The 117,385-nt window shown below is 42.8% G+C and overlaps 5 protein-coding genes across 11 annotated transcripts in view; 4 read left to right on the top strand and 1 right to left on the bottom strand.

The window, feature by feature from the left end:
• The window catches only part of IMPA2 (inositol monophosphatase 2), a 20,637-nt gene extending 8,972 nt beyond the window's left edge, over positions 1–11,665 (top strand). The window contains exons 3-8 of the mRNA XM_054381761.1: positions 1,953–2,057; positions 3,616–3,661; positions 5,941–6,049; positions 9,608–9,716; positions 9,857–10,008; positions 11,550–11,665. Of these exons, the coding sequence (XP_054237736.1) occupies positions 1,953–2,057; positions 3,616–3,661; positions 5,941–6,049; positions 9,608–9,716; positions 9,857–10,008; positions 11,550–11,665 (637 nt within the window). The remainder of the gene's footprint in view (positions 1–1,952; positions 2,058–3,615; positions 3,662–5,940; positions 6,050–9,607; positions 9,717–9,856; positions 10,009–11,549) is intronic.
• Positions 11,666–29,146: 17,481 nt separating this feature from the next.
• On the top strand, positions 29,147–41,627 carry CIDEA (cell death inducing DFFA like effector a). The gene is made up of 5 exons (XM_054381812.1): positions 29,147–29,184; positions 34,354–34,510; positions 34,698–34,844; positions 36,844–37,025; positions 41,495–41,627. Exons 1-5 carry the CDS (start codon positions 29,147–29,149, stop codon positions 41,625–41,627), a joined length of 657 nt encoding a protein of 218 aa, XP_054237787.1.
• An 18,519-nt stretch (positions 41,628–60,146) lies between these two features.
• On the top strand, positions 60,147–73,183 carry TUBB6 (tubulin beta 6 class V). Of its 6 annotated transcripts, XM_054382006.1 has the most exons (6): positions 60,147–60,226; positions 60,935–61,043; positions 62,055–62,165; positions 67,187–67,277; position 67,340; positions 67,885–68,773. In XM_054382006.1, the coding sequence occupies exons 1-6, from the start codon at positions 60,170–60,172 to the stop codon at positions 68,248–68,250; spliced, it is 735 nt and encodes a 244-aa protein (XP_054237981.1). In that variant the 5' UTR covers positions 60,147–60,169; the 3' UTR covers positions 68,251–68,773. The 6 variants fall into 6 exon arrangements, with proteins under 6 accessions (XP_054237981.1, XP_054237979.1, XP_054237982.1 ...); XM_054382004.1 differs by adding an exon at positions 73,178–73,183 and having other exon boundaries at positions 67,187–68,196; XM_054382007.1 differs by lacking the exon at position 67,340 and having other exon boundaries at positions 67,187–67,279; positions 68,114–68,773.
• A 666-nt stretch (positions 73,184–73,849) lies between these two features.
• On the bottom strand, positions 73,850–103,809 carry AFG3L2 (AFG3 like matrix AAA peptidase subunit 2). The gene is made up of 17 exons (XM_054381522.1): positions 103,687–103,809; positions 97,136–97,235; positions 95,799–95,867; positions 94,355–94,470; positions 93,338–93,490; positions 90,796–90,870; positions 89,057–89,181; positions 86,798–87,071; positions 86,114–86,251; positions 83,076–83,229; positions 82,449–82,556; positions 82,175–82,300; positions 80,977–81,087; positions 79,724–79,839; positions 78,615–78,815; positions 76,005–76,199; positions 73,850–74,818 (listed from the first exon to the last, which is right to left on the bottom strand). Exons 1-17 carry the CDS (start codon positions 103,807–103,809, stop codon positions 74,576–74,578), a joined length of 2,427 nt encoding a protein of 808 aa, XP_054237497.1. The 3' UTR covers positions 73,850–74,575.
• A 1,046-nt stretch (positions 103,810–104,855) lies between these two features.
• PRELID3A (PRELI domain containing 3A) lies at positions 104,856–116,740 on the top strand. 2 transcript variants are annotated; one of them, XM_054381572.1, is made up of 6 exons: positions 104,856–104,887; positions 107,632–107,800; positions 108,741–108,830; positions 110,110–110,180; positions 110,272–110,374; positions 116,022–116,740. In XM_054381572.1, exons 1-6 carry the CDS (start codon positions 104,856–104,858, stop codon positions 116,133–116,135), a joined length of 579 nt encoding a protein of 192 aa, XP_054237547.1. In that variant the 3' UTR covers positions 116,136–116,740. The 2 variants fall into 2 exon arrangements, with proteins under 2 accessions (XP_054237547.1, XP_054237548.1); XM_054381573.1 differs by lacking the exon at positions 116,022–116,740 and adding an exon at positions 112,162–112,215.
• The last annotated feature ends 645 nt before the right edge of the window (positions 116,741–117,385 follow it).

Below are 117,385 nucleotides of genomic sequence, written 5' to 3'. Positions count from 1 at the left end.
AATTCCAAACACTTGTTGAAGTCTTTCTTGTTTCTCAGTTGCACACTAACACTTTAGCTGCTATCTTCAATGGAGATGAAAAGAGTAACACATGCTTCCGGCTTTCCTCTTCCTGGTGACTGCAAGGGTCCACACCATCAAAATAGCCCCATTCTGTGAGGGAAAGACAGAGCAGCATTTGGAAAATTCAAGAAGTCTCCTTCTGTGCTGTCTGCAGAACATTTAAGATCCTGGTTGCAAGTGTTATATGGCATCATGCAGCATATGTTGAGGGCACAAAAGAAAATAGCTGCTACTCTGCTCCCAGTGAAGCAACTATTTCTGCCAAAGACATTTTCTCCTTATTTATCCAATGTTTCTTCTCTTTGTGCCTCCAAGAGGAGCTTTTTCAGCTTCAAGCATTTGCAGGAGCTCTGAATACCTCTACCAGTTGTTTGAATGTGAAACCAAAAGCAAGATTCAGTACTAGCAGGCTGATTCTACACTTTCTGTACATAGAGGACTTTATTCAAGTCTGTGAGAGTAGCACCTGCACAACACTTACAGAAACAGGCCCTGAGCAGTTTGTGGGAGAGCAGGGATAATTAAGGTCAGCAGGAAATGTGCCAGAACTTGATGTTCATTTCCCAGGGAAAAAGAAGGGCTGGGGGGGGGAAGGTGAAAAAAAGCATAACTGCTAAAGAAATTGGGGCAGAAGATGAGCTCAGATTTCAATGTGTGCCTTGTGCATCCAAACAACAAACATACACATTAATTTGTTGATTTTCTCTGGGTCATGGGAAAAAGAAAAGTTCAGCTTGTAAACCTTTTAATTTCCCAAGTCAGACTACTGTGAAAAATGCAAGTAGGAGTGAGCCTGTGGATTTTCTAAGAGTGCACTATTTCCTGCTGACTGAATTTGCTTGCAAAAGAGAAGCAGCTACAGTTTGCAGTTTAAATTACTTACTGCAAGAGACAGGCCTAACCCATAAAATCACATTCTGCATAAAAAACCCCCTTTCTTCTAGAGTTCTAGGGATGCCAGTTCAGATCCATTTCTACCTTCATTTTCATTACTTTCTTAATGGTATACTGAGAAAGTGAACACAAATGGAGTTTTTTTTTACCACGTAAAATAGTAAGCTGTAAATTTGGGAACTTTCTTCAAAATTTATATGAAAGTTGCCCATTCCCAAAAGAAAAAGGCACTATGTGTGTTTATACATACAAAAACTACGCATGTGTGTATATATGTGTGTGTATATATATATATATATATATATATATATATATATATATATGTCTGTATCTCGTAGAATCACAGCCTGGCTCAGGTTGGAAGTGACCTTAGAGATCATCTACTCCAACCTCCTTGTCATGGGCAGGGATGCCTCTCAACTGGACTTGGTTGCTTAACCTGGCCTCAAACATCGGCAGGGAGGGGACATCCACAACCTCCCTGGGCAGCCTATTTCAGTGTCTCATCACCCTCATACTGAAGAACTTCCTCCTAAGATCTGCTCTAAACCCACTCTCCCTCAACTGCAAACCATTCCCCCTTCTCTTATTGCTAGACACCCTTATGAAAAGTCCCTCTCCAGCTTTCCTGTAGGTTCCCTTCAGGTACTGGAAGGCAGGTATAAGGTGCCCCCAGAGTCTTCTCCAGGCTGAACAACCCCAGCTCCCTCAGCCTGTCCTCACAGCAGAGGTGCTCCAGCCCTTGCATCATCTTTGTGGCCCTCCTCTGGACTCATTTCAGCAGTTATGTGTCCTTACTATGATAGGGACACCAGAACTGGACACGATAATTGAGGTAGGGTCTCACAAGAGCAGAGTAAAGGGGGAAGAACCACTTCTCTTGAAATTAAGTCTCTCTTCAACAACTGAGCACTGGAGTTTGACTTTGAAGACATATACCTAAGCAAATTTTCTGGGATACCAATTTTCTCTGTTTTACTCTACACCCAATGCAGGTTTATTGCAGAAGAATCCACTGCTGCTGGTTCAAAATGCGTCCTCACCGACAGTCCGACCTGGATTATTGACCCTGTTGATGGAACGTGCAACTTTGTGCACAGGTAAGTGGACAGTAAGCTGGGGGAAATGCATAAAATGCAGCTTCTCACAAATCCTCCCTTGTCCTTATTTTACTGTGGTAGCTTTGTTGCTTTGACTCATCAGCAGGAGTCATCCCTTTATCTTTCTGTACCTCGCGTAGTGCATATGAGGGAGTGTGTGTTTGTGCTGGAGAGAGCTCCATCCTGTTATCTAAAGGGAAGCTGAAGTTTCTGCTGATTGCTTAATGACCCAGAGCTTTTGACTCACAGCTCGTTTATATATAATCACTCACGAGCATGCAGAGGCTTGAGCTGAAGCATAGGAATAGGGCTGTGCTTTGATGACACGTGGCCTCACAACTTATGTGATTGTTACACATTCGTGGTGTTTTCTGCCCTTCCAATGCACATGCTTCATTTTCTCTAGGAAATGCAACCATTGTACATAGGTACAGCAGAACTGAAAACTAAATTGTACATAGAGAGAGTTTTTCAATTTCTGTAGCACCACTACAACAAGAAATCTGGAGGTTACTAAGTTTAATTCACCATTTGAGTGCAGGGAGTTGTAAATTAATGCCTGTTCATAGTACTTGTACTTAAAATACTAAAAATATGTTCTGCCCTACGATTTAATATAGCCACAGTTAGGGGCAATGGTTTCAAACTAGAGAAGAGCAGATTTAGGTTGGATGTTAGGAACAAGTTCTGCACCATGAGGGTGGTGGAACACTGGAACAGGTTGCTTGGGGAGGTGGTTGGGGCTCCATCCCTGGAGATATTCAAGGTCAGGCTTGACAAGGCTCTGTGCAGCCTGATTTAGTTGAGGATGCCCCTGCTGACTGCAGAAGGGGGGGGGGTGTCTTTGGAGGTCTCTCCCACCCAAAACCATTCTATGATTCTATGATTTTATGATTAAAAAGCCACAACTTTTTGGTGCAGTTACATAGAATTCAAGGGTCATGTGCTAGTGTTTCATGCAGTTAAGTGGTATTTTCTCCTAGCAATATTTTCTGGACCTTTACAGCCCTTTTTAAAACATGTTTTTAAGAAATGAATTTATTTTGTTGTTTAAAATGCAGTAATCATACTTTAGTCAAAAGGATCAAATTAAATACAAGATCATCACTTTGATAAAAGAGAGGGTAGAGGAACAGGTTTCTCTTTCTGCTGATGTCAGCATCAAGGTATCTCTGTACAACTTAATTGCTATCTCAGATGCTTGAACAAAATGTGCTCTTAAAAGTGATGCCTTCTTATAGCCACATTAATGATTTTATATGGGATAATTCAATTAAATTAAAACAAAAAAGATCACTAAAATACACAACACATTTATATAAAGGACTTGGTATCTTCATGTGTTTATATCTTGCCCTCTCCAATATTAAATTACATTTTTAAGGAACTGACAAAGTTAAAGAGGTTGGCAAAGAAGAAAGTACAATGTCAAGAGCATTTTGACATAAGTGAAATTACAGAACTTCATGTAGGGTTTTGTTGCCTGAGGGAGCTGCATAAGGAGTAAGTTGGGAGATTATCTTAATCGATAATAATTAGTTTCTTTTCTTTTGCACAGGTTTCCAACAGTGGCAGTGAGCATTGGGTTTGCTGTTAACAAAGAGGTATGAAGCATGTTCTTTAAGATGGGTACCTGAGATCTGGTTAGAAGCCTCAAAACCATGTGGGAACTTTAAATAAAATTTAAATAAATAAATAATAAAAATAATATAAATCAGCCACTACTCAAGTTTTTCCACACTTTTAAAATGCATTTGATTATAGTCTACTATTCTGCAATTGTGCAAACTGGCAATTACAAGATCACTCTTGCAAATTATTAAAAATATTACAGAATTTTTGTGGGGAAAAAAGGGAGTACTGGTGTGAGCAAGGTTTTGTAAGGCAAAACCAGAATGATTTAAACATAATGCTGCCTGTTCAGATTTTAAACACATCTCCCAGTGTCCTTATGTTATTATTATTGCTTCTTTCCTGCTAGCAGTATCTGTGAAAGGTAACTGCTGCTATGAGGCAATTCAGAACCAATTTTCATAAGAAGTCCAATATTATGGCCCTAGTTTGTTTAATATGCCTTTGTGGTGTACAATAACTGTATTTTCCACACAAGAGCTTGATTACAGGGAGGGTGGAGGCTGATGGAGGGAAATACCCAGCCTGCATATGTGCCATTTTGAGTTTCCTAGCTGTACTTCATTCATGCTACTGCCTTTTCTCCATATGTTGCCAGTTTTCTGTTTGATATACACAGAAGAAACAGCTAGTCAAATTGCCAAGGAATACGTCTCTTTCAGCCTAATTCCATGATCTTAAATATATACATATAGCTTTAAGTAAAGCCAGCAAGAATTCTGTGCAGTCACAACATAGTTTTCAGATGTGCTAGTGGCTCTTGCTGATTTAAACAGAATAATGTTGTGTGCTCCTCTAGTCAGGCTTTTCAAACATGGAAAACTGTAGACAAACACTTCCATGCTTTTCTGAAGTTCATTCATTCCCAAAGATCCTTTTGAATACTCCATATTATTACCAGACAGCTTTCTGTAATATTTATGTTTTCTAGAACACCATTGTGATTTTGATGCCGCATATTTTGGGTTATGTAAACTAAACAAAGCTGAAACAAAAATAAAGAATTATGTTCAATCTCCCTCAGTAAACAAATGGGAAAGAAAGCAGTAAGCTGAAAAGGAGCCAAAGTACACACAGAGGAACTGGCCTGAATGTAAACCTTGAACAGTACTGAAGAAATTCTTGCAGATGTCTTCAGGGAAAGGGTCTATTAATAGTGTGTCCCTTGGTTTAGACAAGACCCCAGGGTAAGGGGCGAGGACAGCCTACTCCCTTTGAATTGTCTCTGATGGATGTAATCATCACGTTGAATGGAGGAGGGCAGCAGGAAAAGATGTGGAGTCTAGAACATCTGAGATGTTTTCTTGACCTTGTTACCAACTTCGTCCATGACCTTGGGCAAGTCACTTAATTATTGTCTATCTGTCCACCCCTAAATACAATCTTGCTAGCAGCACTTAATAGGGGTGGTTTTAGGAACTGAATGAAGTTTGCAAAGTGCTTTTAAATATTTTGGTGACCCCTGTTAAAGTAGCAGAAATGGGTTTAAATCAAATGTCAAATTCTGGCCCTCTTCTCATCAGTAAACAGATACTCCCACAAAAATTCCAGTGTTGCTTATTCTCAAGCTTTCACTGAGGGTGACAATATTTGGTACTTCTCCTCAAACTCCTTCTCTTGGAGTTGGCTGACTTCATGAAATTCTCACTTTTGTATATAAACAAAAGGATTTTGCAGAAAAATATTTGAACAAGGAGTACTTGGAGTGTACTTCTTGGGTTGAAAAGTCAGGTAAATGAAATACATCATGAAAAGTAAAGTGCATATTAACAGTGCACCATGACTTCTCTGTCTGGATGTCTGACTGATGATATCCATATATTTGGGGCTGCAAAGCCTCAGGATCCAGCCCAAGTCAGTGGGATTACTTCTAGGTGTAGCTGTCACCAGTGGAAGTAAAGCATTCAGAACTTGCCTTAGAGGACTTACATACTTTCAGTAAAAGCATCTAACTGCATTTGAAATCAGCACAGCATAAAAGTTAATTAATCCTTTCTAATGTGAACAGGCTATGAGTACGAGTTTAGAAGATCACATATTGCATTAACTTCTCTTGATAAACTGAATTTTATATGACCTATATATCAGTGTCACAGTAACAGTAAAATTATTCCCGTTTATTAGCATCAATATAATCTTTGATTACTGTACCAATTAAAATATTGATGATCTTTCTGCCATTAGTAGTTGTTTATATTTATGATGAGTAATTTGAGTTGCATTCATTTCTTTCCTTTTCAAAATCTTAAAGCTTGAATTTGGTGTAATTTACCACTGCACTGAAGAACGGTTATACACTGGTAGAAGAGGTCAAGGGGCATTTTGTAATGACAAAAGGCTTCAGGTATCAAAAGAGACAGGTTGGTCTAGATTTTGTTAGAACTCTAAAAGGAATATGTTAATTTTGTTTCAGAGTTGTTGCAAATCATCATTAGGATAATGAACATCATTATCCTGATGGCAAGTATTTCACCTGCATGATAATTTTGTTGTTATATGTTTGTTTTCTTCTGAGAAGTCACAACTTTCCTCACTTTCTTTTTTTTTTTTAACTTATATCTGAATATGAACTCTTTAAAGAATCCTAAGTTATTTTGCTTTATAACCATTGTTTAAAATACGGAAGAGTGAGTAGATTCACCATTTTCATTCCAGCTGTACACTGGCATCACTTTTCTTTTATGAGCAAGAGGCAATGGGAGTGGTGAATCAAATTCGGAGTACTGTGGTGGCTGTTATTCACTTATTTTACAATAAATTGTACATCATAAAGTGTATTGTGTCTGTAGGCATACATGTTAACAGTAATCTAAAGGATGCATGCTTCCTTAGGGGTTCTTTAACAGCTTGCTTTTGTCTGTGAGGTATGTTTCAACATACAAATAGCTGCTAGCACCACTTAGTCGACCCTTTAATGGAATTCTTTTATTGGTAAACCAATCTTTGCCTAATGGTAACAGAGAGCAGCAATCAGATCTGTGCAGAGAAGTTTTCTTTTAATCAATCAAAATGCAGAGGAGAACATAACAGTTGTAGACAGAAGCAGACATGTGCCAAAAATGTACATCACTGTATGCAGGAGATAGTAAAATTTTCACTCCTAAAAGAGATGTAATGAGCTTGAAACACACTAAATTCAAGCAAGTTAACATAAAGAATTTCTTGTAGTTCCTCAAGCAAATCCTGCATCAAAAATTCCCTAATATTTGGGAAGTTTGGCTGTTCACCTAAATTAATAGTGAGCTGATGTCTCTCTGTTTGGAGAGAGGGAGCAAATTGCAAAGTCAGTGACCCCTCAAATTTAAATCTTCAGTTATATATTACATTTTTGTCAGTGCTTGAATATCTCCTATTCCACAAAAGTCTAGAGAAAAACCTGTTAGGGTGCTCCCAGCTGGGCTGGCTGAGCCACCCTTGAAATGGCCTCATTCACTTTTCTCCTAAAGAATTCTGGTTTCCAGCTGAGCAAGGCACAGTTTTGGCACATGCCACTTTTGTCCTCCTTTCTCTGGACACCGAGTCTACATGGATGTCTAGAACATCACAAGGAAAGTGGGCCTTCTGCCTTCTTCCAAATGCTTGGAAATTTTCCCTTGTTTTGAGACATGTCATTTGGTGGTGGCCATCTTCACCAGTGAAGATGGATCTTCTTTAGTCTCCCTTTTTTTAATGTTTTAAGCGTATAAAATCACAGTTGCTCATTTCCCAGAAGGACTGTGGCTTCAGTGAACTAATCCAGCCCTGGAACAGAGAGTGTCTTATCCTGTACCTAGCACTGGAACTTCAGTAGTCTTCACTAGTGCATGATGTGTCGGGGATCTAGGTGTCATGGTACTTCCTGCCTTTTGTTTTCAAGAATTGTGATTGTTGTATAACATTGATCTGTGCTACATATTCATTGTTCAGATTTAGTAATTTGAAACCACAGCCCAGGCAGACTCTGTTCTGTCAATACCAAATTTTGTAGCGGTCTGGTATGGGAGTCCAAGCAGTCAGGTTATACATAAATAAAAGATCCATCTTCCCTTTGATCTTGAATGATGCTTTCTTCTCATGCTTAGATTCAGGTCAGACCTTACATGTGCTAGTACTGTAAGTATATTTTGGTTTTTTTAATCTTTTGTGGTCAACAGAATTGGTCTTTGACTCACATCTGTCCAGATCATTGTTAAGTCTCTTCTACCAAGCCTCTTTATTTTTCTGGCCTCTATAAGAGTGAGAAGCAGACAGTAAATTTCCTCCTGTACCTTGAATTCCTGAAACTCCATCAAGTCTTGTGATCAGCCAGCTCCTTTTCCTAAGCAGAGACCTCCCTCTCCCTTGCCTTAGTTTCTTTAGTGTCCAGTTTCCACCTGCAGCCACGGCAAAACCTGAAGATACTGATTTATGCACTAGACACATATTTGATCACTCAAAAGAATGACTGTCTTAGTCATGACCTAGTTGTGACTGCTGTGGTATGACTGCTTGGTGCATCTCAGCAATGAGGCGTGCATTAAATGCTCTGTAATTACAAATTTAGTGTGTTATGCAAAAAGACCTAAGGCAGATTGCTTTCACCATCCAGAGTTTTCAGTGGTGAATAAACAACGAGTACCCTGCAGCATACCTTGATTGGTGTTCTGATATTTTAATGCTGTAATTCAAAAAGCAGTTGTTAAATCCAGTGTTCCTACAATTGAGCTTTGTGATACTCTGTAACTTTTTATGTAATTTCATACCTGTTACTCACCAACCATTTACTGCATGGCTTAAATCCATAGTGTTCCTCTGCATTGTTAAATTCACTGGTAGCCTGTTTAATTCAGTGATGTCTCATGCCAGCCTAATTTGCTTTTGAACATCTCCTTGCTTCTTCTGCTAAGAAATTACAACTCATGCAATTAGCTGTAATAACCAGGTAGACATTCCCTATCTGAATGAGTGCTGAGCTTCCAACTGAGGGTAGAAGGTGACACCTGACACTTGGGCACAGCCTAGCTAGTAAGTGATCAATCACTAAACCTTTGAGTTTTGTCATATCTCTAACACCTCTGAGTTCAGCTGGCACAGCAGGAGCAGGGACTCTTGGCATTTGATCAAGCACCTCCACCTACATTGGCATACACTTGTTATGCACTAGAAGTATTCTGATCTCGCATGAGGACTGCTGCAACACCCTGCAAGGCACTGTGAGTCCCTCCTTTGACTCTACACAAGGCTGGCAGCCTCACCTGCTGTAGGTCAGAACTGCCCTCGCTGAGCACAATACAAATGTAACATTTGTATGTTGATACTCATTAAGATACTGCTTTAGTTTGTGTTAAGAAAGGGTTTTTTCATTCATGTGCTGTCTTCAGGCTCTGAGATGTCAGAGGGGAAGGGAGCTGTTACTGGGTGACTGGTGATGCCAGTAGAAACTTTTCTTCCCTTTTACCGTATTCCTGAATGTTTATCACTTGTTAACTAATTCCATTAAAGTTCCCTGTTGAAGAACCATCAAGTTTTCAGATATGACTAGATTAGCATCATTGTTAATTAATAGGTCACTGGATTATTTTTTACTTGACTGCTGATGTTAGTGAATTTGACAAAAGCTGACAGGTCAGTGAAACAAAGCAGTGTATGGAAAGAGAAGGAATGTAAGAACGCATTCTTGATTTTAATCTTCCTGTTCTGATTTATTAAAAGTATGTTTAGCTCATCCTTCCAATCTAAGACATTCTATGATCAGATTATAAGAAATCTAGTCTTGCTTGAATTTTTATGCAGAGTTTTCACATTTATCCTATGAAAGAGTTTGGACTTTAAGAAAAGAAAAAGGGGGGGACCTGAAAATTGTGGTTTTCTGTGAAAAGTCCATTAGTGTTTAATTTAAAAACAAATTACCAACAGATTAATTAATGCTGAATTAATAAAAACAACTCCCTACATTGCAGATATCTCGAAGGCCTTAATTTTAACAGAAATTGGTCCAAAACGTGACCCTGCAACTTTGAAACTGTTCCTTGGTAACATTGAGAGATTGCTGAAGGCCCAAGCACATGGGTAAGATATTTTACAATAAATCATTCAAAATCCCCCCCAAAAAAAAATCCAACAACAAGCACACTGCACATTTTGCAATAGGTTGGAATCAAAAGCTTCTGCTTTATGTAGCCTTTATGTCTCCTTCTCGTGGGGTTTAGGGTCCGTGTCATTGGGAGCTCAACCCTGGCTCTGTGCCATCTGGCGTCAGGCGCTGCAGATGCCTATTACCAGTTTGGGTTGCACTGCTGGGACATGGCAGCTGCAACTGTCATTATCAGAGAGGCAGGAGGCACTGTGATAGACACTTCAGGTGAGTGAAATAGCCTTCTTTTCATTGACTTTTGGGGGGGACCAAGCAGCTATTTTGGGGCAACTTGTGTTACCTCAGTATGTCCTTTCTCCTGTGGCTCTAGCCCATTTCCAACAATCATCTGTAGAAACATCAGTACTCTCCACCAGTCTCTGGCTGATTATTCATAGCACACTGATGCAATTCCAGTCTGGGGTTTCATCACATCAAAGGTCTTCTGAGTCAAACTGTGTTTCCATGACTTTGAGTAATACCTTTAAAGCATCAGCTTTACAGTAAAGGGCTAGCCCAGGAGATTGGTAGATATGCTTAGGCTCCAAACAGATTTTGGCAGAGATAGCCTCCTGAGAGAGGAGGACTCTCAGGTACGTGTCTGAACAGAGATGACTCAGAAGGGAGTAGAGCACAGCACAGTCTCTGGATTACTGTTTTACTCATTTAGATAGTACACATCTCAGAGTAATGCTTTACTGGTGACCAGTATGTATTGTGGAAAGATATGGTGCATTAAGAAAGATACGCTGACTGAAATGTCTGTCCTATCCCTTCCTGTTGCTAAAAGAGGGGAATATTGCATTTACTGTTTCATACTGAACAAATCTAGATGTTCACTGCCTCTGTTGCAGTGCTCCTCCCCATGTATTCAGCACTGCTGAGGCTGCATTTCAAATACTGGGTTCAGTTTTGGGCCCCTCACTACAAGAAGGACATTGAGGTGTCCAGAGAAGGGCAATGAAGCTGGTGAAGGGTCTGAAGAACAAGACCTATGGGGAGAAGCTGAGGGAACAGGGTTTGTTTAGTCTGAAGAAAAGGAGGCTCAGAGAAGACCTTCATACTCTCTACAGCTGCCTGAAAGGAGGTTGAAGCAAGGTGGGGGTCAGTCTCTTCTCCCAAGTAACAAACAATACGACAAGAGGAAACAGTCTCATATTGTGCCAGGGAAGGATGGAAATTAGGAACAATTTGTTTATCACAAAGGACTGTAGGAAAAATTTCTTCACTGAAAGGGTTGTCAAGGCCTGGAACAGGCTGCCCAGGAAAGTGGTGGAATCACCATCCCTGGAGGCATTTAAAAGATGTGTAGAGGTGATGCTGAGTGACGTAGTTTAGTGGTGACTTTGCAGTGCTGGGTTAGCAGTTGTACTTGATGATCTTAAAGGTCTTTCCCAACAGAAATGATTCTATGATTCTATCATTTTATATCTAGAATTTTCTAAGATAATATTTCTAAGATAATATTTTGCCAGAGATTTCCAGATATTAGTTGTCAATTAGGTTGTCCTTCTCACCCCAAGAGGAGCTATGTATGAAGTTGTTGCAGTGTTTCTGAACCTAATTACGCAGGGTCACACCAGATCACAGGATGTTAGGGGTTGGAAGGGCTTTCCAGAGATCATTGAGTCCAACCCTGCTGCCAGAGCAAGACCACATAAACATGTAATCTAGTGCAGCATGGTTTATATTTGAGAAAATAATAGGCAGTTCGAATATTGCCTTTTTACATCAGTTAAGCCAGTTCTCATTAATCCTTTTGTCCTCAGGGGGACCTTTGGATCTTATGTCCTGCCGAGTGGTCGCTGCAGGCACCAGAGAGATGGCTATGTTCATAGCTCAGGAATTACAAACTATTCACTACAGACGGGATGATGAGAATTAAAATCCTCAGACAGGATGGAGTCTGCCCTCCTGAACTACAGCAAGATGGGTGGCTTGAAGGGTACGTGATATCAGCAGGATGCTTTCCATGGAGACTTTTCTGTGTCAAATATTTTATATAAATTTGTTACAAGGTGGGAAGAGTCATAGGGAGATTTTTAAACCTCTAAAAGCTGTGTTCCCTTTTTACTATGTATCTCTTTCAACAGTATCTTTTTTATAAGATAGCATATTTTACTAGTAGTAAATTAGTCTGGAGATCAAGTGGTAATTTCATATCCGTGAGGCTGATATTTAGTCTTGTTTTTGTAACATGCAGCTAAAAAAATAGAACTTTATTTTTACAGATGCAGATCTCAGGTAAATGAGCTTTAGGACTGTAGCAAGGATGAGTAGTTAAGACGTGTGCCTATAATACCCTTGTTCTATGATACTTCAGAATGCAATAAACATGACTTTGTTGATTCCTAACCATGTCATAGCTATACATCCCTGTATATGTCCAGATACATAGATGTATGTCTATGTGTATTACACCTGTACATCTCTATGCATGTATACACACAAAGACCCATGTGTGTCTCTTCTATATATGGCTATCCTGGATGTTTACAGCAATTTAGAAGGAAAAGCTGATATTGGAAGTTATTTTCAGGTAAAGAGTATAGGTATGCCAATGGCAAATAACAGAGCCCATGGTGGAAAATGGTTAATGATTTCACATACAGCCCGGCTAGTTCTTGTCTCCCTTTATCCCTCTGCCTGGGGACAAACTGTACAGTCCTCCAGGTTTCTGTAAGATACTCAAACCTGCAAACACTTACTACCATAGAGTAATTATAGTTAAAAAATAGGACTATTGAACTTCACTGAGCTGTTCACAGTATTAACTAAGACACGTGGCAGGAGGCCAGAGGAACATAGCACAGTGTCAAGGAGCTGTGGATTTTTGATCAGAGCAGCAGGATTTGTACCCTTACAGGCAAGGTACTAAAAATGTGCATGTAAGATACGACTGCAAAAGCTGTAAATCACATCCCTTTCTCACACAAAGTTGTAATCACACTTTCTGGTCAGAAAAACGTGTAAACTCAGTTACATACATTTCCACAACACACAGTTGTTCTCTCTCTTTGTGTCTAGCACTGGGTTTAATTCCACCAAGGCAATCATTGCCATTTAGATTATTTTTTTAAATCATAAGCACAGGGAAAATACAAGCGTGACCAGAAAAGTAATCGAGATTAAATCACTTATATTTTTTTCCATTAAAAAAATGAATTAAAAAGTATCTTCTTCTTTTATTTTCTTTTTTTTTTTTCTTCAAGGGTGCAAATTAAAATAAAAGTGAGCCAAAAAAATAAGTTGGGTAAAAATGTTTAACTTTCTTTAAACACTGCATATGTAGACTTTGTAAACTTGTTCAGATATCTGCTTAGAAAAAACAAACTACATACTTTTTAAAAAATAACCTTACATGTGTTTCTTGCAATGAAAAATGTTTTTCACTGAATACAACATAAACTTCTGTGTGATTTCTTGATGCTTTTTTTTCCATGAAAAATATAAAGTATTGACTGTGTGAAGAATGTCTACATCCAACCAAGTATTTAAGAACTGATGGTTCTCACCAGAAAACCAGTGCTGTCCATCACAGTGATCAATGTTTTGTCACTGCTCCCTTTAACCCCACCCCCCATCTCTTTGTACCCCCATTTGGAAGCTGAGATTGTGAGCCCTCTGGGGCAAGGACTAAAGTAATTTGGCTCTGGGTTTGCACAGTGCTAATTCTGGTCCACCATTAGGCACTGAGGTGCTATAACAATACAAATAATAAATACTAATAGGCTCACTTGTCTCTTGTTCACCCTCCCCCTGTTCTGAGCACAGCAGAGATCTGTGACAGATACAGAGCTTGGTGGCACCACTCTGATCCCAGGGTTCTTAGCCTTGACAGCCGTGGGAGCAGCCAGGGCATCACTCAGAGTTCTGCTATGGGCCTAAGCCCTTAGGCTGGCAGGGTGGTAGCTCAGCCCCACTTCATCTGCTCCCCCTCCTCACCCCGTCTCCACATCACTCTGGGAGAGAAGTTTGTGTGAGGAGCTGCTGCACAGCTCTTAACAGGGGTTTCCCAGCAGCTCTGCCTACTCGTACAAAGAAAGTCTGACCCAGTTAGGACTGGTGTGTGCTGGTGTCCCAGAGCTCAGCAAAGCAGGGAAATCTATGCATCAGCTTCAATGGCACACCAGCAACTTGGGAAGTTTGCCAAGCATGGTGGGAAAGGAGAGGTGCAGAAATCCATTCACAAGTTCTTGTTTGTGCCCAGGGTGCAGTGCGGGGTTTTATTCGGGCCATAGTTCAAGCGTGTTAAACTGGCAGGGTGTGTGTGGAGCAGCAATCCCAGCTCCCCCTCCTCTGCCGCCTCTGTGCCAGTACAAACATTTCTGAGCCCTTCCAGTGGACCCAATGAGTGAAGTGATCTGCCTGCAAAGTACCCCAGTAAACAAAAAAGGGATTATTTTACAGACAGATTGTTTCCCCAAGCCAATTCAGCCCCTTGCCACCACCAGCAGCTGACTTCAGGCATAGAAGGGGGGTAGCAAGGGGCTTTCTGGACTGCTCTCAAATGGTGCTTTCTGGTAGAATAAAGAATGGAAATAGGTGTAGGCTCCAGGAAAATGGTCCTTTCCCGTGTGTCTTGTTGGGCTTGTCAGATTTTACAGAACAAGTATCGACGTGTTTCAGATGTGTCAAAGGACTGATCTCTTCCCTTTGATGACACCAGCATTAACGAAATCTGCAGGTACTGGAGAAATTACCTAGAAGCAGCATTCTCCATATTTCATCTAGAATTTGTTTCCTGTTGGCAATGGCTTCAATGAAAGCAATAAAATATCACACCACACCAGTCATTCTGCTGTCAGCATGACAGTTAGTTACACTGTTCCCTCAGCAAGGCTAGATCTGGTCAGTATATGCATAAGAGATGTGTAAAGGGATCTTTGAATAATTAAATAAGACTTAAGCCACTATAGCAAATTAACACTTTTTCCTGATAACTTCCTAGAGCTACTAAGACTTTTTAAATTACTTCCCTTCATGCCAGTAGGGAAGCTATATACAAAAATATTCCTCCTCCTAGACCTCTATCAACTTGAAATGTAGTCAGGATTGCAGTTCCTACAGCAGTTTCCATCTTACAGTGAAGCTTTTCATAAACCATCTCCCCAGCACTAAGGAATGTGGCAAATCATTCAGGAGCAGCAGGAAGGAGAATTTCCATTTCTTTTAATCCATGCACCAGACATGACACTATAGGACACTGCATTTTATATGCATGCTATGTTCCTCTAGCAGAAGAATGACTTTGATTCCAGAAGAGTAACTGTTGAAAACAACACTGCATTTCTTTCCATGGGGTTTGCTCCTGAAGTTGTAATTTTAAAATGCATTGCAACAGTGGGTTTGTACTTCTGGACTTTACAACCCACTACATTTGGACAGTGAATTTTAGGGTGAAATGGATTGGAGTCGAAGCATGCCCTTTCTCACCACAGAATGGGAAGAGATATACTGCACAACCCAGGAGAAGCAGAATCTTCTATTTCAGTGTACTAAATGTTATTCTTTTAGTTACAAAAAATCATGTTGGAACCAGATAATCTTCAAGGTCCCTTCCAGCCCCAAACAATTTTATGAATCTATGTGCTGTTTCCTTTGCATTCTGCTATGAAATCCACGCATACACACAGTGTATTGCAGTGCAGCCTGACAGCAAGACAGACAGACCCACCTCATATGGATCATATAAGAATTAATTAATGGTAAGAAGGCTCTTTAATTGCAATGGCTTTTATATAACTACTGAAATCTGTGCAGTCACACTGAGTATTTCAGTGCACACCCTAACTTTCTGTCCAACCACCCTGCAGTGAGCAGGGCTATCTTCAACTAGATCAGGTTGCTCACAGCCACATCCAACATGACCTGGAATTTATCCAGGGATGGGGCTGTTACCATGTGTGCTAAACCACACCCCTTTTCACCACATCTGTGCGTCTTTTAAACACTTCCAGGGATGCAGATTCAGCCACTTCCTGGTGGAGCCTGTTCCAGTGTTTTGAGGACCCTTTCAGTGAAGAATTTTTTTTTTTAATATCCAACCTAAATCTCCCCTGGTGCAACTTGAGGCTATACGTGCCAATACTGTTTGAAAAATCTATTCTTTATATACTTTCATGCAGTCTTATTTTTTAGTGTCAGTTAAATGGTGGAACAACAACATTCTATTTCTATGTACATATATGGAATAGGTGAAAATGGAGACCAGATTAGGTCTTTTTATTTACAAATCACTCATGCAAAAGCTCTGAAAATGTCTGAGTGTCTTTATCTCCAACCATCAATCACAACCAAATTCAAAATGTTAATCACTGGAAAGAAAAAAATTTATTCAGAGAAGTTTGTTAAGGTAAAAAGGCTCACAGCCAGATTCTTGGCCCAGAAATGTTACATTAGGTATCAAAGAGGTCAGTAGGGAAGGGAAAAACTTTATCACATTAAGCTCTTTAAGTGTGGAAGGTCTGTCTTTTAACAGGACTTTACTTTTCAGCCATAAATATTCAATGGTGGTATTTGAATCGAAGGCTATGTGAGCAAGCAAGGGATATGGTTTAGCACAAAACTTGACAGAGTTACACAGAATTACAGAATGTTAGGGGTTGGAAGGGACCTGAAAGATCATCCAGTCCAACCCCCCTGCCAGGGCAGGATCACCTAGGGTAGGTCACACAGGAACACATTCAATGTGTTTTGAATGTCTCCAGAGAAGGAGACTCCACAAACTCTCTGGGCAGCTTGTTCAGTGCTCTGTCACCCTCACAGTGAAAAAGTTTTTCCTCATGTTCCCATGGAACCTTCTGTGCTCCCGTTGGCCTTTGTCCTATCATTGGGAAGAGTGTAGCTCTGTCCTCCTGAAACTCGCCCTTCACATATTTGGAAATTTGAATGGGGTCACCTCTCAGTCTCCTCTTCTGCAAGCTAACGAGACCCATCTCTTTCAGCCTTTCTTCTTAAAGGAGATGTTCCATCATCTTTGTCGCTCTGCACTGCACTCTCTCAAGCAGTTCTCTGAGGTCCTTCTTGAACTGAGGGGCCCAGAAATGTGGCCTCACCAGGGCAGACTAGACGAGGGGGGAGAACCTCTCTCTACCTACTAACCACACCCCTTCTAATACACCCCAGAATGCCATTGCTGGCTCATAGTCATCCTGTTGTCCACCAAGACTCCCAGGTCCTCTTCCCCAGAGCTTCTCTCCAACAGATCAGTCCCCAGCCTATACAAGGGTTGGATTCTATGATCTTAAAGGTCTTTTCAAGCAAGAGTATTCTGTGATTCTAAGCAGAACTGTGTATGAAGGTGCACTATTGTTGTGTCAGTGACACAGCAGTCCTCCTTCAAAGTACAATGACATCAACAGTCACTTAAGAGACCATGAATTGGATATATTCATGGTGGAAATACTGGTTTATTCTATTTCAAAATGAATTCAGGCATTATTAGCCAAGCTGTCAGACAACATGGAACTAAAACTGGAATTCAATCACTTTTGTTTGTTCATTGCATAACTAATTGCTCTTCTGAGAAAGACAGATACTGTCTTTTGCCAAGCATTGGTCTTATTCTGCAATACCACCAGATGATGCCAGTGAGCCTGCCTTAAGAAAAACGGGGGCCAAAGCCTCTACTGACAACAGGTGACAGAACTTTGGTGATGCTGTGAAGCTCAGGGCATAGTGTGACTATCACTGTAACTCAGCTAAAATACTAATTGTTTTGTACTGAAATCACAGCCAAGTCTTCTGCAACACAAATACAGCCACCTGGCAGTCAGGATTTCTGGAGACATCAGGTGATTCTAAAGTGTTATTTCAGGTGCTCAGCATGCCTCATGGTCACACTTAACATTTCAGACAACAAATATTTTAATGAATCTTTTACTGTAAAATATAACCATTGTTATACACATGTGTGGAACGGTAGAAATTTAATGCTGGTTCTCTTCTGCTTTGCACCTGGTGTAATCATTTACTGTTTGTAAAAGGGATGGGATATGCTGCATTAATAAAATATTAGCACTCACTTTTCAAATGTAGAGATAAATATACAACATACAAGGGCTCACCAGTTTTTAACACTGTGTTTCCAAAGTTTAGCAGAAAATCACTTACATTTTACAGGAGATTTTTCTTGATGCACTGTGTGCCTGCACTACTTCATCTAGACAAAAAAAAGAAAGAAGAAAGAATTAGTCTTACAGATGTAACTTGACTTCCAAAGAGATTAAGGCCAGTTATTTAGACCAGCATATCCCTCATTGGCTTGATAGCCTGTAGTAAATCTGAACTGGAAACAAACAAGACATGAAAGTCATAACTCACATAGACCTTCTAATAATTCATGTCGACTTTTCTTATCCATAGTTTTGCCTAAGACATCCTTTTTCTGTAATTATTATATTGGAAGCTAACAATAATTGCCTTTAGATGCCTTATAAAGTCAAGGCAGAGATGGATTATATATCTCATAACCTACTTTGGATCAAAAAACAAAGACCGAGAAGGAGTAAATCCACTCCAGAGGCAATATAATCAAACTTCAAATGCAGAAGTGATGCTCAGATGGAATAAACTCCACATCCGGAGTGCAGGGTCCAGCTCTGGGCTCTGCAGTACAAGAGAGATGGACAGACTGGAGCAAATCCAGCAACAGGACACTAAGATGATTAAAGGCTTGGAGCATCTGACATGGCAGGAAAGGCTAGGAGAGCTAGGATTGCTTAGCCTTGACCAGAGAAGGTTCAGAAAGATCTTATCACAGTACGTAAATAACTGGAAGAAGAGAGTAAAGAGGGAACCAGACTCTTCTCAGTGGTGTCCAGTGACAGAACAAGAGGCAATGCACATGAACTACAGTAATTTTGTTTAAACATAAGAAAAACTTTGGGATTTATTTGAAGGGTGACTGAGCACTGGCAGAGGTTGCCCTGAGAGGCTATGGAGTCTTCATCCTTGAAGATATTCAAAACCTTTCTGGACAGGGCCCTGAGCAACCTGTTCTATTCAATTCTTCTTTAAGCTGCCTTCTGATCTCAGCAGTTCTGTGATACTGCAATCCGTCCTCAGGACTCTTTGACAGCATCTTTTCCAAGACACAAAGGAAAAAGGAAATAAGCACCATCAGCATACAGATGTTAGCAGTAAATAACCACCCTCTGTGACACCTGGAGACCTAAACTGATCTTCATTGTTTTAAAGCTTAAAAAGAGCAAATTGATCAAGTTGTGCTACATAGTACCAATCTGTAACCAAAAGACTGGAAAAGTCCTCTTCACAATTCAGTGTGGAAGTAAGGTGCTGAGCAGTAGCTTGCTGCCATTGCAAGGCTGTATTGAAAAGCAAGGTGCACAGGAAACTCAGGAGTCTGATTTACTTATTTCATAGAATCACAGAATGATTTGGGTTGGAATGAACCTTTAAAGATCATCCAGTCCAACCCACCTGCAGTGAAGTCCCTTAAAGTCTCACTTTAGGTTTATCATAGCTAAACCAATACCTTGATTGAAGTAAAATTACAAAACCAAAGTCCCCTCCTCCCAATTAAGCTGAAAATAAAGCTCTCATTACAGAGAAATAATTCACTGTCAAGCAGCAGAACAGGACTGGTGTGACTGGAAGATGTGTCAGAACCGAATTTCAGAAAAGGAGGTAATTTCTTTCTGAATCTCATGAAAAAGGTCAAAGCACCTTCAGCATAGGCTCTGTTAAGTACATTTAATTCCCCTTACATGCTGAACTATGGAAACAGCCAACAATATTTAGCTGTGGGTAATACATTGGTCCTTTTTTGCCCCTTTGCTACACACTGTACTCTCTCCCCATCCCAGTCATCCATTTTTTTCCCTTCGAAACCTAACTCATATTCATTACTCTCTCATGTTCATAAAGGCTGTTAAATATACTTTTGCATAGGATCCTCTCACCTGCTTATGACAGAAAACTGCTGCCCACCATTAAAATAAGAAAAATCATCATTGGATTACTGGGAAAGCACATTCCTCTTGTTTATCCAGTACATGTTACATTGTTCATCTAATCAAACTCCGATTTCCTCTGGACAAGACACACGTGCAGAGCAGCACACAAATTCAGTTTCCTAAGAAAGACTGAAAAATGCCAAACTGGGAAATAACAGCCACATGCACAGCTCAGGGTGCAGGAGATTGCTGAGCTGGCTTTAACCTTCGGTAGCTGCAGAGTTCCCTGTGCTGGTTCACAGAATCACAGAGTAGTGGGGGTTGGAAGGGACTTCTGAAGATCATCTAGTCAAACTCCCGTGTTACAGCAGGTTCACACAGAGCACACTGCCCCGGATAGGTTTGGAATCACCTCAGAGAAGGAGACTCCACAATCTCTCTGGGCAGCTGTTCCAGTGCTCTGGCACCCTCAAAGGAAACTTTTTTTCTCATGAACATCTCTTTGATAGCTACACAAACAGCTTCAAACAAGGATATATTGTTGCACGTTCATGAAGCCGTTGCTGCAGCTGGACTCATTTCAGACACCATCTGATGTGCAGCCCTGCCTTGGAGCTACTGCAGCAGCCCTGAGCCTGACACTATGAGGTACTGAGGAGCCCTATTGAAAGAAATGGAAAAAATCCCATTTCCTGCAGTACAATAGATAAGATCCTAAGTTTCAATGCTTCCACTTACACTATTGTCACTCATACCTCGCCATATGTCTTTATATAAGCAGTAGGGGGGTTAAAAAGAAAACAAACATGCAGAAATAAAATGCTTGATGCTATACCTGCAAACCTGGTAGCACATCTAGCCAAGCTGGCATGGTCACTCTCAAAACCATAGAATGGTTTGGTTTGGAAGGGACCCTCACAGGTCATCCTGTCCAATCCCCCTGCAGTGCGCAGGGCCATCTTTATCTAGATCAGATTGCTCAGAGCCCCATCAAGCTTGACCATGAATGTCTCCAGACAGTCTATTTAACAGCATAGTATCAGCATTGCCACAGTTTTCTCCAAGCAAAAGAGTTTCGCTACCTTTCCTCCAACAAATACCTTTCCTCAAATCACAGGCATTGATGATGTTCCTGTTGGCTTAATAAAATAGATTGTTTGAAAAAATTCCAGCTCTGTGTGTACATCATGAGCAGAGCCACCTGCTGACAGCCAAGTGTATTCACTTTAAATCCTTAAAATCAGAGCTGGCTGTTGTTTGCACCACATGTTGATAGTGACAAAATAATGGATAAAAAAATGCACACATCAATTTTAATCAACAGAAACCTTTTATTCCTATCCACATTGAATGTGGACTGTTGTCTCTCTGCCCTACAACACCACAGTTCTTGGCAATTTTTTTCTACCTCTTTATATCGAAAGGCTTTGAGGGAGAGAAGCTAAAAAGCAGGTCATTAAAAACAAATGCAAGTCTGCACCAACCCTGCTGAATCTTTAAGTGTTCATAAACCCACACAGATACCACAAGTGATATTTGAGAGAGGTGCCTGCCTTTTGGCAGTTACTAACACTTCCGGATTTTAATTACGGAGGTGGGCAAATGACTTTTCACCCTAGCTCTGTTCAAGTAGTGAAGTGAGCTGCCAAAGCCAGAGGGCAAACAGCACAATGTGACACAGCAGATCTCTGACCAGTGTCCAGATCAGGAATGCCTGATGGAGCAGCTGGCTCTGAAGGACATGTTCAGTCTGGAAGTTCAGAACTGTTTTTCAGACTGCTCTGCCTCATGGACCTGAGGATGTTTCAGATGATATCACTTGTGCACATCTGAGAGGCTATGACAAAACACCCTCATTCAGTCCCTTTATAAAGCAAACAGCCAGTGCACGTCCTGGTGTATTGGGTGGCAAGTACATATGGAGACTTGAGACCATGCAAAAGCAGAGCATTTTCTGCAGATCCTGATGACTGCATTTATTTCTGCTTAAAGTTAGAAACATAGAATCATAGAATGGTTTGGGTTGGAATGGACCTCTGATGGACATCTACTCCAACCACCATGCATTGAGCAGAGACGTCTTTGACCAGATCAGGTTGTTCAGAGTCCCATCCAACCTGACCTGGAATGTTTCCAGGAACGGGGCATCTACTACCTCTCTGGGCAACCTGTTCAGCATTTCAGTTGTATGAAGAAATGAGGGGGGTGCACACACAAGACCCTTAGGTATCTGTTTATTTCTTTCTCAGAGTTCTACAAAAGCAGTCTAACAAAATCTGATAAGAGTTCTTGATCTAGCAACAGTTGATCCTTTTCTGCTCTTGTCCTTGTCTCTAGTGTGACTAGTAAATAGCTGCTGCCTGGGGCTGCCCTTGGTTCTTTCGCCATCTTGCAGCACTTTGCCTCTCAAGGCTCATGGAGCTGTAACTTGTCCTACCTCGAGTGCTGCTCATACAGAAATAACTCCTTTCCTAAAGACTATCTCAGCTGGACTGGCTTGCCAATAGAGGGCAGACATAGAATCATAGAAACACAGAACCACGGAACAGTTTGAGTTGCAAGTGAGCTTTAAAGGTCCAAACCCGCTGCAGACAGCAGGACATCTTCAACTAGATCGAGTTGCTCAGAGCTTGTTGTTCAACCTGATGTGGTATGCTTCTAAGGATGGAAGATCTACTGCCTCTCTGGGCAACCTGGGCCAGGGTTTCACCACTTTCATTGGAAGCAGTTTCTTCCTTCTGTTTGGTTTAAATCTCTCCTCTTGTAGTTTAAAACCATCACGCTTTGTCTTACCACTATACTCTCTTATAAAGAGTACCTTCCCATCTTTCTTATAGGTCTCTAAGTACTGAAAGGCTGCAACAAGGTCTTCCTGAAGCCTTCTCTTCTCCACACTGAACAACCCCAGCTCTCTCAGCCTGTCCTCACAGCAGAGGGGTTCTAGCCCTCACACTTTTTTTTGTGGCTTCCTCTGGACCCCACTCCAACAGGTCCATGGTTTTCTGTTCTGAGGACTTTAGAGCTGGACCCAGTACTGCAGGTAGGATCTCAGCATAGTGGAGCTTCAACCTGCTGCCCATACTGCTTTGGATGCAGTCCAGGATATGGTTAGCTTCTGGGCTCCGAGCAGACATCACCAGCTTAATTGTCCCACATTAGGATGGGTTTCTGTTCCCATGCACTCAGGCACACAGGCACTCATGGCAGTGCTGCCTGCTGGACGCACACTGGCCATACTGGAGTTTCCCCATCTGACCCAGTCAGCTGGCCAGGGCAAGTGACACACTTGACCTGCACCTCTGGCATTGCAGATGGGCTGCAATACAGGAACACAGAGCAGTGTTTTCAGATCTTGACCTCTGTCTCTCCTTGAGCTCCATGAGTGGAAATTATTTCTGTGCATGCATCTCTTTTGTAGTGCTTGCATAGCTTCTGTCAAATGACACAATGGCACTGCATACTTAATATTTCTGTGTTAGGAGGGACTAAACATCTAACCTGAGACAGAAAGGATTCGTTTATTCTAAGGGATCATAGGTCTACATGAGGACAAGAAGAAATGGCCTCAAATTGCACCAGGGGAGGTTTAGATTGGACATTAGGAAAAATTTCTTCACCAAAAGGTTGTCAAGCCCTGGAACAGGCTGCCTGTGGAAGTGGTGGAGTCACCATCCCTGGAGGGATTTAAAAGATGTGTAGATGAGGGACATGGTTTAGTGGTAGCTTGGCAGTGTTGGCTTAACAGCTGGCCTTGGATGACTTTAAGGCTCTTTTCCAACCTAAACAATTCTATGATTCTACATATACCTTTTGTAAGACATAAAATGGACAGTTGACACCAATAGGGAGGAGGGTATATGCTGTGATGAAAAGCCAATTAGACAGGAAGTAGGCAGCAGCAGGCAGATCTCCGCAGCGGTGGCCAAAGTCTTTGGAAGACACTTGCAGCTAAGAGCCTTTGAGAACCCACTCTGAGCAGATCCAAGCTCCTAGGGTTATCAAACACTGGAAAAGGCCCCTCAGGGAGGTGGTTGAATCCCCATCCCTGGAGGTGTTTAGAAGATGCATAAATGTGGCACTGAAGGACATGGTTTAGCACCAGACTTGGCAGAGTTAGATAATGGCTGGACTCAATGATCTTAAAGGTCTTTTCTAACCAAAACAATTCTATGATTCCTAGGTCTGCACTCAGCTCAAACACAGGTTGCTGCTCATCAACCTCTTCAGGGATGCAGCTGAGAATTCAGCCAGAGCACATGTCTCAGCTGGATCACTCAACCCTACACTTTCCCTAAAGATTGAAGCTAATTGGCATAAAGTTCACAGAGTGAAAGCAGGATGACCTTTTACCTTGGCTATGCTCATGGCAGTTTATTGTGTATATGAAAGCACAGCTTACTCTCTCCCCCAGTAGTCCCCAAGAGTTACTACATCAACATTGCTTTCTTCTTTCTTTAAAAACAAACAAAAAAACCTCCAAACCCAAAACATTCAAAAATTATGAGTAGGCCAAAGCTTAGCCAAGAAAGCTGTTGAGACACAGGCCTTGGCTGAATGCCCATCAAAATCAACAGGAGTCTTTCCTTTTACTTAATGGGCTTTGTGTGAGCCCTAGGTGAAGGGGGCAGGAGTGGGGAAATCTGTGCCGACTACCCACTAAGAAAGAAGTGTTTGAAATAATCTGCTCCATCTGTCTTTGTTTTGCTAACCCACTCATCTGGGCCTGAAAGGAAAACTCATCAGATGAATAGAGAATTAATTACCCCAAGAATGATCTGTTTGCATTTCTCACCTTCTGCCAAGAACTATACCCACGGACTCACGTGGAAGATTTCCCTGCAGAACTGCAACCAACCACATTGACATTAAGAGGCTACAACTGTTACATACAGGTGTATATATGCCATGCAATTTATAAAAGAGGATTTCTTCAGCCTCAAAGAGCTGCTGTAAGATTTGCTAAACAACCCCAGCTCCCTCAGCCTCTCCTCATCAGACTTTCCCTCCAGTCCCTTCACCAGTCTCATTGCTCTCCTCTGGACCCTCTCCAGCACCTCAATATCCTTTTTGAAGTGAGGGGCCCAGAACTGCACAACAGTACTCGAGGTGAGGCCTCACCAGTGCCGAGTGCAGGGACAGAATTACATCCCTGCTCCTGCTGGCCACACTATTCCTGATACAGGCCAAGATACCATTGGCCTTCCATGCTGCCTGGGCACACTGCTGGCTCATGTTCAGCCTACTGTCAACCAGCACTCTCAGGTCCCTCTCTGCCAGGCCACTCTCCAGGCTCTCATCCCCCAGTTTGTAGTGCCACATGGAGTTATTGTGGCCAAAGTGTAGGACCCTGCACCGGGCCTTGTTAAACCTCATACCATTGGCCTCAGCCCATTGACCCAACCTGTTCAGGTCTCTCTAAAATGTCTTCCAATCTTCCAGCAGATCGACACTCCCGCCCCAACTTGGTGTCATCCACAAATTTACTAAGGGTAGACTTGATCCACTCATCCAAGTCATCAATAAAGATGTTGAATAGAACTGGACCCAGAACTGATCCCTGCAGGACGCCACTGGTCACTGGACACCAACTGTATGCTGCACCATTCACAATCACTCTCTGCAAACTCTGTTCAACCATGACCACAAAACCATTTCCAGCCAGTTGCAGAGGATTTTAATTAGCACCAACAAATGTTCCCAGCTTCTTCTGGGAGAGCAACCTTCTTCTTGTCCTTGCAGAGCAACCAGATCACCTTTAGGAGGAACCCCATCCCCTCCTGTACAATAAAAAGATTCGGTGGCTCCTGCAAATCCCTTGGGCATCACAAAATATGGTTTCATTAACAAAGATTCTGAAAAACATGGAAAACAGTAAAAAGCAGCCTCATAAGATCTTTTACTCCACAGTCATATCTCAAAATAATCAGCTGTATCTAAGCCTTCTATGATGGATGTTTGTCTAATTTGCTTTTAAAATCTTTCAGTGCTGGTGCAGTAGTGGCTAGCAAAAATATTAAGAATGATCAAATCTTTAAGATTAATAGCCTGACAGAAATAAAGCAGAACCAGAGGCAGCCAAGATAGAAATCTGCTGAATAGTAAAAGCAGTTTATAAAGAAATACTGTTATTTGGAGGACAGAGTGAAGAACGGGAAGTTGGATCTCTATCGAAAGGGTAAGAAATAACCAAATTTACTTATAGGTGGTCATAAGAGTGGTTCTAACAGAAATAAGGATCAGACTTAGCCAAAACAAATAAAAGGGAGAAAGACTGAATAGAAGCTTAGCTTTGCAAATCTAAGCCTACCCTTGTAATCTGTTACCTTCACTGATAATGCTGCTGCAAGTACATCTGTTCACTTCTTGCACTCTCCTCTTAGGTCAAGGGAGGCAAGGTGCAGAAACACTTGATTCTGCTTTAATCTCACTCATGTAATTTGTTGGAGCTTTGAGAAACAGAAGGAATGTCCAGATTGATCCTTGGTGTCCTGATTTGTCCTTTGTGTCATTTGAACACTGGCCAAAACAATGTCTTTGCCTAAATGAGTTCACATCTTCATCAGGCAACTGATCCCAGCAGCTACCAGTCACCTTTGAGCTGAAATGGTTCCTAATGGACTAATTCTCCTTTCCTACAGGTCAAACCCCTAAAGGATAAAGAAAATTTTATTCCATTCCTCTTTAAGGAGTTCCCTAAAATCATGGAAGCCTGTGACTCACATCTAAACCAAATCTTCTGATTTAGAATTATAGAATTGTTCCTGATAGTGCATGCTCACCAGTGTGAGGTTGCACACAAAACTACTTCAGATGCTTTCTCCTCCCTTTTAAACACGCCATGTGCAGACTTCTTTTCATAGCAATATGACCCCTGTGAGAAGTGACTTGAGCAAACCTGTTTAACTTGAACTGCAGAGGACAAGTAACATGTCTGATGGAGTCAGTCACTGCACCTCAGCAGTTTTAACTGACAGTTAAAACCGTAATTTAGTAAGAGGGATTAACACAGTTGCTCATTTAACTCCACCTCCACTGTTCACTCCCTTCAACATTAGCCATGTACTTTGTCCCCTGCATGATTAATGTTTTCAGTGATGACTGAAGCAAAATGTTGCTAAGTATTCTGACATCCTCATCTCAGCCTATGGTTCTTTTTCACTCCCTGTAAAACGGGGTGGGGGGTGATTCTGTTTCTTACAACTACTGTCCTTATACTGAATGTTATATTGAGATACTGTGATCTTATTTTTTGCCTTGTCCTGACAAATTTGGCTCATACTACTGGTCTATACTCTTCCTTACTAGGTTCTGCACACATCTCATCTGTACATTATCTTGCTGGTGTGCAAAGATGCTTCGTTGCAAAGGTGCTCAACTTCTGGATCAGTGATTTTACACATCTGATGGCTTTACTGCTGCTTGCTCATAAATAAAGGACTAGCTTGTGAAACTACAGGTAATACCTTCCTCTACTTGGAGATCAGGACAGACTTCAGATGGACACGTTTTTCCTGTTACTCTTAAGTCAACAGCTGCATTTGTATTAGTTATGACAACTGCCATGCAAGTTGAAGCACTAATGACACTGGAGGAGCCATGTCCTTGCAAAACACAGTCCCTGTCTTAGAGCTCTGGCAGGCCTTGCACCAGGTATGCCACCTTGGAGGGGTTGCTTGGCATTGGCTACACTTGTTGGATGTCTCTGCAGAGACCTCTGGTAAGAGGCACATGACTGGAGGAAAGCTACTTCTGCAAGACCAAAATTTCCACCTCCTCCATATATTTGTGCCCCAGCCTGATCAGAAAAATCTTTAAAGTTATTTTTGATATGGTTTCTAAGGGGAACTCTCCCTTCTCTTCCACATGCAGACAGGAAGAGCCACACCACCTGACAAAACATTTTCTCCTTCTTCCCTTTTTTCTCCCTCCAGAGCATGAAAAGCTGCAGTATATACGTAAGTTTGACCATAGAGAAACACTTGGTAACAATTCCTTTACAAATATTTCACTTTGCAGTGGAGCTCTGGCCCACAGCTGCCACAAATCCAGGGAAAACAAACTATTTGGAATCCAGTGCTCAGAGAACTAGTTACTTTTCCTAATTTCCCACTCTCCACAACATATTGTCAGGGACAAATCCCGGAACTGTAACAAAACTAAGTGTTGCAGAAAGGGTCAACGTAGGAGACTGACCCCCACACACACACATGCAAGCCCGAAGTAGCATGAGGAGAAAGAGATAAATTCAGGGCTCGTTTCCCAGTGGGAAGTGTGTTTGTCTAAGCCTTGCTCTGAGGAGAGGTGTTTGTTCCACCAGGCTGGAAAGAGGTGCCATCCAAGAAAACCATTTGCCCTTAAACAAAAGGTTGGTTGTTTGCCTTTTAATAGCCGATAAGGGCTGAAGACACCTAGCAGCCGGCCTGCTAAAGAATCCTGGAAAGTAAAGAAACAGAGAATCTTTAAGGCTGGAAAAGCCTTTTAAGATCAGTTGAGTCCCACTGTTAACCCAGCACTGCCAGGTCACCACTAAAGCATAGAAATCCCACAAAGAAATACGGTGAGCAGCTCTTCCTGGCCTAAGCAGGCTGGTTCAGGAAAAGAAAAAAAAAATCCAGGCAAACAATTCCTGACCCCGGGAGTAACCTAGAGTGCTGGTGGGAAGAGCCTCTGGAGTCTTTCTCTGATGAGCAGTGACAGGGTTTCCTGCTGCAGGCACTGGTCCTAGGTCAGGATGCTGTTTGAGGGCCAGGTCCTGAGGCTCCTGCCTCTCTTCCCTGCTTATCAGCGATAAGAAAGAGAATCTGCTTTCAGAACCAACGAATACTGCATTTATGTACATAAAAAGGAAAAGCTGCCTTGTACCTGTAACCAGAAGTCGCTACTCCCCTTGCCCGTGGGGATGCCAGCAAACCCCCCCACTGAAGCTCCTGTACACATTAATCTGCGCTGTAAGCTTATTCACAGGCTCTAAAAGCAGAAGCTGAGACACTTAATCTGTTAATTTGCCCTAATGCTGAGATTGGCTTCTACTGTTGCTATACTAGCTATAACCAGTTCATACGTGGTCTACATGTCGGATACACGCTAAACGAGGTCCCTCTTGCTCCTCTTCCCAGGTAAATCATCAGGCAAAAGGCACCTGCAGAAATATTCCTCCATCCGTGCACTGTTAGACACCCGGTACCACATTCCCGCCGGACAAGCTTTACCCCTGGCTGAGGTTTAACGCTGCTCGCAGCCGGCTATATACCAGCACCTCGCTCGCCTCTTCTCCAGCTCGGATTCCGAGGCCAGCGCGGGGGAAGGGGAAGGGGCAGGGGCAGGGGCAGGGCCAGGGCTGTGCGCGGAGGGGCCGCCCCGCCGCGGGGAGGGGCCCCACCACCGCCGCTTAAACGTCGCGATCGGCAGTGTCCCCGTCGGCGCTGTCCCGGTGGCTGGCTTCGACCATGGAGGTGGCGAGGGACTACGTGGGCTCGCTGGTGCGGTGAGTGCAGGGAAACCCCCTCCTTCATCCCTCCCAGGGCAGCCGCCAGCTTACCCCACTCAGCACGGGAGAGACCTGTTGGAGCGGGTCTACAGGAGGTCACAGAAATGACTCGAGGGCTGGAACCCCGCCGCTGTCAGGACAAGCTGAGAAAGTTGGGGTTGTTCAGCCTGGAGATGAGGCGGCCACGGAGAGACCTTACAGCAGCCTTTCAGTACTTAATGGGGCCAATAAGAAGGATGGGGAGGGCCTTAATCTGGAAGTGTAGTGGCAGGACAAGGGGTGATGGTTTAAAGTTAAAAGAGGAGAGATCCAAACTAGAAATTGTTTCCCTTGAAGGTTGTGAAACCCTGGTCCAGGTTGCCCAGACAGGTGGTAGAAGCCCCATACCTGGAAACATTCCAGGTCAGGGTGGAGTGGGCTTTGAGCAACTGGCTTTATTTGAAGATGCCCTTGCTTGGTGCAGGGGTGTTGGACAAGATGACTTTTAAAGGTTCCTTCAAACCCAAACCATTTTGTGATCTTGGCAGGCTAGCTCCTGGAGGATGCTCGAGAGGAGCCAAGTCTGAATAACTCCATTTGTCAGCTCTGGGTCTTCAGGAGCAAAGGGCACTCTCTAGGCATTGTGTGGGGGCTAGTCACAGCGGGTGCAGGGAGAAGGAGCTTAAATCTGATGGCTGTGAGGTGGGAGAATGAAGCAGGCCTGCTGTCATGGCCTTTTGAGCCTCATATTAAGTGCTTCTGAGGGAAGTGTTAGCAGGAGCTTTGCAGTTATAACTCCTCCTTGAGGAGTAATGGCTGGGATGTTGTTTGCCACTCGGCATTAGCAAGGCCGCTGTCATGCATGCAAAGAGCTTATGTGTGTGGTGTGGAGCCTTGATGTAAGGAGCTGCTGTACTCCTTGACAACACAACCATGATTCTTGGCCTCTGTTCACATTTCAGGTGTGCTAACCACATCTGTAAAGGTGCTCCACTCAGAAAGGCATCTACTTCTAGATGTTGTTCTGATACCTCTGCAGTTCATGTTTTATCAGGGAAACCAGATCTCTAATCTGACTGATCTCAGTCTCCTGACTAATTGCTGACTTGTTTTTTTTATTTTATTGCTATTGCTGTTACTGTCATTGTCATTTGTCTGTGAACTCTGACTTAAAAAAACAAACCATGCCATGTTCTGAAGCCACTTGTGTTGTGCAATGTTGATTTTTCTGAGTGAGACTGAAGACTGTTGCACCACGTTCTTAGACAAACATTTGAGGCATATTGCAAACAAAGATAGAATGAAATATGTGTCCAGGGCTCAAGGCAGGCTTTTAAATCCCATATTTTCCTAAAAAAAAATAAATTCATCTATCCCACCAGCCTTGACACTATAGTGAATGCCTGGAGCAGTATCCATAGGTCCCTCTCTAGCAGGTTTTAGTTATACAAAACAAGCTGGCCAAGATGCTAGAGTTTGAAGATCATTCATTTATATTTTTATATTTCCTGATACAAGATCACCGTCGCCTTTAGGGAAGAGCTAGGACTTGATCTTTTCAACTTTAATGAAACAGTAGTGGAGCTATCTATAACTAATATGTCACTCAACTTTCTAATAAAGATAACCGTGCCTTAGTATGTTCCTTTCCCCTCCACTGTTTGCTTCCTGACTTAGTCTGAACAGCTTTTAGTAGGAAATTATTTTTGGTAACTCAAATCTAGTAGGGGAATTCCCTGCATCAGGTTTGTCTGGTTTTTGAGGACAGTTGCAGCAAAAAAGAAATCCTTCTAGGAGCCCTGTATATAGGCTGGCCTATTTGAGTCTGTGGCCTTTGTTTCAGGGGAAACAAAGAAAATCCAAGTTTTCAGCAAGTACAACCAGAAATGGGAAAATCCACACTCTTGTCTGGCCTTTTTTTAAATCATACTGGTTTTTGTTTCCTAGTACTTCTTAATAACTGGAGCCCAGACTCACTGCTTCTAAGCAGATATAGTTCAAACGTGATACTGACTGCTTTTACTGAAATGTGGGTGTAATGGCATCAGTGTTGTTTAACTCTCTGGATTCCTGCTAAGTGACTGTCTGGTGGACCTAATGAAAGTCATGGTTTATTAATCTTTTGGTTTTTTTTTTTCCTCTAACTTTTTGCATCTGCTAGAACTAGGCAGCAGTATGAGGTGATTGATCTCAAATCCAGAAGAAACTTCTGCTCAGAGCTGCAAAATACAGCTTGTATAGCTGTCTGTGCTAATTAATGCTTGAGGTGAACTCCTGTAGCTCATGTCCTGCCCATGAGCTATGTCCCCAGCAGTCTTCCTTCTGTATCATGATGTATGTTTTGGCTTTTTTCCTGATGCTTTGTCTTTTATGAGTGACAGCCTGGCTTAAGTAGCGGGAAAGAAAACTCTTCAACAGGACTGGTATTTTCAGTCCTTGCAAAAGGAAGATCTTGGCAGTACATACCGCTGGTACATACCATTCAAGTAACTATTCTACATGTTGGTGTTCACATGCATGAGAGGGAATGGGATGTAACTACCTCTGAAAGTGTCTCTTGAACCCTGAGTGTTGCACTTCCTTTTGTTAGGGTGCCCTAAGGGTGCCTGCCCAGAGGCAGAGAAGCAAGCTTCATATCTCAGGAAAAGACTTAAGTGATTCAGAATGGGAAATGCCCACAGCCCAGTGGGGTGATTAATTTAGTGAAGAGATTAACAAACACCCTATCCTGGCATGCTTCCCTTCTGTGGAGCTTCAATGCCTGTGTCAGTGCTACTGTCACCTTGTTCTCCCTGGTCTCAACACTTCTCCAGAAGGAAAGTGCATACTAGTTCTCTAATTTGAAACAGTGCCTGTCTCCTGAAAAACATGCTGACTGCTCATTCTCACCAGCTTTGTTTCAGGAAGAATGAGATTTCTTACAGCCTTGTGCATATATACAAACTGCTGAAAGCCAGGGACATAGAGTTTGAACAGCACTACCAAGAAGGTATTAGCTTGAGATAGAATACAGGTGCTGAACATCTTCTGCCCTTTAAAAAAGAAATAAAAGCTCCAACAGTGCTGAGGAGCATTTGAGGAAGGTAAAATGTGGTGTACAGAGGAAAGGCCCTAGCCCAAAGCCTTGTAGATGAGCAATTCAGAGTGAGAACAGAAAATACATTAATTGATGAAACTGACCAGTCACAAAAATGACTTCATGTGCATCCAAAAAAAAAAAAAAGGCTTAAAGAACAGGTAAGAGGTTTGGAAAAGATATTCTCCTTGGTCAGTGTGGGCTTGTACAGAAGGCATGACTGTGACATTAGTTGAGTAACATTATACCATTGTTTTAGGAATTCCTGTATTCACTCTGGCTGCAGAAAGAGGCTGCCAGTTCACTCCTTCTCTTGCTGTGGAAGTGTTTGAGAACAGGTTTTCCTATGCAAAACTGACCTTTGACATCTATATAGGAGAACAAAACAGGGATGCATCCTTTTCCAACTCCCGTGCAACTCAGTCTTAAGGAGCAAAGGCTATATAGAGGGTTAAGTCCAGGAATGTAAGAGACAAAGTATTGTCTCCCCTTAAAAGACTTGTTAGAGAGCAGTCCTTTTCAGGTGTCATGCAGAGGGTGATGTTTGGCAAGCTGACTATTGAATTAATCAATGTAACTTGGCAGCAAAAAGCTGTCACTGGGTGTAGGTAGGAGCAGGGCTGTGGGAGTTGCCAGTTAGCAGTGTTATGCACTCAGTTTACCTAACACAACCTCAGCAGTCACTATTAAAACATGTGATTGCCCAGAAAAATTTAAAACCTCTTTCTAAAAGTGTTTGAATTCTTCCAACCTCTCTGGCAGCCTGCTCCACCACTGTGCATTAATGTAGTTTTTGATTTAATTTGGCTTCTTTTGGTACACTGGGGCACAAACAAGTCTTACTCTGTTATTTTTGAAAAATAGACGAAGTTTTGTAGACTGCAGGTACTGTTTACAAGGTTCCTTGGCTGTTTGGAAGTCAAGCATAACTAGATGCTTCAGCTGGACAGGGTTCTGGGGCATCTTGTCCAGACTGTGCTTTTGTCAAGAAAGGTTGGACCAGATGATCCTTGAGGTCCTTTCCAACCTGGTATTCTATGATTCTATATCAAAAAGCTCCTCCTTGCATTCTGATGCTACATCTCTTGAATATGGATATGTTCAGTCTACTAAAGCAAGATCATATCTAACTAGTTGAAAGGAGCTTTGTGTGTTATCTCATTGGCTGTTTATCTTGCAGTTAAAGAGAATCATCCAAGTGGCCAAGTGCAGTAGGAGCTGCTGCCTTTCCAATTCAGTGTTAAAACCTGTCACCCTCACAGTAATAGTGACCTTGACATCAGCTGAGCTAGAAGTGGCCCATGTCTTCTTGAAATGTTTTTTTCCTTTTGGAAGTGTTTTCAGATGTCACTGGTAAGACAAAGTTCAGAGACATATATTTAGGGCTTTGTAGTATTTAGTTTTGAAAGCAAGCTCCAGAAGTCTAGTATGACCTGTGGTTAGTAGGTCAAGAGGGGCTCTCCTCCCCCTCTATTCTGTTCTGGTGAGGCTGCATCTGGAATATTGTGTCCAGTTCTGGGCCACTCGGTTCACGAAGGACCTCAGGGAACTACTTGCAAAAGTCAAACACAGAGCCACAAAGATGGTAAAGGGAATGGAACATCTCCCTTATGAGGAAAGGCTGAGGGAGCTGCAGCTCCTCAGCTTGGAGAGGAGGACTGAGAGGTGACTTCGTTCATGTTTATAAGTATGTGAAGGGCGAGAGTCAGGAGGACCAAGTCAGGCTATTCTCAGAGATGTCCAATGATAGGACAAGGGGCAGTGGGTGCAAGCTGGAGTATAGGAGGCTCTACATGAACATAAGGAAAAACTTTTTCATTGTGAAGGTGACAGAGCACTGGAACTACCCAGAGAGGTTGTGGCATCTCCTTCTCTGGAGACATTCAAAACCCACCTGGACATGTTCCTGTGTGACCTACTCTAGGTGATCCTGCCATGGCAGTGGGGTTGGACTGGATAATCATGTGAGGTCCCTTCCAACCCTTAATGTTCTGTGATTCTGTAACAACCTGCATAATGTACCTATGTCACTGAACTCCACAATCCTTCTCCTTCTCACAGTACTTGGTGTAACTATTTTTATAACTGTGCTGAATTTTTATTTGTCTTAGATCTTTGGTGTCCATGGGAGCATCTGTGGGAGCAGTAACAAAACAGACCCTGTTCCCTCCTCTCATGCCTGCAGGGCGACCTTTCCGTGTGTCCAATGCCTCCCGAAGCAGCCGGAAAGGAATTGTTGCAAGCAGTCTGCAAGAGCTCATCAGCAAGGTACAGCAAACATTCCCACTCTGGATAAAACTTAGTGAAGTATAGTATCCCAGAAGGGCGATCCACAGACTCTTGTTCTTCTAAAAATAATTTTTAGTGAAGTTTGGGAGCATGTCAGATAAACAAGTCTTGATGTGAAACGATGGGCCCTCTTCTGAATGCTAACATCTACTGGTTTATTTTTCAGACTTTAGATGCCTTCCTTATATCTGCTGGAATAATTACTTTGGTTTTGGAGGAAGATGGCACAGTTGTGGACACAGAAGAGTTCTTCAAGTCCTTGGATGATAATACACACTTCATGGTTCTAGAAAAAGGAGAGAAATGGACCCAAGTAAGTTCTGGCTACATCTCATTTAAATAGAATTGGATGGAAGAAAGTCTATGACTGCTAGAATTGTTAGAAGGAGAGGAGAAAAGGAAGAAAACTTCTGTAAAGAAGGCAAGGTATCAGCTCCTTGATGTTGAGCCTTCCTGGATGGCAAATTAATTTAATTTGGATTTTGTCCCTTACTTGGCCATAGATCTGCCAAGAATTGAAATGAAACACAACAACTGAAAAGAATTACAGGGCAAGTCCTCTGCTTCTAGAAAGCCTCAGAAACAACTTTGTCTTCAGGCTTTTTGTGACAAAGAAAGTTAGGACTTCAACTGCATGAAGTTAAAAATACGTCTTTAAACGTTAGCTTTGAGAGGGGAAAAATGCCCAAATTTAGCAATGTAAAATAAGTTTTGCCTTGTGAATGCAGTACTAGTTTAGTGAAGGTTAGAAAAATGCCCATGTTTAATCTTCCAAACATCAAAATCTAATCTTAGTCTACATGCAATCATATCAATTCAGTATCCAGCTCCTTTCCCCACTACCATATGTCCTGTTTGGCACTGCAGCAGAAAGAGTTTGGATGCTGCCCTTTTTCAGGATGACAACAGAAGGACTGCCACAGCTTCATAGATCATCATGGCACAAGCTCTGTCATGCTTCATCCAAATATTCTGGGTGCTAATGTGGCAGGGAGGAGATCTGCTACCAAGCATACCAACTACTTGTACATGTCCAGACCATTGTTGGCAGGGACCCTGGTTGCTCCAGCTCAGAGGCTACCGAAGTAAAATAGGCATAAAATTGCTGGCTAATGATATCCCATGTTTGACTTGGGCAGACTTATGGCACTGAGTGCAGAAAGGCCCAGTCTTGCACAACTTCATTGCTTCATTTCGCATGCATAAAGCAGCTTGGCAGCTGTGATCAGCCTTGAGCGGGATGTGTTGAGCTGGGTGTCCCCTAGATGGCTCTGTAAATCTGGGTCTTCTGTGCTGTTCTCTGCTTGTTTCTTGGGAGGTTTTGTTTTGTTTCATTTTCTTGAAGCTAGCGATCCTGCAAGCATCACTATCAGCCCTGAAGAGGGCTGCTTTCCATAAAGGAGGCTGTATCTAAGGTGAAAGATGACTTTCCATGTTGTTCCTCCTTAGCTTTTTGTCTTAAACTCAATATTGACCTCATCCTGGGCTACATCCAAAGCAGCATGGGTGGCAGGTCAAGGGAAGGGGTTCTGCCCCTCTGCTCCACTGTGGTGAGACTGTGCCTGCAGTGCTGGGTCCAGATCTGGTGTCGTCAGAACAGGAAGGACATACACCTATTGGAGCAGGTTTAGAGGAGACCACAAAAATGATGAGGGCTGAGACACTTCTGCTGTGAGGACAGGCTTAGAGCGTTGTTCAGCTTGGAGAGGAGAAGGCTTTGGGGAGACCTCCTTGTGGCCTTTCAATACTTAAAGGGGCCGTAAAGAAAGATGGAGACAGACCTTTTTAGCAGGGCCTGTTGTGACAGGACAAGGGGTGATAGATTTAAACTAAAAGAAGGAAGATTTAGACTAGATACAAGAAAGACCTTTTTTTCATGCTGAGGGTGGTGAAAGACTGGCCCAGGTTACCCTGAGAGGTGGTTGATGTCCTATCCCTGAAAATATTCCAGATAGGGTTGGACAGGGTTCTGAGCAACCTGGTCTAGTTGATGATCTTGTCAGACTGCAGGGCAGTTGGACTAGGGGACCTTTAAAGGTCCCTTCCAACAAAAAAAAATTATATGATTAAACCCTAGGCCTAACCAGTAGTGGTTCTCTCCCCTGTGGCTTCTGTATACTCTGAAGAAGAAGCTGTATTACAGGCAAGAAATATTCAGGAGGTTCTGTGTCACAGTAGAACTTCTGTGTCTGTCTGGAACAGCTTCAGAAACTGGCTCAGGACTTGAACAATGTTCCATAAACTACAGACTGGGTTTTTTCTGTGCTAATGCCTCATGGCCCAAACTGTCTCCCTCCCTCTTTTCAAATTAGACAAGAAATGGAGTTGCCACTGTGAAACGCAAGAAGAAAATGGGAGTAGCTAACATCACATTTGATCTGTACAAGCTGAACCCAAAGGATTTTATTGGCTGCTTAAACATCAAGGCGACCTTCTATGAGATCTACTCTGTCTCATATGACATCAAATGTATGGGAGCAAAAAGTGTACTGCGGTAAGTCTGTTTCTGTTACGGATCAGGTCTTTGTGTTGAGGTGAAATTGCTTGCTCATTGGTTCTGTGAAGCAAGTCTGCTTGTAAACTTAGTGTTTGTATTAATTCTTACATAGTGGCCAATGTGATGAATCTTCCTTTGCAAGGTGGACAGCTGACTTGTAGAAATCTGACTTAATGGAATCTTAAGTTCTTGCCCAAGGCAAAAATCTTGCCAGCAAGGGTGTAGTTAAAGTCTCTTTGTTCTTCATGAGAGAATTTTCCCAGAGTTCTTCGATTTGCTTGAAGAATGCAAGCTGAGGAAGATGCATCAGGCTCTTCGAAGGGGGACTTCAAATGAGATCTAATGGCAGAGGTCTTAGTGGTCAGTCAAGGGAGGGCCCCTCTGCTCAGCTCTGCTGAGAAGCCACCTGCAGTGCTGGGTCCAGCTCTGGAGTCCTCAGTACAAGGACATGAATTTGTTGAAGTGGCTTCAGAGGAGGCCACAAAAGATTATCAGAGGTCTGAAACCTGCTGTGATGGCAGGCTGAGAGAGTTGGAGTTGTTCAGCCTGGAGAAGAGAAGACTTTGGGGAGACAATGTTGTGGCTTTTTACTACTTAAAGGGGGCCTATAAGAAAGATGGGAACAGTCTTTTTAGCAGGGCCCGTTGTGACAGAACAAGGGGTGCTGGGTTTAAACCATAAGAGAGAGATTTAGACTACATAGAAGGAAGACATTTTTAACATTGAGGGTGATGAAACACTGGCCCAGGTTTCCCAGAGAGGTGGTAGATGCCCCATGCCTGGAAACATTCCAGGTTGGGTTGGATGGGGCTCTGAGCAACCTGATCTAGTTGAAGATGTCCCTGCTCACTGCAAGGGGGTTGGACTGGGTGACCTTTAAAGGTCCCTTCCTACCCAAAGCATTCTATGGTAAAGCTTCCTCAGATTTTGCAATGCTCATCTGCCAAATACAGCACCTGAGCGACACAGGCAGAGTAAAATGGAAGAAATATGACACTGTTGTCTTAATGTGAACTTGCCATCTGTGTAATGCTCTGATGTCACTATTTTTAAGCCAGTTGGTGTCTAAGCAAACTAAAGGAGCATTAAAAGGACCACTGTCTCCTGCAGGACTAAGCTGTGGTGGGTTGTGAGTTTAGGAGATCTGGTGGTTAGGAAATGATGCCTTACAGGGTGCAAAATAATACCCGTTTCAACCACTGCTTTCAATAGTGCGGTGAAGGTCTGTGCCTTGTCAAAACCAGCTGTGTGAAGGAAACTTCTAGTTCAGATGCCTTCACAGGGGTGCCATACTTTGACAGCTGTTGAAGCTGCAGCCCTGAATTTCTCAACCTGACCTTTCAAAATGTGGTTGAAACACAGTATGTTGCTGCATTTTATGACTTGAGGATCAGAGCTGCTCTGTGCAGGACAGGGGTGTATATATCCTAAGAGATGTTTTCATTTCCCCTGAGCAAAATGTAGTCTTTAGTTTGAAATCTTCAAACAGTCCCTCATCCCATAATGCAGATACTATGCATTGTAATGCTAATCTTGTTCCCTGTCTTCCAGTCTAACTGACCTCTCCCACTCTACTTAGGTGGTCCTTTGCTTAATCCTTCAGGCCACAGTTGCTGTAGCTGCAGATAAGACCCTTCTCTGGTCATTCTGCAGTAATTATCCAGCTCTGTGCTACACCCACCTGTAGAACTGGCTTTGTTAGGAGTTCTTCAAAGCAAAAAATTTACCCTTGAACAGCTGCACTCCTCCAGTTCCTGTGTTTGTCAAGTCTCTTGAGCCAGAACAAAGTCTGAGTTCTGGCTATCTGCTGTGGAGATGAGGATTAGCACTGGAAATTGCACTGCTAAGGAGAGTTTGAAGTGACAGTTGTGCCTCCCTGCCAACGCAAGGCAGCTGGTGGGGAAAAAAATGATGCTAGCAAACAGCTGAAGTAGCTGTGGAGTTCTTCTAGAAGCACTGTTATGTTACAAAGTTGAGCTGTAAGGGAAGTGCCAGTATCAGGGCAGTGAAAAAGTGCTAGCAAAGAAAGGGGTGACAGAAGAGTTAACCTTTGGTGCTCCTGAACACAACAATGAGATGGTCTCTCTTAACTTGCTATTGAAATTGGAGACAGAAGATATTTGGTTCTTGGTGTAGTCCCTCTGCTAATGAATTCCCAAATGCTAACTCTGATGCCCTCTCCCTGTGCCCACCTGCAGAGTGTGAAGGGAGAGGACTTCAAAATGCAGCAGTTGTTCATCCATGGGAGGGGCTCGAAGCCTGCCAGGTCTGATTAGTGCATTTCCCCTGCAGTGTCCAACTGAGGGATCAAATGTCTGGTTCAACAAATACCTTGCTCCATGGCTTAAACGACAACTGCTCTTGTGTGCAAGTGACACAGTGCAGCTGCTCACAAGCTTGGTACCAGCTGCAGCTTTCTTTACAACTGTAAAGCTCCTTGGCCCATGCCATCCGGTGGAGGGAAGGACATGCTGAAAAGGCATATTTGTGGGAAGCATGAATAAAGGGACAGTGTTTTTGAAAGGCTTCCCAGGCTCAAAGCACAGGGGTTTCTACTCTTTAAATGCATTGGATTTTGACTGCAAGCCTTCTTCTATCACAGTGAAGAAAAAGGAAAAAATAAAAATTTGGAGGAAGACTTTGCCTTTTCTGCTAGAGCTCAAAGGAGAAGTGGATAGCAGCAGAGTGTTCACAACTGCATGTTTTCTCAGATAGCGATTCAGAAAACTTTCATCCTTTTTTGTGCGGAAGAGGAAGGCTGGTCTGGTTTCTGCATCTTCATAAACTGATCCCTTCCCAGTTTTGGAATAGCTCCAGTTCTTATATACCACTTCCCCAGTGCCTCAGCTTCACTCTTGTGAAGGCCCACTTGACTTGTGTGGGATAAACCTTGAATATACCTCTTAGTACTGATGTCCTTGCTGTTTCTTGGAGAATGGAAGTAAGACACAGCTATAACTAGGTTGCATAAAGGACCATTCAGATATGATGATCTCTATTCCCCTGTGAGCCTGTGGTGATCCACAGTTTATATTTTAAACCTCTAATTCTCACCTGATCTTAGTTTATGGATTTTTTTTTGTTTGTTTGTTTTTTACCTGGACAGGTTGGAGAGTTAGGCAGAGAGGAACCTAATGAAGTTCAGTGAAAGCAAATGTAGAATCCTGCAGGTGGGGAGGAATAACCCCACACACCAGTACAGGTTAGGGGTGGACATACAGGGAGGCAGCTCTGCTAGGAAGGACCTGGTGAACAACAAGTTCACTATGAGCCAACAATGTGCTCTTGAGGCCAAGAACACCAATGGTCTCCTGGAGTGCAGTCTCCTGACCAGAAAGGTGAAGCAGGTTCTTCTCCTATACTCTGCCGTAGTGAGGCTACATCTGGAGTACTGTGTCCAGTTCTTGGCTCCCCAGTTCAAGAGAGGGAACTACTGGAGAGAGTTCAGCAGAGGCTACAAAGATGCTGAGGGGACTGGAGCATCTCTCTGATGAGGAAAGGCTGAGAGACCTGGGGCTGTTTAGCCTGGAGAAGACTGATAGGGCATTTTCTCAGTGCTGATCAATATCTGAAGGGTGGATATCAAGAGGATGGGGCCATACTGTTTTCAGTGGTGCCTGGCAACAGGCACAAACTGGAACACAGGAGGTTCTATCTGAACATGAGGGAAAACCTCTTTTCTGTGAGGGTGCTAGAGCTCTGGGGCAGGCTGCCCAAAGAGGTTGTAGATTCTCCTTCTCTGGAGGGATTCCAAACACACCTGGACATTGAGATCCTGGGCAACCTGCTGTGGGTTACCCTGCTTTAGCAGGAGGCTTGGACTGGATGATCTCCATCTGGTCCATTCCAGCTGCTGCCACTCTGATTCTGTGACCTGTACTGATTCTCACATATTTTATAAATATCAGCATTCAAATATATAATATCTTTAAAAAACAGAACAGCTGTGAACTGAGAATTCTGAAGGCTGCAGCTTGGACAGCATTAACTTGCTTTGCTTCACTTGTTTTGCTCTTGGGCATCCACTGTAATGTGATTGCTCAGCTTCAGATCTAATCAGGTTTGACCTGTAGCTTGGAGACACCCATAGTGTTGTGTTGGTAGATGGCCTAAAGGTGAAATGCAAAGTGGATCCATGCTGCAGGAATGCTGCTGGGCTCCCAGGTAAAGTTATCTCCAGTGGTGCTCTGGAGTGATGGCTTTGCAGGAGGCCTGTAAATGTCTAACAGGGTGGCAGCCTGCTTTGTTAAATGTGTTTTCTGGTTCTGCCATCATGTCCATAGTTTTCTGTTCATGGCCACAGAGCTATTTCTTTTCCTAAAGAAGGTACAAAACTGGCCAGCTTTTAAGAAGTGAGAAGGAATGACAGAGTTCTTAGATCTGCCTCATCCTAAGGGTGGTGTGGGTGGGGAGAAAGAAGTGATGTAATCTTTTTAATTTTAAAGAAATGGCTTTTCTTTTTCTAGGAAGGTGCTTCAGCTGATGTCCCATGCAGCACAAATAACTGGACAGTTTCTTCTCTACACTGGGACCTATATGTTGCAGTTGATGGGTGAATATGATGAAGATGACACGTGTGCAAGATCAAGGCGGGAGTAGTGAGCACAGCTGCACTTCTGATCTCGGATCCTTTTACTTAAAGACAGTCTCTTACCCAGTTTTGATTGTATTGATGTTATAGGAAGGAGATGCTGTCTGACTGACATAAGCTAACATTTTTTCCCATGTGGGGATGTTTTGTAGGCCTTAGTCATAAAACAAGGGTTTGGTGTTCACAGGCCCATAACACAGCAAAAAGATGGGTGCCTAATAGCTGAGATTTAGTAAAAAGAGAGAGGGCAGGGTTTAGCCCAAATAACTCCAAATGGAGAATAAATATACTTGGAAACCTACATACTGCATACTTTGTAACCAGTGGAGTATTTCTTGCACAGATTAAAACATAAGCGTTTTTTTTGTTTGGTTGGTTGTTTTTTCCTTGGCTGTCTACTTGCCCTCTGAACAGATTGGGTTGCAAGGTGGGGGTAGGGAGGGCTGTCTTTTTTTTTTTTTTTTTTAATCCTTAACAGTGCTGGTATTAGTGCCCAACTGGCATTGAGATACAAAAGGGTGAAGTGTACTTATTTACTCCAGCTAGCAATGGAACTATGCATTACAACTGAATACTGGACCAGTGACTGTCTACTCTGGTGAAGACTAATTGAAGAAAGTATAGCTGCTAAGCAAAAGCTTAAAATTTAGCCTTATTTCCCTTAAAACAAGTTAAAACATTTTGTTGTATCTCTTTATATTTTCCTTCAAACCTACAGAGAGCTCAGGTTAGTAGGGCTCATACCAGTTGAAGAACTTGATGTAGTTAGATCTGGTGTTCAGTTCTGCCTAAGTGTTGGATAATTTGCCATAGCTTCATGAATATGGTTTACAACCAAGCTGCTGAAACTTCCTTCAGGGGTAAAACCATCACTACTGTAATTTTTACTGTTCAGTTACAAGATCACACTACATCCCAAAATGTACTTGAGGTACACATAAGAGATGCTGCATTTTGATGCCCGTGTGTTTGGGGGAGCACAGCAGGACACTAGTCTTGTGTAACAGCCGTGTGCTCTAAACTGGGGATTTGCAGTTTTATAGTCTCCCAAAACAAGTTGTAATAAAGGACAAAGTTTGTATTCATTAGATGGAGTTGTCTGTAATGTTTTCCAAAGTTTAGTGATCTGCTAGCATGACCAGCTTCCAGCAAGCTTGCCCTCAGCAGTGTAGAAAACTGGAAAATGAGCAGTGTTGGGTATCTTGTGTCAAAATACAAACTCCTGTTTCTGAAGTAAAAGAGCCCAACTTTGGTTGCTCATAGGTGTGGCTTTTAAGGTTTTCATTTGCTTGCTCACGTTACATTTTTGCATTAAGACTGAAAGCTGTTAAGGAGATAGCAGATGCAGGTAATTGTGTCTTATCTGACAGTGAGTGGAACCTAGGAAGAGAAGCTCTAGTGACAGAGTTCACAAGCGTGGCAGGGGAAGAAAGCAGTGGGAGTGAGAGGGAAAAGACTGTTGTGGAGCTCAGTGCTTGCCATGCCTCTGCTGATGGATCCATTAACTATGTGCATCAGTGGCACTGATCAGATGGAACAAATCCTAATCTGCTAAAAGAGGAGCAGGCAGGCTGACAAGACCAAGCATCATGGTTGGTGGCATCTATTCTGACCTATCAGCTTGGTCTGTTCACTTCGAATGTCACTTCTTATGTTGGGAATATTGCTCTTACCTTTATCCAGAAATTTCACCTCCATATGCTTGATTTTGCCCTCCCTTTATGGGTGTGACTTAGCCACCTGGAGCTGCACCTTTCTAATCACAGTTGTGATGAAAAGCAGCCTAAATCCAAGTGTTAAAACGACTGATGGACACAAGCTCACTTGGTCTCTGCCTGTCTCTTCAGTGGTGATACTACAAATAAGTAGATGGTGAAGAAAAACTTGGTTTTTTCCCCTGATTTCTGGTGTTTCCCATCTACTACTGAGTGTTTGCTGGAGGAGTGGGAAGGGTATACTGTTCCAGACAAGGGGAGGACTGCTTCTTTCCTCACAGAGAAGAATGTCTGTAACTTGCAGCACTGTCAGATTTCTTTAGACTATTTTGTGAGTAATGAGAAAGGAGTTATGTCAAAATGGAAGTTTTATACTTCCTCTGTATTGTTCTTGACATGCACCACCCCCCCAAATGATTGTGGCTGTGATAACTGTTGGCCAAAGTCTTTCTACCCCTATCAGGGAATTGTGTTAACTGGGACTTTATCATTAATTCTCTCAGCTTTTAAGGACAGCAAGCTGTATTTAATGTTCCTAATAATATTTATGTTGCTGATGGCGTAAACATCGGCATTAAAAAACCCAAAACAAAGCAACTTGCATAATTCAGTAGTGTTTTTGTGAACATCTCTAATGCAAAAGCAAGTCTGAACTGTGCAGATCTCAAAGTCCAGCTTTTTATAGCCAGAAACAATTAGTACAGAACTAACACTCCATAGTTTCCAGTGGCACTATCTGAGAACCTAATATGATCCAAACCACTAACTCAGTATGAATTTGCAGTATTTTTAAGCAGCTGCTTTTCTGACAGCTTAGCACTTAAAAGTTGAGCTGCTGAAGGTCATGTGAGCTGTCTCCATCTCGGAGCATCTCCCTCTGCAAAATGCAAACAGCTGAACAAGGTAACTCAGCTTTGACGCTTTCTCAAAAGACGGGAAGTGTCTTGGAATTTTTAAGTATCCAAAAATTGTTTAATCACTTCTGAATCTGGGGTTTGCCACAGGGTTATTATTTGAGTAGTGATATTTGCTACTGTACCAGCTTCTATCCAGAGATTAAGTTTTTGGCATTGGGTCAAACTGGAGGAGTTTGTCATTCTCTGAGTTGGAACCAGTTTGCTATAGTGTTTGGGTTTTTACAGACTGCTTAGGAGGCATAGCTTTGACTTCAGCTGCATGTGCTGTGAAGCAAAGAACAGCTTCAGCAGTATCTACCTTCCAGAAAATTATATGCAAGTGGTGTACAATACCTAACAAGAGACAAACTAAAGCACAGGCTCTTTACTGTGGGTATCTAGAGAAGAAGTCAGGTCTCTACTTGATATTTTTAGCTTTAATTTTCCTTTCCATAAACTCAGTTAATCTGCAGTTGTTACTGTAGCAGTGAAGGCTTGGTATCAGTGACATGGAAGGTGTGACATGTTTACTGCCTCCTTCCTTGCACTGGCCCTTTTTGCCTGTTGCTTTGCATCACTTACTAACAACGCTGCACCAAGTCATATTCTCGAGTGACCAAAAAAGGAATTTTTCACTGAAGTACTTGATCTGGCTGACTCAGGCACTGTTCACGTTCTGCAGGCAAAACAAAGCTGCTCTCTTCATGACTAGAATGAAGAATTCAGTAGCTTGTGTGTGTAATTTATAATTTATCATTACTTCATTTCCTTCCTTTCATAAATCCGTGAAGTTTTTGCTTTCTTGCACTTGCCTATTCTTTCAGGAGAAACAGGATTACAACCTCTTCTGTCCAGGAGGAGAGGAAAAGGCATGGTCTATATTCCTTGGACCATTTGGAATATACTCTAGGAAATATCCTGAATCTCATCTCTATAGAAAAGGGAAGGGTAAAGAGAAGAAAATAGGACTTTGAGATGGAACTTTATTCAGTACAGTGAGTAGAGAGGTAGGTGTTCACAGTTTAGGAGATGTTGGTAATTCTGAATATTAACTGTGAAGATAACTATATGTGATCACTTGTAACTGACTAGAATTATAGCTCTAAACCATTTCAGCATGCTTCCTCCTGAGATAGCACTGGAACCAAAGGCACAGGCTTCCTTAGTTAAAACCAGAAAAGCTGAAAACCAAAGTACAAGGTATGTTTTTGACCTGATGCCTCAAGTTTTAGTGGAAGTATTAATGTGATTAACACACCACAGCAGTTATGTATTAGCAAGTATCCTTGTTGGGTCTAGAGTTTATCACTGCTTTCTCTAACTTATCTTGTGGCATATGCAGTTAAGATATTTAGAACCATGAGGACTCCTGTTTTGCTAAGGGAAAAGGTAATTTTTTGTCACTTCAGTTTTCAATCTCAATAGTTTAACTTGCTATGAAAATTGAATAGGTGAGAATTAGGTGTCAGTGATGGTGATACTGTCTGATGTGTGGTGCCAATTTTAAGGAACACTGTCCTTGAATAAATAAAATTAAATGCTGGCTTTGGATGTTGTCTCTATTAATTTCCAGAATAACCTATTCCTGAAATCATCATGAATATAAATGGATCTATGGTCTGGCACAGACTGTTTCCAAATGCTAAACTGTGTCAGTGAAGTAACTGGATATGATTGTGTGGCTCTTAACTCTTTACTGCTGACTCACTTTCTGGCCTCAGAAAAACCATGCAAACTGTGTTTGCTGTTATACAAAAGGAATTTCTTCCTCTCCCTTTTACCAAAACTGCAAGAGACTACTGAGTACAGGAGACAGAAGGCCTTGGCAAGCTCTGCTTTCCACTAAATACTGTAAGGATCAAGGACCTCTTTCTATAAGGTGTCATGAAAACTCCCTGCAATCATTTACCTACAGATGCAATCATACATGTTTGATTGCAGGGAAATATGAATTTAGTTTGGTGAAACATTGCATTTGTCTAGTTCAGGACTAACTTAGTCTTCAGGAGAACTGGCAAGCATGATCAATCTAGTGCACTTTTATTTCATAACTACATTCTGTACTTAGCTTAAGGGACAGTTTTGCAGAGCTTGACTATGGAGCTGTTCCCCTCTTGTGGGGGAAGCAAGGTCTGAGTTCTTGCTGTGGAAAAGCACAACACTGCACTATATTTGGTTTAGTGGCAAGGTGTTGGCAGTGAGGAGTGGAGGGGTGCTGGGGGGATGGCCTCTGTGAGCAAAGACCAGGGCTGCTTCTGGCTTGTACAGAGCTGCTTGCTGCTGGCTCCAAAATGAACTCACTGTTGCCCAAGGCTGAGCCCCTTCAGCGAAGGTGTAGTGGTCTCTGTGGCAACATGCAAGGGTAAAAAACATGTTGTATAGCAGCTGGGAAAGAGGACTGAGAAAAATGTGGAAGAAACAGCCCTGGAGACATCAAGGTCAGAAAAAGGAAGAGGTGCTACAGGTGCTGGAGTAGAGCTTCCCCTGCAGCCTCTAGACAAGACCACAATGAAGCAAGTTGTCCCCCTGCAGCCTGTGGACGACCACAGGAGAGAAGATATGCACACTGCAGCCCCTGGAGACCTCACCCAGGAACAGGTTTTCTGGCAGGACCTATGGCCAGTGGGAGACCCACACTGAGCAGTCTGTTCCTCAAGGACTGTACCCCATGGAGAAGACCCACAGTGGGGAGGGCCCATGATGGAGAAGAGAAAAAGGAAGGAGTGTCAGAACTGTTGTGGACTGACCATAACCCTCATTCTCCTGTACTGTTTGGTGCCAGGGAGACAGAGTAGAAAAGCTGGAAATGAAGGAGTGAAGCTGAGCTTGGGAAGGAGTGGGGTGGTGGGGAAGTATTTTTAGTTTGTCTTTCACCATCCTACTCTATTTTTAATTCATAATAAATTAAATTAATCTTTGCTGAGTAGAGTCTGTTTTGCTCTTGGTAAATGGTGAGTGATCTCCCCATCTTTATCTTGACCCACAATCTTTTTCTTCTTATTTTCTTCTTGTGTCTTCTAGAGGAGATAAAGTGAGAGACTGGCTTAATGGGCACTGTGGCAACCAGCCAAGGTTAACCCAGCACAAGCACAAAACACTACAAGAAAAATAAGCAAACTCCAAGTTGTCCGTGCTATAAGTGACCAGAAACATTTGAAATAAATATTTTGCAGTGGTTTGGGGGAGGCTTTTCACAGCTGTGTTTGGAGAGACAAAATCCAGTCACAGGGTTAATATTTTCAGTTGTTGTGATACAAAGTATGTACTGGAGATGAGCCAACAACGTGCACTTGCAGCCCAGCAGGCCAGTCGCATCCTAGGCTGCATTAAAAGAAGCGTGGCCAGCAGGTCTGCCACTCCACTCTGCTCTGGTGAGACTTCACCTGGAGTACTGTGTTCACCTCTGGAGCTCTCAGGACGGGAAGGACGTGGACCTGATGGAGAGGGTCAAGAGCACAGCCATGAAAAGGATCAGGGGGTCGAGAACCTCTGCTACATAGACAGGCTGAGGGAGCTGGGATTGTTCAGCCTGGACAAGAGAAAGCTTTGGGGAGACCTAATAGTGGCCTTCCAGTACCTGAAAGGGGCCTATGAGAAGGATGAAGAGGGACTGTTTACAAAGGCCTGTAGTGATGGGTCAAGGGCCAATGGTTTGAAATTGGAGAAGAGTAGATTTAGAGTGGATGTTAGAAAGAAGTTCTTTACATGAGGGGGGTGGAACCCTGGACAAGTTGCCCAGGGAGGTAGTTGCGGGCCCATCCCTAGAGATACTCAACAGCTCAAAAGGCTCTGAGCGATGTGATCTGGTGGAGGATGTCCCTGCTCACTGCAGGGGGGTTGGACTATACAACCTTTGGAGATCCCTTTCAACCCAGACCAATCTATGATTCTGTAATACTAACCTGTCATGGTTTTACTAAAGTCACACATCAGTCTGAACCACTCTTAGTAGGCCTGGCTCTTAATGGATTCATGGTTAGGAATATTTATTAATAAGTATTAATTATCACTTGAAAGAAAACATTGAAATGGTCCTGTTAGTTGGTTTATAAAGCAGCTAATGAACTAGAAATACAGGGTGTCCTAGCAGACTCCAGAATAAGGATAATACATTTCCAATGTAAAAAACTGATTGATGATGAGCTTTCTAAAAAGTATGCTTTAATAATTAGCATCCATTAGGGATAGGTTGGGTTTGGGGTGGTTTTAAGTAATATAACTATTGTCACAGCTTGGCTGTGATCCTCTTGTGTGTTAAAACCCCAAAGCTTCAATCTGCAGGCAGCAACTGTATTTGAGAAAACAGTAGCTTAATGATGTGGGTAGTCAGTCTGTTATAGACCCAGGAAAATCTCAGACATCTAAGAACTCCTTTAAATTTTTAAAGTTAGGTATAAATAATCCTGACACATTTTGTAATTAGGTCATGAAGTCAAGAATCTTTTATGTTAAAAGCACTTTTAATTACAAAGTGTCTTCCCTTGTGTAGGTGTGTGACTTGTTTGCTGCTGCTTTTAAGGAGTGTTTTCAAATGTTCTTCCCCCTTCTCAAAAATCAGGAAAGAATAAGCAAGAAAATAATCTTAATTAAATATAAGAACTACTAATTTGTCATTGAGCTGGGCAAACAAAGGCCTGCAGTACTTTCTCACAGAGTCACAGAATCACAGAATGTTAGAGGTTGGAAGGGACCTCAAATGATGATCCAGTCCAACCCTGCTGCCAGAGCAGGATCACCTATACCAGATCACACTGGAATGCATCCAGGCAGGTTTTGAGTAACTCCAGAGAAGGAGACTCTACAACCCCCCTAGGCAGCCTGTTCCAGTGTTCCATCACCCTCACAGTGAAAAAATTTTCCTCATATTTACATGGAACTTCTTATGCCTCAAATTCCACCCATTGCACCTTTTTTCTATTTTGTTCCTGAAAAGCTGAAGTGCAAAAGGCATCGTTTCAGTGCCTCCTGTACCAAATGTGCTTAGTTTAGGTGCTCTCCTGCTTTCTCACCTACTCAGGGAGGTCACCGAGAAAAGCTGCCTCAGCAGTTGCAGAATATTGTTCTGACCTGCATTCAACTCCCTGAGTGGTCACGCCCTCCAAATAAAAGTCACTATCTGTCAGAATAACTGATGTCTTTTGAGTGATTATTTAACAATACACTCATTTAATCAGAAATTACAGTATAGTCACTGCAAACAGCTATTCCAGTCTCCCAGAAAAGCCATTTCATCTTTGATCAAGCTGGGTTTCCTCATCATTATAAACACTTTCTGCAAACTATGTTAGGATCAGAATTTCATCTGGGTAAGAAATGTACAGTCTCTACTAGTTTCACCTCTGCGACCACTGAATTCAGTAAACAATTCTCTCAGTTCCTCCCAGGCTTATCTGGCCCTGACACAGTACCGTGTTTAGTTTTCACAAGAGCTGTGGTCAGTGAAAACAAAGCAGTTTTTGTCACTAGCACCAACAGCAATCATAGAATCATAGAATGGTTTGGGTTGGAAGGGACCTTAAAGATCATCTATTTCAAACCCCCATGCTATGGGCAGGGACACCTCCTGCTAGAGCAGGTTGCTCAAGCCTGCATCCAACCTGTCTTTGAACACTTTCAGGCTTGGAGCATCCTGGGCAACCTGTGCCAGTGCTTCATCACCTTCATGGTGAAGAATTTCTTCCTAATGTCTAATCTCAATCTATTTTTTCTCCAGTTTGAAGCTGTTACCCTTCACCCTGTCTCTACATGCCTTTGTAAAAAGTCCCTCTAAAGGATTGTTACAATCTAATGGAGAGTGTTACTAGTAGTAATGACTAAAGGCAGTGGAGATCTAATGGGTAAGCCAGTTTTATTTCCATGACTTACACCTCTCCAAAGGGTTGGATTTGGATGGTTGGGGGTTTTGTTTGTTTTTGTTTTGGGGTGAATTTTTTTGTTTGTTTGGGGTTTTTTTTTGGTTGGTTCTGGCATTTGTTTGTGTTTTTAGTTCTCTTTCCCTAGAAAATTCCAACTTCTACATTTGGTTTTCACCTGGAAGCTCCCAGCTCTTGTTACACTGCTCCCATTTCCTTTCATCTAAACCTTTCTCTATGTCTGATGCCATTACCTAGACATCACCAGCGTGAAGCACTCAATTTCTTCTGCTATTTTTCTATATTATGCTCTGGTGACCCCTTTAAACATGCCACCTGTTAATGTTGTTCCTCTTGTGGCCTTCCATCACCTTTTCCAGATTCCCTTTGGTCACATTCAAACTAAAAATACTTCATGGCTGGGGAGGGGGGCAGGTGTTTGAGCAAATGTAACTTGTAAAAAAGACATTGATATCTCTCTTGCTTTATCTGTAGGTCACATTAAGTCTTTTTATATAGAACTGCTCAGCCTCCTTGTTTACGTAGCATTTTTAGCATAACTATCTTCCACATTAACCAAGGTGCTGCCCTAAGATAAAAACCTTTTCTGACTACTCAGAGCTGCGCCCTACTCCTGCCAGATCAAACAGGCCACACGTACTATAAAGTCCCTATTCAGTACAGAGAGGGAACACCACGGCCAAAATGTTTCATACAACAGAGATGTCTCCCTCTGCAAATCTTCTGGGCACAGGCAACAACTGTGCCTCCACACCCTTCCTGCAAAGCAATGGCATTCGATTGTGCAGTCCACATACATTGTAACCCCATCTCATTCTGCGTCCTGGGACACTGTTTAACAACCCGACCGTGAAAGGGATTATTCACCCTGGGCGGGCAGTGGGTTGAGTCCTGGCCGTGGGCCAGACTGACCTCTTACATTCTTAGCATTCATAAGCCTTTAAATCATTAATATGGTAATGCTGCTAACAGGCTGCAGGCCAAGGAAACTGCACATACACCCTTGAGCTTGCTGCTGCGGAGTGGTTTTCTAAGAGGAAAACACTGTGTTCTCTGCGTGTAAATGTTGTCTTCCCCTCCTAACTCCCAACCGGGAGCACCCTGCTCAGATGGGGATGCTTCAGCTGCTTTTGCACATTCAGGCTCAGACCGCGTTCCTTCAGCGGCTGTACCCACCCACCCCCGACAATGCTGCAGACCCTGCTGTTAAAAATAAGCCAGGCTTTGTCCAGTCTTAGCTTCTGATGCACTCTTGGTGCTGCGGAGGAATCATGCTCTTCTCCTTACAAATGTAATCTGAGGCAGTCACTTGTGAAGCAGGCTGGAGGCGGTACGCTGATTTGGTTTGGACATTTGGGACAGATGAGTAGGATCTGTGCTGATGAGGGAAGGGTGGCAGCCAGGAGCCACTCACCACCCAAGAAAAAGGGTAAGGAAGAAAGTTGTGACTCACCTGTGAAACCCAAGTCTTCACCAGGGCAATTTATAATTTATTTCAGCTAAAACCCTCCTCTTGTAAATTGTTCTCTCAGCAAGATGAAGTTCTTGTACTTGGAAAGCCACACATTTCATCTCAAATAGATGCTTGGCTTACTAAGTGTTAAATAACTGACACCCTACATGAGACTCCAACCCTTTCTCTTAGAGGCTTTTTCTTTTTTCCTCATGGAATAAAACCATGAAAAGCTAGTTTGTTCAATAGAACCTACACCTATCCTTTCCCCCTTTCCCCTCCTACATGCTACACTACATATCCCTGTTGTAAGACATTTTAGTCAAGACTCTTAGGCAGGCTAAGCTGGATGGGATAAGATGGAGGTGGTCTTCTGCTTTAGCAACAAGAGTCAAGATCAGGTCCATTGGCTGTGTTTCGACCCGATCATCTTAATTGTAAATGATCCAGGGAAAATAAATAATCATGGAATCATTTAGGTTGGAAATAATCTTAAAGATCGTGGAGTCCAAACATTAACCTGGCACTACCAAGTCCACTCATTCGATCGTTTAACAGTCTTCAGCGTAGTTAAAACTGCCATCAGTTGGACTGAGTTTCAGAAGTATTTTGTGATACTGATCTGAACAAAACAATACCTGATGAAATGTAACATTCAGAACTGCATAACACAAGGGAAAACAACCCTGTGTCCAGTGAATGGATCTAGAAGACATTTTGGAGGCAGTGTGGATAGTTCCATGAAAAAAAGAAAAAAACAAACTCAGCAGCAATCCAGAGGGGAAACAATGTTATTAGAAAATAAAGATTAGAGCAGGAAGCATCCTATACCACTGCCTAAATTGATGGCTATGACTTGTATACTCTCACTCCTGTTGCACAGAGGCTGCAGTAGCACTAGTACACACTGATAAGGGTGATCAGCAAGGACTATCTCAGGAGTGCAATGTTCCCCTCAAAGATTAATTATGCTAATACTTTCATCTCAGAAAATGTTGGACAGTTAGGGAAAGAAAGAAGAAAACAAATACTAATACCATCACCTTACACACAGCTACAAAGGTCACAAGGAAATGTTAGTTCTTGTTTCTTGGAATAGAACCATAGGGGACCAAACTAAGGCACCAGCTTTACAACAGAAAGAAGTGCTTCACAGAATGGAACTGAGTTGTGTGTGGCAGGCAATGTCATAGGGGACTCTGGAGGCTGAAACTGTAACGCAGTTTAAAATGCAATTACATAACTTAATGGATGCTTCCAAAGGACTGCTAAATATCATGGTCCAGGTCTATTCTTTGTTCAACAAAGCCTTAATTACTGATCATTAGGATGTAGAAAGGCATTTTGGAGGGAGCAGTAACATACTCTTTGCCTAGCATCTGGTAGTGACTAATATCAGGGATGTAATTCTAGATTAGAATAATAGAATCATAAAATCACAAAATTGTTTTAGTTGATAAAACCTTTAAGATCATCAAGTCCAACCATTATCTAACTTTACCAGGTTAGATGTCAGTGCACTCACCTGGTCAGAACATACTCTTACCATCACTTCTGGTTAAGAGACCATTTTGTCCTCAGTCTGGTATTTACCATACTCAAAACACCAGGAATGTACTAATAAGCTCTGCATTGTGTTGGCATCTATTCAGAGCTGACAAACTCCAACAGCCAGTCAGCAATATCTCAGATTTGTTCTCTTACAACTGGACCTCTCACTGTGCGATTCAGATAATGCAGAGTACACATTCTGGCTAAAACTTGGTTTCACTCTGCCCTTCAAAAGCTCAATCCCCCAAAATCTCCAGTGTGTGGAGAGGCTGGAGAGCTGAGATGGATAAATCCCTGCCTTAACTCATACTCTTGGCTGTAGCTATAAGAAACCACTAACTGAGATGTTTTACTGGCTGTTGAACACAGAATGCAGCCCATCCTTTGGCTCTGTTTGTTTATGTAGCTAAGTGACCTGTTAGAATGGAAGTTAAAAACACATCCACACCAAACACACACTCTGCCTGACAAAACAGGCAGGTACATGCGTCCCTCCTCTCCAGCTGCTGCAGTTGTTGCATAAAAGTCACTATGACCAACTTTGCAAGAAGTCCTGCATGAGTTACTGTTAGCATTGGATCTAATTACAGGGAGAAATGAAGGGCTAAAGGAAAATACTCCTTTCTTAAGGACAGAAAGTGTATTACAAAGGGAAAAACAGCAAGTGCTGGAAAGTGCCCAGGCAACTGGACTCAAATATGTTAATATTCAGAGTTGGAGTTATAGTGGGTTTCCATTCATCTTGGCAAACAGTGAGAAAAAGAAAACTGTGTGAAAATGCAGCTAGAACCTCGTTTTGACAAGATGGTGGGAGCCCACCAGTGTTGCTTCACTGTCTTTCTCAGATATTTCACCCATAAACATATTTACCCCTGAGCTAGTGTAGTGGACTCTGCTTTACCATCACAAAGTTCAGCCCACATCTCAGGGGCTAAACCACAAACACGAGCATCACCTCCACTGACAGCTACAGTTATAAAGCAGACAGGTGAGCAGCATTAAAGCAAACCCCTGAGTATTATCTTTGAGCATAGGTGACAATTAGCGACACCACAGCTTTCACAGCAACAAGTTTAACGTGAGGAAACAAAGCAAGAAACTCTTTGAGGATCATATAAACTGCAGTGGCTTCTCTAGGCAAAACGTAAGCTGCAGAACACCAGTGATAAATGTGTCTACTGGTGTTAGCCTTATTGTCATAGAGTCATAGAATGGTTTGGGTTGGAAAGGACCATAGGCAGGGACACCTCCTACTAGAACAGGTTGCTCAAGGCCACATCCAGCCTGGCTTTGCACAGTTCCAGGCTTGGAGCTTCCACAACTTCTCTGGGCAATCTGTTCAGGTGCATTGGCACCCTCATGGTGAAGAATTTATTCCTAATGTTTAATCTAAATCCATCTTCTTCCAGTTTGAAGCCATTACCCCTCATTCTGTCACTCCATGCCTTTGTAAAAAATCCCTTTCCAGCTATCCTTTAGGCAACTTTCAAATACTGGAAGGCTGCTCTAAATTCTCTCCAGAGCCTTCTCTTGTCCAGGCTGAACAACCCCAGCTCTCTCAATGCATGAAGATATTGTTCACTCCTCTGTGTGTGTGTTTTGCTGTCTCACTTCCCCTTTTAAAAGTTTTGACCATGCTGTCAAGTTCTTGACCTGTTTCTAGACTTTTTTATTGTGGTTGCAGTATCTCTGGAATTCATGTGCCTCTGGAAGATCTTGTCAAAAGATGTTGACAGATTGAAAAAGAGGTGGTGGTGGATATATATGGACACACACTTGCACAGAGCATGACTTCTCATGCTTCGTTTCCTCAGGAAGCCAGGAAAAAAAATCCCAAAGCCAATTTGTTTTAAGATTATTTCTCTGCCTTTTTTTAAACTTGCATGAAAAACTTTAAAACTAACAAAGAGAGAGAGGAACAACATTGACCCTGGGACCTTACTCCTAAAGGTGACTGTAGGGTTAGTAGTATTTACCAGCCTTCTACAAGCTTTCAGAGTGAATCCACCACATGGATGATATTTATTACTTTGGCAGTTAATCACTGGACAGCCACTTGTTGATATTCTTATGTATCAACATACAGCAGATTTATCACTCTGAAAAAGAGAATAGTAGCTACTATGCTAACTATGCTGCTATGACATAAATTTCTCACTAGTCCTTAAAAACTCCAGGAAACAGAAATTAGTCTTAGCAACAGCCCTGACAGAAACACAAATGTGTTTCCTGAAAAGCAGGAAGCAGCTTAACAATCATATCATATGACTAGCTAAATACAGAAGAACTTTGCTGGGTTTTTTCCAGGGCATTAAAAGCAAAATTTCCATGTGATTTTGTGGCAGATGAGCACTGCTTGGGCTGCTGTTACTGGAAAATCCTTTTGCTCTGTAGCATGGGCACCTTACACATTCTGTCCTGCCTTATAATCATCATCTGGTAGGTACTCATTCCTATTTTAGCCTTTGCAAGAGCAAGGAGTACGTGAGAAAGGCTGAAGACAAGAACACTGGAGGCTCTGCAACCCCACATGGCCCCATCAGTTTGTCTTGGTCATGAACATATATAGATTTTTCTAGGCAGCTGGATTTTGTGCAGAAGCAATATGAGTATTTCATTTGCTGTTACTCTCTGACACCACTGCCAAGTCAGACAGCCAAAACCTTTGTCAGTGCTGGCTAACAGGAATAAAGAACCACGCAGGCTCTGCCTGTCACACTGGAGCACCAAAGACTTGTCCTGTGGAAATGAACTGTTCTGGGCTTTTACCAACTAGAAATGTCAGCCTAATCCAGATTTTACCTAGCAGTCAGGTCTTCCTTAACCCACATTCTGTCTGTCATAAAGGGTCATGCCACTCCATAAAATGCAAGCATTGACCTCTTTTACTATTTCATCTTTTGCTTCCACACCTGAAAGCAAGAGGCTCTGAGTATAAGTACCATGTAAATTTAATTTTCAAGAGACCTGAGCAAGAGGCTCTCAGTATGCAAGTACCATGTAAATTTAATTTTCAAGAGACCATCAGGAAAATGAGTTTGCAAAGCTGGGCTGACAGTTTGTAGCTATCACACCATCTTACTAATTTCTCAGGTTGAATATATCGACTTTTTTTTTTAACAACAGAAGAGGAGCTGCAAAATTGCAAAAGGAAAGAAGAAAGGAAAATTGCAAAAGGAAGGAAGAAAGGAAAAACAATGAAGAAGATAAATCTGCAAGTGAAATCTTAAGAAAGCTTTCTTCCTTTTTTGTGCATGGCAAAAAAAGGCATCTTCTACATATTAAACTAGCCTAGGAAGTGAATAGGCTATGAATAAGAATGTGAGTTATGAAGGTTAGAAGTCAAAATATATTCCAGCTATCTGAGAAAGAGACTACACAGCCAAATGAAATGAGTGAAAATCTATTGTACAGAATTCACAGCTCTTATGTTAGTCTATTTGTAGAATGAATCTCACAGGCTCAGTCAGATGACATACCTAGAGAGAAATCTTTAAAGACATTTAGGTGCCTTAAATTTCCAAGAGGTGTTTAGTGGAGCTTTAAAATACATCCAGAAGTAATCCATAGAGTTAAGTACATAGTAGGATTTTGAAACACCTAAATGCCTTTAAAATCCCAGACCAAGTCTTGAGGAGACTTAGAGACTGTGCAGGCTTTTGTAGACATAGGTTATTTTAGTACCTCCACCTCCTAAGTCAGCTGAACTACTAAGTAAACTCAAGCATGAGTGAAAATAATCTGAAAGTACATGTACATCTGATAAACAGGTGTTACTTTTTTTTTCAGATTACCAGCAGTGAAACATGGAGAATCTGCAAATTGATTCAGGTCTGAACATACTTACAGAGTTATACAAGTGAGATGTAAATTTGTTGGGTAAACGGTTGCATGTGACTCCTGAAAAGCTGTGTGTGTAAGTTGCACTGCTGGTATCTGTCATCTTTGAAAGGTTTATGCACTGCTTGGGAGCAGCAGTTGGTCAAACACCATGTAGAAGCCAAAACTTCCACCACTTTCCCACACATACAAAGCCTCAAGGGTTAGGGCTGGGACAGCCACTAGAGAAGTGATAGATACTCTCTAATAACTGCCTTCCCAAAGGGAAGAGAAAGGGAAGGAGACAGGCTGAGTGGTTGGGAAAGAAAATTAAAAAGGCTTTAATGAAAGTAATAACAAGATGAGATGTGTACAAACAGATACAAAACAGTATCAAACCCAACCCCCTTATGGCATCACCATCCTCACTGATCTTGTGGTCAGGCACTAGGGAAGTCCTAGACTGAACTCAGCAGCAGATGGGAACTGAATTCAGGAGCTGGATTCTGGAACTGGGTTCAGGAACTCATGGATCAGGATTGAAGGCAGAACAGACAAAGTCCTCCTTAGACCTTGGCCACAGAAGAGGCATGATCCTGGTGATCCCTGAGCTTTATACTGAATGACATCCATGGGATGGAATCCCTTGTTGGTTAGTTTACGGTCACCTGTCCTGTCTGCTCCTCCTTGCAGGTGCCACCTCTTACTGCACCTCAACATGGGACATAAGAAGTAGCTTGATCTTGGCTTGCACCCCAGCCCTTGGTGCTAACTCTTCCTATCAGCATTCTCACTGCTAGAAGCATCTAGTGGCTGTGCAAATATGCCCTGAACTTCAGAAAGTGCCGTCACTGAACAGAGACTGAGTTGAGAAGTAAACTCACTAAGCAGAAGTACTGCTGTTCTAACTCAAAGCAGGACAGTGTGTGAAGGTGTGCTTGTGTGCGTGCGTACTGGGAATATGTGCTCAACCTCACCACTAACTGGACCTGGAACTAAATGCCTTGTAAAAAGTGACATACCAGCAGAAATTATCCTAATGGGCAAGTGGATGGTGAGTATGAACCATACAACAGTATATGGAAGGATTTGCAAAGCATGGGGAAAGCGAGGCGTGGAAGACGTATTCAAGGACATATAGATGCAAGCAAAGCCTGAGACTACCTCATTAATCAGGCTGATGAAGTTGTTTCTGGATCTGTTCCAAAAATGCAGATGACACAAAGGACATTTATTTTGAGTCCTCAAGCAGAGAAAAAGGCACATATTATCCAGTCCTGCCCTGGTGGCTGCTTACAAGGCAAACACACTGATTCTCCAACTACTTTACTGATGTCAGGAAGACATTTGATTCAGCTTAGCATGGTCTGTGGAGGGTACTCAGAGGTCATTTTTCAAGAAGCTGCTAACTCTGCTGAAAAACATTTATGAAAAGGCAAGTCTGGAGCACATAGTCTAGCTGACATTGTTCATGTAACAGTAACATAAGGGTGGGTAGGCAGGAGATGGCCTACAGTTTTGGGGTTTATTTATCGATTGATAGGGATTACGTCAACTGTGGTCAAACTGCAGGGAGCATCTAAGATTCTTCACCCAGACAATCCCAGACAGGTCACCTCTGAGCAAGTAGGTAAGGAGGTTCTGGCTGCTCGTGCACAGTAGAAAACATGTGATCAGACAGTAAAGATGTGCATAGACAGAGGAATATCTCCCACCAGGACTATATATCAGAATACGCTACCTAGAAAATTATATCCCATGGAAAAGTCACACTGGCATTAAAACTGGCAGCTGAGCAAGGCAGCTGTTTCCTTCCTGGGAAACCATGCAATGGCTACTTAAAGGGACCATAAAAGAGATACGGCAGTTGAGAGAACTTGGTTGGGTTTTGTCTTTGTTTTGTTTTTCCTCTGGTAGAGAAAGAAAAATCTCCCTTTTTGTCAAAAATCAAACTGTGGGTGTTAGTGGATGAGAAGCTCAATATGAATGGACAATGTGCACTCACAGCCCAGAAAACCAATCGCATCCTGGGCTGCATCCAAAGCAGCATGGGCAAATGTTTGAGGAGGGGGATTTTGCCCCTCTGCTCTGCTCTGGTAAGATGCCACCTGTAGTGCTGGGTCCTGTGTAAGACAGACATGGATCTGCTTGAGTGGGTCTAGAGGAGGCCACAAAAAATATGTGAGGGCTGGAACCCCTCTGCTGTGAGGACAGGCTGAGAGAGTTGGGGTTGTTCAGCTTGGAGAACAGAAGACTCCAGGGAGACCTTATTGCATCCTTCCAGTACTTAATTGGGACCTATAGGAAAGACGGGGAGGGACACTTTATCAAGAGCATAGTGATAGGATGATAGATAATATTTTTAAACTGAAAGAGGATAGGTTTAGACTGGACATTAGGATTAAATTCTTTACTGTGAGGATTCTGAGGCACTGAAACAAGTTGCTCAGAGGGGTTGTGGATATTCCATCCCTGGATGTGTTCAAGGCCAGGTTCAACGGGGCTTTGAGCAACCTGGAGTAGTGGAAGGTGTACCTGCCCACAGCAGCAGGGGATTGGACTGGCTAATCTCTAAGGTCCTTTCCAACTCTATGAATATTCTGTCCACTCTGTGATTCCATCCAAACTCCACATGCGCCAGGCCATGCTCTGTACTGTGGTACCTGTGCTTTCAGGACAGTTCGTCCATAAAGCCTTCTTACCTTTCCAGTTACAAGTTTCATAGAGAGGCTTCTTACAAGCTGACAAAGGCACCGCAGAAAACAGCGATGCAAAGAAGACGGCTGTTGGCAAGGCGCTGAGAAGGTCCACCCATGTCTTTGGATGTTGCCGCTTTAGTGAAAGTCGCCATCTGCCAGAGCAGGCCAAGAAGTAGCAGTCGAAGGCCACTGTGTGCCATTGCACACAACAAGGGCAGGGTTCCTCGATGGGTGGAGGTGACAAGCCCGCGTTTGGGGAGAAGCACAGCATGGAAGGCAGCCACCTCTGGGGCATGAGAGCTCCCAAGGAACCCCCGATGAGGGAAACGTGAGGGGGTCGATGCGACAAAGCGGGTGCCGAACGCCTGCTTTGGCCCTAAGGCGCTGAGGGCGGTCCCGGGCTCTGGGCGGGAGGGGAGCAGGAATGGAGCCGGGGGCGGGGGGGTGAGGAGAGTGGGCACCGCCTCAGAGCCCATAAAGCGCCGCCCGGCCGGGCCGCGCCGCGCATAGCGGCGGGAAAGCTGAGGCGAGCGGTGGTGTTGCCATGAGGGAGATCGTGCACATCCAGGCGGGCCAGTGCGGGAACCAGATCGGCACCAAGGTGAGCCCGAGGGCAGCCAGGGTCGCCGCTGCCTGCCCCAGCGCTTCCGGACCCTCCCAGCCCTTCAGGGACCGGTTCTCCGGGCTGTTCTGGCCCTGCGGGGCTCGGCCGTGCCAGCCGCCGCTCATCGCCAGCCCCGCTGTCCTCCTGGGCCGGTTCTCCGGGCTGTTTGGCCCCGTGGGGCTGGGTTGAGCCCCGCTGTCCTCCTGGGCCGGTTCTCCGGGCTGTTTGGCCCCGTGGGGCTGGGTTGTGCCAGCCACCCCTCGCCAGCGGTCACGCTGCTCTTCCGGGCCGCTTCCGAGAAGCGCCGGGCGCGCTCGGGACGCCGCGCATCTCCCCATTCCCCGTGACCATAAAAGGCTTTGAGAAGTACAGGAACCAAACGGGATTTTTTCTTTTTAACCATTGTTTTATTATTTTCATGTTTAAACTGGCCAAGCCGTGGCTCAGAAGCGGGGAAGGTCGGCAGAAGCCCGAGCGGCCGCTTTCTAACAGCCCGGCGCTGCGTGGGGGTGGCCGCTGTTAGCCGGTTGGGTTTGACTGCCGGTGCCTGCCCGGTTTGATCCTTGCAGCCCAGTCCTGGGCACGCCAGGAATGCGGCAGCTGCGGCCGGGCCGGGCCGAGCCACGGGCCTATCGCCCCACCCCACAGGGCCCCCGGTGCTCCGTAGGGGAGTTCCCAACCCACATCTCCTTTTTCCTCCCTTAGTTTTGGGAAGTGATAAGTGATGAGCATGGCATTGACCCAGCCGGAGGCTATGTTGGTGACTCAGCGCTGCAGCTGGAAAGGATCAATGTCTACTATAATGAATCATCTTGTAAGTGTGGGATGGGGAGGGGCACAGGATGGGGAACTCGTGGGAGTGAGCGGGCACAATAATTTCACTCCTTACATGCCATCAGCCCCCCAGTTCAACCCAATGTACGCATAAAAGATTATCTGCCCTTCTTATAAACTGATAACTGGGTGCAATCTCTTCCAATAGATGAGAAATAGCACAAAAGACTGTCCTTAGGGTCTGCAGGTGGAGGTTTGCTCATTATTTATCACTGTGCTAGGTGTTTGCCTTGTTTCATCAGAAGTATCTTATCAACTGCCCCCAAATAAGCGGGTGGCTATATAAGCCAGTACTCTGTTCTTCATTTTGTAGCTGAAAGGGTTGGGCCACAGGTAATAGAGAAGCCAATAATAAGATTCCAAATGCTCCCAAATCCTCTGAGTCACTCCAGTGTTGAAGGTTGTTAATTGTGTAAAATGGGGATCATGAGTCCTTTGGTCTGTCAGCATGTACCTGCAAGTATGAATGTTTCATCTTTTGTCCAGCTCAAGTTAATTCATATTATTTACCTGAGTGTCCTGGTACTTTGTGGTAGATGTGCTAATCTATTCTGTTTGCCACCAAGCAGCTCTCTCAGTGGTGGTGAATCCTTCAAGCATTAAAGGCTTGTGAGTTATGTTAGGATCATTTGAACTCACCCCCTTCACTCACCTCATTTACAGAAAAGATTATCTACTTGGTCATAAAGAACATGTTACCCATTTTTTTCTAACCAAAACCTTCCCTCCCTCATATCTATTGCTTGAAAAGAGCTTACAAATTGTAATAAACCATCTATATGACCCCAGTGATGTCAGGTCTGTTTCTCAAGCAGAATTGATTTGTTCCTGTGGTGCTGTGTTTTTTTCACCACCATGTCTTTCTGTATAGGAAATATTTATATAAGTACAACCTATACTGGTCAAATAATGTAAGACATAATGTATTTATGTATTGAGAGCCATAATTGTTATTTCAAGAGATTAAAGGCATGCTTACTTTTTATTGCAGCTCAGAAATTCGTTCCAAGGGCAGTCTTGGTGGACTTGGAGCCAGGAACCATGGATAGTGTGCGGTCTGGTCCTTTTGGTCAGCTCTTTCGGCCTGACAACTTCATCTTTGGTATGTAGACAACACCTTTAAGAAAACCTAACGATCCAACAGGTGACCAAGTGAATGGTCAAAAGCATTTAAGCTATTCCAAAGTAATCATTAGCGCAGAGGAATCCTAACAGGTTAACAATGTGATTGCAGAGATATGTAAGTCAGCTAAAAGATTCTGTTAGCTGAAAAAGTCATACTTCTGTTAGTCATTCTTTCAGTTAGCAAACCACAGAAAGTTTTCCTGTGGTATTCAGGTAAAGTACATTTGCTTTCCATATATATGAACTCCAGAGAAATCCTGAGACCACTTCTTTATAACAAAATGCATGGAAATTCTGCAGAAAATGGAGAGGGAAGGAAAATACCCTCAACACAAACCACCCAGAGTATTCTTCACTTGAATTCACATTAAATGGTTGAGCATTTAATCATTTATAGTCTGTGTAATTCAACTTTTTCAGCAGATCCTGAAGAGTGTAGTGAACATTGGAGGAAGAACAACTGAAATACGGAAAGCATGGTCATATATAGCCAGTTACTGTGTTATTTTTCATCATAATGAGGAACAGTCTGAGAGCATGTGGGGAACTCCTGGTATTGCAGTGTTCTTGCAGGGGGTTGTTCTGGCCCTTACTGTTTCACTTCAATTTCTGTACTACTTTCCTTCTCAGCTTAAAAATGCACGTTACTGGGATTAAATTTCATAGCATCCTTACAAAGTACAAAAGTGTTACTGGTCCCTTTGACTAAAGAAACAGTGTGTGAAAGTTAAGTGATCCATTGCTGAAACAGGAGGTCTGAATGAAAGCAACCATGAGAACTCTCCTGTCCTTTTGGTTTCCAGGTCGGCACTAGCCAGAAATCATATTACCTCCTGCCAAGGCAAACTTAGGTTGTCACTTGGTTTGGGATATTGTGTTAACATAAGCAAGGAACAATGCCAAGGACTGACACAGAAAAGATAAACATTATTTGGGTGGTATAAAACAAACTGAAGTCTGGGTTGTTGCTGTTGAGGTGGGGAGTAAGAAGCTATACAGAGTTACTTTAACCCTTTAATTGACTTACAACTTTCAATGCTGTCCCTGTTGTTCTTACAGTGATATTAAAGTGCCTCTTTCAAAGGAACTTGCTACAATAGGTAAAAGTAAGCTTGGGGAGAAAAGCCATAGACATAGCAGTTTTATGAAGTATGTTTTTCTATTCAGGTTTCTCCTTTCCCTTTCTCTTACAAGGGCCACATAAGTCCTCTGAAAGTAAATTGACTGGACCTATAGAAATACCTGAATTGCAGCTTTAGCATGCTACCAGTAAAATCAGAGCAAAATCCATTCAGAGTGTCTTCAACAACAGTCCGGTTCACTCCCTTCCTGCCAAGCTAACAATGGACTGATAGCATGTGATCAACTCCTGTCTGACAGAGGTCCCTGCCAGCATCAGGCACTGTCCTCCTAACCTGCTGAATAATGCAGAATGGCTGCCTGAGTGCTGAAGTAATGATCTTGTGTGTCAAAAGCCAACAAAGCATTTTATTTTCTTTTTTAAAAAATCTGGCCTGGGCCCACAAAGGATTTTGTGGCAGAAGCTGGCAGTCCCGTACTTGCTGCTGTACCCCTAGGCAGTTAGGGCTCATTCTAACGGAGATGTTTTTTGCCTTTGTTTGTGTACACCTGTGAGTGTCCATTTCTGCATGGCAAGGAGTATTTCATCTATACTGAGTGCAAGATCACATACTCCAGATACAGAAATTTTAGCTCAGACCAGCAGGAGATGGACACAAAAATAATCCTCGTGCTTTAATTCTTATGTTGACAAGGTAGTGGTCTAAAGATGTGGCCAACAGGTTGAAGGAGGTGATTCTGCTCCTCTGTTCTGGTGAGACCCCAGCTGCAGTGCTGGGTCCAGCTCTGGAGTCCTCAGCACGACAAAGATATAAACCTGTTGGAACAGGTCCAGAGGAGGTCACCACAATTATGTGAAGGCTGGAACCCTCCTGCTGTGAGGACAGGCTGAGAGAGTTGGGGTTGTTCAGAGAAGGCTCTGGGAAGACCTTATTGTGGCCTTTCAGTACTTAAAGGAGGCCTATAAGAAAGATGGGGACAATCTTTTTAGCAGGGCCTGTGGTGACAGGACAAGGGGTGATGGTTTTAAACTAAAAGAGGGAAGATTTCAAGTAGATAGAAGGGAGAAATGTTTTACACTGAAGGTGGTGAAACACTGGCCCAGGTTGCCCAGAGAGGTGGTAGAAGCCCCATTCCTGGAAACATTTCAGGTCAGGTTGGACAGGGCTCTGAGCAACCTGATCTAGTTGACAATGTCCCTGCTCGGTGCAGGGGGGTTGGACTAGATGACCTTTCAAAGTGTCCTCCAACCTAAAGCATTCTGTGCTTCTGTGAAAAGGTGAAGAAGTGCATCTGGAATGATTTTGTTACATGAAAGCAGCCGGTCTTGCGGCCTTCTAACAGCATGATTGCCCACCAGGAACTGCTGTAAACTCTGATGTATCTCCCCTTGTTAAGCAGGTTTCATTTGTTCATTTTTGCATTTGTCATTCTTTTCCTTTGTATACCCTTGCTAGCTTTGCTGTGTAGGTACCATCCCAGTTTAAGTTTTCTCAACTGGTAGGGGCAACTTCAGAACAGCTTTTAGCCAGCCACAGGAGTTGTCCTTCCCTCCCCAGATCATACAGCTTTTAGCTAGCCACAGGAGTTGTCCTTCCCTCCCCAAATCATACCATGTGTTCTGCACTGAAGGTGTTCAGGCTTCTAAATGTTGGGGTGCAAGCTGCTGATCTCTCTTCCCAGGTTTATCTTTTATTTCAAGCTGTGAAGAAAGGGGAGGAGTGGAAGAAGTTTGCAGGAAATAGCTGCCATTTTAGGAATTAAAAAACCAGACTGTTAGAAAAATGGCTTTTGTGCATGTCCAGCTTGACCTGAATGTGTGTGATAACCCTGCAGTGTGCTGGAGAAAGAAATGGTGGCAGAGCTGCAGGACCAAGACTGCAGATGAGTTGTAGGATTGCTTTGTGTGGATGACTTTAGGTCTTGGTAAATGCACAGCAAGAAAAGGCAGATGCTAGAGATGGGCTTCACCCAATGCAGAGCTTCCAGGATTGGCAAAGGACCTGCCAGGTCCTGATTTTAGTGGACAGGGGCTCATTTTCCACCTAGAGGTTTAGTCCTGGTGGAATTTGATAATTTCATGTTTTTCTAAGATTTTCAGAGGTTTGGTACCTGGTAAGTGGAGGGTACGGTTTCACAGGTCATGATCAAAATGTCCAGGTGCATTGCGGCCTTGTCAGAGCCATGGCACCTCCAGATGGTCCTGACTTGTCCAGGGTTTGTTGTAAATGTTCTGTGTGGTTGTGGTGGCTCTTACAGTGCAGTAGAGCCAGTGGGTCTGGAAGTGTTGGATTACTGGGCATATACATGTGCCCAGCAGGAAATTTCAAATGAAAATGTTTGGGACCCTGGGCAAAGCAAGTAAAATTAGTCTCTCTTGGTTCTGTTTTCCCCATGGAAAGAACTTTTACACATTTGTGAGAGTAATTCCCATACTCTTCTTGCCTTGTTTGTTGTTCCTCTTCATTCTCTTTTATTCTACATTCTCCTTGTCCACTGAAGAAGGATGATACGACTTTTACACACAGGGCAGCCTGCAAAATAAAGTCCTAAACTCAGAATTTGCCTTTATTAGGATCCTTCTACATCTTGGGGTGCAGACTGCTTGTCAGTGTGCAGCCCTGTCTGTAGTAGGGATCTGCTCAAGCGGACTGCAGGTGGTTACAAGCATATTTAATTCTGGAAGGACATTACTTTGTGCTTTGCCCAGCTGGGCAGGAAGTGCTGAGCTCCTGAGGTTCAAAGAAAGAAAAAATATAGCAACATACGGAACAATGCCTTAGCTAAGCAAACACATAATGAGGAAGCCAAACTTTTATACAGTCAAAATAAAGTGCATCATGTTTAAACAATATCCCAGCAAGCAGCTTCCCTGGTTCATTGGTTTGGCACCAACAGGGTGCACTGGGAATTGAAATGGGACATGGAATAGGAAGGAAGGGGAAGGTCTCAGAGAACAAGGCAGGAGCTGACAGCTTTCTACCTAATTCTGAAATGGTTGCTCTTTCTGAATTCCACTCACAGCAGCACCACTAGGTAAGTTCAGTGGCACAATCTGTGCCTGTAGTAGTCACTGTGAGGAACAGAGTCATTAAAAAACTGTCTCCCCACTTAACCCTCCTTGTTATCTAAGTGGTAACAACATAGTGATGTAGCAAAGGATCCATACTGTCCATCTTAATAAACTGAGTGATACATAGAAGAAAAATGGAAGCCTTGGGGAGAAAATGAGGTGCTCATGAAATGTCAGTGATCCAATTTTGCAAGTTGCTTTGTGGAACGTGAAGAATAGTGAGCTTGCAGGGAAACCAGCAAAAAGCAAGAGGGCACTTAACTCCCATTTTTTTTGATTCTTGAGGCTTCTGTTGATTGGTGTTTTCATTCAGGCTAGGTAATCATGAATTTAAAACATTATAGTTGTTGATGTAACAAATTAGATAGGACTCCTGAAGCCCAGCTTTCTCCTTGAATTACAACAACAATACCTCTGTGTCTCATGGAAACAGTCCAAGAAGCTTTCGTTTAAAAACATGCTTCTGTGATTTAGCTTCGTGTAGATCCATGTGCCTTATAAACAGAAAGTATTTAAACAGTCATCTTGTGTTTGTGGAATAGGCAGGACTGGGAGTGTGAAAGCTTTCAAAACAAGGAGTCAAGGCCATGGTTAAATATCAAGGAAAAAAAAAAAGAAACTCTTAAAGGCATAAATGGAAGCTACCAGGAATCTGAGGCAAAAGGAGAGAGAAAAAGTTTATGTTGGTATTTCCAAAGATACTTGTAAGTGAAACTGGAGAGCACAACATCCACCTGACAGATTTATAGCAGCTCTTACTACAGATGTGAAGCCATTTGGCATGCAAAAGCCAAACCTTGTCAATAACTATGTGTGTTTTCTTTCCTTATTGTATGTTCTTGTAGGACAAACTGGTGCAGGAAACAACTGGGCTAAAGGACACTACACAGAAGGGGCAGAGCTGGTTGACTCCGTGCTCGATGTAGTAAGAAAAGAGTGTGAACACTGCGACTGCCTGCAAGGATTTCAGCTCACTCATTCCCTGGGAGGAGGGACAGGGTCTGGCATGGGAACCCTGCTCATCAGCAAGATCCGAGAGGAATATCCAGACAGGATAATGAATACCTTTAGTGTCATGCCCTCCCCCAAGGTTTCTGATACAGTGGTGGAGCCTTATAATGCTACACTCTCGGTCCACCAGCTGGTAGAAAACACAGATGAAACCTACTGCATCGACAATGAGGCTTTGTATGACATTTGCTTCCGCACCCTGAAGCTCACCACTCCAACATATGGTGATTTAAACCACTTGGTTTCTGCTACCATGAGTGGGGTAACCACATCCCTGCGTTTTCCAGGCCAACTCAATGCCGACCTCCGGAAGCTGGCAGTAAACATGGTCCCTTTCCCACGCCTTCACTTCTTCATGCCAGGCTTTGCTCCTTTGACAGCTCGAGGCAGCCAGCAATACCGAGCACTCACTGTTCCAGAGCTTACGCAGCAGATGTTTGATGCCAAGAACATGATGGCAGCCTGTGATCCGAGACATGGGCGATATCTGACAGTGGCTACTGTCTTCCGTGGCCCCATGTCCATGAAGGAGGTTGATGAGCAGATGTTGGCCATCCAGAACAAGAACAGCAGCTACTTTGTGGAGTGGATCCCAAACAATGTCAAGGTGGCAGTGTGTGACATACCTCCACGTGGCCTCAAGATGGCTTCCACCTTCATTGGCAACAGTACTGCTATTCAAGAGCTCTTCAAGAGGATCTCGGAGCAGTTTTCGGCCATGTTCAGGAGAAAGGCCTTCCTCCACTGGTTCACAGGAGAAGGCATGGATGAAATGGAATTTACAGAAGCAGAAAGCAACATGAATGATCTGGTTTCTGAGTATCAGCAATACCAAGAGGCAACAGCAAATGATGGAGAGGAAACATTTGAAGATGATGAAGAAGAAATCAATGAATAAAGAAACGAGGTGCTCTATTTGCCAGGCCAAATTCTCAAATCAGGATTTCTAATAATAAGGCTTATGAATCCATATTTAGGCTTCAAAAAAATCAGGACCACAAATTTTAGATGTTAGAGGTGCTCTTCAGAGTCACTGAGAACATTCAGCATTTCTGGAAATCAGGCTACTTCTATTGATGAGACAAATGTAAAGCATTCAGTTAAGACTTTGGCCTAAGAGTCTGAACACTGAGATTGCTGGTTTGGGATCTCTTTTTTTCCTTTTTTTTTTTTTTTTGCTTTTCCAAAGTTTGACATCCCAAAAGTTGTGTGAGAGAAGATGTAAGATAGGCATGAAAAAATACAAGAAAGAGCTGCACTATTTTGATCCAGTTCTGAGGAAGAAAACCTTGTGGGTTTGAAGTATTCCTTTTTGTACTGAATGTACCATACCAAACTGCCAGGAACAGAATTTATCCTTAATAAAAAGAAGAAAAAGCTTGTAGCTATTCTGTACAGTAACTGCTAACAGTGGTATTTGACTCCAGTCCTCTAAAAAAAATAAAAAAAGATCAGTATCTTCTCAAGCTAAAATGTTTCGTGCAGTCAATGCTACATAAACACCCAGTGAGCTGCCAGCTAGAGGCTGGTTTTAAGCTGTGTGACTTCATCACTTGCTGGGTAATCACAAATTCCATATGTGAAATATATCCCTTTGTGATGAGCTCTTTAAGAACCTTTGGGGCACCTCAAGATCTTGCTTGGTCCCCTGTCTTTCTGGCTATCACCCGTTGTGCTATTTCTGTTAATGTTCTACCCATCCCAGAGAGCTGAAATTCAGATACTCCACAGAAAATGGTGGGAGAGAGGATGATAGATATCAGTGCCTGGATTTATCAGTTCTTCGTACCCAGAGAAGTCTTGTTACCAAGGTAGGTTAAAACGCTAGACAGATTAAAGTACAAGTAAAAAATATTCATCCCCAATATTCAAACCAGCTGGCAAGATGAAAGGGTGAGCAGTTTATATGCTTGGGCTAAAGCTGAAACAGAAGGGTCTCTGTCCTTGCTGCCTGGACAAAGTGGCTGCTGGGCATTCACTCTGTGTGTGTGCTTTTTGGTCCTGCTCGTATCAGTTAAACAGTCCCCCATCAGAGAGCTTCCACCAGAGAACACTCTGTCTACGTGGAGGCTCTTATTTAGGTCAGTTTCTAGGCAACAAGACAAGCAAACAAAAGAGAAACCCTCCGGAAAGCCAAACTTCAAATGTTTCAGCAACTCTTTGCTCTTTTTGCCTTCAGAAGCACTTTCTGAGCAGAAATGTTGCTCAATACTTAAAAAGGCACTTTACAAACAGTGGAGTTTCCAAAGATCCGTTGCTCCTAACAAAGTGATGTTTTGTTTTGTTAGTTTGGGATTCAGGGAGTGAGGTGGTATTTGTATATGAATCTAAACTTCAGTCACATAAGTTGAAGCTGACTGCCCAATTCTCTACACAGAAATGGAACTAAATTTAATCGAGTGCAAGTTTTTCATATAAACTGACTTCATTGTTTAAGACACAGTTGGAACGTAGTAACCAAACTGATTTTGGTGTAGGTAGGTGTGTGGGCAGACTGGGAGGGCCTGGCTGGCTATCTTTTTGAGGGGTCATGATAGAGTCAGCAAATTCACGGTTCTTTGCAGTGGCTCATGATGCCTAAAGGATTTAGGAGTAACAACAGAGCACCTTTAAATGTGCATTTATGGCATGAGATGAAGCTAAAACATTAAAGAGAAATTAGTGCACTGTAATGCAAAATCCATGGGGAATAAAGCCATTAGTTTAGCTAAAGCTTTGTAAATGGCAGGCTGTCAGCTTTGAGGGCAGGGGGAATGTGTGACAGGCTCAGAGCCTGCCAGGGTACAGCTGTGGCACTGGCTTTTACAGTTAAAGCAGTGGCATAGCTTCTGTTGAACGAGGAGAACCGTCTTACAGCCAGTGGAACTGCATTTTGTTGGAATACTAAATTCCTAACTTGGTCCCAGAATAAATTCTGATATTACTGGGCGAAAAAAAAAAGTGAAAACTTTAAAAATGCCAGGAATCTTGGATTTCCTAAACAACTGAGTTAGTCACTTGGTGAAATAGCTTCTTCTTTATTGCTTTTCATACACTGACTCAAAATGCAGAGTATAGACTTTGAGCCTGTGGAATCCAGACCTAACAAATATCCTCTGGTTCTGCTTTGACTCTTAGCCATGCTTTCACATGTGTTTACTTGCAGCTGTTTGATGTGAATTTCAAGAATGTGTAGAGGGGTAGTAGGCAAACTAATGCCCTCTAGAAAAATAAGGAGATAGATAGATCTTCTGTCTGATCTTGGAAAAAACCCAACCCACCAAAATAAACCCAGGAACCTGTAGTAAGAACACCATCAGAAGAGCAGCTTGCATGTAAGCAGTAAGAGCCATATGAAGTACAAATGCTTCAGTCAACTAACTCAAGTCATCTTCTTTTCCTCACATAAAACTGAAAATTGAGTAATAGGTTTGGTGGATGATTCCTTTAGTTGCACTCCTTTCAAATAACTTACTTTTTCCTTGGAAACTTCTCTTTGATTTTGTAATCTACCTGCTCAGTCTTGCCTAGCTTTGCTCCTTTTCTTTCACAATCCTCACTCAGGTGTTTTTCATTTCCCACGTAGCTTTCCAACCTTGACACTTGCACTCTTTCTTTGTGTGTTTCTTTTTCTCTCCTTTTTTTTACTGCTTTGCATCTGGCCACAGAGAAGTACAGACAGTTCAGACCTAGAAAGGGCTAGAAGTGCAGCTCCCAGTATCACCCAGACACAAATACCTCTGCCAGCATCAGGATAAGGGGAAACCCCAGCAGCCTGCACCAGACGCCGCTTGTATCTCACCTCCTGGGAACAGGGTCGGGTTGGGAAAGAGGGTCTAGACTTGCTCCTCCCAGCATTGTTAGGAGCAAGAAACTCAGTGGCTGCATCCTCAACAAGCTCCTACATGTTGAAGCAGCACCACTTCATGTTTGCAACAAAAATTAACGCAGCCTCACTGGCAGCCACAACAGAGACTAAACTTGATTTTCTTAAGTTAAACCACCTGAAGTCTGAAATTTGCAGAGAAGGGTAACAGTCTCCATTAAAGAAGCAGGTTGGGTAAACAGCTTCTTTATTTTCTTATCTTTGCTTTGATTCTAAACTCTCAGCACAGTCAAATTCTGCCACTTTTGACACAAAATATTAAGACTTACTCAGGTGAGATTACACCAAGCTAGTTAATGCTCTAAAAGAGGCAGAGGGACTTGCCTCTCCTTTACATTACCACATGCTCATTAATTGCCTGATGGTATTAAACAAGAGTGAAATTTTTAAGTAGAGTTTGGGGGGAGAGGGGTGGTTGGTTGTGGTTCGTGGTTTTTTGTTCATTTGTTGTCTTCAACACTGGTTCCAAACAAGAAGTGTTGAGCTAAATGTGTTGGAGGGAATGGAACCAACAAGGGCTTAATACGGAATACAGGCAAGGGGCAGTACTGGAGTACCTGCACACAGATCAGTCACTGCTTTAGCTTGTGTGCGGGACTGAAATTTTACAAAACAAGTTCATTACTGCATTAAATAATTCTCAATTTTTGCCAAGGGTTTGGGCTGGGACGGCCACTAGATGAGTGCCAGAGACCGTCTGTGAACCCCTCTGCCTTGAGAGAGACTGATGGGCTGGTAAAGGAAATGGAAACAGCTTTAATGAAAATAACAACATGAAATAGATACAAGTAGATACAAACCATTATGGAACCCAGCCCCCTGATGGCATCACCACCACTACCACTGCTGCAGGCAGGCACTGGGGAAGTCCCTAACTGGACTCCACAGCAGATAAGAATCAGATTTAGGAGCTGGGTTCTGCAACTGGATTCAGAAACTCATGGATTGGGATCAAAGGCAGAATGGACAGAGTCCTCCTCAGACACTGGCCCTTGAAAGAAGCAGCTTGACCATGGTGATCCCTCAGCTTGATTCTAAAGATGAAATCCATGGGATGGAATCCCTTGATCAATTTAGGATCACCCATCCTGTCTGCTTCTTCCTGGAGGTTCCACCTCTTAGTGCAAACATGGCACACAAGATTTAGCAGTGACCTTGGTGTCCACAGGAGCAAGTCTAAGGCAAGAATATTTCTGCACCCCCAAGCCTTAGTACTAATTCTCCCCATCAGTGCTCTCACTGCTAGAAGCAGCTACTGTCTGTGCAAACATGCCCTGAGAATTGATCAGACTGAGCTGAAAAGTCAAATCACTGAACAGAATTAGACCTGTTCTAGCTCAAACCAGGACAATTTTTGACTCCAGAAACAAAGGAACTGAAGTTTAGTCTTATTCAGGAAGCTTTCGTGTTTAACATTTGTTCTACAGCAAACCCAACAGAGATACACAGAAGTGGTACTTTAACACCTAAAAATGCCCAGAAGCTGTGCCCTAAATTTGCTATGTATGCTTTTTTCCCCTTGTTCCTCTTCAATGTAAAGCCAGACATCAGACAACAACAAATTCATCATGAAGGAAAAAAAAAAAATCCCAGAATAACTTCCATAAACAATTTACTTCACATAAGCAAAAAGCTTGTCTCTGAGCTTTCAGAGGCAACTTTGTCCTTTTGCCATCCCACTGCTTTCCAGGATGCTGCAATGTACATATGGAATCAATCACTACTAGCTCCCTTAACCTGCCCTATCAGCCATAAGCCTTAAACGATTTGTTTTTCAGCAGAGAAGCTTAGTTCATTCTCTCCAACTTAACCACCATTCCACCCCATAGCTGTACTCAATGAGCTGGATGAAGGGATGGAGTGTACTCTCAGCAGGTTTGCTGATGATACATAACTAGGAGGAGTGGCTGACACCCCAGCAGGCTGTGCTGCCATTCAGCAAGACCTAGACAGGCTGGAGAGTTAGGCAAAGGGGAACCTAATGAGGTTGAACAAGGGCAAGCGTAGGAGTCCTGCAGCTGGGGAGGAATAACCTCACACACCAATACAGGTTAGACCTGCTGGAAAGCAGCTCTGCAGAGAAGGACATGGGAGTGCTGGTGGGTAAGTTCATCATAAACCATCAATGTGTCCTTGTGGCCAAGACCACCAAAGGTGGCCTGGGGTGAATCAAGAATGTGATTGAGAGGGGTTCTCCTCCCCTTCTACTCTGCCCTAGGGAGGCCACATCTAGAATATTGTGTCTAGTTCTGGTCTGCCCAGTTCAAGAGACAAGGAGAGTCCAGAAGAGGCTGTGATTCCTTCTCTTTTTCTGGGATAGAGAGACAGTCATCTGAAGAGCTGAATTCCGTGGCTAATAAAACCTTAGCAGCAGCCAGTCAGAAGCAGATAACTATACAAAGACAACTGTATTCAGCTAAGAAGAAGAAAAAAGAAGCAGCTATAGGTTAAGCAAACCAATATGAAACTCTTGACACTGATTCAGCACCTTTGGTTTTGGTATTTGTGAGCACCACCTCACTATCCTAATTTAACAAAATCTTATGGTTAAGAGGAAATTTTGCGTTGGTCTGAATTCTATACCAAGAAACCAGAAAAAAAATGATAAACTTTGTTCAGAAAAGTCCTGATTTTATTGACTCAAACTGTATTTACACAACACATATGTTCAATATCTTACAGAACTCTGTAAAAAACTGACTAATAAAACTGCAGGAGCCAAACTGAGTTTTGGACTTAAAGACACTGAACCATGAGTACATTGAGATATTCAGGCGGGTGTCCAGTTCCACTGTCAACTTACAAGGCAGTTCTCTGTAGAGAAACTCTTTCTAAAATCAGAGTGAAAGGTGGAGGGGAAAGGGGCCAGAGGAAAGAGCTGATAGTTTTGCAAAGCTAGTAGTTTTTAAGACCTTTTCTAATGGCTAAGCATTCAATAATGCATTTTGTATGATTTTTTTTTTTGGGGGGGGGAAACAGGTCACATAGAGGCATACTTTAGATTAATAATCAAAAACTCCTTTAATTTTTGTAAGCTTACATACATTTTAAAAATAGAGAGACCAGTGCCACAAGGTTTGTGCATGAATCTGAACTGTTTCAGAATTTGAGAGACTCAGTTCTGGCATTCCACTGCAGCTCCAATCCAATGTAAGTATCTCCAGCTGACAAATGAAAGATGATCATCTCTTACCAGTGAACTGATGATAATGGTGAGCAGATTATCCTTATCTCATCACAAGAGATCACTCTTCCACTCATCTCTAATACAGTTTGGTTGAATAAATATTTTGCAGTACAAACTAGGTGAGTTTGCATCTCTTCTGGAGCACAAGTCACTGTCAACACACACTTGCAGTTAAAATGGCATCCCTCCTGTGATCTGCCTAGCAACCTGTTCATCTGTTGTCTCCTCTTTCTCCTTTTCACGCTCTTTGTTCCAGTCTTTAAGGCCTTCTGGTAGTGAAGTATCCTCATCCAAGCTTCCTGTGCCTTCCACAAACTCTTCATAAGTAGACTTCTCTGCAAATGGCCTTGGGCCAAGCAAGTCTAGCATATCACTTTTATCAAGAACTTCCTTCTCCAGTAGTCGTAGGGCAACCTAGAAGAGGAAAAGTTGTGTGACACACAAAATACTTAATCATTTTCAGTTATCTGTTTGGAACGGTTACCTACTACACTACCACTTATCGACTCCACACAATCTTGTCTTGTCAGTAACATTCCTATATCCTGGAAAATTACCCTTTGGCTCACCAGGCTTTCTGGGGTGGAGGAAGAGAATATGCATAGGGGTAATCTCAGCTGCTGCGAGACAGAGCAAAAGCAGCCAGGGGGCAGGGAAGGAAGTTGGTAGAAAGGTTATTCTTATTTAACTTTGTAACGGACCCTGAAGATCATCTAGTTCCAATGCCCCTGCCAAGGGCAGGGACACCTTCCACTAGATGAGGTTGCTCAAGACCCCACACAACCTGGCCTTGAACACTTCCAGGGAGGGGGCATCCACAACTTCTCTGGGCAACCTCTGCCAGTGTCTCACTACCCGTGCAGTAAAGAATTTCTTCCTTTTATCCAGTCTAAATCCATCCTCTCTCAGTTTAAAACTATCATCCCTTGTCCTTTTGCCAATAGGTCCTGCTAAAAAGGACTGTCCCCATCTTTCTTATAGACCACAGTTAAGTACCAAAAGGTCACAGTAAGCCCTCTCTTGTCCAGGCTGAATAGCTCAAACTCTTTCAGCCTGTCTTCATAGGAGACATGCTCCAGCCTCCTGATCATCTTCCATAGCTCTCCTCTGGACTTGCTCCAAGAGGTCCGTATGTTGGGTGCTCCACAGCTGAGCACAGTACCCCATGAGTGGTCTCACAAGAGCAGAGTAAAAGGGGAATTCAGAGGAAAGAAGTTGCACTTCCCTTCTTATTGAGTTTCTTCTAGCCTAGTAACTTGGAATCCTGGTATTTTGAGTTTTTAAGTTTCATACTTGTCTAGCACATCTACAAAAGCTTACTTTAATAGACAGACTCTTCCCTCCCAACCTTCCAAATGAATATTGACCATGTAAGGAGGAAGGGTTGTTAAATCATGTTCCTGAGAACCTCAGAGGTGTTCCAACACAAAAGAAGATTCCTATTATTTATTTTAAGCCTTGTGACATACTCAAGCTTACATCAAATAGTTTTTGAGCAAACTTCTTCATGTATTACACAGTCACTATTTTTAATCTACTCAGTTCAATCCAGACGCTGGCTTGCCAGCTGGAGCTTGGCAGCTAAAACACTCATGCTCACCTTCTCCACTTCTGCTTTCTTCTCTGTCAGAAGCTTTAATGTCCTGTCATAGGCAATATTAATTAGTGACCGAACTTCTTCATCTATCAATCTGGCAGTTTCCTCACTGTAAGGTTTCTCCAGTACCATGTCTCCTTGGCGAGGGAGGTCGAAGGAAATCTGCCCTACTTTTTCATTCATGCCAAACTGAACAATCTTAAGAGAAAAGAAAAATCAAACATACCAAAAAGAGATAGTAAGATTTTAGGGCATGTTGATGGAAAAAAAAAATGCAGTGTTTGAATGGATTGAAATTATTGTTGACAGAAATAAAAATGGAAAAAACCCAAACAAACCTGAAAGGAAGAAGTCATTTTGCTATGAGCCCATCCTTTAACCTAAGACCAATCCTCCTCTGAAAACTCACGTCTACCTGAGCTGAAGCATCTTAGTTGACTTTCACTGATTTATTTTTACATTATTAAACTGAAGGACACAAATACCACCATTTGAAGGTGCCTACTTTTGATATACATAATGTTTTGCCATGTAATATCAAGATATCACAGAAAAATACTCCGGCCTTCATTAGGCAGTAAAACTCTTCTACCACAAACTTAAGTGTTGTTCCAATTCAAACTGCTTCCCCACTCACTCACACAGGTAAGTTAACTTAAAGACCCACTACTTTAATTCTTAAGATCTAATGCTATACTTCATCCGAAGACACCCCTCTACAGCCTTACAATGATTCTTATCTTGCCTGATTCATTACTGAACATTTACTCCTCTGGCTACCAGATGAGGATGTTTTAAGTTGCATTTTACTCCAGCAGAGACAGAAATAAGTTTGATCTGCTATGTAAGTATTCACTCTACAGCCACTATTATGGATGTGATGGTTACTGAAGTGGCACTTCTCTGCTTGGCCTTGTAGGATGAATACAGATATGTCAAAGGATATTCAGCATTAGAACCAAACATCTTAACCTGCTTCCTTAAGAAAACTTCAATACTTTTACTTAAGCCTTCTGGAGACAAGATGTCTGGTTAATGTGAAAAAGTCTATACTTAAACATCTCATTTAAAATTGAACAAGAGTCACTGAAGATCCCATAAAATTACTATTAACAGGATTTCACTGCACATTTACTTCCAGGAGTGGGGCAACAAGAGGCAGCACACCAGAGACTAGGAAGTGGGTGTGATTTGAGGGTGGGGGTTAAGTGTTGTGCAGGGGAAGTGTTCGTTAACATGCCTCACCTTGCTCACCTTGTCTTCTGAAATGACAGCTGTTGTGTTGATGCAGGAAATGGAATAATGCACCTGTGTGTAGCACAGAGCTACACTTAGGTGAGTCATTACACTGATAAGATTGCAAGTTACTCCTCTAAGCTAGTTAATGTGATACAAATGAACCGGTCTTAGTTTCAGCAGCATCAACTGAGAGCAAACACTGCTTCAAGACAAGGGTTTCTGGATTTGGTTATTCAGGGGAATCCAAACTAGGTCTTCAAAACAGGGCAACTGTTAAACTAGGATGAGATAACCAAGCCTGTGCACTAAATTCCATTTTAAAAGTACTCAATTGCCACATGTATTTAAAGCCAACTGCAGCACATATGTTCCCGTGGGCAGATCATAGAATCACAGAATTTGTTAGGCTGGAAAAGACCTTTAAGATCATCAGTTACAACCACTAACCCAACACTACCAAGTCTGCTGCTAAACCAGGTCCCTCAGGACCACGTCTACACATCTTAAATACCTCCAGGGATGGGGACTCCACCAATTCCCTCAGTAGCCTGTTCCAGGGCTTAACCACTCTCAGTGAAGAAATTGTTCTTAATATCCAATCTAAACTTTCCCTGACACAACTTAAGGTGACTTCCTCTTGCCCTCTCATTTGTTACTTATGAGAACAGACCGCCGCCCACCTTGTTACAACCTCCATTCAGGTAGCTGTAGAGAGCAAGAATCATAGAATGGTAGGGGTTGGAAGAAACCTCCAAAGATCAAGCCCAAACAGTTTCAAACCATCACACCCCCTGCAAAGCAGGGCCACTTAGGGGGCAGGTCTCCCCTCAGCCTCCTTTCTCCAGGCTAAACAACTCCTGTTCCCTCAGTTGCTCCTAAGACATGTTCTGCAGCTGCTTCACCAGCTTTGTTGCCCTTCTCTGGAACTGCTCCAGCACCTAGATGTCCTTCTTGTAGTGAGGGCCCCAAAACTGAACTCCATACTCAAAGTGTGGTCTCACCAGCATTGAGTACAGGGTGACAATTTTGCCTGGTCCTGCTTTTCACACTGTTTCTTGTGGAGGCCAGAATACTGTTGGCTTTCTTGACCACCTGGGCACACTGCTGGCTCATATTCAGCTAGTTGTCAACCAAAAACATGTAGGATAATCAAAGCCTACTGCATGGACTCTTGCTGTAAGACTATGATAAAATACTTGAGTCATCAGCATCTCTATACAACAGCAGCATGTTTATTCAAATAATATTTGTTGAAACTAGGCTTTTGAGGGACATAACCTGATCAAGCTCCACCCTTTCAACATGTCAGTAGTAAGTAGTAGATAAAGAAAACAGTAAGGAAAAAACAAAACAATGGCTCACTTAGGCACATACCTGAGCATATGCACTCTGGGTCACCTTCTTCAAGTCGTCTTGGGCACCAGTTGTAATTCTTCCAAAGAAGATTTGCTCAGACACACGTCCTCCCAGAGTCATGCACATTCTGTCCAGTAGCTGCTCTTTGGTATAAAGGTATTGTTCTTTGGGTAAATACTGAGCGTAACCCAGGCCTTTACCACGTGGGATAATAGATACCTGCAGTCAAAATTAACATATTGTTAGAGCCTGACAGTGATAAAAGCCATCAAGCAGTTTTTGGTTTGATTTAGTTTGAATATCACAACCTACACAATACTCACCACCCTTGACATTTAATTCAGACATTATTTCCATTTATGGTTTTGATTTGTTCTATCCCTTAAAAGCTCTGGCTAGCTCTAAGCTGGGATAACAACCACTAGAATATCTGGAAAAGAAAGGTAAGACTATTGTCATATCTTTTCCAAAGACTGTACGATTAAGTCTTCTAATGGAAAGCCAGAATTCTTCTAGCATTATGTATTGGGCTTTAAGCATTCTGTAACAAACAGAGTTTCTCATCAGTCAGAGGAGTTTCTATGTTTACTGGAGTCCTTCCTTCCAGTAGGAAACTGCACAAGATGAATTTTAAACCCGAAAGTCAGATGAGACTAAGAACAGAATCAAAACTGAATATTAAAGCAAATTTGGAAGGTTAGGCAGCTTCTTCCTTTACCTTTGACTTGTCAAGCTGTGCATCCAAAAAAGCGAATTAAAACTGAAATCAGCCTCTGGAAGATCATTTTTACAGTTACATTCCTGAAGAGGCATCTACCTGCATAAATTTCTAAGATAAACCACCAACCCCTACTAAAAGTCTCAGAGGAGAAGCAGCTATCAAGACTCATGAGAAGATCAGTTCCCCTTCACTTTCCAAGGTCATGTATAGTACAAATCCTGTAACAACTGAGCCAGAAGTTAAGAAATCTACAAGAAGTGAACTAAAAAAAGAGTACTAAAAAACTTACATACTTACACTATCCTTTGTGAGATTATGTATTTTAATACCCTTTTAACATTGAGGGGGGAGTGAATATGCTGTCCATGCTACTATTGCACTCCTAGTTCAAGTGAGTTTCCTTTACCTTTAAAAGTGGGTCAGCATGTTCCAAAAACCATCCTGCAACTGCATGTCCTGCCTCATGATATGCTACTGTCTTTTTCTCCTCTGGCTGTAGTACTTGGGTCTTCTTTTCCAAACCTTTACAGAAATAAATTTGATTAATACTTTCAGACATATTTCTCCACTGAAATCTCTTATTTAACTTAAAAAGACAATGAATAATACTTAGATAACTCAAATATATTCTATTCAAAAGGTTTAAAAAAACCAACAAAACCAAAACTTGGAAGTTTTAGAAACGTCTAAGTGGCTAATCTTCTAGGTTTTATTGTAACCCACTTAGTTTCAGCATAAGATCTTCAAATGCTCAAAGTTCTTTTAACAAAACACTGCCACTTTCAAAATGAGAGCATTTTCTAGATTCTTCCAGGCTGACAGCAGTGTCAGCCCATTCTGGGGTGTATTAGGAAGGCTGTGGTTAGTAGGCTGAGAGAGGTTCTCCTACTCTGACCTGGTGAGGCCACATCTGGAATACTGTGTCCAGTTCTGGGCCACTCAGTTCAAGAAGGACCTCAGGAAACTGCTTGAAGGAGTCCAGCACAGAGCTACAAAGATGAAGTGAACCATCTTCCTTATGAGGAGAGACTGAGGGAGCTGGGGCTCCTTAGCTTGGAGAAGAGGAGACTAAGGGGTGACCCATTTGTGTTTATAAATATGTAAAGGGTGAGTGCCAAGAGGAGGGAGTCAGGCTCTTCTCAGTGATGCCAAATGACAGGACAAGGGCCAACGGGGGAAGTTCCATGTAAACACAAGGAAAAATTTTTTCACTGTGAGGGTGACGGAGCACTGGAACAGGCTGCCCAAGGGGGTGTGGAGTCTCCTTCCCTGGAGATATTCAAGACCTGCCTGGATGTGTTCCTGTGTGATCTGGTATAGGTGCTCCTGGCAGTGGGGTTGGACTAGATGATCTTTCGAGGTTCCTAACATGCTGTCATTCTGTGAAAAGCGTTGCTAAATCTCAACAGCTGTTCCTTTTGCCATTTTGAAGAGATCAGAAAAGCCTACTGATGACATTTCTCTCCCTTCCCCTTTCTCGATTACAGAAGTCATCAACTGACAGGATACTTTTTTACATCTCCAGTGTGTTTAGGAGAGAAGAAATATACAACTCTGAAGAATATGAGAAAGATTCAAAGCATGTCTTTCTATTTAAATATAAAAGAAGTCACCTCTCATACTGCAGTTTTTGCGAAGCAATTGGTGCTATTCACGTACCTCCAATAACTCTTTCAATGGCTTGCTCAAAATGCTTCTGGTTGATAGCATCTGAGAGATGCCTTGCAGCAATTAAAGCAGCTTCATTACAGACATTAGCAATATCAGCACCTAAAAGCAGAGAAGGTATGAATGACTGATCATTTTCACAATTTTCTCTGTCTGGTATAAAAGTTTCTAATTCTAGACATGGTTTTCTATAGATTCTCTTAGAGCTGGAAGCTTAAAGGTCATTCTCTCTGGGTTAGTTCATTGCACATGGCATAAGTATTTAAGAGATATTTAAATACACATATTACTCTTATAAGGCTTTAGGATTTGTCTCTTCTTAGGTAGATAGTTACCAAACAGAGTTTCTTGCCAACAAAGTACTTGATTTATGCTGCCTTCCATAAGCTGTCTACAACAGACATTAGACTAGTATGTACTTAGCAGATTAAATTTCCCACATATGGATTCAGTACAGCTCAGCCCTTGACGTATCTTTAGAAGATATCCCTTCCCAATACTGACTTTGATCCATCCACTTCTTGTTAACATTATTTGCAGTAATGCTACTAACTTAAACTTGACAGTAGTCTCAAGGAGAAGGACTTAGGGGTGTCAGTTGATGAAAAATTCAGCATGAGCCAGCAATGGTTGCTTGCAGCCCAGAAGGCACCCATGTGCTGGGCTGCATCAAAAGAAGCGTGACCAGCAGGATGAGGGCAGTGATTTTCCACATCTACTCTGCTCTGATGAGACCCCACGTAGAGCACTGCAGCCAGTTCTGGGGCCTCCAACACATGAAGGGTATTGAACTACTGGAGCAGGTCCAGAGGAGGGCCACAAAGATAATCAGAGGACTGGAGCACCTCTCCTATGTGGACAGGCTGTGGGAGTTGGGGTTGTTCAGCCTGGAGAAGAGAAGGCTCTGGGGAGACCTTATAGTGGCCTTCCAGTACCTGAAGGGGACCTACAGGAAAGCTTGGGGAGGGACATCTTCAAGGGCTTATTGTGACAGGACAAGGGGGGTGACTTTAAACTGAAAGAGCTTCTTCCTGATATCCAGTCTAAATCTACCCTCCTTGAGCTTTAATCCATTCCATCTTGTCCTATCAATACAAGATCAAGTGCAAGAAAACCAGGAGGAACAGGGAAATCAAGTATCTACAGCTGATACAGTAAATGCAGAACAGTGGCATTAGGAGTCACTTACCAGAGAAACCAGGCGTTAGTGATGCAAGTTTTCTTGCCAGGTCATCTTTATTTAAGACAGTGTCTAACTTCAGAGGTCTAAGGTGAACTTTGAAAATAGATGCTCTTCCTTTTATATCTGGGGGCCCTTTAAGATTAAAGAGTACATTGTTAAGTTTTCACACACATATACTCTATCTGAATGCGTGTGAGGAAGTTACACATGTAAATAGCTGCAGCAGCTTCAGTGGTGTTCTGCAAATGCTGAAGCAAAGAGCGATGCAGATCAAACTTACCGATGTAAATCTGTCTGTCAAAGCGTCCTGGCCTCATCAGAGCAGGGTCTAAAATATCTGGCCTGTTAGTACCTGCCAAAATGACTACATTTGTGGTTGTGTTAAACCCTGTTGAAGAAATGTAACAAGGAGAAAATCTGTGTAAATATAGTTTCCATGACAAAAGTAAAAGACTGCCTACTTTACAGGGCCACAAGAACTGATAGTCTAAACAAGTGATCTTAAAGCTGAAAATACTTCTGTTTATTATGAGTCTTGTCCACACAAAAATGGCCTTGGGCTCTGCTTTGTGAAGTGCTGTTTATCTTCAAAATGCAGCTGCTCAGGAACCAGCACAGCTAGCTGTTTTAGAGACAGACTGATTCCATGCAAAGAATTCTTTTTTTTGGGGCAATTCTAGTTAGACAACAATTATCAGATGCAGAATGATGAGGGTTTTTTTCTGAATCAGTTTCATCAAAATGAGTCCCCATTCTTCATCTTAGGAAGCAAGGAAGCACACTGACATTCCCTTTGTATTTAACGTAGAACCCAAATCTTAGTTAACAGAATGGTTAACCACTAAGTGTGTTAGTTCTTTCCCTTATACTTGCTGTTATAATGTAATGCTAGAAATTAAATACTTACCATCCATTTCTACTAGAAGCTGATTGAGTGTGTTCTCTTGTTCACTTTGTCCTCCAAAGTTGCCCCTTCCTCTCTTCCTTCCTACTGCATCTATTTCATCAATGAAGAGAATGCACGGGGCATTTTTACGAGCAAGAGCAAACAAGTCTCTGACCTTAATAGGAGAAGACAGTATGTGTCAGATGGGTTTGTCGGTAGGAGGGAAAGAGGTGCATCAGTAACAGCATCACTACAATTAAGAATGTTTGTTGTAAAGTATTCTGAAGCCTCCAGTCAGCTCTCAAAGGCAATAGAAAGTTACCTTGTAGCCACTCAGCAAGAACCACTAATACAAACGCCCACTGGTTGACAAATCCTTCTTCAATCTATAACTTACAACCACTCAGTAACTTAAAGCCTTAAGAAATAACCACTTTTTCTGTATCACTGAGATAGATCTGCTTCACCTCTAAAAGGCTCCAAACTTCACAGATTTAAAAGCAAGATTTTTCTTTCAAGCTCTTTAATGCACAGTATTACAAGCAGGACTGGAATGTGAGTGGCCATGCTACCACACAGTAGCTCTTCATACCCAGAGAATAACAGAACAGGGTGATGTAGCTCCTACAGGGAGCTTAAAGCTTACTTTCAATCACTTACCTTGGTACTCTGACTATGCTGTAAGTAGTACTGACTCTCAGCCACCCCTTCTTTCCATTACATGGGCTAGAAAATAATGAATTCACCTCCAAATATTTATTTGGAAGCTATATTAACTTCTGCAGGTCTGGGAAAATGCCTACGACCTAAGCAAAATAACGGGGTTTTTTGACTTTCAGGTAAGTTAAGCTATTACTGATCAAATTCTACTGTAGTAGCTACAGCACAGTGCACTTGCCTTGAAGATGTAACATTCCAGTGCTACTCTCCTGGCAAATACGTCTGAGGGACCTAATTAAAGCCAGTTTAGTGAGTTAACAGATCTGCAACTAAGGAATTGAACTGGAGCAAACAGGAAATTAAAAATTAGGGAGGAATTTTGAGTGGGAATTACATGCAGCTCAGAGCTTTTACTATGTGTGTTAAGAGCTGCAATTTGAGAAGGCTTCTCTGATGACAAACAACATACAGCAGATGTGAAGAGCTGTGAATTTTGGACAGCACGTGCTAGTACACAAAGTCACCCTGATTTGCGAACAGAATTTGAGGAAAAAAAAAAAAATAAAGCATGAGGAGAAAAGTGTCAGATGCTCAAAGGGAACTATCTTTTGGCTGGGAAGAGACGGAGATCCAACCTTATCTGGGTATACAAGGCTGTATATCCAGAAATATCCTGTGTTCAGCTCTGGAGCCCCCAACACAAGAAGTGCAAGGAACTCTTGGAGAGGGTCCAGAGGAGGCCACAAGGATGATCAGAGGGCTGGAACACCTCCCCTGTGGTGACAGGCTGATAGTTGGGGCTATTCAGCCTGGAGACGAGAAGGTTCATCTGCACAGACCAGCAGCAAAAGGTTAAGTCACTTTGTTCTGGAGTGTTTCAGGTATGTATTTACAACTACAGGCAGTGTAGTTTCCGAGTACCATTATTTCAGGATATGTAATACTTTATAGAGAGACAGTAGAATGGAAACTGATCCATATCCTCTGCTGAAGTACCTTCTCAAGTCCTACTCACCTTCCATACATGATCACTATCTCCATACCCTGAGTTTCCAGCTGTCACTTTTCACTCACCATACATGTTTTTTACCCCATTACCTGTTTTAGCATCTATTTCACCACTCTATATCCACTCCTTCCCATAGCCGTTATTTTGCTAGTTTCCTTATGCATTTCCAACCTGTCACTGCATCTTTATTATAGAATCCTCCACTCCCAACTAGCTTCTGCATTTAATTTTCTGAAGAGCTCCTGTTATTCTCAATTCTAGGCTCTGTGGCTACCTGCATATGTCTCCCATGCCTCTTCCCTTTCCACAGCTTTACAGAACTTACTCAAAATGAGTTTTCCTGTGAATTTTCACAAGACAAAACCACATAAGAGCTATTCCCTGTCAAATTCCAAATTCAAATCAAGAGCCTAATGCATTTCCATTTATTGCTGGTAGAATTAGTTTTTAAACACAAGTAAAAATCATGGCACACCTAAGTCTGTTCACAGAATGTGCAACAAATCTTAGTTTTCTATAAGTATGTCACGGTGCAGTATACTTTTCAAAGCTTAAGATAAGTTATAGTTGGAGTGTGGTGAAGGTAAGAGCTGTTGGAAACAGAGTGTAAATTTTGGACACGATGAGGAATGTTTTTTGGTGATACCAAAATCATGTGTAATTTGTTTATGGAATATTTTTCATCAGATTGAAGTGTCCTTTCTTCCTAGACAGGAGAATGTAGATTTAAACCTGCATGTTTAAAATGTGGTTACAATGAAAAAAAAAACCCCAAACAATTAGAGAAAAAATGGATGCACTGGAACAGAGCTAACACACCCCACCTAATGATTTCAATAAGCCGATTAAGAGACTTAAGGCAAAAGAGAACAAAAAAATTTTAGCCATGGTATTTATTTAAACTACCTGGTCTCCAGAAATCAATCATTAACTCCATGACCCCTGGACTCCCATTTCAACTAGAAACTCATTTGTGTGTCTCACACAACCATTTATATAAGAGTCTGACAGTACAAAGAGAATAAAGTTCTTCAAAGAAATAGGAATGATTTAGAATATTAAGAGACATTCTCACAGCAGTAGTCAAATAAGCTACTTATTTCTGATCTAGCCAGTAAATTTACTTCAGAGCAGAGCTTGGAGTTCAGTTTTTGCTTTCTAAGGTACTGCAAAGAGATAAACCCTTAAGGTCTCAATGGCCTGCAATCAGATACCAAACTGCATTTGCTGCATTAATGAAAGTTACTACTATGAATCTTGTGTTTAGACAAGCATCTGACATCACTTGTAACCTGCACAGATGAAAGAACTTCAGCTATAAGCAAACAGTTTGTCTCCCAAACCTGACAGCAACCAATACTGAAAGAAAAGAGCAAGGCCAAAGACTTACTCGAGCTGGACCCACACCAACAAACATCTCCAAGAACTCTGAGCCGTTGACTGTGATGAATGGCACATTAGCTTCTCCAGCTGTAGCTTTCGCTAGAAGTGTTTTCCCAGTACCTGGAGGGCCTGTCAGAATTGCCCCCTGCAAGAGAAACAGCTCTATTTTCCTCATGAAGAAAACATAATACAAACTTAGGAAACAGCTTACTTAAAAGATCTACATGTTATGAGTCCACTGGCTCTTCTACCACAGTCAAAACTGTGCAAGGAAACAAACTGAAGATTCATCTCTCATTTAAACCAGCAAAAGGAAAAAACCCAAAAAGCTACAACATTGTCACACTGTTTTAGATTTACAGGAACGGTGTTTTCTTATACTGACAGTAGCAATGGTATGTCATCAGATGGGCTCCCATGACAACAAAGCCAAATTCTACATCATTTACATAAAACAGTGATGGTGCACACACAACCCATCTACGATTTCTGACCCACTGTGAGCAAATGATGAATTCCATGAGGCAAATTTTCTGGCACCACATTCTTATTACTGGCACTTAATGTCTGTTTATTTTCTTTCCAATTATGAGAAGAAAGAAGCTGGAAAGCATCACAATGCCAGCATTCCTAGTCCAGTTCAAGTTACTGAGGTTTGACAAAAGAATAAAGTCTGTTATCTCTTCCTTACCTTTGGAATTTTTGCTCCCAGATCTTCATATTGTTTGGGATTTTTCAGAAAGTTAACAAACTCCATTATCTCTAATTTGGCCTCTTCGCAGCCAGCTACATCTTTGAATTTAACATCAATTTCATCCTTAAGGACTTTGGCTGTGGTTTCACCCACACTGAAGAGTCCACCCATTCCACGCCCTGCTCGCCCTAGGCCTGCAGGACCTCTTCTTAATGTGTACAGTAAGGAACCAATAATCAGGATTGTAGGCAGCAAGCTCAGGAGAAATGACCTGTGGAGAGAAGCCAAACAAAGCAAAAAAACACCTATGTTACAAGAATCCATTACTGCACATGTACAAAATGCTGGTTCCATCATAAGCAACCCTGAACAAATTCAGGCCAAACACTCCATTAACTTGTAAAGTTTACATCTTTGCAAGTTGTTCAGATTACGAAAGACGTTTGAGAACAAAAGAAAAAAAACGTTCTGAATTACAGAAGCCAAACTAGCCAAAAAACCTCTTCTAGCTACAACTAAACGAAGACTTGGAATTAATTTTTCCTTGCCTATCCTCCTTCCCTCACAACCCTTGGAAAATGTAAATTAATAATCTCAGAAGGTAGCACATTTCTACACTTAGTGTTTAACAAGTGACAGGTTTGGGGTTTGTTTTGTTATTTTTTGGGCTCTTTTTAAACTAAACATGTCATCTAGTGATGTTGATGGGTTTTACAGAAAACTGCAGTACCTAGTAAACAGAGGTAGCTCATTTTCTGTGCCTTTCAGAGGCAAATTCCCAGGACTAGTTTACACAAATTATTGTCTTAAATCTTTATTTTCTTCTTTTTTTTCCAAGTCTCTATTTCCTTTCCTAATGTCTCCAGGCTTTTTGTTTATTGCTGTGGTTTTTGTTTGCTTTTGCCTGTTTTTTTGTATGTGTTTGTTTGTTTCCTTGTTTTATTACTATTAAGGCTCTACAAAGGGATCTGGACAGGCTGGATCAATGGGCTGAGGCCAGCTGTATGACACTGAACAAGGCCAACTGCTGGGTCCTGCACTTGGGCCACAACAACCCCATGCAATGCTCCAGGCTTGGGGATAGAGTGGCTGCAAAGTCACCCAGCAGAAAAGGGCCTGGCTGTGTTGGTCAACAGCTGGCTGAAGATGAGCCACTGTGTACCCAGGCATTCAAGAAGTCTAACAGCACCCTGGCCTTTATAAAGAATAGTGTGACCAGCAGGACTAGGGAAGCCATTTTTCCCCTGTAGTTGGCACTGCTGAGGCCACACCTCAAATACAGGGTTTGGTTTTGGGGCTCTCACTACAAGACAGACATTGACGTGCTGAAGCAGGTCCAGAGAAGGGCAACAAAGCTGGTGAATGATCTGGAAAACAAGTCTCATGAGTGGCTGAAGGAACTGGGATTGCTTAATCTGGAGAAGAGGAGGCTGAGGAGACCTTCTCACGCTCTAGAACTACCTGAAAGGAGGTTGTAGTGAGGTGGGTGTCAGTCTCTTCTCCAATGTAACAAGTGACAGGAAGAGAGGAAATGGCCTCCAGTTGCACCAGGGGAGGTTTAGGTTGGATATATGAAGAAACTTCTTCCCCAAAAGGGTTGTCAAGACCTAAAACAGGCTGGTCAGGGGAGTGGTGGAGTCACCATGCCTGGAAGAATATTAAGGACATGTGGATGCAGTGCTTAGGGACACGGTTTAGCAGCAGACTTGCCAGCATTGGGTCAGTGGTTGGACTTGATTTTAGAAGTACCTTCTGACCTAAACAATTTTGTGATTTGTTTAATCATCCATTTCTTCCCATTTTCCAAGGCCATGCAATTTGACTTCTACTGAATTTATGGACAGAAATTGGTGCACATTGTATCTCAGATGACATTTTTGTAGTTTTATGCCGTATTTTATCCATCCATGCCAAAGATGGCATGAGTGTCATCTCTGAAGCTTTACAGCTGTGCCTGCCTGACCCCTGCTCTAGGCCAAGTCACTTGGAGGAAGGGCTTAAATAAAGGAAGGACTAATAGCAAAGAGAAACATTTAGGTAACAAGAAACTATATTTAGGGTAAGAGGAAACAGATTTCTGCACAGACAAAGTACTGAACAGCTCCTCTTAGAGTTAACATTCAGGAATAAATTCAAGATAATGGTTATTCTGATTAACAGTGCCACCTAGTGAGGTGTACGGTCTCACAACGCAAGATGTTCTGCTGTAAACATCCATTTTTTTTTCAAAAAGAGTTCTTTAAAGCAACTTCTTACCCATCACTCTCTGTTGCGTAGACGACAGGCAATCTGTTCTCCACTTCTATGCCCAGATCTTGCTGCACAGTTTCAAGATTCCGTTCAAAGGTGTCCACGCTACCAATATTAAACCAGACGTACTGCTAGAGGAAAAAGCAGAGATCACCACAAAGTGCTCTATCTTATTTCAGCTTCATTACAAGCCAGCTTCTAGCACATACGCAAGCAATTCTCAGAACAGGTTCAGACCAAAATTGAGTTTCAAGCTGCCTTGTCAAGTGTGTGACTGATTTAAGATGCACCTAATAAACCTGAGGCCTACCAAGCTAAATCTATCTGTCACAGCTTCTATGGAAATGATACACTCAACAGTTTTGGGGCACTTTAAATAGACTGAAATCTTCGCTTCTCCATGAATAAATGGAGGTAGGTAAACAGATCTTCAGGAGGTAGCTATGTGAGAATGACACAGAGCACTGAACTGGCAAACACAGCAGCCATACAACCTAGTATTTCACCTGAAGGTCTCAGCTTTTCTTGGTAAGAAAGACAATTCTATGCTTTTGGAGTCCATACTAGCTTTAAAATTAACTGCCTTCCCAAGACTGTGAACTTTTGTCATACAGAAAAAAAAATCCCAGACATTACTTTCAGACAGCGTTGGATTCAGTTTTTCAAGAACATCTCCCTTTTTGCACCATGACTTACCCCTACTTACCCTAATATTGAAAAACCCCGAACACCACCAAAACCAACCAACATAATATTAAGAACTTCTCTGCTTTAGCTAACTCTGCTTTCTGCCAGGGGGGTCTGGGAGGGAGGCCCCTGGGAGAGAGGCCCCTTCGGAAAGGTCCCCTTTGGGGGGAAGCAAAGGGATCTTGCTTGTGCTTTTCTGTTGATTGTATATATTTGTAAATGTTGTGAATTTTGTATATTTGTACATATTCACTGCATTTCATCGTAGATTGTAGATTCTGCTTGTAAATACAGCTTTCATTCGCTTCCAGACTGAGCTAGCCTGGTTATTGTCGCGGGGGGGAATTTCAGCTCACGCTGACACATCAAAAAAACCCAAACCCCCACACAAACATACTAGCAAAACAAACAAACCAACCCAAACACCCAACAATCCAAGTGGAAAAAAAATATTCCTAAGTAATAAGTGATTGAGAAACTAAGGCAGCTCATGGAATGTGGGCTAAAGAGTAGGTATACAAATAAGTCACACTGAAACCCACTGATGAAGTCGCTGCTGCAGATTTCACTTTACCCCAGATGGACCTTGTTTCAGAAAGTCAGTTAAAAAAACTCTTATTATGCAGGAAGAGGTAACCTGACAAAACTTCTCTTTTGTTTTACAAATAACTGGCTAAAAGCAGCCCAGAACAGAAAAGATCCAATGGTAAGTATGCTTAAGCCTAGGGTTTTCTGGAGCACATTGAGAACAGCAGTTAGAAATACAGAACCTTCAGTAATTTCTCACTCTTCCTGTTTGTGCATTTGCATTAAGAGCATGGTGCTTAAAAAGAATAACTTGCCACAGCTTTAAGATATTGGTAGCAAAACATTTGATACAGTAAAGAAAAATAGGCATTATCCTACAGCATAGGATAATGTAACAGTAAGGTAGAAAAAAAAAATATTAGACTAAGATATTATTAATGCTCCAGACCAAGTTTTCTGCATCACACTTGATCTAAAAAGATCACTTTGCTGCTTCTAGCATCCCATGTACATTTACTAAAAGCCTTTACCCATTCATGAGGAGACTGCCCAGAAACAAAGATCACTCTCACAAAGCGCTTGTTCACCACTTCAAGTCTGTCCACCTGTAGGAAGGAAGAACAAAACTTGTGATGTGTGGAGTATACAATCACTGCACTTCCATCACTGCCAAGAGCTACATACACCAAATATCAACCTGTTCTGTTTCCCAGGTAGGAGAATAAAACTCATGTTGTGGACCAGGATGGCACCACAATCTACAGTTTGCCGTTAGGAATGGCACAAAGGATCACGTACAGAATCAGTAAGCAAAGAATATTGGCACATTAGAATGTGGACTGAAGGAACCCACAGCACACCTCAGCTCAAATCACAGATACAGTTAAAACAATATTTAACTATTTCAGTGCTCAAACACCAATAGACCACACAACTTCAAACTCTTGCATCACCTTCCAAAACAAAGCAAACTGAAGAGAGTAAGGGAAAACTTTGCTGTTACAATTGTTTTCTTCATAAACATAAAAGGCTTTCTGTGTTACCATATTAACCAGAGTAACACCAATTAGATGAAGAATTTAGCTGAGGTAACAGATACCACATAAACTAATATCAAGGATTGAGCTGATGGTAAAAGACATTGTGAGTTGTTAAAATTTGACAGGGTCCCTTCAGAAGGCAACTAACACGTCTTTCCTTTTTTTCTTCCTCTTCCCGTAAAATAACTGGTTCCCACATCTTTAAAGAACGCAAAGCTAGCAATGGTTCTACAAGTTGGGCCTGAAACATTTGCAGGCTTGTAAGGTTGTGACCCTGAACTCACTATGTGTGGCCATTTCTGGCAAAATTGAAACAAAACATGAGCTAAGAAGCCACTCTAGATCCATCCTGACATGCTGCCAAACTCAGTTTTCAAAAGCACATAACCCCAGTAGTGCTTGTGTCTTCTCCCCATTGACTGGCCACCACTATAGCAACCAACAGCATCTGTAGGTACATCTGAATACCCAGAGTACATCTTAGAAAGGCCCAAAAGATTTGGTTCTGTGCAACAACCCACTTCCATAATGGTTTTCTGCAACAAGGGATGAGGCTTCATTGGTTATGACAGCTGAACTATTGTTTTATTGGGCTGGTGTCCTACTGCTTCATGACAAATGTCATCGGTAAGGTGTTCTCACAAGATGCACACATAATTGTCAATTAAGAACAGGACTGCAAGCCAATGTAGGCACAAGGGGAGAAGCATAGAGGGCAGGGCTGCAGAGATCAGTGAGATACAGAAAGGTAGGAAAGAATTGGTTTAGCACCTTACCAAAGTGACGGATGGTAGGGAGCATGCTGTTACCAAAATCCCAGGTCTGGAACCTAGGGGAGGAAGCAAGCCAATGCTTTCCTAACCTGCAGGCAAAGCTACAAACAGGGAAAGAACAGAGCCAAGAACTAGTGGCTCCCGAAGTGGGAAAGGCCTGTGTAAGACACTCAATCTCCTGAACTTCAGGGCAATCACCAACCTATGACTCCAAGTGTGGAAAGCTGCCAAGTTCTATACGGAGATAGGACACTGATGATAAAATTTGATTGCTTCAGCAGGTTGTCCTTCAAGAGGAAGGACAAAAAGAAGAAATAAGAAGGGAGAAAACAAATAAAGGAGGCTGTTTTACAACAGCATCATGTCAATCTCCTGTCCTTGGAAGGGATTCTTTGATTCCCTATGCCCACCTTTCTGTTCACATTGCTACTCCTCAGATTCCCTGAAGAGCTGGTTTAAGGCATGGAACAAGGCTCATGGAGGTGTTGGAGGTTAGAAGCAGGTTTCTTCTGAGCTCACGTATCTGCTCAAGCTATTAGGCCAGCTCATCTGTACTGTAAGACTGTATACTGAGGGACCATGGTTGCACTGTCTCTTCATCAGCATCAACACAAGCTAAAGAGGTTTTACAAAACACGGAGGTTCTGTCCTGAGCTGCCCATTCCCTCTGCTGTCTTGAACTGACAAATCTTCATACAGCCATCCAGAGCAACAGATAAAGGAACTGACTGAGATGAAAGCTTACCCCTCTTCCTTCAAAAGTTACTCTTGGGACAGTTCTCATTCCACAGACACATGAATACAAGTGTAACTCTTGAAAGGGTACTGAGGGAACTGGGGTTGTTTTGTCTGGAGGAAGCTGAGGGGAGACCTTCTTGCTGTCTACAACTATCTGAAAGGAAGTTGGAATGAAGTGGGGGTTGGTCTATTCTCTCAAATAGCAAGTGACACGAGGAAAGGAAAAGCCTTCAAGTTGCACCAGAGGAGGATTAGGTTGGATATCAGGAAAAATTTCTTCCCTCAAAGGAAGAACAGGCTGCTCCGGGCAGTGGTGGAGTCATCACTGCAGGATTTTAAAAGAAGTGCAGATGTGATGCTGAGGGAGATGGTTTAGCAGTGGACTTGGCAGTGCTGGGTTAATTGTTGGACTCAACCTTAAAGGTCTTCTGCAGCCTAAATTGTTCTAAGACAAGCAGGGATGCAGAAATGAACATCTTCAGCACACTTGATTTTCCATGTTAACCCCCCTCACTACTCACCACTCCTTTTGAAAGGTAGTTATTGACAAAGTCTTTCCAGGTGATTTCTCTCCCAGGCACCCTGAAGAAGAAGTAATATACAACCATCGTCCAGAAAAAAGAACTTCCCACTACATACATCCGAAACTCCCTGACATCCCATGGAATGTCACCCTAGGAAATGGGTAAGAAAAAGAGGAGGTGGTTAGAGTCTGTCATACAGCAAGAACATAATAAATACATTCTAGTATCTATTTGTGACTTCTATTCCCTGCCCTCAAGGTTACCACAGAGAATGCAAAACAAAGCTGTGTTTGGTTGTATAAAACCACTTCAGGAACTTCTGAGGAATTGCAGCTCTAGCAGAAAGCTTTTCAAGTGTTCTGCAAATAGTAATTGAACAAATTTGCCCTATGAAGTACATATATAAAAAGTTTGGCCATCTGTTATCAGACCTTCTCTCTCCATTCTACAACCAGTTTCCCTGCCTTCCAGGACTACATGAAAAACCTACAAAAATAAAGGAATAAAAATACTAGGAAAAACCAAAGAATGAGGAAAAAAAATATGCCCACTAAGAAACATCTGAAAAATATTCTCTGTATTCTTGTACTGCCAGATGCTATCATTTTTGTGCTACAGATAATGAGAATAAAAAAAATATGCATTCTGAAAAGAAGTATTCTGTTAAAAACAGGTAACATAAAACTATATTTGACTAATATTTAACCAGGAAGTTTTATAAACTGACATTCTGAAACAAAATAGGAAGCCTTTAAAGGCCTGAGGCTCTACAATAAGAATATTGACTACTAGTAACTGTATTCACATAACTTAAAATCCCTTTAACACTCCTGAACCAGCATTAGATGGCTCTGAAGATATATACAAAGCAGCCAGTTACTACGAAACCAGAGGCACAGGAGACCTAAGGAGGATTTAGGCAATCAGAATATGACTCTAAAATGCAAAAAACACACCAGGTTGTTACATGGGGACAAGACAGTTAGAACCACAGATGTGTTTTAAAGTCAAGACCTTCTGTAATCTGGTCCACCAGTTAGTTTCTTCTTTCTTGCCACCTTTTTTTCCACCACTGCCACCTCCTCCACTGCTAGTTCCACTAGGCTGTCGAGCGCTAGCTTCCTTTGCTTCTAACAGAAGTAAAACATAACAAACAAAACACAACATCTTTACATCTTATACCAACCTCACATTGTTTTTTTATCGGTTCTAAAATGAAAGAGTTCTGGAAAATCAACTAGTTTGCAATGCTCTAATAATTAGGAGGATGTGAGAAACTGCATTTTTCATAGAAAAACAGATATATAGTCCATTAAGTGTCACCTACCTCACACAGCTATGATCAGAAGCGAGGTCTGTAATTATCTAACTGATGACACTTGGGCACCAAGAATGGGAAAAAAAAATGTCCCAGATAAAGAAACCTGTTACGGAGACTGCACAAAATTTACTTCTACTGCACTAATCCAAAACACATGCAAAATTATTTTAAGTTTTTTGTTGATGGTTGGAAGTGAGAGAACCAGTGTCTTTTTTAAGTTGAGTTTGGCTCCAAATAACATCATGTCCCATAATTCACCCCTCCAGGCATACTATGGTCCTCTTAAAGCTCAGGGTTTTATTGGTGTCACAGGTTGGCATCACAGAGACAAGCACAGAACAGGAACAGCCAACTACAGCTGAGGAGTCCATCTTAGTCATTCCTCTACTCATCCAACTCCTGAGGTACCTACATGGTGTAGCATAGCATCATCTGTCAACATAAAGAGGACAAGATGGAGCACAACACTAACTCATGCTCCCTGCAAGCCCAGCTCTTTAAAGAGCTTGCTAGTTTGGGCATCTATATTTTACCAGACAAGGCCTAGTGGAAGGAAAAGTGCTGCTGTTATTGGTCTCCTAAGAGCTTCACTGGGTGGCTGCCCCTGCTCCTCCTTGGAAGATGTGTTGTATGGATGGCTGATGTGGTTAATTTCCAGCTTCACCCTGCTCCTTGTAAAGATAGGCTCCTTCTAGCACTGCCACCACTAACTCCTCTCTCAAGTCGCAGTCTACAAGGCTGGTCTGGCTAAGGAGCTCGATCCTCATCCAGAATGACAATCCTGGTTATTCCACACAAAAAAGGAGTGTTTTAGCTTGCTCTGGGAAAAGCTGAGAACCATACACAGAGAATCTCTGAATGCATGACTACTGTCAACTAACAGGAAACAGAAAACCAAGAATTGAAGGATAGCATTCCAACAGAAGCACAAGAGAAAACAAATGTTATTACAGAAGATATACGCAATATGAAAGCAAATTAGTTTTTACTACATCAATGAGCACTTCTAAACGAGTCTGGCACAGAAACATCTTCCTTAAAAAGCCCCCCAAACCCAACCTCACAATGCTATGCTAAAATCCAGTCTAATGAATACATATTCTACAAAAAGAACTGAAATCAAGCAGCTTTTTGTACCTTTTGTTTCTCCAACAGTACCTTTAGTTCCATTAGCTTTCTTCCCATTGGGAAAATATTTTTCAAATCCTATTAAGAAAGAATTGAAGAGTTTATAATTCTTCTTTAGTTTACAATGCTCCCATTACACTTGTCTCAAGCTCATTCTATACAACAGCACAGGAGCCTGAGGCTGCAATCGTACCTCAAGGTTGCATTCCTGCATCGACTAATCAGAGCTTCACATCATCCAACATAAGGGAAAGATCACAAGAAAAGATCCACCTTTTGGAATGTGCAAGGATCTCATGTAGTAGAAAGCTAAGCCTGAAGGTAGAAGACCTATAGGGGACTGAACTTGATGTATTGCTATTGTGTACGTGGTAGAGCATGATGAATTGTAATTGCAGCAGGAGGAAACGGAGAAGTAGAAAGCACAAAAACCAATGTTGCACAAGTCACTTGAATTCTAAGCTGTCATTATGTTTTAACATCTACAGGCTTTTTAATTTGTTTCAAATCAAAATGTATTTGGAGTACAGAAAAAGAAATGTTTAGATGCCAAGAAAGCATAACTTATGTTGAATTTGGCTTGAGTGTGTTGGGAATTTATATCCTGGGGAATTCAGACATATTTTGTATGAAGTGATATAAACAGTTGTATAAAGGCTCTCTGCAGAGAATCTTACTATTTTGAACAGACTGTGTAAAGCTGAGGAAGGTAAATGGAACTATTTTATTAAATTTGTCTGGCCTTCGCGATTTTTTTTTTTAATTAAAAAAAACAAAACCAAAAAAACAGGGAGGTGGTGGAGTCACCATCCCTGGAGGTGTTCAAGGGGGGATTGGACGTGGCACTTGGTGCCATGGTTTAGATAGTCATGAGGTGTAGGGTGACAGGTTGGACTCGATGATCCTTGAGGTCTCTTCCAACCTTCTTGATTCTATGATTCTATTCTATGATTCTATGGAGCTGGCAACAGAGACTGAAAAATGGTTTTACTCGTCTTTTTGTTGAAGAGCTCTACCAGGTTCCACTAAATAAATCTGTTGATCTGTTGTTGACAAGAAAATATCACACGCACTTAATAATCAAAAGCAAAGCTCTGCTTTAAACCAGAGACAGACAAGCTTAGTTCAACAGAAAAATTGCATGGCCTAGCATGAAGCTGAGCAAGCCACCATCATTCTGTAACAGCTCCTGGTAACCCCATGAATCAATCTTCCATCGCAAGATTAATGGCTGGTTACTACAAGAACTGAACTTCCCCACAGACAACAAACCTACATGGCACACAAATGCAGTCTTCAGCAAGGAACGCAGCCTGCCTCATATCACTGATCAAAGTTAGACTCACCTTTGGGAGGCTGAGAGAAAAGCCTTTTACAAGCAGCAATTACACTCGCCAGGACAGTACTTCTGACAGTAGTAACTCCAGTGCTAACTTCTTCATGGAGCTGAAAAAGACAAAAAAATAAACATAAAACAATGAGAAGGTGCCCCAAAAAACTTCCAGCTCTCTGGCTGTCCTGAACTGCAACTCAGACATTATTTTACAACAGACTTCACAGTAACTGCTGTGGACCAGAATAATGGAAAAGTCTATCAAACAGTAAGGTAAATTTTATTGTTAAAATCAGAGCCTCATCTTACAAACAAAACCACTACAAGCTATGAACACTGAATTGTAGACTTGTTTAGGGTGGAAAAGACCTTTAAGATCATCAAGTCCAACCATTAACCCAACACTGTGAAGTCTGCTGCTAAACCATGTCCCTCACCACTACACCTATATTTTTAAATCCCTCCAGGAACAGGGACTCCACCACTTCCCTAGGCAGCTTGACAATTGTCTCAGGGAAAAAAAAAATCCTGATGTCCAACCTAAACGTGCCCTGTCACAATCTGATGCTATTTGCCCTCATTTTATCACTTCCCACCTGGGAGAATGGACCAACTCCCACCTTGCTACAACCTCTTTTCAGGGAGTTACAGAGAGCAAGAAAGCCTTGCCTTAGTCTCCTCCAGACTAAACAATCCATTTCCCTCAGCTTGCTCCTCAGACCACCTGTTCTCTAGACTCTTCACCAGCTCCACTGCCCTTGTTTGGACACCCATCAGAGAAGGTTTAGGTTGGATATTAGAAGAAACATCTTCATTGAAAGCGTTCTCAAACACGGGAATAAGCTCCAAGGGTAGTGGTTGAATCCCCATTCCTAGAGGTGTTTAAAAGATGCAGAGATGTGGTGCTGAGGGACTTGGTTTAGCACCAGACTTGATAGAGTTAGAGAGTAGTTGATGATCTTAAAGGCCTTTTCTGACCAAAATGATTCTAAAACTGTTAAGACCAATTGTTTACTGTGATTCACCATTTAAGCGCAATGAAGGACATATAATTATATTTTAAATTATTAATTTCTAACAAAACTTTTGGTATCATAATTGAGTCATTAAAACCAGACTGGCTCTGGCCAGCCTCATCTAGTGTGGTGTGTCCCTGCCCATGGCAGGGGGTTTGGAACTAGATGATCCTTGTGGTCCCTTCCAACCCTGACTGATTCTACAACTCTGTGACTGAACTACAATTTTGTTACAGAGAAATCAACCTCCTTTTTTTCCAAGGACATATTTTAGACAAAAATCCCAATATATCCCCTTTCACAGCTTTCACAGCACTTCCAAGGGGAAAAAAAAATAAAATCAGTTATTCATACCAACATTCCCCTATAGGCTGACTTTATTTCTGCCTCCATTCCCTCTGCCCCACAGATGTGCTGAGTCTCCTTTTGTTCCTTTAGATTAGAAGTTATTGTGTCCTGGGCTGCATCAAAAGCAGTGTAGGCAGGGCTCTGCTGAGACCTCACCTGCAGAGCTGTGTCCAGTTCTGGAGCCCTCAGCGCAAAAAAGAATATGGACTGTTGGAGTGAGTTCAGAGGAGGCCACAAAATTATCAGAGCACTGAGCAGCTCTACTACAGGAACAGGATGAGAGTTGGGGTTGTTCAGCGTGGAGAAGCCTCCAGGGAGACCTTATTGTGGCCTTTCACTACTTAAGGGGGAGTCCTATAAGAAAGATGGGGACGGATTTTCTAGCAGGGCCTATTGTGAGAGAGGAAGGGGTGATGGTCTTAAACTAAAGGAGGGGAGGTTGAGATTAGAGAGAAAAAAGACATTTTTTCATGCTGAGGGTGGTGAAACCCTGGCCCAGACTGCCCAGAGAGGTGGTAGAAGCCCCACTCTGGGAAATGTTCAAGGTCAGGTTGAACAGGGCTCTGAGCAACCTGATCTAGTTGAAGATGACTCTGTTCAGTGCAAGGGGGTTGGACTAGATGACCTTTAAAGGTCCCTTCCAACCCAAACCATTCTATGATTCTGTGACTTAACTCAGGAGCAAGGGAAACAGTAACATAAACCAACCACCCAAACCCCAGAAAACAACATGTCCTAGAAACATGGCTCAACCTATCCATGCATGAAAGCAAACATCCACCTCTAGACCTACATTTGTGAAGGAAAGTTCAATGGTAGCACCTCCACAGCAATTTTGTTACAGTCAAGTTACAGTGGCTGTAGACAAAATCCAACTTTTGCATATTGAACAAACATGCAGGATACTAAATTACATGCCAAAATTACCCTAGGAATGTTCACATAGTATTAACTGAATTCTGACTCACAAAGAGTCTCTTCTATCTGGGAGCTTTGCTCTCTATCCCTTGTTAAATGATGAAATACCTTAGACTTATTTCGAGCACCCATTTAGTTCCACCTGCTGAAACCAGAACGTTTCTTTTGCCACAGACTGAGCTAAGAACTCTTAGGCTGCTCAATCTAGTATTATTTAGTGCACCTGTCTGTCTTTGAATAAAGTCTGAGACTTCTTCCTAGAAGAAGGTTAGGGCAAGTGGTACACATCTGTGTGGGGAATAAAATAAAAAGAGCTTCCTACAGATCAACCTACCTGTATTTCAAATGCAAACATGCAGTGAATGCTGCAGCAGCAGATGAAACTCAAAGGTATGTCCAGCAATACTGGCTTCTCCTCTATGCCACTGGTCCTCTCCAACACCAAAAAAATGTGGGAGTTACCTACTCCACAAGCTCAGAGTACTTCTATTTGTAAAGAAACTGGAATATTCAGAAACCTTTATTCCAGCTAAAATAAAGCAACTACTCAAGTTGAAAAGAAAATTTTAAGTAAGGCAGACCCAACTGCCTGGCTCAGCTAGACCTGCATTTGGCTTAGTAAAGACTTAAGATATAGTTTAAATGGGTTGGAAGGGGAAGAGAAGGAGGGAGCAAAGGAGAGAGCAAAGTGTAAGCAGATAGAGCTTTGGGGGTAGACTGGAGTAACGGAACTGGTTTGTTGCTGGATTGTCTCTACAGATCCCAAAGTCCATGAACAAATGCACAATTATCTGTCAAGTTAATATGCAGGGAGCTGAGTGGCTTAAAGTTGTTCTGAGATAAGGGAACAACTGATTTCATGAAACATTCAGTACATCCACTGAGTCTGCTTTGATGCTACCAAAAGGTCCATGTGAGTCAATCTACTGCAACATACAGCTTCCTTTCACCACAGCATTCCCAAATGCAAAAGTAGTTAAAACCTCACTACACAGCTTTCAACTGCTTGGATTGTTTTTTTACTTTTTTTTTGTTCTTTTTTCCTCTGTAAATCGTCAGCAGGAAAACTGATCACATTGATCCTGATATAGAACCTGGCTGTGTCTGGGCTGGCTGGCAAGAGGAATGCCAGAACAAGCTTAGCTGATACAAGCACACGCACAGCCTGAATAGGGGAAAGCAAAGCAAGCACATTGTGACTGGATGCTGGTTTGAGCTGTGTACCAGGAAACTCTGCCCAGCTTCTCTTAGAGATGAAAGAACTGTCATAGCAGATAAAGAAAAAAAAATCCACCCCCCCTTTTTTTAGGCAAACCTTGTGACACTTTCCTAAAAAAAGAGGACTTTTTTAAAAATAGAGGTTCAAGAGGTTCAAGTTTTACTGCTCCAGAGTACAACATAAACCCAAGACCTGTAACACCAAAGAAGTGCCTTCTCCACAAATCTAGCATTACGTAAGCTAGCTAAATTTGAATAAGTAGAACTAGTGACTTGACAAAAACTTTGTAATTGCATTTTTTTTTTAAACTGACGCTACACAAAGCAAGAACAGAAAATTCGAAGCTAGGAAAGCAAAAGACCAAGAATCCATGAATTCATAGAATCACGGAATGGTTTGGGTTGCAAGGGACCTTAAAGATCATCTGGTTCCAACCCGTGTCATGTGCAGGGACACCTTCCACTAAGACTAGGCTGCTAAAAGCCTCATTCAACCCAGCCTTGAACACTTCCAGGAGTGCGACATTCACAACCTCTCTGAGCAAGTTTATAGCTTTACCCATGGTCAAGTATCAAATCAAAATAAATGAAGGTCTTAATTACCTAACAGGCACCAAAACATATCCCCAAGAGCATTTTTTGGGGAGGCTGGCTAGAAAGAAGGTAAAGAAAACTAATTTAAATATAAGTTCCTCACTTTTTTAAAAAATAAAAAAATAATAAAAGAAGTAAGGAACCTATGTTCTATTTCAAATAAAAACTCATTAAATTTTTATTGACAGAAACAAGAATTGGCTTTCTGACAGATAAGAAGCAGTGCTGGTTTATTTACTGTTGTAGTGATGTTCATCTCTGACCAAACACACCTACAAACTTCTTATTAAAAACAAACATGAATCTATACTTAAGGCTAACTCACTAACATCCTTATCTACCACTCATCTGATAATTCTCATTATCCTAGTAATAATCCTCTTAATTGTAAAGGTGCAGTTGTGCCCCACTGTATGCTACAGAAAGATTAACCATCCTGCCCAAGATGCAGGAATCAAGCATCTTGTGAGACTAGGACTACTGTGTCCAGCTCTAGGGCTCCAAGCATCAGACATGGACTTGCTCAAACAGGCCCAGAGGAGGGCCATGAGAATGATCAGGGAGCTGGAACACCTCTGCTACGAGGAAAAGTTGAGAGAGTTGAGATTGCTTAGCCTGGCAATGAGAAGACTCTGGGGAGACCTTACTGTGGCCCTTCAGTATTTAAAGGAGACCTACAAGAAACATGGGGAGGGACTGCATCATGGATTCTACTGATTGATTCCCCTTCTACTATTGTGGCTGGAGAGCAGCCAGGTGGAAAGGGACCTAGGGGTACTGGTTGACAGCTGCCTGAACATGAGCCAGCAGTGTGCCCAGGTGGCTGCGAGAGCCAATGGCATCCTGGCCTGCATCAGGCATAGTTTGGCCAGCAGGAGCAGGGAGGTCATTGTACCCCTGTACACAGCACTGGTTAAGCTACACCTTGAGTACTGTGTCCAGTTCTAGGCCCCTCAGTTTAGGAAAGATGTTGAATTGCTGGAGCATGTCCAGTGTCCAGAGAAGGGCAACGAGGCTGGTGAGAGGCCTTGAGCACAAGCACTATAAGGAGAGGCTGAGGGAGCTGGGGTTGTTTAGCCTGGAGAAGAGGAGGCTCAGGGGAGACCTCATTGCTGTCTACAACTACCTGAAGGGAGGTTGTAGCCAGGAGGGGTTTGGTCTCTTCTCCCAGACAACCAGCAGCAGAACAAGAGGACACAGTCTCAAGCTGCACCAGGGGAGGTTTAAGCTGGAGGTGAGGAGAAAGTTCTTCACAGAGAGAGTGGTTGGCCATTGGAATGGGCTGCCCAGGGTGGTGGTGGAGTCACCATCCCTGGAGGTGTTCAAAGGGGGATTGGATGTGGCACTTGGTGACAGTCATGAGGTGTAGGGTGACAGGCTGGACTCGATGATCTTTGAGGTCTCTTCCAACCTTCTTGATTCTATGATTCTATTCTATGATATGACCAGGGAGCATTAGGAAAAAATTCTTTACCACGAGGAGAGTAAAGAACTGGACCAGGCTGCCCAGACAAGTTGTGGAGGCTCCAGACTGGGAAGTGCTCAAACCCAAGTTGGATGGAGCCTTGCTCAGCCTGGTCTAGTAGAAGGTGTTACTGTCCATGGCAGGGACGTTGGACTAGATGATCTTTAAGGTCTCTTCCAACCCAAAACAGTCTATAATTCCATCTCCCTTTCCCAAGCATTAGCCTGTCAGTCATTCCTGAGATGACAGCATAACAGTAAAACAGATCTCATAACAGTTGACAGTTTAAGTCTTTTTACAAGAATGAACACCCAGCCATCAGGATTTATAAGTGGATACTAGAACAGCAGGTTGTAATCCACACCGTTCTCACAGCGTCCCACCCCAGAACGCAGAGGATCCACCACCTGCTTTCTCTTTTTCAGCACGTTACTGTCAGTCACGGACGCTTCAAACTCCACAACAAATCGCTCAGCCCACAAACCCATTTACCGCGAATCATCACCACCCAGAAAACCCAAGAGAGGTACTTCAGAGTTAGGCGGAACGCATGGTGCGAATAGCTGCTGGGAACCGGGCAATACTGGCAGGTGTGGCGGCAGCAGCAGCTCTCAGATGCCGCCTCATCCTCCGTCTCAAAAAACAGCTCTCCCTGGGACACTCCAGCAGGCGAAGAAGCCGGGGGTGTGCCTGCACACAGCCTGACTGCCACTGTTCAGGCCTAGAGACGCCGCACTCAGGTCCATCCACTGACCCTCGCTCCCCGCCGCCCCGAAGGGCAGGAGCCAAGCAGACACCTTCACCTCCGCCGAAGGTGGCGAAGACGAGGTGGGGAAGGCCGCAAGGAGCACCGAGGAATCCTCTGTCCCGGACAGCGGATCTCGGGCAGCAGCGGGACGGTTCCACACGCCAACACAACAACTGAGACCCTCTCCCTCCCACCCCACTGTGCTTACGGCCCTCAGGTTGGGGAGCGGCCGTCTGGATCCGCGCCCTATCCCTCACCTGTGTCAGGCAGGGCCTTGCCCCCAGCAGGCCCCTCCCGCAGAGCAGCTGTTGCAGTAGGACCCCAGGGGGCCCCCGACGCCGGCAGCTCCCCCGCGCCAACAGCAGGTAGCGGTGCGCCATGGCCGAGGCCCACCGCGTCCGTCGGCTCACCGCGTCCGCCGCCCCGCGCTGGCGTCGCCCCACCCCTGCCTGCGACGTCTGACGTCATGACGCTATAGCTTCCCTTTCCCCTACGTCCGAAGGACCCCTGTGAGCCACACCCTATTCTGGCCACCCGCCCCCTGGCGGCGGCCCAATCTGACCACGCGCACCGCCAGCCTCTCCCCGCGCTGAGGGTTACGGCCGCGACGGCCGGTCAAGGACGGGCTTGTTGGGCTACGGGAGTGGTGTCCGTTTATCCTGCAGTAGCAGTGTATATCGAGGTGTTCGCTAGAACGTTGCTTTGTGTCAACAAGGCCAAGTGCGAAGGTCCTGCGCTTGGGCCGAGACAATTCCTGATCTAGTTGAAGATGTCCCTGTTCAACGTGGGGTGGTTGGAGTAGCTGACCTTTAGAAGTGTCTTCCAACCCAAACCATTTTGATTTTATGAAAGGCCTTTTGGTGACTTTAGGACCAAGCCCCAAATTCCAAAGACTCAGAGCTCGAAGCCACGTTTTTAGAGCACAAACCCTCCGGTTTTGGGATGAAAACCCATTTTTCACTTAGCCTCGTTTCCAAGATTCGAAGCCTTTTTAAAAAAGACTAAAGCCTTAGTTTTCCTTTCGAAATCCTTCGTTTAGTCCCCAAAGCCTCATTTTAATCTCCGCAACTTCGGGTTACTTGGTATAAACGCTGTCCGCAAGAAGCAGCGGCTGGGCTGAGCGGCACCGGGCCCGTGACGTACCGGGTACGAGTCACAACCCTACCGAACCGGCCCAGCTGCGGGCGTGCCTTTGCGCATGCGCGGTACCAAGTATCCGCAGCCGCGACAGGGGGATGTGGGTATGACGAGCTATGCTGTGACGCCTGACGTGAGAGCCGGCTGGCTACGCCGAGCGCCGGCACGCAAGTCTCCCCGCCTCGCGGCTCTTCGCTCTCGCCGGCCGGCTCGTGGCTGTCAGACACCACCGCGTTCGCGCTGCCGCCGCCTTCCCGCCACTGGCCCTGAGGGGAGACCGAGTGTGGCCATGAAGATCTGGAGCTCGGAGCACGTCTTCGGGTGAGAAGCCGGGCAGGGAGAGCTAGGGAGCGGCCGCTGTACGGCGGCGCCTCTCCTTCCACCGGCGCCTTGCCGGGCCAGGGTGAGGGCGGAAGGAGGAAATGCCGCGGGCTTGACTGGAGGAAGGAGGCGATGGGAGCGGCGGTGGTCTCTTGAGCGGCTGTGCCAGCACGAAGGCTCGCCGTTGGGGGGGAGCACCGGCTTCTGATGACGTTAAATCCCTCCGGTGAGGCGGGAGGGGAGAGTTAAGGACCGTCCCGGCGGTGCGTCAGCGCTCTCGCTCCGGCCCCTCCTCGCCTCACGCTTTCCCTCCGTGGTCGGGCCGCGTGAGAGGGTCTCTCCCACCTCCTGCTGCTTGCGGCGGGAAATGCTGCCTCGACGGGGCCGCGCTGAAGCTGGGCCCGCAGCGTGATTGCTGGGTAACGATGTGGGTATTTTAGCAAATATAGCGTTCGGACTATAAGGAAATAAATGAAGCTCCAGCTACTGACAGAAGTGGTGACATACTCTAAAAGGTGTGGACACAGTGAATGCGTTTCTTACCTTAGCTGTTAAATGCAGAGGTGCCCAGCAAACAGCTGTTAAGTGGCAGCTGAATAAGTTTTTTATTGTCACTCCTTCTCTGCGTTAAACATTGGTTCTGATCAATCAGTTCCACATCTGTGTAGTGAGGGAACAACAGGCACGCAGGTTGTAGCGAGGTGGGTGTCTGAGTGTGGGTGTCTGTTCTCCCAAGTAACAAGAGACAGGGCAATAGGAAACAGCCTCCAGTTGCACAAGGAGAAGTATAGTTTGGACATTAAGGAAAAATGTCTTTACCAAAAGGGCTGTCAAACTCTGGAACTGGCTGCCCTGGGAAGTGGTTGAGTCAGAGGGTGTTGGAAAGGCATGTAGATGTGGCACATTGTGACATGGTTTAGTAGTGACAGTGTAGGCCAACAGTTGAACTCGATGATCTGTGATACCAGCAGGTTAACATACAAGCTATACCAGGGAGGTGATGTGGAGAGCACAACAGTTCCAGTGCAGCTCTTAAAATGCCACCAATAACTCACCTGCTACAGGTCTCTTAAAAAATCTCACTGCCTGAAGAGCACCAGGGGTGATATTTCTTAAAATATTTATAAAATATCCCCGATGAACAGTTCAAAATGTCTTTAATTACATTAACACAACTGAATTTCTTATGCTGGCGTAGGTGTTAGGTGTTTAACATTACTCTGGCATAAGTAAACTGTAGCTTCTAATATGAAGTGACAGCTAGAGACTAATAAAGGCTGTTTGTGTATGGCATAACTTCCGAGTTGAGGTGAAGAGCTGTCACCTGGGAGACACAAAATCGATTTTTATTTGGCATTTTCCCATTGAGATCTCTATTGCAACACCTCCATCTTCTGGTGTAACATGTGTAAAGGTAGATAGTTCAGTTCTGGGGTTAATAAAATATCAGATCTCTGACTTAAAATCCCTCAAGAACACTTAACAGAAATGTGACTTTTCAGTTTGCATGGCTTGTGTTGGTTATGATGTGTAGCCACTGAAAATAATGAAGAAGTTCTCCTAATGTAGGAGTTGAAGGCTCTGTTTTTCTTGCTTGAACCAATAAAGCTGACATACCTTTTCTTACTCATCTTATTGAAAAAAGAACTTACTTTTCCAAGCTTCTGTTTGTGCTGGCAAGGGTGTACTGTTGGTGCCCTTCTCTGCTGATCTATTTTAAGACTAAAAGCCATGATTTTAAAAGTCAAATCCACTCCTATCTACAAGTTGTCCCGCTTAAGCCGCCTTAGGTTAGGTATCAAAAGCTGAATTTTTAAAGGTAATTTTAAAGGTTACAGAACTTTAATTCCAGATCTACCAGTTCTTCTGAGTAGAGAAATAGTTGCTTAAGGATTGAATTTCTGTGTTGGATCAAGGCCATGATTTCTCTAGCCTTCTATATTTCAGAAGAAGGTAAATGAAGTCTAACACCAAGAGCCCTGTGGACAGCCTGTCCTCCAACAGCGGGCTGCTCCAATCCCAGGAGCCTGAGGTTATCAAAGCTTGTTTCCTAAAACCAGTTCTGTGTTTCTGTGAGTCTCCGTAAATTTAATTCATGCTGCCAAGCTGCTGGAAGCAGTGGCACGGGTGCAGACTTAAGGCAGTGAGCTGACCTGGTTTCTGAGAATATGTTTATTTTTAACTTATTGAATTTTTTTAAAATGTAAATTTAATTTTAACCCTTTTGTTTGTTTGTTTGCTACAAGAAGAAAGAGAAGCTAATGGTGTTTTCTTTGACTTACTTGATGTACTTAGAATTACAGAAGAATTGGTGTTGGAGTGGACTTCTGGAGGTCATCTAATCCAACTCCCTTCTCAAAGCAAGGCTAACTTAAATGTTAGGGCAGGTTGCTTTTCCAGTTGAGTTCTGAAATGGATTGAGATTCAGCAACCACTGTGGACAGCTGACATTGTGGGGGTTTCTGCACAGCTAACTGCAGTGACATTTGTGGCTGTTGCCCCTTGCTCTTGTTTCTGTTTCTGTTAGTCTTGGGTTAACAATCCCCTTTTTCACTTTGGAGAAAGGAGTATTTTCTTTGTGTATCAATACTTCTTGGCTTTGCAAGCATCACTGACAGGATGTTTGGGGCCCTTGGAGCTGTACAGCACATGCTGTTACCCAAGTGAAATCCCAGATTTAGTGTCTGAATACTTGCAGTTAAATACCAAACAGTTACAAACATTGTCTCCTCTTCTTATTACAGACACCCATGGGATACAGTGATCAAAGCTGCTATGAGGAAGTACCCTAACCCAATGAATCCCTGTGTGGTAGGAGTAGATGTCCTCGACAGAAGTCTGGATAACCAGGGGAGGTTGCACAGTCACCGCCTTCTCAGCACAGAGTGGGGGTTGCCCAGTATTGTGAAAGCGGTACATTTTTACAGTCCTAATGGTTTATTAAGGGTGTGGTGTGTCTTTATGTCACCATCTGAACTGGTGCTGAGCTCAAAGTAAGACTTTAGTTTATAGGAACTCCGCACTAATGCACATGGCTTTACTATATATACCTGTCGGCAAGTACCTGTTTGTCATGTTTTTGCTGTAGTGATGTTCCTAACTAGTCCTCTGCTGAACCATTGCATTGGGAGTCTGCCATGTGTACAGTTTCAATCTGTCATTTATATTGGAAGATGTTAAACGGTGCAGTCGACATGCCAGAGGGATAGGATGTCATCCAGAGGGTTGACCTTCTTGTGGTCTTCAGTACTTAAAGTGGGGTTATAGAAAAGATGGGGACAATCTTGTTAGCATGGCTTTTGGTGACAGACAACAGGTGATGGTTTTAAACTAAAAGATGGGAAATTTAGACCTGGCAGAAGGAATTATTTTGTTAAACTGAGGGTGGTGAAACACTGGCCCAGGTTGCTCAGAGAGGTGGCAGATGCCCCATCCCTGGAACCATTCCAGGTCAGATTGAACAGAGGGTTTGAGCAACCTGATCTAATTGAAGATGTTCCTCCTCACTGCAAGGAAATTGGACTTGATGACCTTTAAAGGTCCCTTCCAACCCAAAGCATCCTATCATTCTGTGATACTTAGGAAGAATACACTGTAGGCTTTAATATACCTAGAGTGTGTGCACGTCTGTAGAGGCTTTCCTGGCTGGTCTGTGTCATGCTGTATGATGGATATAACTTACTAGGATGTAGTCTTGCCACTGATCATGGTGTTTTGGTATCTGTGGATTACCTTTTATTTATTCGGGCTCAGTAAGGACTTGACATTTATGCATTTCAGGGTTGGTTGTTTGTTTTCTAATTTTAGTGTTTAACTTTTTATTTTTTTTGTTTGTTTGTTTCTTCACTGTCAGATTTTAGGAACCAGTAGAACTCTGACTTACATTGAGGAACATTCTGTGGTAGATCCAGTGGAAAAAAAGATGGAGCTTTGCTCAACTAATGTGAGTGGCAGATTAAGAAGTTGCTGGTAATTCTGGAGATTAGATGTTTTGCTCTTAACAGCAGGTTACTCTGCCCTAATGAGGCCACATCTGCAGTACTGTGCCCAGTCCTGAGCTGCCCAGTCCTGAGCTGCCCATTTCAAGAAAGACAAGAACCTACTGGAGAGTCCAGCAGAGGCTACAAAGATGTTGAGGGGACTGATGAGAGGCCGAGAGACCTGCGACCTGGAGAAAAGCAGTTTGAGAGGGGATCTCACCAGTGCTTATCAGTCTCTAAGGGGTGGGGATCAAGAGGATGGGGCCAAACTTTTTTCAGTGGTGCCCAGCAACAGGATAAGGGGCAATGGGCACAAACTGGAACATGAAGTTCCATCTGAGCATGCAGAAAAGCCTCTTTGCTGCGAGGGTGCTAGAGCCCTGGAGCAGGCTGCCCAGAGAGCTTGTGGAGAGAGATTCCAAACCCAGCTGGACATTTTGATCCTCGGCAACCTACTCTGGCTAATTCTGCTTTAGCAGGGGGTTGGACTAGATGATCTCTAGAGGTCCCTCCCAGTCCCCAGCATTCCCTGTCTCTCTGACTTAGATAGAACTGCCTTTGCATCTTTTATCAGGAGACAGCAGTTTCCACATCTAGGTTGGCTCTCTCAAGTAGAGAGCTTTAAGTAGTTTGGGATCAAAAACTTGTGATTCTGTTTTTCATGTAGGATTCTTTCTCAGAATGCATGTAGAAGACTTCGACTTTATTTTTTTACATTACACTGCCATTTTCAGCAAGTTTTAATTTGAAATGTCTGTTTTCACAAAATGTAAATGAAGTACTTTGCTGTATTTTGGTATCCTGGGAACTTGTAACTACCAGAGTTAAGTGGAGTTGTCTGTAAGAGAGTCTTCTTTCTGTACAAGAGGCATTGTCTTTCCTAAGTATTAATTTTCTGTACACACCAAATAGTGTTGTGGTGGTCTTGGTCTTGAAGAGCCTCCCTGAACTGCATGCCATAAATCAGATAAGACTCAGCTCTTGGAGGAAACAAGTGGGAAGCTGTTCTTGCTTTGCACCATAGATGGCAACTTAGATTGACATAATTAGACCTAGGATAGGAGAAGATGCATTACCCTTTAGAGCTCTTTTTATTGACTATATTCTGGGCTTTATATTCTATGTATATTGCATTGTCTCTAACATTAAACTGAGTGCTCTACCATTGAGTAGTGCTGTTGGTAACAGAAAAATAAAAGCTGTGCAGTGAGGATTTCAGCTCTTTATTTTTTTCTTTTTAAGATTACTCTCACAAACCTGGTGTCTGTTGATGAGAGACTGGTTTACACACCTCATCCTGAAAACCCTGAAAAGTAAGTAAGGATATTTGTCTGCTGCTTTGTGTATAGGAGACATTGTTAGTCCCTTCAGTTTAGGTATTAACTTTTCTTTATTCTCTTACAGAACTGTGCTCACTCAAGAAGCAATTATTACTGTTAAGGGCATTAGTTTGAGCAGTTATCTGGAAAGCTTAATGGCAAACACAATATCTTCTAATGCCAGAAAGGTACATCTGTGTCCTGTTTTCTCTCTCCCTCCCCTCACCTCTACCTTTCTTTTTCTTGCAATACTAATTGTCAGTGATGTGTGCTGACTAATTTCTTTAAACTGATGTTTTTTCACAGGACCTCAGCAGTTAAAATGTAATTTCCCAAAGTGTAAAAATATTTCAGTACTGGATTTTTGTGTTTCAACTAGAATTGCACATTGGAACGAACAGGCCTCTGTGTTTATGTTAGTTATACATAACATGCACATTATTTAGTTGGGTCTTTGGAGTTTTGTTCCAAAGCACCTTTTTAAACACCAACCTACTATTTCCAGGAGTTCGTGCTTGTAGCAAATATAACTTGATTTGCAGCCTCTATAATCTGTATTTAGCAGTTAATCCTAGCATATATTTTCTGTGCTGCTTTGTCAGTTGTTCCAGTTCCTATCCATAATGGAGCTGTGTCCTTGCCTTTGGCTGAAAGTGAGGTAGTGTGAGCAGAGGCGTGGTCTTTGAAGAGATGAGACTCTGCTGGCTTTTGTACGTAACACTACACCAACTCCTCTGTCTTGTGCTTGCTTTTTCTACTTGGCTTGAGCTGTATTTCAGCACAGGCAGAGCTACAGGAGTGCTTATTCCTGGTCACTTGGTCCTATCCTTCCTTGGGGAAGGTGGGGAAGAAAGGGGGCTGCTAGAGAGGCAGAGACAATTGCTGTGTAACAGCAGGGTGAGTGCACCTGAAACATGAGTTCGGGCTCTGCGGTGCTGGAGAGGTTTGGCACAGTGACAGTCTGGCCCAGGTAACTGCTATGATAGAGAGACTGTGCCTTGGCCAGGCTTGTGAGGGAAGCTGCTTGACCAGGGCAGTGTAAGCCAGCTTGATAGGAGTTACTGACCAAGTAGATGAGAGAGTCTCCTTTTCTACCCTTCTGTGTGCTTCTCCAAAACTGAGGAAAATGGGTTAAAATCAGAGGATGGGGAAGGAGTGATGTGTAACTTCTAGACACAGGAGTAACTTTAACTAGCTGAATACTCTTTCTGTTTGCTTGAAAATCATAAATGGAATGTATTTCAGATAAACTGCAATTCTAGTATGATCCAGTTTCCATTTCAAAAGTCTGCGTGGACTGTAGATTCTTGAATGAGAAGTCCAAACCTTGTCTCACAACCAAACTTCAGCCTGAATTGGAGGTAGCAAAACTGTCTGGGATGGCCAGATCAAGCAGGCATGCTTAGAAGTGCTGGCTGAATTCCTCTCCTGGCATCTGTCACATTTGCATGTCTATTGAACTCAAAAAGTGGAAATATTTCTCGGTATCTGTTTTTATGTTGCATGTGGGAGAGCTTGATTTCTTTTAAAGAGTGCTCTTCCGTTCTGCTATTTTGCAGGAACACAAGCTTGTTAAAACTGAAAAACTCTGTCCTGTAGGTTTCACTGAAAAGTTCTGTTAGAGATGTTGAAGTGGGCAGGAATTTGCACTTGCTGCTGGTAGCTCTCTCTTCACTACCAGTTACTTACTCTGCTATTACTGACTCTTCTCACATTCTGTGCTGTGCTTGCAGCACCCCTCTGACACTGATGGAAAATGTTTTGTTGCTTTGAAGAAAGAGGAAGTCAGGACTGAGATTTTTGTTAGGTCAGTGGCTGGACTCGATCTTGGAGGTCTTTTGCAGCCGAAACAATTCTATGATTCTGTGATTTTGCATTGAGAGAGAAGCACTAGATGATGTGTTATTAATTTTAACAATGGTGGGGAAAAAGAATTACTTTGCCATATGTTGTAATCTTTTCTGTGTTACTCCAGGGGTGGGACGCTATTGAATGGATAATTCAAAATTCTGAAAGCGCTCTAAGCTAGCAGCTCTCCACCTCTCCAGTTTGTACTAATTAGTGGTAATGCCAGCATTCTTCTTCTTCTTCTTGGTACAACATTTCAGCTTTCTAGCCAGTCTATGCATGGATCCTTGTCATGTGAACTTTGTTATTTAACCCGCATGTATGTTTTCCATATGTTGCATACAGGAATGGCAAACATTTTCATTATGCTACAGTTGTAGAGTGAGAGCAAGTCAGGTCTAGACTGGAGCAATTAACCCATGCCAGTACCACTGGACAACCAACTTGCTGCAGCCATGTCTTGCACTGCTGCTTGTTTACAAGTGGAATGATGCCTGCAGCTAATGAGTCCCTCCACCCACAGTTTGGGCTGGGCCTCATCTCTGTGATTTCTGTAAAACTACTACCTGAAGAAATTGATAAATTGGTTAGTGAATGAAATTTGCGTTATAAAAATGAGGCAGAATTGTACTTTAAGGATATAAATTGATTTCCTGAAATAGATTGCCTAACAAGGGTAATCTTTTTCATAGTGACATTTTATTTGCTTTTTGGAGCCCTGAATATTGTTGCCCTTCTGTGAACTTCTGTAGATATATGTATGGAGCTTGAAGCTGCCCAAATGCCAGATTGTTGGTGTCTTTCACTGGTCTTGTAATTAGATTCATTTGAGTAGAGATGTGTCCCTTAAGCCATGTGACTGTGACAGAATCTGACTTTGAGGTTGGGAGAACTGTGTGTATTTCCCCCTATGATACCTCTGTGCAGACTGTTCTTTCCACCAATTGTAGCTTGTCTCTATCATTCCTGTATTGGCTTGTGCTTCAGCTGACAAGATTCCTTAAAATGAAAACAAATCCATTGTGCTGCTTCTTCCACTCAAGAACATGGAGCCGGTTTATGCTGCTTACTTTGGGATCAGTGTATGCCTTGAGTGTTTGCTTTTACCTTTTCATTCCAGTAAGCTTTTATGGCTGTCTCTCTGGAAAACATCCAGTACAAAGGCTCATTTATCAGTCATGTAAGCTCTACCAACAGATCTTCATAAGCAAGCGTTTGGTCTGCCAGACATGTCATCCTGCTAACATAGGCAATAACAAGTAGTATAATCTGCATGCTTCCTCATGAACGTGCTTGCTCAATGGCTTACTACAGAAACTGTACAGTTTGAAACTTTATAGATAATCCTCTGTCAGATTGGTTTTGGTAACTGGGTAGTTTGATGGTACTTGGAGGCTTTGCATCTTGGTAAGATGTATAATTAATTTCCAATGCAGAATATTCCTGAAGTCTTCCCTGCTTCTTAGCTGCAAAATGCAGGTCTGAGGAAATGTGCAGACCTCAGTAGTCTCAAAAGATGAAGGAAATATCTCGGTTCTCCAGTTCAACATCATGGATTTTCCTCTATTTTATTTTATATTGTCAACCAAACCACTAGGAGCCAGTTGTTTCACAGTTAGGGCCTGTAAAGAATCTCAGTATTTTTCTACTGTGCATTTTCTCCATCTAAGGTGTGTGACTTTCTGACAAGCATTCTTTGTGTGATTAGACAAATATAACATCAAAGCTGTTGCTACCTTACTCAGCTCTCTGCCTGTGTCACCTAACAGAGGACATTCTAACCTGACTTTTAAGTATCCAAATGCATGCATACTGAAAGATGATTCTCCCTCTCTCCTCCTGCTTTCTGTCTTGTGGAGCACTCCACAGCTTGTTGCAACTTGTTGCTATGCGGTAGCCTTCTCCCGCCTGTGTGCTTATATCCAAGCTTTGGTGGTGTTCCCAGGTCTTGCACAGGATGTAGAGGAGGTTGTCGTGAGGTGGGGTTCAGTCTCTTCTCCCAAGTGACAAGCAATAGGAAAAGAGCAAATGACCTCAATTTGCACCAGAGGAGGTTTAGATTGGACATCAGGAAAAATTTCTTCAGCGAAAGGATTGCCAAGCCTTGGAACAGGGTGCCCAGGGTAGTGGTGGAGTCATCATCCCTGCAGGGATTTAAAAGCTGTGTAGATGTGGTGCTGAGAAACATGGTTTAGTAGTGAACCAGGGTTAATGGTTGGAGTTCATGATCTGAAAGGTCTTTTCCAACATAAATGATTCTATGATTCTGTGATTCTAAATTGGACAATTTAAATAATGTTTTCTTGATTATTACCTATTTTATAAAGACATGCTTTGAACCAAGTTAACATGAGGATACTGGTTCTTGAGATAATTCTGGATAGGGCTGAATCCTCTTTTCTGAGTTCTGGCCAAGAGCTGAACACTTAGTTGTGGGTGATTTATCTCAAGTTAAGGACTGCTTGCCTCTGCAGACAGAGCAATTGGGGAACACTATTCTGGGAGTGCCTGCAATGTGAAAAACCTGAAGAGAAAGAGTGAGCCCTTCAGTGAACTCTGCAAGGGTCTTGAGAAAAATGCTTTTGTTCATAGTAAATATTTATTTCTTTTAATAGGTTTCACTTTGCAGCCTGGACTTTTAATGGTATTCCAGAGGAGTGTTTCTAGCCTCCAAAACTATTCTTCAGAGTATGTGTAGGTTTTATTTTGACCTTTCTTTCTGTTTTGTTTTTTTTTTTTTTTGGAGGTTTTCAAAGCTGTTTGTGCAGTTTCTCATTCATGTTTAGTGGTTAACAGAGGACAACAGTGAGTTGTGTTCCCTTTATCACCTATAAAGGGTGCAACAAAAATAGTGCATCAGTGTTCAGAGCAACTCTGTGAGGGTGTGAGGGGGCTGATTCCCACTTCACTTCAGTCTCTGCAGAGGGCTGGAACACTGACACTGACTCTCCTGAGGACTTAAAGAGATTGAGCCCAAAAAGACCTATCTCCAGAACTCCTTTAAACTTGGCCAGAGCATATGGCTCCCAGTTACTGCTCTCCACTGCTCTTAGTTATTAGTAGGGTAATAAAGGTGAATGTCTTTTGGCTTCTCTTGAAGTGACAAAAGGCCAGGTGTTTTCCCATCTTCTTATTTTGGCAAAAGCTGTCATTCTGTGATTGTGGAGCTCTAAAATATCACACTTCTGTTTAGTTAAAGTGCTGCTCTTTATTTTCTTGGCCTCACTTGGCAGCTGGCTGTGCACTCAGCTTGTGGCCATTGGGGTGAGGCTGCTGCAGGGTCTTCTCAAGGTGTAAAGATTTTGACATGGTTATTTTTCTGGATTCCCCAGCTCTTACTAAAGCATTCACTGTCAGTGCTTAGCTTGGAGGCACTCCCACCCTGAGAGCTGAGCAGCAAAAGACTGTCCTTGAATATAAAATGTGCAATCATTGTCTCTCAGTCTGTTTTATAAGCTGAGAAGTTACTGTCTATGAATATAGAGTTCAGCATAAGTTCATCACTGACCTCTTGCTAGATGTCACTTCAGTTAGGTGCTTGCTCAAAGAGCACTTGGAAGACTCTCATTCGTGGTCCTGGATCTTCTCAAAACCTGCCTGTATAGCTTGGTTAGTGAGTCTGAGAGCAACATCTAGACTTTGCAATCAATGTGCTGGTGTTCTTTGGGTGGTGGGAGCAGCAGACAGTAAAACCCTTTGATGAGGGAACTTCACTGCTCAGGTTAGGCTTTTTGCCTTGGTTCACTGCTGGGAGCTCACACCAACACTGTATTTACTTCATGCTTCCAGGATAAGCCTTTGTAGGGAAGTTTCCATGAGAAGATGCTAAGAAATTGTCAATAAACTCTGGTATCAAACTACACAGGGTATGAAATGGATTTTAAACCAAGTCTCATGTCTGACAGAGGAAAAACTATAGAACCACGAGTGGTGGTGGTGGTGGTGACATGTCTGTCCTGAGCCTAAACTCCAGTATTTTCCTGGCAGGGTCGGGAGGCCCTGGAGTGGGTGATCAGCAAACTAAACACAGAACTGGAGGAGCTGAAGTCAACGCGTGAGGGCATGAAACCAGGCATGGCAGCGGCGTCAGCAGAAAAATAACCCCAAAAACTCCCAGTGACTGAAAGCAGAGTTTGATTCTGCAGACTACTTTGTGGATATCCATCCCAAGGTGGATCTGCACGGGTTTTATGTATTTATGAAACTATTGGATCAGCGGAAAAATAACCTCATCTGTCATCTCCACAGCAGCTCCTGTTGCCTACTGAAGATTAACTTGACCTCCTGAGATGCTATTTTCATTTAAACCGTTTAACACTGGAAACCAAACATTTAGCACATTTATTAGTGCCTAAATGTGCCTTTTCTAGCAAAGAGAGTATGTTATGTTTACACCATCTCAGCTTTTCATACTCTAGCTTGAATGCATGTGTGGTGTTGAGGGTTTTCCATGTGAACATTTGTTCTGTGAAGAGCTGATGGGTACTAGAGCACTGAATTGTGTCTGGTTTGCCATCTGATAGTGTGTTATGACCGTTTAAAGGGAACTACATGAGACAGGACATGATACTGTAGAATTACATCTCTATCCAGAGGGCATCATCCCAAAAAAACTAAAACTTGTGCGGTACTGACTTGTCTTCTGTTGTTTAAACATGCTGCCTGGACATGACACACAGGTGGTTTTACCTCTTAATGTTTGTATCCAAACAAAGATAAAGTTTCTATTGATGTTAATAGCCTAAAACAGTTTTTTTTGGTGGGGAGAAGGGTTTAATTTATTTTCATATTTATTAATTTGCCCTAATTCCTCCCCTATGAGGAGAGGAGTAGTAGTTCCTGGAAGGTGCTGGAAAATATTTCTCTCTAAGAAGGGTACTCGTAGGCTACTTGAATGAAGAGACTGTGCTCTTCCACTGGTCCTGGCTCTTCATCTCATGTCTTAACTGAGGGAAAGACTGATGCAATAACCAGAAGATCTGACTTGGGAAATAAGTTGGAAATTTGGAATCCAAATGGTTTTGTGAACACACGCTTCTCAAGCCCTGCATGGAGAAAACAAGAGTACAAGAAAAACAAGAGGACTTTATTTTGGAGTGCTTTCTACTGACTACCAGTGTAACCAAAATTTTTCAACATATTTTCACATTGGTACAAAATGGTTTTAGAATAATTTTAAATGCTTCTCATTATCTGGAGAAATGCTCCAGTAACTGCAGAAACTGCTTCCAATAAGCTGTGCATAAATATCTACTGGTAACAGGCCTGGCCTTGTCTGATGGCCACAGAATTTTCATATTTGGTCCAGGTGTAGTTCATGTTTCTTAGCTCTCTGTTAGGGCATTTTAACT

This window comes from Indicator indicator, chromosome 6 (assembly GCF_027791375.1).
Source record: "Indicator indicator isolate 239-I01 chromosome 6, UM_Iind_1.1, whole genome shotgun sequence".
In the NCBI taxonomy this organism is placed as follows: domain Eukaryota; kingdom Metazoa; phylum Chordata; class Aves; order Piciformes; family Indicatoridae; genus Indicator; species Indicator indicator.
This window is presented reverse-complemented; position numbering and strand designations above follow the sequence as displayed.

Coding starts and splice junctions, on each gene's coding strand:
- CIDEA (XM_054381812.1), top strand. CDS start 29,147: ATGGAGGTGGCGAGGGACTACGTGGGCTCGCTGGTGCG. Junction 29,185..34,353: donor TACGTGGGCTCGCTGGTGCG/GTGAGTGCAGGG, acceptor TATTTGTCTTAG/ATCTTTGGTGTCCATGGGAG. Junction 34,845..36,843: donor AAGGAGAGAAATGGACCCAA/GTAAGTTCTGGC, acceptor TTTTCAAATTAG/ACAAGAAATGGAGTTGCCAC.
- TUBB6 (XM_054382001.1), top strand. CDS start 60,170: ATGAGGGAGATCGTGCACATCCAGGCGGGCCAGTGCGGGAACCAGATC. Junction 60,227..60,934: donor GGAACCAGATCGGCACCAAG/GTGAGCCCGAGG, acceptor TTCCTCCCTTAG/TTTTGGGAAGTGATAAGTGA. Junction 61,083..62,054: donor GGGCACAGGATGGGGAACTC/GTGGGAGTGAGC, acceptor TTTTTATTGCAG/CTCAGAAATTCGTTCCAAGG.
- PRELID3A (XM_054381572.1), top strand. CDS start 104,856: ATGAAGATCTGGAGCTCGGAGCACGTCTTCGG. Junction 107,801..108,740: donor TGCCCAGTATTGTGAAAGCG/GTACATTTTTAC, acceptor CTTCACTGTCAG/ATTTTAGGAACCAGTAGAAC. Junction 108,831..110,109: donor TGGAGCTTTGCTCAACTAAT/GTGAGTGGCAGA, acceptor TTTCTTTTTAAG/ATTACTCTCACAAACCTGGT.
- AFG3L2 (XM_054381522.1), bottom strand. CDS start 103,809: ATGGCGCACCGCTACCTGCTGTTGGCGCGGGGGAGCTGCCGGCGTCGG. Junction 82,557..83,075: donor GCTTCTAGTAGAAATGGATG/GTAAGTATTTAA, acceptor TTTCTTCAACAG/GGTTTAACACAACCACAAAT. Junction 76,200..78,614: donor CCCAGAGTGCATATGCTCAG/GTATGTGCCTAA, acceptor TTTTCTCTTAAG/ATTGTTCAGTTTGGCATGAA.